This window comes from Antennarius striatus, chromosome 7, assembly GCF_040054535.1.
Source record: "Antennarius striatus isolate MH-2024 chromosome 7, ASM4005453v1, whole genome shotgun sequence".
Lineage (NCBI taxonomy): Eukaryota > Metazoa > Chordata > Actinopteri > Lophiiformes > Antennariidae > Antennarius > Antennarius striatus.
The window spans coordinates 12,240,924-12,368,381 of record NC_090782.1 but is presented as its reverse complement, the minus strand read 5'-3'; the positions used below and the strand labels follow the sequence as shown (position 1 = coordinate 12,368,381).

At 41.4% G+C, this 127,458-nt stretch overlaps 8 protein-coding genes across 15 annotated transcripts in view; 7 read left to right on the top strand and 1 right to left on the bottom strand.

Annotated features, from left to right (window-relative positions):
* Nucleotides 1-16,540: 16,540 nt before the first annotated feature.
* Nucleotides 16,541-24,743, top strand: amotl2a (angiomotin like 2a). Its single transcript, XM_068320082.1, has 11 exons — nt 16,541-16,728; nt 17,392-18,170; nt 18,264-18,414; nt 18,973-19,117; nt 19,229-19,321; nt 20,558-20,853; nt 21,470-21,660; nt 21,754-21,855; nt 21,927-22,087; nt 22,419-22,598; nt 22,869-24,743. The coding sequence occupies exons 2-11, from the start codon at nt 17,458-17,460 to the stop codon at nt 22,952-22,954; spliced, it is 2,118 nt and encodes a 705-aa protein (XP_068176183.1). The 5' UTR covers nt 16,541-16,728; nt 17,392-17,457; the 3' UTR covers nt 22,955-24,743.
* A 13,711-nt stretch (nt 24,744-38,454) lies between these two features.
* On the top strand, nt 38,455-48,942 carry sap130a (Sin3A-associated protein a). Of its 3 annotated transcripts, XM_068320216.1 has the most exons (21): nt 38,455-38,557; nt 39,189-39,333; nt 39,407-39,672; nt 40,892-41,056; nt 41,141-41,267; nt 41,386-41,501; nt 41,582-41,706; nt 41,859-42,006; nt 42,092-42,182; nt 42,467-42,571; nt 42,679-42,820; nt 43,457-43,572; nt 43,653-43,946; nt 44,046-44,217; nt 44,612-44,710; nt 44,799-45,160; nt 45,678-45,923; nt 46,008-46,133; nt 46,228-46,331; nt 46,643-46,756; nt 47,739-48,942. In XM_068320216.1, exons 2-21 carry the CDS (start codon nt 39,222-39,224, stop codon nt 47,895-47,897), a joined length of 3,189 nt encoding a protein of 1,062 aa, XP_068176317.1. In that variant the 5' UTR covers nt 38,455-38,557; nt 39,189-39,221; the 3' UTR covers nt 47,898-48,942. The 3 variants fall into 3 exon arrangements, with proteins under 3 accessions (XP_068176317.1, XP_068176319.1, XP_068176318.1); XM_068320218.1 differs by lacking the exon at nt 44,612-44,710; XM_068320217.1 differs by having other exon boundaries at nt 38,496-39,333.
* A 1,426-nt stretch (nt 48,943-50,368) lies between these two features.
* LOC137598668 (unconventional myosin-VIIa) lies at nt 50,369-71,568 on the top strand. Its single transcript, XM_068319081.1, has 47 exons — nt 50,369-50,386; nt 50,552-50,650; nt 50,734-50,883; nt 51,349-51,533; nt 54,066-54,187; nt 54,273-54,415; nt 55,003-55,116; nt 55,190-55,343; nt 55,452-55,532; nt 55,610-55,725; nt 56,274-56,413; nt 57,367-57,577; nt 57,661-57,796; nt 57,879-58,048; nt 58,137-58,277; nt 58,368-58,526; nt 58,612-58,704; nt 58,883-58,977; nt 59,050-59,134; nt 59,406-59,624; nt 60,073-60,273; nt 60,334-60,546; nt 60,649-60,807; nt 60,938-61,234; nt 61,323-61,483; nt 61,563-61,689; nt 61,794-61,913; nt 62,217-62,390; nt 62,994-63,221; nt 63,297-63,464; nt 63,908-64,025; nt 65,758-65,884; nt 65,969-66,135; nt 66,222-66,403; nt 66,496-66,617; nt 66,716-66,870; nt 67,475-67,628; nt 68,312-68,467; nt 68,616-68,721; nt 68,821-68,934; nt 69,028-69,115; nt 69,187-69,293; nt 69,424-69,609; nt 70,547-70,663; nt 70,825-70,908; nt 70,989-71,108; nt 71,209-71,568. Exons 1-47 carry the CDS (start codon nt 50,369-50,371, stop codon nt 71,302-71,304), a joined length of 6,678 nt encoding a protein of 2,225 aa, XP_068175182.1. The 3' UTR covers nt 71,305-71,568.
* Nucleotides 71,569-73,560: 1,992 nt separating this feature from the next.
* On the top strand, nt 73,561-78,853 carry gpr17 (G protein-coupled receptor 17). 2 transcript variants are annotated; one of them, XM_068319571.1, is made up of 3 exons: nt 73,891-74,785; nt 75,305-75,396; nt 76,082-78,853. In XM_068319571.1, exons 1-3 carry the CDS (start codon nt 74,763-74,765, stop codon nt 77,107-77,109), a joined length of 1,143 nt encoding a protein of 380 aa, XP_068175672.1. In that variant the 5' UTR covers nt 73,891-74,762; the 3' UTR covers nt 77,110-78,853. The 2 variants fall into 2 exon arrangements, with proteins under 2 accessions (XP_068175673.1, XP_068175672.1); XM_068319572.1 differs by lacking the exons at nt 73,891-74,785; nt 75,305-75,396 and adding an exon at nt 73,561-73,752.
* Nucleotides 78,854-79,288: 435 nt separating this feature from the next.
* Nucleotides 79,289-92,426, top strand: inpp5d (inositol polyphosphate-5-phosphatase D). 2 transcript variants are annotated; one of them, XM_068319690.1, is made up of 27 exons: nt 79,289-79,573; nt 79,971-80,034; nt 84,367-84,502; nt 84,599-84,743; nt 84,943-85,083; nt 85,179-85,269; nt 85,341-85,418; nt 85,510-85,587; nt 85,692-85,815; nt 86,330-86,433; nt 86,902-87,004; nt 87,080-87,276; nt 87,350-87,467; nt 87,563-87,659; nt 88,683-88,821; nt 89,078-89,186; nt 89,299-89,387; nt 89,677-89,758; nt 90,087-90,176; nt 90,261-90,371; nt 90,477-90,556; nt 90,637-90,724; nt 90,797-90,943; nt 91,017-91,080; nt 91,165-91,368; nt 91,455-91,894; nt 92,003-92,426. In XM_068319690.1, the coding sequence occupies exons 1-27, from the start codon at nt 79,434-79,436 to the stop codon at nt 92,032-92,034; spliced, it is 3,291 nt and encodes a 1,096-aa protein (XP_068175791.1). In that variant the 5' UTR covers nt 79,289-79,433; the 3' UTR covers nt 92,035-92,426. The 2 variants fall into 2 exon arrangements, with proteins under 2 accessions (XP_068175791.1, XP_068175790.1); XM_068319689.1 differs by having other exon boundaries at nt 91,994-92,426.
* A 3,037-nt stretch (nt 92,427-95,463) lies between these two features.
* smx5 lies at nt 95,464-97,963 on the top strand. Its single transcript, XM_068319924.1, has 5 exons — nt 95,464-95,527; nt 95,720-95,787; nt 96,709-96,739; nt 96,843-96,902; nt 97,470-97,963. Exons 1-5 carry the CDS (start codon nt 95,525-95,527, stop codon nt 97,593-97,595), a joined length of 288 nt encoding a protein of 95 aa, XP_068176025.1. The 5' UTR covers nt 95,464-95,524; the 3' UTR covers nt 97,596-97,963.
* A 1,777-nt stretch (nt 97,964-99,740) lies between these two features.
* bcl6aa (BCL6A transcription repressor a) lies at nt 99,741-115,217 on the bottom strand. 3 transcript variants are annotated; one of them, XM_068319784.1, is made up of 10 exons: nt 114,459-115,217; nt 107,516-107,608; nt 103,954-104,125; nt 103,544-103,765; nt 102,500-103,453; nt 102,051-102,232; nt 101,778-101,945; nt 101,562-101,692; nt 101,154-101,291; nt 99,741-101,065 (listed from the first exon to the last, which is right to left on the bottom strand). In XM_068319784.1, exons 1-10 carry the CDS (start codon nt 114,484-114,486, stop codon nt 100,922-100,924), a joined length of 2,232 nt encoding a protein of 743 aa, XP_068175885.1. In that variant the 5' UTR covers nt 114,487-115,217; the 3' UTR covers nt 99,741-100,921. The 3 variants fall into 3 exon arrangements, with proteins under 3 accessions (XP_068175885.1, XP_068175886.1, XP_068175887.1); XM_068319785.1 differs by lacking the exons at nt 107,516-107,608; nt 114,459-115,217 and adding an exon at nt 105,970-106,030; XM_068319786.1 differs by lacking the exons at nt 107,516-107,608; nt 114,459-115,217 and adding an exon at nt 104,243-105,115.
* A 10,721-nt stretch (nt 115,218-125,938) lies between these two features.
* The window catches only part of lpp (LIM domain containing preferred translocation partner in lipoma), a 147,047-nt gene continuing 145,527 nt past the window's right edge, over nt 125,939-127,458 (top strand). Inside the window, exon 1 of one of the 2 annotated variants that reach the window (XM_068318491.1) lies at nt 125,939-126,501. The gene's annotated coding sequence lies outside the window, so the exon portion shown is untranslated. The remainder of the gene's footprint in view (nt 126,502-127,458) is intronic. The other variant, XM_068318489.1, reaches the window with a different exon arrangement.

Here is a 127,458-nt window from a genome sequence, read left to right as displayed (position 1 = left end):
CATGCACATTGATATCTTACTTAGAGTGTGTTTGTTTGCACACCGTAGCACATTAATAATCAAGGTATAAAAATCCAAAAGTCTAAAATACCACATTTTTTTTACCATAGAAAGGCAAAAGATTAAATTATAATAACTTGCAACTAGATCATTCCTGGTTTCCGTGAACGTGTATTTGCCAAGGAAAGAACACACAGTTCACGCAAAACAAATCTGATGATGTAGTTTCCATCAATAAAATCTGATCATAGAATAATAAATTGTACCTCCTCCTCTCTTTATCTTTCTGCTCTGTTCTGATCTCTAGTGCCAGCTGAATTGCCTCCTCAGAGTTTTACTGAATTTAGAAGGATTCCTTTTTCTTTTCTTTTTAAAAATATACTGTTAACATGATCCCTGAAGGGAAATTAAGAATACACACTCTAGTATGTTAGTCAATCACAATCATGCATATTAGTGTGTACAGGCCCCTGTAAAGTACAGGCCCCTTCTAAAGTTTGTTTTAGGGGTAAAATTCCTAATCTACTCTTTAGTCATGCTTTACATCCATCTCTCTCTTTATCCCTAACCCTAACCTCACTAACAGAATACTCTGGTCTGTGGAAGACAACTATTATGGTGTCAGTGATGGTTTATGTCAAAATGAAATGGTGAGTCTAGAGAGAACTCAGGTAGACTCTAGAGAGGACTCAGGTAGACTCTAGAGAGGACTCAGGTAGGCTCTAGAGAGGACTGCCAATTACAGCAAAGAGTTAACCTCTGACAGAAACATTGGAACAAGCAGGTCAGAGCTTTACATACATACAAGTTACAACCCAATGACAAGTACGAACGTATTTTTGTCGATATGTTCGTATGTCTGACAGACGGCGTGTGTCCAATGTGAACAGACACAGCTGGTTCTAATGTGGTAGCAGATGAAAGACTCAAAACACTCTCAGCAATGGAGAGCAATCGGATTTAAAATGAGAGAAACAGCCTCAGTATAAAAGTGAAAGTAAGGTTCCGTGTTCATGTACTGTAGTTTGCAATCATTGGTGAGTGAGGGTTGCAGGTGACAGAGACAGGAAATCTTTTTATTGTTGTTTATTGGTTGTTTGTGTGTCTGTATTAGTAAACATCTGAAGGTGTATTCCAGTGGTAGTTGTGGGTCAGTGCTGACGTTTTGTTCAGTTGACTGAAACAGACTCAGTGTTGTGTGCTTGATGCCCTCCTGCATGACACAACTTCAAATACAGTAAGTTAGTTAGTACCAGGTTGTCTGTATAGGTTTTCAGTTATCCAGGTCATGGTTATCCAAAGCTGTTTCAGTAAACCCGCTGGACGTTCTTGAAGACGTTTTGTCTCCCATCCAAGAGACTTCTTCAGTTCTGATGGTGGCTGGTCATGTCTCAACTTATTAACCCTGTGTGATGTGCTATTCACATTCCAGCCACCCATCTGGCTCCTCAACGATTGTTGATGGGGTGTCAAAGGTGGTCGTTGAAATGTGAGTTTCACCTTTGTATGCTAATGAGGGTCATTAGAATGAGACACGTCACCTGGGTCAATCGGCTGAGACAATCTTTTTGGGAGTTTTGAAAGGACATGATTGTAAATGGGAGAAAGGTGATGTCGCAGACCACCCCCCCTGTTCAGAGATGGCTTCTCCACTTTGACGTGGATGGCCTCTTTCTCTCCTCTCTCAAACCATTTATCTTCCCTGTCCAAGATCTGAACATCGGTGTCCTGAAATGAGTGTCCCTCTTCCGTGAGGTGAAGGAAGACTGCCGAGTCCTGTCCTGATGAGTTGGCTCTTCTGTGTTGAGCCATACGCCTGTTGTGGTTGCTTGGTTTCCCCTATGTAGACATCTGAGCATTCTTCATTGCATTTAACTGTATACACCAGATTGCTCTTCTGACTGTGTGGTGTGGGTGGACCAGGTTGAATTTCACTGTGACATCACTGATTAATATGTGAACACGTGTGCTGTTTTATGAGTGTGTAGTACAGTAATTTGTTTGTTGGACAGCAGGGTGGAGAGAGCTCTCAGTGGTTCTCACTGACACTGAGGACAGGAGGAGGTAGCAATTAATCTATTATGTAGTAGCTCTACCTTTAAACATACCACCTTTATGATCTGCTTTACTCTAAATCAGATGAAAACATTTTCTTGTGTTCTGTTTAATACATTTAATCCATTCAGAGGGATATTTGAAAAGAGGAAAACTTTTTTTTAATTAAAAAAAATGACATAATATCCAGATATTCTGTCCATTTCATTCAATGGCAATTATAATTTGGAAATTGATATTTTTGACATCAAATCCTACAAGCTGATCAAATACTGATGCAGATTATGGTGTAAGTTAAGCAAAGCTAAATTCACAAACTGAACATGAATCTAAACATTTTTACATCAGCTACCGTAACTTTTAGTGAAAACAACAACGGAAAAAAAAAGCCATTGCAAGGTTAGAAAATATATACATTCTCATAAATGTTTTTATGCTTTGACAAAAAGAATGCATGCAATTTTATACCCTCTCAAATCTACTTTATAATCTGAGAATCAGTTTAAATAGTTTTTACCAACTTGTTAAATATTCTTTTAATTCTAAAGCTATTGAAATACAAGTCATTTGTGTAGTGATGATGTGTGTGAAAGGCCTTTTCAAAACATTTTAGAGAAACACCTTGCTCTGCTGCTAAACGCAGATAAACCACAGGTTTGACTTCATTCTTACAGACATTGATGCGTCCACGATTAACTCAGAGGGCCAACAAGAACTGACCAACTGTATGGGGATCTCATGATTCCAGTGGACATCTCTCCTCACTCCTCCTACATCTCTAGTGGATGAGTAGCAGCAGTCAGAGGAGTGAATAAGGGCAATCACTCATTCTGTTATAGGATTGTGGACTGATTTATCACTGAAACCTATTTGTTTAAAAGATGTTTCAAGCAGTAGATCTGTCTGAATTAAAGTAATGAATAACACATTTTAGTGTTATACATATTGTATCAGGTGAAACCATGTTTAATTAACCCTGAGTCTGTCAACCAGCAATAGTTTCTATTATAAATTTGCGTACACTGCAAAAAGAGCGGCTAACATACAACGTTTAAGGACCAGGTCTCTAGTTCTAATGAATGCTCCACACAATCCTGAAGTGAATTAATACTCCTGTGTGCTGCACACTGGGGTACCAAGGGCCATGCTGAACAGAGAGGTGGACACATTGAGGACATCTGCTGGATGGAAAGAGAATGATGAGGTCTGAGGCTGACTGGTCGTCACGGTGACCCGGTGGTGACCTGAGGGTGGCCAACGCTTTGTAGTAAATGCTAACAAACTGGCAATCTGAGATTTCTCTGGGGCTTCTGGGTACTGGCTCATAACATACATGAGCAGCTTTGAATGGAGGTGATTCATCCAGTCAGCCACGAAACAAATCAAAGACAAGATCTGGAATATTTTACACATGTGAAGGCTTCTAAATTTTGAAAATGAATGGAAGTATAACAGTATGTTGTTTGTTTGAATGGCATTCAAATGTATTTAATGTCATTTGAACCACAAACCCAAACTCATATCGTACTAATACAGCATCATGATAATAATATCACAGTCTTGCTGATATCCTGCAGCCAGACAGGGTTCCTCTGAATACGCTTTGATGCTGGTGTCGGTTATGTAAAAACTGTTTAGAACATTCCTTGTTCATTCATGGCTAATGAGGCCATCCGTTTGGAACGTCTGTAATTAGTTTCCAGATTTCTCCTGCAACCATACACATCCCAGGCCAGCCTCATTCCCTCTGTCTTATGTAATGACATGCACAAGCTTTATTTAGTGTGCAGGATTGTGCTTCGGTGTTACAGAATATGCTATAAGTTAACATCAAATACAGTATATAAAAACATGAACCAGACACTTATATATAGAGTTATTTCTGCAGCCTCATGTCCAAACTGGTTATGCTCTACACAGCTGTCACATTCTGACTGAAAATATTATTTATGATAATGTTAGGTGCCATTCAGTCTGAGAAAGTTGTAGTGCCTGAAAAAGAAATTCCACAGGAAAAAAAAAGGAAAACAAAACAAAACACAGTAGAACTGATTAGAATCTGAGCCACACCAGCATCCTGGGACACGCCGAAGCATCGTTGATGGAGGAAGTCAGTTTACATTCTTTCAGTCATACTGACACGATTTGTTTGTTGTTGTTTTTTGAAGAAGAAGAATTGCTGGAGGAATTGACGCCCTTCATTATTCTGCTTCTCAATCTTTCACATCTGTTTATGCTGCAGAAATATCCTGACCGAACAACAAAATCTGAGATTCTGCTCCTGCTTAGACAAATATTTTCTACTCTGTCATCTCTTAACTGTATTTTGGTTTGTGATACCTGGGAATGAGACCCTCAAAGGGGTTTGGGGAAATTTTAAATCATTCAATTCAGCATAAAAACAGCTCAATAAGATTTTTCTTTTCTAGTGATGAGTCAGTTTGTTGCAGCATCAGGTAGCCTTTTTTACTGAAGTGCAGACATTTAATAGCAGTTTAAAATTGTTTCGTCTCATTCCACCATTTAGTCCACATTTTAGATTTTAGATATTTTAAAAATATTTTTAGATATTTTTTCCAAATACGATCAACAACAACGATAATACAGAAACTCCTTTCAACACATGTTTTATAATACACACTGCAGACTTTGTGAAATGACAATCCCTCCTCTCATTTCTGTAAATGTGAGAAGCTTCTTTCTTTGAACTAAAGCTGGTGTGTGGAGCCAGAGAAGGAGATCTGATCACAAGCGACATGTGGAGCTGCATTTCAATGCCAGGTGTGAACGACCTGACTCATTGAACTGTTCCCTGTGATTGGATTAGAGGACACATGAGAACAGCAGGTCTCATAGCGCTGTTAGCAGAGCAGCAGTCAGGCTTCCATCCAAACTAACAAAATGCCAAGTAAGTAGCCTCGTTTTATCTCTGAACACATCTACTGTGGTCTTCTTCCCTTTAGTCGAAGTTTAATTGTAGAACAAATAATCTTCCCAGGAACAGTTAAGCAATAAATGTTAGTTAGCTACTAAATGCTCATGAATGTGATTTCTGTCCTATTTGCTCACTCCACCATATTTGCTGCTTAAATTTCTGAAATGTTTTCCCCTTTATTCTATTCAGATTCCATAGCCTGGGGGGAAAACTGTTTGCTGACATGCAGTATAAAGGAAACTGACTTGACCCTTTCATGCCCGGTTCTCCATCACACTGATAACGTTGCTCTGTCCTTCATCCGTTGATGTCCAGCTGTCTGGTGTTGCAGCAGTAACATGGATGCTCTCATGTGAGGCAGACATGGTGCCAAGACACACTTCATTACTCTTATTACCTGAGAAGGAGATAACTTCAGGTGTAACAGTAATGTCATTCAGAAATTGATTTTGTCAACAGTTCCACAGCCTCTCTAAATTCCCACTAAAGTATGCAGCGAGGTGACATGATCTCTCTGAAACAGAGCCTGCAGCCCGCTGCACTCTCACTAATCCTCTTATGTAACGCCTCTCCACCTTTTCCTCTTTTGAAACTTCATCTGCACTGACATTTAACAAAGTAACAGGTTTCTCATAATGTACTGCATCTTTAACATTTCTCTGATGCCATGGCCTTAATCTCCTCAAGCAATCTAAATACCTGAGACAGATTACAGTGGTACTGACTCCTAACAGCTTCCTTTCCTTTCATGCTTGAGTCCACTCCGCTGCTCATCTATCTTTCAGTCTTTAATTACATCGGCCATAAAATTGTCAGTGCTGTTGGAGGTCACAGACAAACCTGTTGTCACCTGTGGGGATCACGCTATCATAAATCCTCCGCCATTCCCAGCTGCTCTGCAGAGTTGATTCAGCACATCTGAAAAACCAGATATGGTGGAATTTATGCGCACATTTTTCACGATACCACAGTCGCAGACTGAGAATCTGACATATTTAGAAGAAGTGACAAAGCTTGAGAATATGCAATAAGAGGCCAAGAATCTGTGGTATCCATTCATTACATAAACAGAGTTTGAGTTGTGGTGTGGAGCTGTTTAAAGTCTTTACTGTGAGCCATTCTTTATGTGATTTATCTGACATTGCTGTCAGGATAATATGCAAAGGCTTTTGAGGGATTATCCATTTATTTATACAAGTTATTTTTCAATCAACTGCAGAAGTTTCCAATCAAAAGTAAATCAAGATGACTGCCCTTAATATAACAGAATTTAACCCACGTTGTTGGGCCTACTTCTACGTTCTGGAAGTAAACTGGATGTGTTGTTCATTCAATTGGTTTCTGGTTCAGATCCTGCCCTGATGAGAAGGTAAACTGGACTCCACGTGAGCACCTCCTCTTTATGCCCACATTCTGGGCCTGTAGATGTCATCAGGAGTGTCCCGTCCACCTGACAATACACTATCAGTGATTTGCAGGTCTCCTCCCACGCTTTTATCACACGCACCCCGAGCTGCATATGTTGGATTACTCAGGGTGAATTTGTATGCAAATGGAGTGCTTCCTGTCCTCTATCTGCTGGGGCCAGGGTGGGATTTCCTCATTCCTGACGTCTGACCCCTCCACTCCCCTGTCGTGCTTTTCCCTTTAACTCCAGTCTACCATCTGGACACGGAGGTTATCACAGCAGGCACATGGCCTCTTTCTGTTTGTTCAGTTAGACCTGGATTTACCGAAGCATACTTTAACAAACATTAACAGTTTCTCTTTATTCCAGAATAGATACACAGAATAAATAGCTATGACTACATGAGGTTTGTATTACAAAATAAATGTGCGTCAGAGTAGAACTGATAAGTTAAATAGAGGAAAGGCCGCATACCAGGATAAAATATATATCTGAAAGGAAATAAAAAGAGGAAGATGGTTTAAGGCCTTATTACTGTCTTCAGGTATGATAAGTACTGAATAACTAGCCATAAACTAGATAAACTTTAATATCAATAATAGAAATTTCTAATTTTATTCATTAATGAACATAATGTATATGTAGTTTCTTAACTGTTTTGTTGGTTGACCCTGTCCCCTCAACAAGAATACATTCCTAACTCAGGACAAACTATTGATAACACCACCACCGAACCGTCTAAATGAAGGCTTCTTGTATCCAGCAGTCTGTTCCAGTCAGTCGTGACGTTCAGGCTACACACTCTGTGTTAACATGTACGTCTGTCCGGAAACACTTTCTATGAACACCGCCGGGAAAACGACAAAAATTGACCTGAGAAATCCAAAGACACATCCGTAATTCCAGAGAGGAATGTCACATTCCGTTACAGTTGACTGAGCCCAGTCTTCCAGAGTGCCTCCTATCAGGAAGTGCTGCACAATGGGAGCAAATTGCCAGAAACACAAAGTCAGACATTTGGGACAGAGGTTGGGGCAGACAGAGGAAACTGTGTCAGCCGCTGCTTTCAGACAATAACCTCCGTTACCACGATCAGACATACACAAAGACGAACCAAGAGTATTACGGGGATGGGCACCAGTGAAGAAAGACCTTATCAGCCATGTCACGTACTCCACTGCTATTAACCACAGTGTGTTGATCAGTGCTGCAAACTGGATTATAATTGTGTCAGTGTTTATAGCATATGAGACATTTTGGGCACAGGAAATACTAATATAATAATTATATTCTGAAAACAAATGTCTGTCTATGTAGAACCAATCACAGCCTGTCAGCAGCTGCCCCCAGCAAGGGTCACATGGAAACTTTGATTCCTCTTTAATTTGTTTCGTCAAAGATGCTACAAATGCTCCACCAGGTTTAACAGCATGTCTTTAAACTACACAAATAATTGTATGATACAAATTAATACATCTTCAGTTTTAAGAAACTTGTTAGTGTTCTTTGGTGTTTATTGACATTTCAGTGTACATTTCAGAGTAAAATAATTACATTACCATGGGGCCGAATCACCAGAGACTCTTACTTAAAACAGTCAAGTCCTCACAAGGATCAGGAATATGCATAATAATAACTTTCCGAATATACATTATACACAGTATTGTGTGTGTGAGAGAATATTCACTGAAAAAGAATGCACTCAGAGAGATAATAAACTCGGTCAAGGCTCCATCACATCCGGCTGACTCACTAAAACTGTAAACTTCAGTCACCTCGTGCACGTCAATATCACCTTTAACATCAGCAGGTATCCGATAACCTGAGGTGGCACGTTGATGTACTCTATGTGCTAATATCTAAAAATTTGAACAATAAAACTTCTTAAATCTAAAATAAATAAAAAAAGTATTTGCAAACGTTTTGTTGATAAACAAGTATATGTTAGGGAAAAGATCCATAGTTTGATCCAGATTCTCCTCAGAATCTGAACACCCCTCCCCATCTTAAGAGCCGCCCTTGAAACATAACATATTGAAATCTGTCAAAAGATTTGAGATATTCTTCTGAGATAATCATAAAAATAAAACACATCATCTTATCATGTTGGTATTTTTCTAGAACTGGAGGAGATAACTCAAAACTCAGCTCACAGCTGCTAATTTGTGTTGTAATCTTAATTAATAGTATTAATATTTATTAGCATAGCAGCTAAATGTAGACCACCCGTACACACACACACAGATTTGTGTGTGTGTACGGGTGGTCCAGATTGTGTGTGTACAGCTGATCCAGATAAGCTGATCTGGATCTAAACCACATCATGGATATCATTTTTACGGCAATTTACTGATGAGTTCCTGAGAAATTTTTTAAAAATGTAGAGAGGCTTTTTTTCTTGCAATATTAATTAAAGTTTCTAAAAAAAAGGATTTTTTTTTAAATCCCCCATTTCTGAATCCATATCAAACTTAAGTGATTTTGATATCTGCCCCATTTCTAAATTCCAAGTACTGTAATGTTGAATTTAGTTTCAACAATTGATGAATTAATGGATTCCGATGGATTCCATAGCTCGACTCCTTTATAAAGTATGTAAAACAAACAGTTTAACAAAAGGATGCAGGTACAAAAAAAGCTCGTTAGTAGAGGTAGTTAACTGATATTCCTATTCCGCAGCAGAATATTGATCATGAAGTGATGTATATTACACAAGCCTTCTATTCTGGCTTATTTTGTGCCCTAATTCCTTTCACAGTCCCACCTTCTCTACCAATGTTTAACGTTTGCCTGAGGTCTTGGCCTCTGTCACAGAGCTCCTCCACCTGCTCTCTGCGACACACGAAGCTTTCTGAGGCGTCCATCTCCCCTCCATGGCAGATGAGCAGATGACACTCAGCTTAGCCCTATAGGAGACATCTTTATCTGGCGTGGAAACGAAGGCTTCAATCAGCCATCTGCTTCCAGGCAGAACACGCCAGGCTGGCGTGGATGTGGTTGGAGGCAGTTAGCTTAGACATGTGTGTGTTCAGAAGCATGTGTGTAACCAGAGGTTTATTGCCCAGACTTGTTATGACTGTCATTTTAGATCCACAAATGATGGTGTGGATTAGAATGGAGAGTTTATGAGACAAGCAAACAACAGCTGGTCTGCTAAATATTGTTTGGCAGCTGTAAGTGAGCTGCAGCTGATGTGACAATAATTGGCTCTCCCACCTGCTCCCACATAATGGCTTTAAGAATCTGAACAGGAGAAAGGGGTGGCTGCTCTTGAATAGATCCTCTCAGTCTGGACGACAGGTGGTGGGTTTATTTTCTGCAGAATGCAGTGACATATTTAAAAGCTCTCTTTGAATTTCAGAACTGTTGACTGTATGTTTGCGCTGCTCTCCGTTTTGCATACACTGCATTCTTGTCACAGAAGCCCATATGGTGGGGAGGAGGGGGGCGGACAGATGCATCTGCCTCTGAGCTGGAGGGCAGGAGACTGCCTGCACTGTGCTTTGTTTGGACCAAACATCTGCCCTTCAGCCTGAGGCCACGTGATACTCTGATAAATCCTCTGGTTTAAAAAAGTAAATGTATCATTAAACCTATGACAAAAACTCTAATATCTAACTGCACTTTTATTTTGAAGGTTGTTCATCATCAGGAGATGTGTGATGAATCGGACACAATAATGTACAGTCACACTTCCTGAAAATGCATTGACTTAAAATGCCATTCTTGATGGCAAAACCCTCTTTCAGGTAAGCTGTTTTCTAATAAACACAGAGCAGCATTCAAACAGACAACTCGAGCATTGAGAAGAATGTGTGTGTTTTCTGTTGACACAAGATCTGTGTTGTGAGTTAAACACAATTTGCTTATTTTCCTGAAACGGCTAAATTAAGCTGAACACCTTCCAATGCTTTCTGCAACAGTGACAGGGAGGAATGTTTGGGCATCAGCTGCTCTGAGTATTTACACAGCAGTCATGACTTTTATCACATTAACATTTGTGGATCCAGCAGCTTTGCTTATCTTGTTTTGATTATAATCCTCCATAATAAGAGCAACAGATTAATTTTACAAAATATTCTCTCTTAAGAATCGGTTCCCACTTCCTCAACAGTGAGTCTTTGTTCGTTGTGTGGATGTGACGCACATGAAAGCTCTTTAAACCGACTGACAATCCCTGTCTGTCTGTGGAGGTGACTGACGAGACGTTTTGGCTACAGAAACTAATTCAAGAACTCATTAAGACAAGGAGATCTTTAATGTTTTCTTGGAATTTTACACCTGTTGAACGCCTGCAGGAATGTTTCCCTTTCAGAGCGGAGTCACAATGACTTTCAGTTCAACCAGAAATTCCCTGAAGTAGTTCCGCTGCTCTCTGGTTTCAGTATCTTGCAGCAGAAACTCCAGGTGATGTGTGGGTCAGCGTGAGGCTCCTGATCAACGCTGGACTGGCGGCGGTGGATCGGTTGGGTCAGATGAGGCAGCAGGATGTTGGTGTAGCTGTAGAGATAACTATCACCCCAGCAGCTGCACTCTGACCCCCCTGATGGGGCAGATGAACCCGGTCAGCACCATACCTGTCACTACTGGCCTCATTAGATTAGGCACTAACATCATTCAAGAGCGGACACACACTCGATAAACACACTATTCATGAAGGGTTTAATCACATTATACATGATGTAAGACCCAAACGCTAATAGTCTGTTATAAAGCTTTACAATTCATTTTATCATTCTTTTTAACTGTTTGCATGTAACCAGTGATGAAAAGTAATATTTTCATGAATTACTTAAAAGCTTTGTAATTTTATGAATGTGATTGTTCTTTGATAAAATGATAACACAACTTGAATGAAGCCAGTGGCTGCTGGTGGCCTGGAGTTTCACCGTGGCTTGAATTGGATTTCTTGTCCAGAGGACAAACTTCTTTGTGATGCTCGATGCTCAGGAAGATGTGGTGAGACTAAAGCTAAGCAAGCTGTGTGTGTGTGTGTGTGTCTTTGTTTCTACCTTGAGACACGGTGAATAGAGGAATTGTGAGGTTTGGACGTGGAAACAGCTTCTTTAAAGGTCTTTGTTTCACACAGGCTGTGAATAAATTTGGTTTCAATTCAAACCAGTAACAGTTGGAGGTGAAATTGTGACAATGGTCTGAACAAAAGGGTTCAAGCTGCTGTATGTTTTAGCCTTTCCAGTGTGTTCAGTTAATACCAATTTCTTGGGTCTAATTCATTGTTTACTGCTAACAAATGTAAAAAGAGAAATTTACATGGTGACATAGATCAAATCAGAGTTGTAATCCTGTACTCAGTTACTTCTCTGCATTCACATTCAGTTTATGACGCTAGAAAAACTCAATGACAGAAATTATAGGGGCGTTTTTATGACTTCATACTAAGAACCCCCATTTTTATTGTCTGAGAACCACAGGAAACAGAAACAATGACAGTTCTCAGGGCTCAGCTTGAGGGACTTTTCTAGCTACTCAGTGAGGAATCTTGGCTGAAGTTTGGTGCTGCTATGCTGATTGTTGATTGGTCGAACAGATGAACCATTGCAGCACCATCAGCATTTTTTTAAAGGGTGAAATGTTAGGCATGTAGATGACATCTTACTTAACTAAACGTAAAAAATCTGTCAAATGCCAGTTTTTTATATGATTTATGTACAGTATTATTTCATTGCCTTCTACCATCCGAACAGATCAGGGATGTCAACGTAACCTACTGGTATTTCTTCATCATATTGAACGTTATTTTTTAGTTAATGTGTAGATTATGATCACTGATGTCTTCACGCTTAAATTCAATAATCTCAATAATCACGTCTAGTGTTTTGTGGTTAAACTGCGATGAAGTGGGACGGAGCAGACCCACAGAGTAGTGAACGTGACAAACTGTGTCCTTGTCTTATCTGTAAACAGCATCACCAGCAGGTGTAGTCTGTTTACAGGCCCTCTGGTTCTGTGTCACTTGTTTACCATCGTGGTGAAGGGAGGAATGTCTTGTGTCAGCAGGTGTGAGAGACCGTTTCTTGCTCAACGTGCAACAAGTCACTCTTGTGTAAATGCTCTCCCCCCTCTCCGTTTGACGGTCCCTGAAAGCTGCTGCTGGTGTTTGCTGACAGGTTTTTTATCTGCGAGGAGGAAGCGTGTCATGCCTGTTGCTTGTCCTTCCCAACTTGCGGGTGCTGTTTTGATCCGGTATTGATCTGTAAATCATAAATTATCACTACTGTTTCTATAAAGTTCTCTGCTAGCTCTGCTCCTACAATTTGACCACAGCGAGTTGATGGAGAGAGGTTGTGCTGAGGTGCTGGACAGCACTGTTATTCATCAGGGAGATCACCCATTTAAATGAAAATGTTAGTGTCTTCTGGGTGCCCTCCTGCCGTCCCAGTCAAACAGCAGACAGGGAGCTCGGTCAGTCCCCATGGACATGGTAATGTGAGGAATGTGGTCATTTCCGCCTTTGGAGGAAAACAAAAGGAGCTGCTGAAGCGGCCGACTTGTCCCACCTCACTTAACAAGGCTGCTGCTCCGGCATCACAGCCTGCATTGTATGAACGCAGTCAGCCCGAGCCTCCATCGCTGCACCTTCAAATGGACCATCTTAAATGTCATTCCTGTCAGAAAGCTGTTCCTGTAACGTGTTTGAGTCTCCAGCGTGTTGGACAGCTTTATCCACATATCGTCCAGCTGCCAGAGAAGCACAGATTAGCTACAGAAAAGTATAAATATGCTCTTCATGCATCATAGCACATGTGGTGCTACTGCTAATCAATTCATATATGTATTGATTGATAAAGAAATAAGGGAATACAGATTTGACATTTTGGGGGATATGATGATTCAGTTTTTTGTACGGAATAGAGGTAAAAAACACAATACTTTCATGGTTGGAAGAAATTTTTCAGATTTACTGGTCATATCTGATCGCAGTAATATTATACAAATACTTCAAGATTCACTGCGATTTGAATCATTCATCATTCATTCATTCATCCTTTCATCTTCTTATCTGCTTGTTTCGCTTTTCCGGGTCACAGGGGTTGCTGGAGCCTATACCAGTTGAGTTATGGGCGAGAGGTGGCGCCGGTGCACCGTAGAGCCACACGAAAGACAAACAACCTCTCACGCTCTCATGCACAGGTACGGACAATTTGGAACCAACCAATTCACCTCAATCTTTTTGGAGGTGGGGGTAAGCCGGAGAACCCGGAGAGAACCCACGCAGACACGGGGAGAACATACAAACTCCACACAGAAAGGACTCGAATCCGGAATCGTCCTGCTGTGAGCCGACCACCCACTGCGCCACCCTAGATGTCAATAAAGTTATATAGAAATCAAACACTCCTAAACTGGTAGCTGTCTGCACACCCAGGGGAAAATAGGACCTTCTGGGCAAGCACACAATTCTTTAAATGAGACTAATTTGCCAAATGGCATGAAAGGGAGGTGACAAGTGAGTTTTTCCATGTTGTGTGATGTGGTTTGATTCACACGCTTTAAGTCTTCACATGAAATGTTGATGACAGAAGAGCAGGAAACCATTTAAGCGTCTGCTGAATTCCTTGGAAGGGAAAGCACACGAGTGAATTCATGCCAGTTATCATTGAAGGAGACTTCATTAAACAAGTTAGTTGAATCACACCTGGATCCCTCAGGTGTCTGCTGTCAGTGTGGCCGTGACGCAGAGTCATGAAAAAGTTGTCTACTTGTACGAGCAAGTTTAGCAGTCGCTGTTGTCTATGAGCAGAGAGAAGAGGACAGTGTCTCTGTGTTGAAGGAAGATTTCATCAGCTTTTATCCCAGTGCAAACACACCCTCCTGCCATGCATCTCCCCCGTTGATGACGTCCACGCAACACAGACATGATGATGTCATGTTTCCACTGTATAGACGTGGTTGTGTGTCACAGGTTTCTGTGTAACGGGAGATGACACAGCTTCAGACACACACTGCAGGCTGTGTCGTGAATGTGGCTCATTGTTGTTGGAATTCATCGTGTGTATTAACCTCTGAAAGAGCGGTGGGAATTTTTAATGAAAGCTAGTTGAGAAGATGATGCTCTGGTGAAACTCTAGCTGGTTAGTTTACTTTAGCAAGAAGAGACTGGAAGCAGAGGGAACAGCAAGCCTCACTATGTCCAAAGGTTGAGGTTATTAACATGTTGTAACGGGTTTGTTCAATGAAAAACAAAATGTTCGGCTTTCACAAGGGTTCAAGCTCTTCTTCATCAGTCGGTGTATGTGATTAGACAGTTTGTGGTTTTAACTATTCAGTTACAATTTAATAAAGAAAGACCCAGAGAGTGGTTTACTCATTGTTGGAAGTGCTTTTTTTTTTACTCCCTTTTTAATCTCCTGCTTAAATATAAATCTGGGCTCACACATTAGAAAAATCTTAACTACTATACTTCCACAATAATTCAGCCCTCCTGACTGGGAAGAACTTGTTATGTGTGCTGAGACGTGATTGCAAAACAGTGTAGCATTCTCCTGCTGCGTCTGTGGGGTCTGGATTAATCTATCTATCTTCTGCTGGAATTTCATATTGAGAAAGATCATTGAACTTTGAGCAGGAAAGCAGCCTAGCCCTGGAGCCTCTCTGTAGATTACCCTATAATATCACAGGTACATATAAAGGAGACAACATAGTTTCAGGTGATATAGAACACTAGCCCAGATACAGTAAAGGTAGGACTGAGTGATTCTTATCAGCAGGTTGCTGCATTCTTTAGTGACTGTTAGACTTCAACGGCCATGCAAATCAGCAGGTACACTTTTTTGTGTGTGTGTAGACATAAAGCAACCTGCAATTTGCCTTCCAATTGACTGGTCCACATGAACAATAGAGGATTTGTTTTACCCGCAACCTCCACCATAGGATGATCCTTTTCATGGAAAAAAAAAAAAAAAAAAAAAAAAGCTAGTACAATACAATCCAACATCCCTCCCCTCCCCCCATCGCTAGCAGATCCCAGGTTCTCCATCTCCATGTGTGTTTGTGTGTGAATCCAGGGTATAGTTGGTGCTAGTGGCGGAGGGGAGAACAGCAGATGGCAGGGCTACCCCCGTCATGTCTGCTCTTTTGGGGAGAACAATGCATCTCTCACAGCTCTTATTAAAGGAGGGGAAGGGGATTTCAGTCCACGGACAGCTGGCAGGCAGCGTGCCTCACACCCACCCCTCTCCCTTTGGGTCCACACACAGACACACACTCTGCAATTAACTGGCACGGGCCACGGCTTAAATATTTACCAGGCACATGCAAACAAAAGGCTGTTCTAGAAAATAATGATTAATCCATGTTTTGAGTATGACAGGCTTGTTTCATTCCTGCCTCACCGGTGGTTTCCTGACTTTTTCGATCACCTTCTGTCATTTAAGTTCATTTTTTATGAGACTCTGGGCTGAAAATCTGTTTATTTTGCTGTAACAGTAATCACCAGAAATTTTGAAAATCAAATACACATTTAGAACCCTTAGGCAAGAGCAAAAATATTTCTAAAGGACTTCTCCTGATGACACATACCAAAATCAGACTCTTGGCTGGATAGACAAAACCTGAGCTATCTGGAAACTTTTTGCTATTTTATAGACAAATAGATCAATAGATAATAAATCATCCATTAGCTGCTGGTCTTATCTTTTTATTTACCATTTTTTTTGCAGTAAAATGTTGACTATTGAGTGTGCGTTTTGTCAAATACATCAAGACCTGGAGAAAATCTAGATATCTTTTAATTCTTCTCTCAAATCAGATGCACACAGGAATCCAGACATATGATCAGATGTGTTCATTCCTGGGGTTGATTTCTTTATCTCTTTGAGTTTGTAATGTTTCATAATGTCCTTTATCTTCTTCAGGCTGACATTCATGTCTCACTCCTACAAATGTAGTTATTTGGTCGGAGCAAAATAATTCCTCAAATTACAACAAAATCATCAACAAGAAGAAGCTTTCTTTACATGACGCAGGCAGCCAGCTGAGATATTGCTGCCACTCTTTATCCAAGTTGCGCTCTCTCCCCCTCCTCTCCCTCCTTCTGTTCCTCCTCCCCCCTCCTCCCCCTGTGCTCTGCTTTTGATCCCACAGACTTGGAGCCTTTACATTCCAGTCATTCCATCCGCAGCGAACAATCAGCCCTCAGTTATTTATGCGCAGCTCCAGCTCCACTGCGCTCAGTCTAGTCTGTTTCTGCCCGCCTGCGCGCACACACGTCCGCAGAGACCCGGAGGAACGAACTCGAGTGGAACTGCGCGCAAAGCATTGGAGAGATCGCACCAGCCTTCATTATTTAATGTGATGAGACAATAACAAGGTAAAGGTAACATCTTGTTTTTCGCTCTGGTCGGGATGTAGTGCGTAGTTTAAATCCCATTTGTTCGGATTATTCGCGAGGCGCAAAGGTGATGCGTCATTATTATTGTTTGAGATTTATTTTTGGGGTTTTTTTGGGGGTTTTTTTTAGTCTTAATACTCTTTTAGACTGAGATCTTGGAACATGTTCATTCATTTGTTTCTTTTTCTTCGGTTTCTGGTAGCATTTCTCTACGATTTTTATCAGAGTAATGAGATTTTAGAAAACATTATTTTTAGAAAAGGAATTTCTTTTTGCATATTCTACCGAATTTCGGATGTACGCATGGGATGTTGTTAAGACAACACATTTTGTCTCTGTGTTGTGCTTTTGTGTGAAGTTTTGTGATGTTTCCTTGAGGTGCGGAAGCTCATGCTTCAGAGTGTGGGGGCAGTAAAATCGAATCTATTCTGACATTACTGTCGGGGGTATTTCCAGCTCAGGTATTTGGAACAATAAAAGTTTGGAAAATAAGAGGAATAATCTGTTTTCTTGTGCTTGAGTCTCCAAGGATCATTGAATGATAATAACAAAGATGAGGGATCCTGATAACAGACTGAGCTGATATAAATTGTTAACGTGTGTATTCATTGTAATAATAATTTATTATTATTTCTCCTACAGGTTTGTGCTTTGTGAACTGCCATCTCTGGGGTGTCGTTTATTCATGCTCGTTTCTCTCTGACTGAAATGAGAACCTCTGAAGACTCCTCTGGAACGGTCCTGCACCGTCTCATCCAAGAGCAGCTACGCTACGGGAACCTGACCGACACTCGCACCCTTCTCGCCATCCAGCAGCAGGCCCTGCGTGGAGGCAGCAGCGGCGGGGGCACAGGCAGCCCCCGCTCCTCTCTGGAGAGCCTGACTCAGGAGGATTCCCAGTACATCCAGATGTCAAAACGGCAGGAGCCTCAAGGCCAGGAGCACCAAGGGGAATGCATGTACTCTGAGAACCAGGTGTGCCACCTGTACCAGCTCCATGGAGAGGAGCTGCCTACATACGAGGAAGCCAAAGCCCACTCCCAGTACCTGATCTCTCAGCAGGGGCAGGCAGAGCAGGAGGGGCCCAGCATGGATAAAATGGGGAGTCACAGCGAGGGACAGTGGGATCTGAAGAGGGAGCATGCCCGCTCCCTCAGCGAGAGGCTCCTGCAGCTTTCCTTAGAGAGGAATGGACGTAGCCACAGCCTGGCTATGAGCTCCTCACACAGCTACCCACAGCTGTACGATAATAACGCAACAAACTCTATGGCACCCAGCAGGCAGCAGTGTGTGGACCAACGAGGGCCACCCCCGGAATACCCTGTCTTTGCTAGACCACCTGGATATACGGTCAGCCACCAGCTGGAACAAGGACAATACTTCAGAGACCCCCCTCCACCTTTCTACTCACAGCATCACAGGTAAGACGGAGGATTCTGTGGATCTGTGATTTAGAAGAAAAGTTGTGACTCACAAGTTTTCGATGTAGTAACGTCTGACATCCTCCTGGACAGGTATGTGTCTGCTCAGTCCCAGGTGCCTCACAGCAGCATCACCACAGCCTGCAGCCACCAGACGCCCCAGAACGAGGTGTTGATGCGGGAGAACGAGCGACTGAGGAAGGAGCTTGAGGTTTACGCAGAGAAGGCAGCCAGGCTGCAGAAGGTGAGAGAAGGAGGTGTTGATGAGTGGAGACATCGGATGTGACCATCGAAAAAAACAAAAGCTTCTTCTTTCTTGTGTTTGAGATTCTTGTTAGCTTGTTTATTAACATCCACCACAGGAGATAAGTGTTTTGAGAGGGACTTATCTTTAACCAGATAAGTGATTCGTTAAGTTGATTGAAGGAAAACATCAAAACATTTAAATCATGTTTATTTTATGGGTTTCATGTCACGTTGTGAGTTTCCTCTCCGTCCCAGTCCTTCGACACATCCTGCTCTATTCTTTCAAGAATGCTGGCATGTTGCCCTGAAAGGAAATAAATGCCTCGACACCTGGGACTCCGTTGTTCACTCAGGAATGTTGATTCCCACTTTTCACTTGCGCATACAGTTAGAGCCATTTGCCTGCAGGCAGTAAAAAAAGAAGAAGAAAGGCCAGCGTTTGTAAAGATGACTGATGAGCCTCATTCAGGCTGTTAGCAGCTGAAACCCAGAACACAATGCAGACAATGACTGCAGATACCTCTGAAGGGCTGATCATCTCACCTTTCCTTCCCAGCTGGAGTCAGAGATTCAGAGGATATCTGAAGCGTATGAGACTCTGATGAAAGGCTCGGCCAAGAGGGAGAGTTTGGAGAAAACGATGAGGAACAAACTGGAGGCTGAGATCAAGAGGATGCACGACTTTAACAGAGACCTGAGAGGTACGTCTCCATTCTGACACAACGACCTAAGCAGTCGTGTTCATATTCAGCCTGTGTCTAAACACGACCCAATGTGAATAACTGTCATGCTGTGTGTCGTCCCCTCTTCAGAACAACTTGACACGGCTACCAAACAGCGAACGGCCAAGGAGGCAGAGTGTACAGACCAGAGGCAGAACGTCTTTGTTAAGCTGCTGGAGCAGAGTAAGTGTCAGAGTTACAATTTGTCTTCTCGTAGCAGAGAGGAGGAGGTAGACCCTTATTTTTGGTAAATCCCTTTTGCCTTGTGAAAACTGAACAATGACAGGAACATAGCAGAGCAGGGATTGGTTTCCTACACCAGTGAGGTGGCGTAATGTAAACGCTGTGGCCTTGTTTCAGGGCCCGAATGGCTCCATCTTTAAAGTGAAGAGCTACTCTTGGCACTTATCCACCAATCATTTTTCATTGCTGTAGTAAATGTGGCCTGGGTTCCAGGTATTTTTATTATTTTTATTTTTTGGTATTTCAAGCTGTTCCTGCATTAGGAATTCCCCACACCCCACTCAGTTTTGCATATCTGCTGACTTCCCTCTTCAAGTGGAACTAATAAGTCTGGTACTGCAGGCCGTTCAGATCCGACTCAGCATGACCCCTGAGAAACTCACTCACACTCCTTGTTTGGGCATTTCTTTTCCTCTGGTTTAATCACAGTTGGCCGGTTTCTGTTCCTTTATTACTGTCCTGTGCTGTAGAGTAAACACTCATGATTCATTTATGAAACTTAGCTCTAAATTTATATTTACAAAATACACTCGTAATGACCTGTAGTTGCATCATCTGATATACTGTGAACAGGTAAGATCAGAATTACTGCCTGTTTCCTGAAATCCTTTACATAATTTAAATTGTAATGTGTAGGGTTTTGTCCCATAAGGATCACTTGAATTATATTTTGAGCTGCTTGTTTACTTCATGCTCTTAGAAGCATTCCAGAGCTTTTCCCAGTACAAAGCTATGCCTGTGTGCGTAAGTGGATAAGAGGAAGTCTGCATTCCCTCTGTAGGCAGGCCCTTGTGTTGTGTAATCAACCCCCCCTTTTAAAGTGGCACAATGGATAAATTGCTGCCCTTTTTACACAGTTTATGAATTAGTGAATGCAATATTTTGTTTTCTCTTTAATTGCTAATTTTGGTGCAGCGAACTGGTTGGAATTCTTATTCATCGTAGAACACTGAGGCACTTTAAGAGTATAACTATCTCTTGTTGGATCACATTCCATCCAAATGTAAGTCTTGGAGGTGAAGTGTTTGTCCCACTGAACTAGTCTATAACTGCTGAACAGCATTCAGTCAACCTCCTGCTCTTGATCACGGACAACAAGAGATGACAACCCTCACATCCTCCAGGATGACATCATTGTGACTCTCACCGACAGCGTTCTCCTTTTGTGTATCTTAGATGAGGAGCAGCAGCGGGAGCGTGAACAGCTGGAGCGGCAGGTCAAGCAGCTGCGCGTCTCCGGGGAAGAGTGCCAGCGAAGACGGGAGCTGCTGGAGCAGGCGCTGGTCTCCACGCAGGCCCGCAACCACCAACTGGAAGATGAGCTGCAGAGGAAAAGAGCCTATGTGGAGAAAGTGGAGCGTCTGCAGAGTGCGCTGGCCCAGCTGCAGGTGGCCTGCGAGAAGAGGGAAACGCTGGAGCTGCGCCTCCGAACGCGACTGGAGCAGGAGCTGAAGAGCTTCAGGGCACAGCAGGTGATGAGACGTCCACGCAGAAACGTGTCTGATATCAGATGAAAGGATGTTGGGTTTAACCCTTTGACCATCACGTCTAAAGGTCACAATTTTATGAAGTTAAATATTGTTTCCTGAATCCAAACAAATGTGTTCTGCTCATTTATTACAACATTTTCTGCACTATAAGGCGCACTGAACTATAAAGCGCACCTTCAATGAATGGCCTATTTAAAACATTTTCATATATAAGAACACTGGATTATAAGGCGCACTGGATTATAAGGTGCACTGTCGGTTTTTGTGAAAATCAAAGGCTTCTAGGTGCGCATTATAGTGCGGAAAATACTGTAAGAACAGGAAGTAGCTAGATGTTTCCCTCATTGATAAGTCACCTTTAAGAAATTGACAAAAATGTCGAGTCAACTTTATTTATACAGTGCTGAATAGTCACCTCGAAATGTGTTTAAGAATCAGAAAAAAAAAGAAAACCAACTCATCCCCCAAGAGCAAGCATGAAGCGATGGTGGCCAGGAGAAACTCCCCATTGGGAAGAAACCTGGGGCGGATCCTGACTCTTTAGTGGACGTCTGATTTTTTTGTGTGGTTTTTTTAAAGTATGTTTCAATCGTTTCAGGCTCAGAACCAGGCAGCCAACCCCACGATGTCAGAGGTGAGCTCATCCACGATGCAGCAGCAGCTGAGAGAGAAGGAGGAGCGTGTCCTGGCCTTGGAGGCAGACATCACCAAGTGGGAGCAGAAGTACCTGGAGGAGAGCACAATGAGGCAGTTTGCAATGGATGCAGCTGCTACGGCTGCAGCACAGAGGTACGGGCAACAGGATTTGTAGCATAACAAAAAAAAATTGGATAGCTAAAATTGCAAGCAAGGAAGTTTTTAACAATTCTGTTTTCCTTGCAGAGACACGACCATCATCAATCATTCTCCTCGACATTCACCAAACAGCAGCTTCAACGAAGACCTGCCTTTGTCAAGTCACAGACACCAGGAGATGGAGAACAGGTATCCATCATCCTGAATCCTTAATTCAAGGTTTGCGTCCTGCGATGGTGATCTAACAGTGTGTTTGGTAGGATCCGAGCTCTTTACGCTCACCTTCTGGAGAAGGATGCTGTCATCAAAGTCCTCCAGCAGCGCTCCAAGTGGGAGCAGGGCAACCTGGAGAAACAGGGGCTTCGTCTGGCCAGGTCCGTCCCCTCCATCAACACAGTGTCAGTCTGCACAGACACTAAAGGTGAGAACAAGATGATTTCCTCCACACTTGTTGCAGCACTAAGGAATTTTGGGTCTTTAATGACACATGCTATCAAGCGACAACTGGCAGACTGTTCAGAGTCGCCAGACAGAATGTACACTTCCAAAAAAAAAAAGCCGGCAGTTCAAGACAACCAGTTCATGCACCTCAAATAGACAACGTGTTTTTAAACCGGAATGCAGATCATCTCTCACTCCAGAATAGCTCCATCCAGAATAGTCATGGGAAGAACTTGCGGGGCAGATGTTCAGAAGTGTATAAATGTGGATATGAGCGGGTAATTAAGCAGCTTCTTTGTCTGCATTTGCAGTAAAGAGCCTCTCAGATGACCAGACAGGTGCTGCTGGACTGCAGTCCCGACCTCATGGGGCGTCTCAGGGCCAGAGGGAAGACCGGAGCATCCATAGTGAGCCGTTACAGCCGGATCCCGAGCCCACCGCCAAGCCCAACAAGCTCCAGACGTCTGAGGTGACCTCAGCGGCTTCCACCGGTAGGTTAACTGTTGTTGAACATCAAATTAGAAATAAAAATACTGACCTTGGTTCTTTCTTCCACTGGACTACAATTTAAAATGTAACCAGACCCTGGATCAGGACAGCCTGATGATGTGCTGTTGATGCTAATAAGTTAAAACCCTGTAGGTAAAATTAAACAAGGCCGTGTGCAGCTTTACAAATAGACAGCATTGCAGCTGTACTTACCAGCATAGTTAGCATACCAAACTCGCTTTTCTAATCTTCTAATTTTGTCTTGTCTGTAGACGTCTCGGAGGAGCTGACGGCACCACTGAAGACATTCAAGAGCATCAATAGGTCAGATGCAGAGGTGGTTGAAATCCTCATCTGAAATGTGACTGACCAGCGATGGCCAGCGACGATAGAGATGTTTGACTGAGGTGCTAAAGGCCTTCTTGATGTCTGACCACGAGTCGGACGTGAATCTGCACAGTCTGGAGATGGAAGTTGAGCTTTCTTTCTGCTGCATGCAGACAGTTGCCTCATAAGTCAGAATTCTTCAAGGTACCTGGGTAGTATGCATTATGATAGGAACTGGGCTGCTGATTGTGAACATGCATGTGTTGTGCGCATGAGGTTTTTTTTTTTTTTTTAGTAACATATTGTATTTATATGTATAAATGCTGCTCATGTTGTGATGTTATTTTATGTCTGAAAGTTGGAACACATGAGGGTCTCTCTCTTAAATTCTATACAAGTATATTTACTTATTCTGGATTAAGCATGCCACACATGCAAGTTTGGTTCGGCTAATTTTGAATTTCCAGTAGCTAGCCTATGACCGTCCTCTGAAGATAATGGGAATATTTATAAAATGACTCTATAAGCATCCTCTGTTCTCATGTCATGTCTGAGGATCATTCTCTTAAACAGATCCAGTCAAACCCAAATTAACAGTTGCTCCTGTCTTTAAAATACACTTGGGGCCCTGCTCACAGCTCACAGAGGATTTGGAAACTTCCTTTGAATGCAGAGCCTGCAGAATGTCTGCTCATTTCTCTCTTAAAAAAGCCCAGAGGACCAACAGTGTTTCACGTGGGGTCTAATTTTCCAGATCCCGGGTTAATGTATGGGGCCTGAGATGGTGACTGCCTAGCATTTCCTCCACTCCATTTACACGCTGGAGCTAATCTTCTCACATTCCCTCGCTGAGGGAATGCTCCTGTTAAAGAAAAAGGCTATCTAAAGTCTGACCCCTCGCCCTTGTTAAAATGACATGCATTCTCCACATGATTCCTTTTCTGGGGTTGGTTATTTCTTCTGAGCCACGGTAGCTGGTTCTACCACTAGGATAGAAATGGTCGACTATGATTGGCTTGCAGTTGCTACTCTATTTCTTGTCCCCATCAATGTGTTATATTCAGCCATGTTTTCTCCACTGCTCAAGTATCTCACATTTCTGGGCAGAGTCTGTCCCGAATGTGGAATTTTCTATTTATTTCTCCTTGCAGACTGTAGGATCACCGAACAATGCTGAATGTAGACTTCTGTTGTCCAGGACTGTGTTTAACTGGAATGTACCACAATTCAGATTCGTTCTGCTCTTCAGAGGGGGGGGGGGGGGTGCAGCTAAATTTCACATCAGTGGATTTGTGAAGAATCTAATGTGTTACCCTCCATGTTTGAAATATGTTCCTTTTCAGGATAAAATGCTGGGTTCCCCAGAAGCTGAGTAACAAATTCTACTTCCACCGTTACAATATTTTCAATAGTAGTATTACTTAAGGTGAAGTCTCTCCTTCCTTTGACACGTGTTCATCATTTGTCCCACCACAATGTGTTGCTGGTCAATGCAGTGTCTTAGTTCAGTCAATGGCCTTCACTTTGTTTGAATTGTGTTTACATGAATGACTATTTGAAGTGAGAGAAGTTAATATATTTTGTAGTTGTTGTTTGTTCGTTTTTTTCATATATATACTTATTTTGTTTTCTGGTGCCAAAGATGTACTCTTCATTTAAGTTATAACCAATGTTAAATACAAAAGGCTCTGTTTGGGTGCCTTGCTTCAGCTGGTTGATCCATTTTGATGTGGCTGTGAACTTTTGTAAAGGAAACATTTGTATGTATGCCTTAACATTTCACTATAATAGATTAAAATTCTTAATATATGTTGGATAAACAGCCTTCTGTTTCCATTTTTTGCACTGTAATACAGCATGTGAGTACAATTAGTCAGGTCCTGTCTGCACTTATGTACTAATTTGAAACAGTTGCACTTAACTTTAGTATTATTAACCTGAGTATTTCTTTATTTTCTTTATTTTAACTTTATTTTACTGGTCCGAGAGCTTATAGTAATTTATTAATTACTATACAGATCAGTTACTTGTTTTCCTCTAGTCTAGTTAAAACCATACATCCCTAAACAGAGAAAACTTATTTTATGACTGGTTTTGATTTTGCTTTTGTTTTATAAACTATTTTAAACTTCATATTTTTAAAACACATTGTCAAAGGACATTTTTTTTAGCCCATCTGAGATGTATGGTTCACATGACAGCCACACTACAAATAGGATGTGATGTACTGCTGTAGATTGAACTACAGTATAATGTTTTATATAAATCAGTTCAAATGAGCTCATCCTTAATCACCTACAGCAGTAAAACAAAAATGCTTATAGACATTACCACATAACTTTGTGGTAATGTCTCTTTCCTGCCATCAGTCACTGAAGACTAGAAGGTATTTGAGCAGCTTCATGCAGTAATACAGGAATTTGCTCTCCAGAGGCAAACTTGCATCAGCGGTTTGTGCTGGTGGCAGCTTGACATGCAGACATTCCGTGTGTCCTGCTCTGCTAAACAATTCCATGAGTTAGCTTAGGTAGTTCATCTCTCATCTATGAGGAGATGCTCGATATGCGGTGCTCCTATGGGTCAAACGTCAACATGAAAGTTTGCTCATGTAGAAGATGTACACAGGTAAACAAGAACAGAATATGATAAAGACAATTAAGTATAACACAAGTGCAGTTATTTATATACAGTAAATTTATCTATAAATATAAATACAGAAAATAATTTGAATTTTAAACTTCATTCATGTTTAAATTCTTGGAGATAAAGTCAGAGAGGCCAGACTGAGATGGTTTGGACATGTCCAGAGGAGAGATAGGGAATATATTGGTAGAAGGATGCTGAGTTTTGAACTGCCAGGCAGGAGGCCTAGAAGAAGACCAAAGAGGAGGTTTATGGATGTAATGAGGGAAGACATGAAGATAGTTGGTGTGAGAGAAGAGGATTCGAAGGACAGGGCTAGATGGAGGAAATTGATTCGCTGTGGCGACCCCTGAAGGGAAAAGCCGAAAGGAAAAGAAGATTCATGTTTAAATTCTGTGAAATACTGATCATCATCTTTGTGGTTAAGCATCCCTAATGAACAGAGTCCTCTTCCTCTCATCTTGTAAAGATGAGGACTCAACAGATTAAGATATTCCATTGTTTGGCCTGTCTAAAGCTCAATTTATCCATTTATCATCCTGGATTTTGTCCTGTCTTCCTGGGAAGACTGACCTCCCCAAAAGATGCACTGCCTTTAATCCAAAGCCGGCACCTCCTTGTCCACTGATGATGAATGCGGTTCTCTGATATGTTTTGGCAGTTTTGGCCCAAGCATCTGCATGCACGACTGATGAGAGACACCACTGTTTAGGATTTTATCTTACTTTACGTCAAGTAAAGTAAGATCCAATCCTATTGTATTAGACAGAGCAGACATCTTTAACAGTAATCAGAGCTTCACAACAAAACCAATAATGGGACAAAAGCAAGACAGATAAGAAACAAAAGTGTTCTTTTTTGGGGGGGTAAGCTTTCACTTTATGAACTTAGTATAGGAAGATACAAAATGTTTGTTCTTTACATTTTAGGCATCACACTACAATGTAGAGTATGTCAAGAAATTCTTATGACAGTATTCCTCCAGGGGGATGATTCATCCAGAGCTTTCTGTATAACCACTAAATACCAACATTTAAAATGAAAGCTACGGGACTCCTCCATCTGTTTGTCATTATTCAAACCAAAATGCACACAGCTGTGTCTTGACAAAAGCCAGTAGCATTGTCTTTTATGTTTTACTTTTAAGTTGAGCGTAAGCAAATGGAGAATTACTTGCGATTTTATACTCATCAGCAGAAGAGCCTGTTTCACATGATGTAAAAGTTCAGATCATCTCAGACTCACAACAGAGACTGTTCTGTAGGCTGTGACCGCGGGCATTTTCTGAGAATGTGAACCTCTAATGTTAATTGACGACGTGACCGAGGGCAAGTACATATCTAAACCACACTTCATGCAATTTCTCAGTTACTGATTTGAACTCTGTGATGATTTTATTTCTCTCCCATGAATTCATTCTTGATGTGTATGAACTGTCTTGACCAATGCAGCCTGTGCATGAAGAAATTCCCGTAAAAACTGACTTTTAATGTAAATATTTTTGCCTTCCTGGTTCCCCCTGGAGAGCTGGGGAAGGCATTCCTCAGATGCCACACATTTTCCTCCTGCTGCCTTTACTTGTTGTAGCTGAGTGCCACTTTTCTCAGCCCAGAGAGGCTAAAATAATAAATATCCATCTGCTGAATACCATTTCAGCTACAACATGCGTAGCACCGTGGGGTCTGCGATTAACGATTATTTTGGTCCCATTTGTGCTCAAACGGATCACGTTTCAGATGTTTCACTCAGCCTGCAGCATGAGCACATGCACAGAAAGAGCCCCCACCAAAGTGTGAGTGATGTCGGGGGCTGCTGTGGGTGAGAGGTTATGATTACGTGCCAAGTTTGAACAGCTTCACAGGGGGAGATTTTCTCCTGGGGGATGCTCAAGTGTAAACTCATCATCTCTCAGCCAGGATAGGGAAAAATGCAATCCTATGTACACACATGCATTCCACACACATCTGGAGTTCTGTAGGAATTACTGCGCATTATTACCATGATTTCACCACTTTGACTCCCAGAAACTGTGAATGGTTCTCAGTCGACCGCAGCATCAGTCATAGAGTGGATCGAGAACAGATGTCAGATGAGGGAAGTTAATGTGAGATAATGGAGGCTTTTGTTGTTTGTTTACCATGGTAAGTAGAATAAAGTGTTAAAAAGTCATGCACTATTTGTTCCATAATACGAGTAAATCAATGTGTCTGGCAGCAAAAGAGGGGACGACTGCTAACAAATCATGTGTCTCCTTTTGGAGGCCCTTGAGCACTTTTTTTTTTTTTAACTAAAAGCCTGTGTGAAATTCTTGGAAAAATAACTGTGGAGCTCTGTGTTTTGCCTGAATTTCCATGGAGATTCCAAAACTTCCTGCCTACAGCAGTGATGGAATGTGCCCCCACCCCCTTAACTTTTCCACATAAATCAGGGCATCGTCCTCTAATTTTAGGGCTGTTACTGAGATGAAGCTAACCTCTCAGATAACAGGCAGCATTTTCTCTGTCTGTCTCAATTGCAAAATTGTGAGGTTGGTCAGCAGGAGCCGTGAGGGTTTGAGTTTACATGTTGACTGAATGAGCAGCAGCCAAAGCACCTCTCCTGTTCTGTCGCCTCCTCTACAGGTTATCTCCCTCTTCTCATGTCATTGCATGGCTTTATGTTGGTGCTTTGATATTTTCAGGGCAGCATCAATCACCATGATGAATACATGATCTTAATGTCGCCCACTAAGATGGTTATGTTGTCACCAATGTTGTTGGTTGGTGTGTCAGCAGGATTACACAACAAATGTCAGACAGATTTCCATTAAACTTGGTAAAACAACTGAAGAAAGAAAACATTCAGTTTTTTTTTCTTTTGACATTGACAGATTATGCAAATATTACTCAAATAATTACAAAGCATCCTTGTGGTGTAACTAAGGATTGAGTCTAACAAGCTAAACAGACATGAATATGAAAAATTAGTTATATACTCATTTTGACAGCAATGAAAAGTCAGATAAAGTTTATTAATCCACAAAAAAATTTCTGGAGCTTCACAGCATATCATTTATACCGTACAGCTCATTTGGCATATAACAGCTCTTCAAAAGTCCTGAATTGAATTGAAAAGAATTTTCAAATTCAGACATGCAGACATTGGGAGAACATGCAAAATCTCAATCTTAATCTGTGGTGCTGATATTGAAATGTCTACTTTCTACCTTGAGATCGATACTGGAGCACCTTCAGTCATTTTAATGGCTTTGTGTGCACAAAAAACATTTTTATAATGTTGACATGTGAAGGCAGGACTGTTTGAAAAACTTCAAGACGTTTTCATTTTCACAAAAAACAAGGAATTGAAATGCAGATGTAATGGGAAGGAGACGAAGGTCTTTCACTCACTTCTGCTCTTGGATGAGTTCCTGGCATGTCTTATAGGGAGGAGAACCCAGAGTGAACCCAGAACTTTCTAGAATCACATATCTCACATATTGCCTGGAAACAACTCAGCTGACTAATGTTGTTGTTGAGATGGATTTGAGCCCATTCTGGAAACGGTGATGAAAATGGACGTGTGGATGGACTCACGCCTACACAGTTGAAAAAGTATGGAGGAGGAGCTGTCTGTGGCCTTTAGAAAGATTGTATCAGTTTTTTAAGTCTGGTAAGGGGTTTAAAAATATCACAAAACGATGTGAATCACTGTCCTGAAAATAGTCAACAAAGGAGGATGTTTAAAATAGCTGCCAACATGCCCAGGTCTCACCGTCCACGCAATTTCACTCTGAGAGCAAACCGCAAGATGCTAAAATAAGTCTCCAAAACCCTTCAAGTCTCATCACTACAACAGGACCTTCCCACTGTTAATGTGAACGTTCTTACTCTACAATCAAAAAAGAGGCAGTACAAGTTCACCTTCCCCGGGAGGAGAGGAGGAAACCTTTGCTCTCTAAGAGAAACTGAAGTTTGCCAGAGAGGGTGCAAGCAAAGAACAGGACTTCTGGAATAATGTTCTTTGGACAGATGAGTCTAAAATGCAATTATTTGGACACCAGAAGAGAGGTCAGAAAAAAGAACTCCATACCATCTGTGAAGTGTGGAGGTGGCAGAGTCATGGTTTGGGAATGCACTGCTGCAGCAGGACCTGGCCAGCTCACCATCACAGAATCCACCATGAATTCTACTTTGTACCAGAGGGTTCTTGAGCAACATGTGAGAGCATCTGTAAAAACAATTAAAGCTGAGCTGAATTGGACTCTGTGACACGACAATGACCCATAACATACCAGAAAATCCACCAAGAACTGGCTGAAAACTAAGAAACAGATAGTCCTGGAATGGTGGGGTCAAAGCTCAGATCTTAATCTCACTGATTCTGTGGAGACTTGAAATGGCTTCATATACAAGACGCCCCTCAAAGAATTCGGCTTTGAAAAGTGGGGTTCTTCAGACTGATTTAAGAAACTGTGGATACTATAAAAAGCATCTAACATGTTATTTTATCCAAGAAGGTGTAACACTAGTTATTAGTGTTAGTGTGTCCACGCTTTTTACTAAGAAACTTTTTGTTTTGTTTTTTTGAGAAAAATAACGTTATTTTTGTTGTTTGTCTGCAATAAATCACTTTCTTTTCCACAGAAGAAGAAAAACAAGATTAGACATTGATATGTGAACATTTCGTAACAACGATCTGAATCTTTAATGGGGTCTCCTAAGTTTTTCACGTGACTGTATCTCTCTATAGACTCAGAAGGTAGACCTAGGCTTCTCTGACTGGTGTTGGTATGGCTGATGGCAGCTCCATTATCAAAAGGACCTGGGATCCACAGCTGATCTGACAAAACTTTATTTCTATGATTTTTATGCTCAATTTTTCACTTTAACCACGAAGGTAAAAGCATTAGTACGAACATCATCTGAAGAATGTTGACAAGCTCAAACACGAGTTCATGTGTCGATGGATGAGACCTTGATCTCTACATTCTTCAGTGTTTACATGCTGCTTGTAACTCACAACAGAGAGAGGGAGCACTGCTGGATTTGGGGAAACAAATTCATCTTATTTTTCGTTTTGTGAATATTGGAGATCACAAGACTATACGTCAGAGGTCCTCCATAACACCTTTAAATTAGAGGCTATGGTGAAGATTTTGTCCGTGTGTGTGTGTGTGTGTGTGTGTGTGTGTGTGTGTGTGTGTGTGTGTGTGTGTGTGTGTGTGTGTGTGTGTGTGTGTGTGTATGTGTGTGTGTTTTCAAACAGAATAACTCAAAATGTTTTGAAAAGATTTCAACACATAACCCCCTTTGTAAGGGGGGGTTATAATTACTTGTCAGTGTTTCATCCTGATAAAGGAGGTTGTAGTAAATGCACTACCCATGGCCAGATTTTAGATGTTGGTTATGACTTGATCTGAGATGAGCTCCATTCACCACCTATTGGCAGTAGGAAAGTACAAATGTTTTGGTTGACTTCAGACTGAAACAGAAAAGTCACTATATGCAACAGAAGCTTTCCTCTAATAGTTTTTGACTGATCTTGTGTAGCCATGGTGCCCCCTGCTGCATGTTTGGAATTTGTATAAAATTTGGTGTGTGTATGAATGAAATCCAGAGCTTGAGTTGTGACCAGAACCAAACCTACACAGTCAACTATTTTAATATTATTGTGAAAATTAGACGTATATTTAACTATTTTCAGCTGTTTTAGTTAAACCATGTAGATCAGTGGTCCCCAAACTACGGCCCGCAGGCCAGACGCGGCCTGCCTCCACATTTGGCACGGCCCCACGAACAGTACCAGAGACACACCTTGGGTATGTATTTCATAAATAGTGTTATTTCATTAACAAAAGTTATTACTTATTTCATGACTTTTTTTCTCTTAAGATCCTCTTAAGAAAGGGTTTTTAATGTTTGTTAAAGTGCGGCTTTCTGGAAGACAATACTGTAAATGTTTACATTTAGGCATCCCTGCCATCGTCACAGTTTTTCTATTATACAAACTGACCCCATCAGAGAAGGGAAAAGTTATGTGGCCCTTACAGCAAAAAGTTTGGAGACCTCTGATGTAGATGTACATGATGTTCATGAGGTTAAATATGAAATATAACTAGTGTCCGACTAGGATTAGCCCATCTAACCGTGCTAGGTAATACAGTGCTGTACTAACAAGAGACTTTCAGTTTCCTGAATGGAAACACACACAGTTAGCATCAATAGCAGTGCCATTAGCAGTTAGCTCATATCTACATCAGCACTTGAGCAGCATCACTTTAGTTTTTATGTCTAACTGTGAGCTATAAGCCCCAACATTTATCTTTGACCATTCATTCGTTCATTCATCCATTCATCTTCGACACCCGCTTCTTTCGCTGTCGAGGGTCGCAGGGTTGCAGACTTGGGACATGAGGCAGGGTACACTCTGGGCACAACACCAGTGCAACGCAGAGCCACTTTGACCATTGTGTAAAATTTGTGGTTGAACTGGTTGTTAAGCAAGTCAGGAGTGGTAAAAGACTTTGAAAGCAAGTTCAGACCAAACCAAGACTTAGTGAAAACTGTCACAATTTTGGAAAAAATGTAAACCATTGAGCTTCTAATTGTTTTTTAACATCCACATTTCAATAAAAAGACCAACAGAAAACAAATTAAGAGTCTTAATTTGCTTCTTAACCTGATTACGTATTTATATATACAATCAGGTTAAGCGGAAGATGAAGAAAAGCTGTAAGTGCAAGATTCCTTGCAAATGGGGTGAATTGCACAGATTTTATTCCAACCACAGGGAAGTAGTTGTCCAGTGGCCAAGGAGCACAGGAGTGTTGAGTTCCTGCTTCTTCCCATCTCCACCTGTGGGATGAGGGCCCTGAACTGGCCCCTCAAGCCTCCTCCAGTGTCTAGCAGCGAACACGACTCTGCTTGTCATGCTCCAGCAGGTGTTTCACACAAGTGAAACTTGGTGCAAATAGAATAAGATCCATCCATCCATCTATTTTCTTGAAGACGAGATGACCGTAATCACATCTTTAGCTGCTTTTCAATAAATTAGTGTAGAGCAGTCTCTCTTTTCACAGCTCCAGTAGATACTCCAGAACTATCTGCAGCCCAAAGAATCAGAAATGTGCAACAGAATGAAAGGACAGTCAAGTGGAACTCAGTGTAAATACAGTGAGTTTTGAACACATAATTACATTTTTTATCTACTACTGTTGAAATTAGTGAATGATGAATCAGGATCTGAGGGGACACGGGGATGTAAGACGGTCTTATATTATAAATATTACTGTAATTTACGGTGGATGGATCACTAGATGTTTTTTGCAGGTGTGAATGTTTGCTTGAGTGGCTATTTGTCTTTTGTGTGGCCCCCCGATGCGCTAGCGACACATCCGGGGTGTACCCCGCCTCTTGCCCTTAACCAGCTGGGATAGGCTGAAGCGTAACCTGGACGGAAAAAAGAAGATGAAGACGGAAAAAAGAAGATGAAGATGAGATCATTACTGTTGTCTCCACTGCAGGAAAATGGATGGATGGATGGATGGATGGATGGATGGATGGATGGATGGATGGATGGATGAATGGATGGATGGATGGACGAATAGATGATGAATAGATGGATGAATAGATGATGAATAGATGAATGGATGGATGTTTAAATTGACAGTAATAACAATATTTAATAAAACTTCAAAGGATTTTCATCATGAATAAACTACATAATAAAGAGACAGTTTAACTCCTGTGTTTCCTCATAGAATCTGCAGCTGCTGCAGTGTGGCGATAAAATGACAACACATCGGTATTTTCTTCGGTGGTAAGAATGGCTGCTGCTGACATTCTCTCTTCCTCTGGATTCTTCTATCTGCAAACACATAAAACAACAGAGGACTGCCGTGAGAACGCTATAAAGGGTAGCGCTTTCATATAAAGTGAAAAGACAAAACTTCTTTACTGCTCATATTCAGAAAAAACAAAACAAAAAGAGAAAGTTTTCAGGTGATGGTACAGTCAGTCAGGAGGGAATTTTTGTTAAACAAAACCAAATTTAAATTTTTTATTTTTAATCCACACTTGACATTCTCCACACTTAAGCTCCAAAATACAATGTGGATTCTGCATCTGGCAGCTTTATTACAAAGCCGAATGGATGCAGATGTAGATGGAGGATCCTTGTCAAAGGAATTGATTACAGGAACTTTTCACCCAAAAAATAAAAATTCAGTCAACTCATGGAAGGCTTGTTTTTAATACTTTGTTGACCCCAATTGGGAAATGTTTCTTGGCTTTTGAGCTGTCCCTGAGGACAGTCCTTAAGGTGCCATAGGAATATTTTGCTCAAGGGTACTCAATGTGATCAGGGGATTAAGGATTAGTTACATTTATGTTACATTACACTGAGTGACATTTAGTTACGTTTATACGTTACGTCTGGCCCTTTGAGGACAGCCATTATGCTGATGTGGCCCTCAGTGAAAATGAGTTTGACACCTCTGGTTTAGAGGCTACAATGACGATGTCATCTCAGAAACAAATATCCTTCCTTCAAGTCCAGAACCACAAATTCTGTGCCAAATCAGACCACTCCATTAAAAAAAACCTTTTATGTGCAGGATCGTCTGCTCTGTAGCCTCACTGTTTTAGCCAAAATATAAACAAGAAGAAAAGATTTTCTTCAGCTGTGTCATATATGTCCAGTCCCTAGACTCATCCTTTTATGTTTTTGAAGCAACATCCTCTAATATTTGAATATGAATGCACCAAAGAGGAGACAACCTTCTTAAGAGTTGTGGACTAGAAGATGCAGCACATAGACTGTAACTATTATTGAACTATTAATGTCTCTGGAAGGAGATATGTTTGGATGAACCTGCTGCAGAGATCTTGTTGAATTAACACTGGAATGTCAACAGAAGGGGACAAATTCTTCAGTGTGTGTTCATCATTATGATGAACACACACTGCTTTAACAGTAAAATACAATCATCCACAGAGACGACTGCTGCTTGAGGACTCAGGCAGGTCTGATCATGGAGTCCGTGGGTTTGAAGCGTTCTCTAAAAACACCCATCTACATATGTTTCCACTGTGCAGACATTGCTCAATCTGAAACGTGTAGTTATGGCTCAAGATCATGATTCATATTTAAAAGATCTAGTGTTTCACTCACAATCATTGTGTGTGCTTTAAGTGGTGCCTGAAACAGAAATACATCAATTAATATATTTGAATTCTATTTCAAAATCTTCAGACGGCCATAAATTCTGAATGCGGGAAGGAGAGGACCTCACTTATTTCATGTCGTACCACAGTTAGATATGTCAGAAGAAACCTTTATTGTCATCATATTAAATACGAGTCAACAAAAAACTATGACAACCTTAATGCATGCTAGCTTCTGCATGAGGTCATTAACCTATTTGACAGTAAAAACGTGCAGTCAGATTAATTTAAAAATCAAATCAAATCAAGTTACAGTTTGCACAAAAATAAATGAGGGATCTATATTCCACTCAAACTTTCTAATTATATCCCGAGGTGAGGAACACCATCCTGATATGTGAGGGTGACTCACAGTTATCTCACACATTTTTTGCCATGATGCACACACACTTTTATAATGTTTCACACACCATTATAAATGACACTTATGGAGGGTGAAGAACAACATCCTGAAAGCTTCTGCTCAACTCTTCATCCCACCGTCTGGTGCCACAGCGGTCATGGATTCCTCAGACACATAATATGGGCAAACACCTGGCAGTCTGATGACAGCAAAACACAGAATGCACAGTGTACCTGTATGTGCTCATAGACAGCAGACTATTTATGAGAACTAAACTCCAATTATAACTTCTGAACACCGGAGTCTCATTATTGAGTCATCATAAGCTTTAATCACACATGTATCCAAGGATCGCCTGGTGAAGGAAGAATAATGACTAATCAGAGAGGCAGGTCTGTTCTCAGACACCAAGTTGTTCCATGATAAACCCTTACATTTTCATTTCAAGATGAGAGGGAAAGGTTTTAAAAGAAAATATGGAATGATTGTGTTTACTTTGGCAGGACGTTCATAGACATTTTAGTACAGCAAGTGGAATATCTATTTACTGTAACCCCTTTTTGGGTTAATCTGAGAAAAGATGCTCCCTCTTTATACAATGGTGCCTTTATACTGTATATGAAGGACAGAATATTTATGCATTGTTAATTGTTAACTTGCGAATCATTAATGACCGTTTCCTTAATAAACAAACCTATGCAAATAAAAAGAATTGAATTGTATTTGGTGAGATGTAACATGACAGGTATGCTATAACTGGGACCCTGGCATGATGAGGACGACAAGTCCACTGAGATGATGCCAGGGCTTTGAATGCATACATTCCACCAGAGTGAGTGAGGGAGCACAGATGGGGCATTCAGTGGTCCTGCCTCAACATGCAGGAATGTTTTCTATAACCCTTTATGGCCCAGGTGTGTGGAAATGATCTTTACCCTGTGGAACTGAATTTGGAATTTGTCCTCTCAGGTGCTGAGAGGTCTCAGACAATTGAGACTGAGTCATAAATTTGATTGTAATGCATTGAGATGGGTTTTATCCTTGGACCTTCGTTCCTTGGTCACTTATTTGGTTGCTTAATCGAGAGGAAAATCCTGCCAACATTCTAACCCTACCACCATGGTATATTCTGGGAAGACTTTCCTCATACATGGTTAACATAACGCACATCTGACAAATATTAAATGTCAAGCTGACATGTTTTTCTAAGGTGGTTATGCAGCGCTTCAAAATGAGGTTAGAATTAAATCAAATGAACATTTATTCATATAGTATTCTTATTTTATATGGTATTCTGAATAACTACTTTGTCAATGATAGTACGGTATTTCTTTAGTGTTCTGCTTGGCTTTCAGTCCTGTTTTAAAAAACTTTTTTTAAAAGTGTAAATTCTTCAAACGTGGACATTTGTATGTAAGAGGGTTTCAGAAACCTGGATGAATCAGAAACACTTTTTTCATTAGTGGTCAACATTTCAGTTCAGTTCATTTGAAAATGGATTGAATGTAATCTGCTTTCGACTCAAGTGCTGAAAAGCCTCAGGTAGCATTTTACTCCTGAACACCCGAGATGTCCCTCTGAAGGGTGATGGAGAGACAGTAAATGGAAATAGCTGTTGTAAATATGAAAAAATCAATTCATGCTGAAGGTCATGGATCATTTTAATATCTTTAGACAGAATTAAAAAAACCCCACAGGCTTTCCTCATAAAGTGAATATACAGCAATAAAGCACAGTCACACATAATTTCCCACATTGATCACAGCCAACATGACCTTTAACACTACCTCACTCAGACATGTGGATACAATTCTATTGAGAGATTTATTGAAAAGTCTCTGTTACAAATTATGACATTGTGGTAGTGGACTGTGCAGCCTTTATAAGTGAACACACCGCTCCCAGAGAAACACCCCAAATATTCATAAAGTGGAAACAGACTTTATAAAAAGCCATTTCATCACCTTAGCGATCAGAGCACAGATGGTCCTAATAGTGTTCACAGCAATTTATTTTCAAAAAATTTAGTACACTAAGACAACACGACAATGAGCCAGCACACGTAACACCAGGACGCTGACACAGAAGCAATAAAATGGAAGTCATGCATCATTACTTTTATTATTTCCACCTGTGTGTTCCCTTAGTCAGTTGTCAAAATGTCTTTCGTGAAAGGATCTGCGAACGAATTATCGTGTACTTAGCTAAATAACAAAAATAACAATAATATAATTAAAAACGTAGACAACAACAAAATGCAAAAACAGTGATTATTATAAAATCAAATGAACTTGAGTTATAAAGCACTTTTCATACAAAATGCAACAAAAAGTGCTTTACGGGCTTAAAAACAATAAACACAATTTAAAAAGTAAAACAATTGCAAAGATAACCTCCTTCCTAACGTAATAACAGCTAGTTCTTCGTTAAACAACAACAATGATAATCAGTAATGATACAGTATTGTAATCGTCGAGACAAGCGTCACGGATCATTTCTGTGGTCGGATACTGCCACCTAGGGTTTCATAATAATATTACAGCATCCACTCCGAGGTCACGTGTTAGTACATTTGCATTAACCAATCAGCTCACTAGTTTATTCAGCGGGAGACTCTGGAGGGACCACAAACACCGTGAGGTCTCATGTCTATCATCAGCATTCACTGACGAGTGTAGTGAGCTGGAAGCTTTAGAATACTGTAGTACCCTATCAAAGTTTAACTCGTTTACACACACACACACACACACACACACACAAATGTGAAAATACTAAAACCCACTAAACGGTATTGGTAGCAAAAACGAAGCTGCCTCGATGATACCTACTGTATGTACGCCTTAAAGACTGATTCTCTTACCGCTCACTTGACTGGGAAACAGTGGTTTTGACTGATACGCTTTAAACTCCATTTAAGAACAAAGTTACAGATGGCTTATGTTTACTTAACAGTTCAGTTTAAGCAACGACAAAAATATATCTCTAAATCTTAAGCGTTTTGCTTGAAACTGAATATTTTAACATCTGTTTGATAGCAGTATTGATATTTGATTCAAGCGAATAATGAACGTCTTTCCTATATTTTATGAAAAACCCAACATATGTTGACGCCCAGCACAATGACAATCGCCTATCTAGTAGCATATTAGCTCACGCGCTAGCTCGGTTGCTTCCGTCGACCAAATGACCACGTGACGCGTTGCAGCTTGAAGCGGTCCCTCGATAGTAACCCCTCCCTTTGTCAGGCTGGGCTGGTCTAAAAATTTCCAGTGCTCTGATTTGTCATCAGACTCGGACTCCTTTCTCCGATTGGCTGATGGAAACTGGGGGGTTCCAGTTTATGCTAAGCGGTCTTCCGGCTTAGATATTGGAAAAAAGGAAAGACGAATGGAAAAAATTTGTATCTACAAAACGAGCACTGCCTAGTAACTCCGGAATAACGGTAAATAATGCGAACACGTCGATACAGGGTTTTGTGTCGTGTCCGAGTTTTACCTTGTTGCTCTCGTACCAAAGTTCAGGCTTTAGCATGAAATGTAGATGGCAGCAGGGATAGAGATTCAAACGTTAGCCGTCTGCTAAGTTAGCTAAATAGCAGGCTAACAAGGTAGCTTTTTAGTTTTAGAATACCGAACAGAAAGATCTGAACACAGTGAGCTTTATCGCATGCATGTAGTCGACTTTAAATAGACAGTCTTAAAATCGGTTTCGTTACCACTTGCACGTATTTCATATTTGTAAGGATTCAGTTGTCGAACAGTTTTGCTGTGTTCCTAACCCTACAAGTTAACGTCAAACAAAGGTCCAACCGAATGCTATCGTCTTGTTTTCGAGAACAGAAATATTTCTGACATCCTCGGTTCCTAACGACAATAGTCGCTCAGCAGTAAGGTCAGCGATCGAGTTGCCTCTTGACAGTCATCATGTATTAGCCTATTTATGTCCCTCCATCAAGGGTTAAATCCACACACTTTTGTAGTCGTTGCGCATGTGTAACATTGCAAATACGATTATAAACTGTCTTGAATCTTAATAAACATTAATAATGCCGTTTTTCTGTTATTAATGTGGAGTCGTGACAGCACTTCAGGTGATAAATAGCTGAAATGAGTTCCCAGCAATTCCCCCGACACGGGATGCCTGCTTCCAGCGGGGGAGCGCCTCAGATCTCTGCTGCTGGAACCCTGGTGTCTGTCACTCAGCCGTCAAGTGCATCTGGTAACTGGTCAGAGGATTCTTTCTTTAAGTTAAGGGAGACACCTGTAAGTCATTAATCAGACCTCTTTCTTAGGTGCTGTAGATGTGGACAGCAGCAGAGATGCTGAACACGGGCAGCAGGAGCACCCACCAGCCGGGGGCGGGCCCACTCTGGCCTTTAGGGATGACAAGCAGGAGACGATGGTGGTCAGACCGTACCCACAAGTGCAGACACACGGCCAGACACAAGCGGCTCCACAAACGGTGCCCATCCAGCCAGGCACGCCTGTAACTGTACCCGCTGCCTCTGTCCACCTCCCACAGGGCCAGCCTGCAGTCCTCACCGAGGGACAGATGAAGGTGATGTTTGTGTCTGTAACTGTTGGAGTTTATAGAACCTATGCATGAATATTCATTGACTGCAATCTGGTTAAGTGTGATCTGAAGTGTCACTGACTGTTCACTCAGTGGGTCGAACTCTGCAAGTTTGATCCAACTCAACCAGATTTATTGCTTGTGTGAGTCCAGGGTGACAAGGGGCCCCTGGCCAAAATCTGTTCTCAGAATTTTGAGAAGATAAATAGTCCAGACAATTGGGCATGTTTAATCTTAAAGTGTAATTTAGGATTAATCTGTTTGGGCTAATAGTCTTGTCATGATTATTTAAGCAAACAGCAATTATTTTGCATAATCATCACATTAAAATGGTTACATTACAATGTGTCTGTAACTTAGAGTTGATAGGACCAGTGCATAAATATTCATCCATTGACTGAAATCTGGTTGAGTGTGATCTGACCACTTCTCATTCTTATGAAAATAGCTGGAGAAAAACAGATCACACACTTCTGTCTCTATTGTCATGTTCCACAATTTAAATCTGAGCTGGTTGTTAATCATGTCGGTGTTGGTGAATGTTTATCTCTTAAGGCGTTTTAACATTTTGATGAGCTTGTTGATGTGAACATCATTGATCATCTAGTGGCAAAACCAAAAATCACAGAACTGCTTTTGCCAACTTAGCTTTTAATCTTAAAGGAATTCCTCAGACTCCACAGGAGGTGATTAAGTCACATTTGCAGCAAGAAAACCTATCACAGATGTCTTTTCTCCTTCATACGGTGTATTGGTATAACTGCAGTGGGATTCCAAATATGTGTTGGGGGTGAGATAAACTTGAGGATTTACTCAGTATCCTAGAATGATGTCTGGCCTGATGTAGGTATTCGAAAGTTCAGGGTCTCTGTCATGTTTTATGGTTCATAATGTGTTAAATATTTCCAATGGGTGAGGAGATGGGTCTGCAGGTTGGTCAGTTCAGCACCTGGACTCTGACTATGCACTCAGAATGGTATTGTATTTACATGAAGGTTAATCATCAGCTCAAATGCTATACTTGTGACAGCGCTATATAACTTTTATAACTATACAGCACATTGTGGAATCCTGTATGTTGTGCTGTGTCATTTATTTTTCATGTTTTCATTTGATGGTTTCAGTAGATTTTTTCCCCTTGAAGTGAAATTCAAGGGGAAAATCAAAGGTGTAAATCAAATTCCATGTATTTTTGTCTTTGAAGGCTGTCCTGAAGTCACCCATGCCGAGTCGTCTTATTGCCCCAGCACCATCTTCCAACCAGACTCATATCCCCATACCCCCCAAGGTGCCCGGCCACATTACTGTCACAATAGAGAGCAGTACTACAACCCCATCTATTCCCGTGGCAACCATCAGCGGTCAGCAGGTGAGTGCATCGCTGCATTGGCTGTAACTGTATGCAGTCGTGTCATTGTCGTTACTCACCTGGGCTACTGTCGACTTGTTTTAGGGTCACTCCAGCAACTTGCACCACCTGATGCCAGCCAATATTCAGATCATTAGGGGTAGTGCCCCCGCCCTGCAGATAGGGACTCCTGCAGTACCACCCCAGAATTTCACATCTCATTTACCTCGAGGTATTCAAACATCAGGCATCCAGAATCGTGAATCCAGCCTGCTTTATGATCGTTCCTTAAAACATCACCAGTATTTGTAGCAGTGCTTTCCTTTAGACCAGTCTGCTTTGCCTTGCAGGGGCTGCTGCGGCTGCAGTCATGTCCAGCTCTAAGACTGTTCTCCGACCAGCTACAGGAGCGAGTGCAGGTCCAGGACAACCCACAGTGCAGCATATTATCCACCAGACGATCCAGGTGCTCTGATGTAGTGTCATCTGAAGAAATGTTGACGTTCTACTTAGAAACTGTGTAACTTCATCCCTGTCCATCCACAGTCTCGCCCTGCTGTCACAACGTCCACAGCTGTACATCCAACTGTGGTGGCTCCCATTTCAGCCAGCAGAACTCAGTCCCCAGTTATTAGCCCGACAGTCACACACTCTCCAGAGGTGGCACACGGGTGAGTAGAAGTCCACTAATCTAGACATGTGCCTAAGCACAGATGTTGCTGGACTCAGTAATAGATGTGACAACGGAAACCATTTCTATACAAAAATCTATTTTAACAGCTTGTGGTCTTAAATGTTCTGATGCAGTAATATTTCTTTTCAGGCGCCCGGGGCTGACGATTCACCCCCCTCCAGCCACAGTGAGCATTCAGAGATCTCAGACGTCCCGGGACACGGCCACGCGGATCACGCTGCCATCTCATCCAGCGATCGGCGCTCAGAAGCCTCAGGCACCACACACTATGACACAGGTCACCGCTTCTTCAAGGCTGCCTGGTGCTGCAGTGAAGAGTCCTGTAAGACAGCGACTGAAATAATCTGTCTTGTTCCCCACAGAAACCCATCTTTAGTCCTGTGACACCAGTCGCTGCAGCAACTGTGGCACCAATTGTTGCCACTAACACTGTGCCCGCAACCACCGCAATAGGTATAAACTTTATGCTTATTAACATCTAAAGCTATTCATAATTGTTTGACTACAGTATTTTCCGCACTATAAGGCACACCTAAAAGCCTATAATTTTCTCATAAACTTACAGTGCGCCTTATAATTCAGTGCGCCTTTTATATGAAACAAATTATAAAATGAACAATTCATTAAAGATGCGCCTTATAATCCAGTGCGCCTTATAGTGCAGAAAATACTGGATATGATTAATAGTTAAAGTGTTAATTATTCCACTAAAAATGTTGATTATCCTGTTTTCTTAGGCACTGTTCCACACACCCAGATGACAAGCAACACTATTGTCACCATGACGATGGCGTCACACTCCTCTCATGCTACAGCAGTGACCACCTCTACCATCCCTGTTGGTGAGTTTATGTTTGGCCTGAACTCTGCTGTGTGCTTCACAAGCGGGCGGTGTTTGTAGTAACACAGTGCACTTCAGAACGCCCTGACATGTCGTTGTTCTTCACAGCCAAAGTGGTCCCTCAGCCCATCGCCCACTCTTCATCCCGGGTGCAGCCCGACTACCCTGGAGAGAGAACCAACCTCATCCCCATCCCGGGCCATCGGTCCTCTCCCAACCCAGTCACCATGGAAGCTAGAAGTGACAACAGGTGAGAATGAAAATGTTGGTGCAGTTATACCAATAAAAAAACAGTTGGAAGGACAGATTAAAACCTTAAGGACTTTGGTGTTCTCTTTGTAAGGCTTATTTTAACAATTAACTTATCTGCATGACGACCCGTTCATCAGTGTTAATATTGTCAATAATAACATTGATATATTGACAGCAGCCATCATTATTGTTTTCCTACCACAGAAACCATCGTCATGTCTCTGCTTCCTCCTGCCTACATTCTATCTGTGGTGCTATTAATTATACATACATGTGTACTCTATAATAAAGCCAACGCATTAGGCAGTTTTGTTAATTTCCTGTGTTGGTAACCAGAAACATGAATACTCATGTCACTCTAACGTCTCTGAGGTTGTTTGTCACATTAATATGATGACTTCAAATGAAAAGTTATAATTATGAGTTCTACCCACTGACCTGCAATCTGACAGTGCAGGAATGCAGAACGGTGAGACTATGTTGTAATTATGTCGTCTGTGTGAGAGATGTAGTGAATGCATGGGAATAATTATAAAATCCTTTTCTTGTGGCGAACAGGAAATAGTTCTGTTTGCGGTCTTTGCTGAGGGTTGTTAATACAGGAAATAAAATGTGTTGATTGTTGTTTCTTTAGGCCCTCTGTTCCGGTACAGTTCCAATATTTCCTGCCAGCCTACTCCTCATCATATCCTCTGACACACACCTACACCCCCATCAGCAGCTCGGTATCAACCATCCGCCAATACCCAGGTAAGCACTGCTAACAGCACGGTTTTATTGGCAGCCTCAACTGTATACCCATCGTTTGAACCTTTTCCTATTTTAATTAGTGACTCCTCAAGCTCCGAGTTCAGCTTTGCCCACCCAAGCTGGAGTCGGCGTGGCAACCACTGTCCATCTAAACCACATGCAACTGATGGCGGTGGACAGGATTGGTCTCCCGTCTGCGCAAATCAGCACCCAAGGGATCCAGCCAGCACCAATCACTGCGCAGGGAATCCAGCCCGCTCCAATAGGAGTGCAGAGTCTGCACACGTCTGCACCAATCACCACGCAAGGAATACAGCAGACTCCAATAGTCACTCAGCAGCAGCAGCAACAGCCGCCATCTGATGCAAAACCTGGTAAACACCAGCTGGATGTTTACACGGCAACCGTTTCCCCCTGTAACTGTTTAGTTATAGAGTGTCGTGAGCTCTGATGCTGGCTTTCTTTTTGTCCAGGTGTTGTTTTGGCTGATGGTTTTGTAGCTAGTCCCATCAGCAGCACATTCAGCACCACCCAACCTGTAGCCACTATGGTGCAGGCACACACCCAGGGAGGAGTAGGAGGAGCTCCCAACCTGGTGTCCTCCCCGAGACCCAGCATCCTCCGCAAGAAGCCTGCAAATGAAGGGTGAGCATAACAGCAGCTCATGAGATGAAATACTCTTATATACGTCGGCCAAACCTTTCTTACTACTTCCAGCTTCCTGTTTCGTTTCGGTCAGACGTCTTTGTGTGATTGGATCAGCAGTATATTAAATGAATGTGAATAAATTAGATGCTAAGAAAGTCTTTCCTTGGCTGAAATGGGAGGCAGATTCTAGCAAGAGCTCAGTTGTCTTTTGAATTCAGTTAAAATGCATTTTTGAATATTTGTGAGTCTCTGGAAGCTTTTAACTCTGCTTTCAGGGTCACATGTTTACTTTATCGAGGGCTGATTATCAGCATTACATTCTCCAGTTCATGTTTGGGGTGATTACCACATATTTCCATTTAAACAAGTCCGGCCTGTTACTGTGTTTCAGTTGCGTTCGTAAGAACCTGATCCCCACCCAACCCAGTGAACCCGGTGGTGGCAGGATAGAGAGTGGCGTGAGAGGAGCAGGTTCTCCCCGACCTGCAGGGTGAAGCCCTCGCCATTACGCTCTCCTCACACCCTGTCGTTTTTCCTTAGGTTTAAGTTTGTAACCTGACACTCTTGATTCTTTTCAGTGTGAAACCCAAAGCGGAGGTGCACATGGCTGTGGCCCCGCCTGTCATGGCCACAGTGGAAGCGCTGCCCACCCAGGGAGGAGAGCAGCAAGCCGTGTCCTCAGGCACCCAGCATCTTGCCCAAGCCATTCCCACCTTGCTCGCCACGCCGGGACCCGTTCCTCCCTCCCAGCCCTCCAGTGTTCTGTCCGCCCTGCCGGCAGCCATGGCTGTGACCCCACCTGTCCCTGCTTCAATGGCCAACACTGTGGCGTCCCCCACTCAGCCTGCCGCCAGCAGCACTGGAGCCTGTGCTCCCAGCTCCACCTGCCCAGATTTAAAGATAAAGCAGGAGATGGAGAGCATGGACACCTCCCAGCCAGGTGAGTCAGCCTCAGTCACATTTATTTAGTTTATATACAGTATTTTCTGCTCTACAAGGTGCACCTAAAAGCCTATTATTTTCTCAATAACCGACAGTGCGCCTTATAATCCAGTACGCCGTATATATGAAAAAAATGCTATTTGTCATTCATTGAAGGTGCACCTTATAGTCCAATGCGCCTTACACTGTGGAAAATACTGTACACATTTTCTATACATTTGCCAGGGATGTAGCTCAGTGGTAGAGCGTATGCTTCACATATACGCTGCTCTGGGTGCAATCCCCGGCGTCTGCAACCCCACAGGGACATAAGCCATTGTTAAATGTGGACCGGTCACAAGCCCGGATAAATTCACAAGGCTGCAGCAGGAAGGGCATCCAGCATAAAAATCTTTGCCAGACAAATATGAGTGTTCATCTAAAATGGAAAAAGGATGACACTGTGGCAACCCCTAACTGGACAAGACAAAAGATTTTATAAACTAGAAGTAAACACTGTTCATCTTTTTTCTCAGATGCCAACGCAAGCTTGTCAACAGCCTCAAACCTCACCACCCAGGCCTCCACCTTGAACACTCCTGCCACAGGAGATCTGATCCCAGGGGCCTCCCCGAGGAAAAAGCCACGCAAGCAGCAGCATATTATTTCCACAGAGGAGAGTGAGATGGTGGAGACCAACAGCACAGATGAGGAGAAGGCTCCAGGCAGGTCCATCACAGGCCGGACCGAGAGACGCGAATCTCCACCGAGGGAATATGTTGGTACGTAACGCAGCGGCGTGCGTTCTTACAGCGGTGATGTCACCTGCTGCTGTCACACACTCTGCATCTGTGTTTGCCCTCCAGATGAGGAAGGGGTACGCTACGTGCCAGTCAGACCTCGGCCACCTGTTACACTTCTGAGGCACTACCGGAACCCCTGGAAAGCTGCCTACCATCACTTTCAGCGATACAGCGATATCCGGGTCAAAGGCCAGTAGCTCCCAGCTCACAGAGCGTAACATTCATCTGACACGCCTGGTAGGATGCAGAAAAACAAATGTCTTTTCTTCTGTTGTCCTTGCAGAGGAGAAGAAGGGCAGCTTACAGGACATGGCCAACCAGAGAGGTGTGGCATGCAGAGCACAAGGCTGGAAAATCCACCTGTGTGCCGCGCAGCTCCGGCAGCTGGTGAGTCATCTGACTGCTAAGAACAACTCTGATATTTATCTTGGTGGCGACGTCATGTTGGCCCTGCTCGTCCTGTTTTGTCCTCCTGTTCATATTTTATTCTGTGTAACAAAACCATTTAAGTCAGTTGCATTGGTTGAATTTAAAACATTTGTAGTTCAGGATGTGACAGCTTTTGTTTCGTAAATGAACACTCTACACAGTCCAGTCAGTCAATCAGAATTTCATGAAGAGAAAATCATTGTTATGCCGAGTTCCTTATATTTTTTTATTTGTCTCTAAACATGTTTTATTTATGCCTTGCTCTGCAGTCGAGTTTGGAGCATGATGTGTACAGCCGCCTCTCCACCCTACAAGAGGGTCTGATCCCCAAGAAGAGAGCAGGAGCGGATGATGACCTCCACCGAATCAATGAGCTGATACAGGTAAACACTGCAGGCAAACACCTGAAAATATATGTGTAATTACAGTATGTACTAATCAAATATATAGTCAAAACAGTCCATCAATCAGTATTCTAAACATTTGTTAGTGACCCAAACCAGATTCTCTTGTCTCTCTCCTCTTAAGACATGATTCCTCAGTTGGACTAACTGGCAAAAGTCCTGTAACTTTTCAAACATAAGTAGAACAAATATCATCTTCCCATATTATAAACAGTTCGACCCATCAGTTTAGATTTTAGTTTTGATCTGTAAATGCATTTTATAGCACTTGCTGCTGTTAGGAGCTGTTTGGAGAAATCACCAGAAAGGCAGACATGACCAGTGAGGTTGTGTTCAGCCTGTCAGAGGCTCCCTATGACCGACTGAATATATAGAAAAACATAGCAGCAGCTTCATAAAGGTTATTATTCATAACACTGAACACTTCAATGTCTGAAGTGATCGATTCTTTTCCCCGGAGCCTGATAGTAATGCAGAAGCTCCACCAGAGGGTGGCAGTAGTCCACCTTCTTCCTGTCTGCACTACTTAAAAACAAAAGAGGAACATACTATGTTCAGTGTGGAGCTCCTTTTAACATGAGTACAGGAAACTGTTGAACAAGAACTCTACCAGGTGAACTCTACCACAATTATGCACAATCATTGTAGAGCAAAGCACCAGCAGATGAAGATTTTTGTTTCGCTTCGTGCTTTTTGTCCTGTTATTGCTGCCGTCACTTTCCTAAAAAGTATCACCTGTCCTGTAGCATAACACTACATCACTGGTTTTGAAGGTAATTTCCCCTTGTGGGGATTAATAAAGTATAGTTCTTCTTCTTCTTTACTGTCATTGAACTTAGCTTCATCTATTACATCACAAATGTTGTTCTCTCCACATTCAATAGTCCAGATCATCTTTGAAGCCGTGTTGTGGGATTAGATTAGTCGATGACTTCCTAATGATGTCTGCATTGGTCCCCAGGGTAACATGCAGCGCTGTAAGCTGGTGATGGACCAGGTGACAGAGGCCAGAGACACCATGATGAAGGTGCTCGATCACAAGGACAAAGTGCTGAAGCTGCTCAACAAGAACGGCGCCGTCAAGAAGTCGTCCAAACTGAAACGGAAGGAGCGGGCATGAGGAGGCGAAGGTGCTGCTGACAACCTGGTGCTACGATTTGCCTGCATACAATCACATGCAGCCTCTCGGTTTGAGCGGACTGAGCGACAGGATTGGAAGCAGAAAAGACCGTCTGGAATAAGTTCTCATTCAGCACCCGGTCCACGCGTCGAGTCTGGGGTTCATGGATGGCCTGTCAGTTTCCCCTTTATGTTCATTTTTGAAGAGACAATTTTTAACTAAATTTCTGCCTCTTCTTTTTAGACAATGTTTGAACTAGCACATTATGTAAATTTGACACTGAATGCAGGTGCAGTTAATAATTGAAATGTTTGAAAAGATGAAGCACCTGAGAGTTATGGAATTAAAGATTTAAAGAGTCCTTTAGTGAACTGCGTGCATCAAACTAATCTCATTGTGCTCTTCTCATTAAACTGTGCCTTCATTAAGTCAGTGAACACAGAAGCAGGACCGGGACACGTGAGCAGCATTTCACATGCTGTCAAAATATTCTGAAAAGATTCAAAGGAAACGCATCAGTCTCACCGCTTCTCCCTTTTCACCCAACATCCTGCAGCTGGACTTTTTACATTCACATGTTCGACTAGTGTGGGTTAACAGGATGGGGAAACCATGTGATCTGATGTAAGAGAACAAACCTAAATGTGGCAAATTGATTTGACATACAACTCAAATATACATTTTTAACTTGTCCTTTATACTGTTAAAGGATCAGTAATGTTCTGTCATGTCTATGACTCATCCACTAGATGGGTGTCGTGGTAAACCATATCGTCATTTGGTTTCAGAGAGAGTGCTTGAAGCTGTGAGGATTCTCGTGCGACCACGCTGGTGGACTGAACTCATGTAAATCGATGTAAATGTGCTTTTGGTTTTCCATTGACATGTTCTTTTCATGTTTTGTACTCAATGAAACTTTCTGTGTCGTGTGATGCGTGCTGCTTTCTTTCATGGAGTTTGACGACCTGGACACGAGTGGGAGTGGGTGTGAACGATCCAGCTGCTGTACATTGTTTCTGTCTATGTAATTATAGTAAACATGCTTCAACAACACTGTCACACTGGTACATTTGTATTACATTAGACACTCTGATAAGATTGTGTCATTGTGGAGTGTTGAAGATGAAATCACATTCTGAAGCTGGAACAGACACCTCTGGACATCTCTGTCTTTGGAGATGAGGAGTCTACAGTAGAACCCAACACGTCAGACCTGCAGTACAACAGGTCTGGTTTGTTATCATGTCTCCACACAGCTAGTGTGGACATTATGGGGTTTATCTAGTGAAGTCTCGTTGAGCCCATTCCCCTTTATCACCTGCTCTTTACAACATAATGGCCCAAGAGTACAGTGACTCCACAGCTTAGCTGTGACTGCCTATAAAACAGCATCAGCACTGCTTAGGCTGAGTTAATGGCTGACGACAGGTCAGTGACTGAATCACACACACACTCACCTAGAATACACACAAGGAATTGTTTTGTATCTATGGAAGTCTACAAGAATACAGAAGATTAACTCGCAGGTTTTTTATTAGAGACTCATTCTGACTCCAAACACTTGGCTGGTGTTAGCAGCTCCGTTCATCTGCTCTGTTTTTGTGAACACGGCTTCTCAGATACCAGTGGAGGGATTTCATTTGGTTTATTTCAAGCATCCGGCTGGACTTTAAACTTGATTGATGTCACTGAGATTTAAAAGACCTTAGTAATAATCTGATAATCCATACACGAATTCTGAGAGAACTTTAAAAAATGCATGAAAGGGTTAGATACCTGATTTGTTATCCAAAATACACTTCAGTTTGCATATATAGTATAGGCCATTATATATGCCATTATCTATCCATTAAAGCTAAACAACACATATCATGTTCACACTTTTTAAATCATCTATATTTACTCCCCTTCGATTGATGTCAGACATGAGTAAATTACAGTGACGTGTTTTCCTGGTGGTGATAGAGACTGGGTGGCTCTTCCGAAGCCGGACCAAAGTCAAAGGGCCATAAAGGGTGCCTGCTGGGAAAAATCTCTGCTTCCTGCTTCAAGTAAAAGTTCCTACAGCAGCGCAGCAGCCGGGTCTTCCTCCACGGAAAAACATATTCTCAGGTATGAGCTGACACCAAATATACACTACTGTCTTCTATCTATGATCCCTAGAAGTGGGCTGCGTGAAGGGGAGTTTGGAGTCACTGTCATCAGGGAGGGGTCTTCTTTCTAAAATGTGTTTGAGTTCAGTCAATCAAAAATGTAAAAAAGAAACTGCCCCATGGTTTATTATTTCCACTAAAGGACCTCAGAAACTTTTGTACATCGTAATACTGCATCAAGTTGTCTGTTGGGTGTAAATACTTTACTTTTAAGATGATTCTATTATTGATTTTGTAACAAGTACTTGTTAATAATCGCTGTCTCTCAGCTGAGTCTGTATTTTCATTTTGTCTTCAGACTAAACGCATGTTTCCACTATGCTGCATTTGAGTAAGGTGAGAATAAGTATGATATATGTAAACATTTTGTTTATAATAACATATTTAATATTTATTCACACAATTCTAAACTCTGTGTTGTTCAGATAGTCATTCCAAGGACAGCTATGTTTTTTAACTGTGGCATTTCACCATCCTGAACCCACCGGTTTCTCCATCTAGGGAGATTTTGTGTGGCTGGACTCCGGTGGGCTGCCCATCGGGGCAAAGGTCACGGTTTCAGCAACTGGACAGCTTATGCTGATCGATGATGAAGGAAAGGTACAAACCGCCACCAGAATCTGCTTTGGCGGAGGACGATGAGTGTCGGCCTGGTTGATAACGTCGCCTCTGTCATCACGCAGGAACACCGCATCAACAAGAAGACGGGCGCCATTCGGCCCATGCACCCCACCTCTGTGCAGGGTGTGGATGACATGATAAGGCTGGGTGATATGAACGAGGCGGGGCTCCTCAGGAACCTCCTGGTGCGACACAAGGAGGGCATCATCTATGTAGGTTTCTGTTCTGGGGTGTCACTAGGAACACCCACTTTTATGAGGCTCATAAGCTGCTGTTTAAATGTTTACACGTTTGTGTCTTCCCTGTCAATGGCTCTCTATCTTCGACTTTGACCTGCAGTTCACTACACTGCTGTTTGTCTCCATGGAGACGAATTAGCCTCTGTTGAAAGAGAACATCCCAGTATTTGGATGTCACAGCAATTAAGTTTCACAGAGTTTGTGCAAATATGAATCGAGCCATTTTATTCTATTTTATGCCACTAAATGCTAAAGCAGCCCTTGTCCTCGACTGAGTGTTTGACATGTTTTGAACTCTGCAGCGCAGTCCATACTAAAGGGAGGGGGGTGTCACTGGTCCTGAGATTTTGCTTACACTATCATAACTTGTTATCCCGTTGTAAACACACACACACACGCTTGTGCTTACAACGGGATAACACCCCTCTCTGTCTGAAGACGTACACAGGCTCCATTCTGGTTGCCGTCAACCCCTACCAGCTGCTCCCCATCTACACCACTGAGCATGTGCACATGTACACCGACAGACGCCTGGGTGAAATGCCGCCACACGTCTTTGCCATCGCAGACAACTGCTTTTTCAACATGCGACGCACTCGGAAGAGCCAATGCTGTGTCATCAGGTCTGTTATTGCGTGATTACACAACACAGAAGCTGATTTTAAATAATTATCAAACCATACTGTAGATACAGTAATATGCTGTTGTTCACGGAAACTCAGGGAGACTGGCTTGTTTGCTGTGACATGTTGTATATATACAGTATTTTCCACACTATAAGGCGCACCTAATAGCCTTTAATTTTCTCAATTTCTTATAATCCAGTGTGCCTTATATATGAAAAAGGTTTTAAAATATACTATTCATTGAAGATGAAGGAGTTTTATAATCCAGTGCCCTTTATAATCCACTATGTATGAAATTTATATTTAAAATAGGCCATTCACTGAAGGTGCGCCTTATAATCCAGTGCACCTTATACAGTGGTACCTCTACTTACGAAATTAATTGGTTCTGGAAGAAATTACCTAAGTAGAAAATTTCCTAAGTAGAGACGCGTTTTCCATGCAAATGCCTTAATCCGTTCCAAACCCCCCAAAATTCAGACATAAATGTTTTATAAAGCATACAAATCCATCAAAAAATGTGACAAATACATGTTACAATTAGATTATTACACAATAAATGAGAGTTGTGCATAATGTAAAAAACAAAGAATAAAGAATAAAAATGAAGGTCATTTACCTTTTAACTGCTGTCCCCATTGTTTTTCGCCCTCTTTGGTTCATGCGCTCTTGCCTCACCATGAACAACTGAGTGAATTCCAGTCCACCTTTTGAACTTCTCCAACCACCCACGCAATGCCTTAAACTCTTTAAACTTCCTTTTGTTTCAATAACTTGTCGATTGTAGATGCATTACACCCATATTCTTTGACGAGATCAACCAAACGCATCCCTTTCTTATGCTTTTCTATCATCTTTTGCTTTGTTTGTATGGACAAAAAAACTCTTTACTTCGTCTTTTCCTCTTTTCTCCATCACTTTCTTGGGGTCCATAGTAAATACTCTCAAAGTTAATATATTTGCGTATAACTATCACAACACTTCATGGGTCGAGACCTGAATGACAAGGACGCTGCATAAACACCTATCTTCCTACCCACAGAGGTCCCTCTTAGCAAATGGGATGCCAGGAAGATGCTAGGTAATAGCCAATGGCAGAGCTATAAGAATGTTGCATTCAGGAACCTTTGGGAGCTGCGGTAACAGCCCATACTGTATTGTTACCTTTCGTAACTATAAATTTCTTTCATAACTAGAGGCAATATTTTCCTGTCAAGGCGTTTCGTAAGTAGAAAAATTTTGTATGTAGAGACATTTGTAAGTAGAGGTACCACTGTAGTGCGTAAAATACTGTAATACATTTATTATTTATAGTTACATTAAACATCCAACATTATTACACAGACACATTTTGTCAATTTATGTGAAATAATGCTACTAATAATTAACACAACAAGTTAACTGAGTCACTTCCTTCTCTATGAACACAAGCGAGACATTTGAATCACATTTAAAGGAAGAGTTCACCCAAACATGAAACAAAATTTTGTCAATCTCTTGTTGGTAAAGAGTCAGGAGTTTTTTTGTTCACAAATTATCGCTAGTCTTGCACAGCAAAACAGCATGGTACTATTCTCCTGAAAAAAGATGAGGAACTTTAGGACAAGAAGAAACATCAACAAAAGTGAAATGATTCCATACATCTCATACGACCCTAATCCAAGTGTCCAGAAGATCAGAAATCCCAAACTAGATACTGGACATTAGTACAATTACATTAAATGATGAGTCAAAACTGTAATTTCTTTCATTTTCAATGCACAGAAGCTTAATATGTTCACTTGCAGAACATACTAATATTGTGTTTTTCTCATCTCACAATTCTTGGTGAAAAAAAATAAAATTGTGATTTCTTTTCAGAATTAACAAGATAATTTCCTGTTCATTCTGAAAAATGTATTCTCACAAGAATGCTTACAATAAATAGTCACTTAAGAAAATAAAGAGAAGTGTCTGACACTGGTGGCAAGTATTATGATTACAGGCTGAACATAAAAAAACACCTCATCCCTAGAGACAAATAAATGACAAAGGGGATAAATTATCACTTTTAACATTTGTTTTCAGCTAGGAAATTAATTCAGTGAAGGACAATTAGAAATAAAAATGTTCCATGTCTAAGAACGGTTGAAGATTCTATGTAAACAGTTTCATATTAAACTACATTAGAATAACAGCCATACTGACACCTGGAATGCTAGAACTGTTTCACCCAGACTATCCAATATCTGTTAGACCCTCTAGTTACATATTTTGAACTATGAATGTAAGACAATAAGAAGAAAGACTGATCAATACACAACACAATGTTCATTGCCATCAAAACTCATCACGGTATCGTTCAGAACCAGAACAGTAGGTGAGGTGGACACACCATCTTCACCTAAAACCTGTGCTTATAATAAAGGCTTATCTGGGAAACAATCAAAAACCCTCAAATCAGCAAAACAACATGGTCATTAATGATGAAAGACTTTGATATTTGTTTAACTCAGCTCTTATTTACACATGCTTGCTCTTCTCTCTCAGTGGAGAGTCTGGAGCAGGGAAGACCGAGAGCACGAAGCTCATGCTGCAGTTCCTGGCTGCTGTGAGCGGTCAGCACTCCTGGATCGAGCAGCAGATTCTGGAGGCAAACCCCATCTTGGAGGGTATGAACCAATCACCAGCACAGAGATTCCTGCTGCTCTTGACCCGCTTTGATAAAATGTCTGGATTTTTTTTTCTTCTTCTCAGCTTTTGGTAATGCTAAAACAATTCGAAACGATAACTCCAGTCGCTTTGGGAAATACATTGACATCAACTTCACCGAGGATGGGGCCATCGAAGGGGCACGCATTGAGCAATATCTGCTGGAGAAGTCCCGAGTTTGCCGTCAGGTGGGAGAAATACAGTGGCGGGCCGTGCATTTCATACCTAGGCCTTCAGTGATGCTATCCTTAGTCAAACTTGCATAAATACATCCCATAATGCTATGAGCAGCTCCCAACGCTGCCACCAATATAGTGTTCAGGACTGAGACGTTTATAACTTCTCTCAAATGAAATGAAATTAGTAGAACATTAAATATGAAAACTTAAATTAAATTAAATTAAATACTTGTACTCACCGAAAGAACTCTTCAAACGGCTTATTTAAACGCAAAATCCATTTTCCTTTCTTTCTTCAAGAACACTCCACTAGCTAGAACAGGTTAACTAGTTCAAGTTAGCTAGAACAGGTGTTGGCCTATGTCATTTTATATCCAAATGTATAATTATATATTTATACATATATTTGAATATATTTATTTAAGGAAAATGCATCAAAATATAATTAACTTTCATCATAAATATTATCATGATCTCTGGTTATGTCAGACCAACAGAGAAGGCCTTGCTGGCCCTGACCACCAATCACTGGTCTGGAATCATAACTTTTAGCAGTGACACTGCTGTTGTTAAACTCCACATACCCTCCTGTGCAGGCGCCTGAGGAGAGGAACTACCACATCTTCTACTACATGCTGATGGGTATGCCAGCGGAACAGAAGAAGATCCTTAACCTTGGGAAAGCTTCCGAGTACAACTATCTGACCATGGTACTGATTGATATCTGTAGTGGTGTATTTTGAAAAGAAATGCACACTTTGATTCATGTTTTCACATCACCAGGGTAACTGCACCAGCTGTGAAGGCCGGGACGATGTAGAGGAGTACGCCCACTTCTGTTCATCCCTGAAGATCCTCACATTCACGGAGAACGACTCCTGGGAGATCTTCAAACTGCTGGCTGCCATCCTTCACCTGGGCAATGTGTGCTTTGAGGGTAAGTACTGTGTCATGTAGCAGGATGACAGTACTGTGGGTACTTCTGTTTGTTGTTGTCTCAGTAATGTCATCTTTGGAGTCATACCTTGTTTTTAAATCATTTCAGGCACCATAGTCAATAATCTAGAAGCGTGTGACGTAGTCTCCTCATCCCATTTCAACATGGCCAGCCAGCTCCTGGAGGTTTGTCATGTTTTTGTGATGGGTGTCGATAAGAAGGGAGCTGAGATGGTCTGACTTCATTTGTCTCAATTCTTTAGGTAGCTCCAAAAGAGCTGGGGAAAAGTCTGACTCAGCACTCTTTTATGACGACCAGAGAGAGCGTGACCAAAAGTCTAACCTCTAGCCAGGCCGTGGACAGCAGGGACGCCTTTGTTAAAGTAACGTCACACACTCTAAACGCTCATTGGGTCTCTGAAGAAGTCTAGTGACGATCCCAAAAGGAAGGATCTTTTCTTTATTGAGCAGCTCTCTTTTAACAGAATGTGTTAGAACATATTTACACACTTGATTTTGTTATTGCAGTTTTCAAAGCAATTTGTTGATTTTTTAATAATAGTTCAAAAGCTAGAGTTCATGTCAGTGGTTCTTCTATGCACTGTGTTTATAACCATCTGTGTTTATATAAATATCATATAAATATATGATATTTATATAAATAAATATCATATATTTATTTATATGATAAATAAAGATAACAACTCTGTCTACCACATGATGTATTGTATGACCAGTGTCTTTATAATAGACACAAATGACTTTTTCAAGAGAGCAGCTAAAGTTACAGCTAAATAAGAAAAATAATAAATCAAAACTATTTAACAGTATAACTGTACTGACTTTCTGGACCCGTAGGGTCAGAAATGGTAAAAGTCATTCCGTTTGGATTGTTTGTGCTGTCATGAGCTGTTGTCTGTTTTATTCTCAGGCTATTTATGGAAGACTTTTCCTTTGGATTGTGGCCAAAATCAATACTGCCATTTATAAGCAACCCGAGGATTCCACTGAGTTTCAACAGTCAATAGGATTACTCGATATTTTTGGCTTTGAGAATTTCAAGAAAAACAGGTCAGTGGGAACAACATTAAAAAAAAAAAGTTTTCAAATGAATCCAGGTTCTCTGGATTCTTCCCACCTCCAAAAGCATGTGCTTCAGGTTGATTGGCCGGTCCCAAAATTGGCCCAAAATTGTGTGTGTGCGTGTTTGTCTGTCTTTGTGTGTGGCTCCACGGTGCACTGACGTCGTGCCCGGAGTGTCCCCCGCCTCACGCCCTTATGCCAGCTGGGATAGGCTGCAGCTTCCCGTGACCTGCTACGGCGGATAAAGCGGCAGAAAATGAATGAATGAATGAATGATTTATGCTGACCCAAAAGCAGAGAACCTTTCAGTAATTTGTAACGGAACCAGGGTGAAATCTTTGATAAGAAAAAGTAAATATCTAGATATTATTGCATTTTTAAATAAGTCAACATATTTAATGAAACGGTCATTTACTCTTTTGAAAATGTATTAATTGCCAATCCGATAGGCACAACAAAGTTATCTGATTTTCCTTGTCGCGGAAAATATGCTGCAAAATTAAGCTAATGCAAGATACCTTTTGAAGACAAAAATTAAAGTAGGGCGACTACCCCTTTCACATCATTGATAAATTTAAATGAAAAATCAGTAGCAATCCACTGATCAGCAGAAAATTGATATCTGTATTCATGAGACCTGACTGTTGTCTGTCACCTCATCTGGTCGTTAATTACAGGCCAATCCATAGAAAAATATGCAATCGTTCACACCTACAGGCAATAGTTACCCATTCACCTGTGTAGCATGTTTTTGGACCCCGAGGGATCAGACTAAGACAAAACACACAAACTCACACATTATAGTCCAAACCATGCCAGTAAGCCACCATCAGACTGCTTCAGTGCTTTACTGCTGGTGTTGTTGGATGAAGAAGAGCATATCCTCCTGACCACCCCTCTGTCTTTCCTCTGGCGCTGCTGGACGCGTTGAATGGATGCAGCTTTGAGCAGCTCTGCATCAACTTCGCCAATGAGCAGCTGCAGCAGTTCTTCGTCAGGCATGTTTTCAAGCTGGAGCAACTGGAGTACACCCGTGAAAATATTGTTTGGAAACACATCGACTACCAAGACAACCAAAGCACTCTGGATGCCCTGGCCATCAAACCTCTGAACATGCTGGCTCTTATTGATGAGGAAAGCAACTTCCCCAAGGTCCATAATCTTCTTCTACCTTGTTAATCACATTCAAAGTATAGCAAAGCAAGTTTTAAATGTCTTCTCTTGTTTATTTTTAGGGCACAGATGCTACCATGCTGGAAAAATTTAATCAGAACCATGGGAGAGTTGGCATATACACCCCCCCAAAAAACAACTATGAGACTCAGTTTGGAATCCAACATTTTGCTGGAGTGGTCTACTATGACTCAAAAGGTACTCTACGAGACTTTATAAGCTGTAAACCATTCTCACAGAGCCCTTTGTGATTTCCTCTTTGTACCTGTCTTGTTTTGAGGTTTCCTTGAGAAAAACCGAGACGCTCTGAGCTCAGATCTGATTCAGCTGGTGGAGACTTCCACCAACAAACTCCTCAAGCAGACATTTCACAAGGAGCTGTCCACCGGTACAATCAAGAGCAGTGTCAACCCCAGGATGATCATAACCAAGGCCTCCAGCACCCTCAGGGTCAGTGTCACCATTAGCTTCAGTATTACTGCAGCATCCATGAATAAAACACGGAATGCAACTGCTTATACCTCCTTGTGTTGGACAGCAAGTGATGGATACGAAAAAGCGTGTTCCAACTCTGGCTGGTCAGTTCCGCCAGTCTCTGGATTCTCTGATGAAAACGCTGACTGTGTGCCAACCTTACTTCATCCGCTGCATTAAACCCAACGACGACAAGAAGCCGATGGTGAGGAAATAGAACTGATTCACATCTGTGCCACAAACAAAAGAAAAGATTAAATGAACACGATGAAGATGACATCCCTCTGTGTCTCAGCTGTTTGACAGAGAGTTGTGCATGCGCCAGCTCCGTTACTCTGGTATGATGGAGACCATCAAGATCCGGAAGGCTGGCTATCCAGTACGCTACACGTTTGATGAGTTCCTGGTTAGATACCGCGTCCTCCTGAAAACCTACCTCTGTGATCCTAAAACGGTGAGCTGAAAATGTTAACTTTAGGCCACAACATCCTCACAGAATCTTTCGCTATGGCTTTGTGATGATTGGTTTCCTCTAACAGGAGAGTAAAGTGAAATGCTGTGAAAGCATCTGTGAGACTGTGCTTGCTGAAGAGGGAAACTGGAAGACTGGGAAGACAAAGATATTCCTCAAGGTGCTGCCATACACATAGTGTTTTCTGCTGTTGATAATGTGTGGATGCTTAAGTGTCTTGTGAAAATTGATATTTCATTCATTTGTATTTTATGCTGAAGCACTTAAACCCACATAATTTTGATCATTTAAGATTTTCCATTTCAACAAAGTCACATCATTCAACCTTTTTCTCTCAGGACTGCCATGACACTATGCTTGAAGTGGAGCGAATGAAAGAACTCAATGTGAAGGCACTTCTAATCCAGAAAGTCCTGAGGGGCTACAAATACAGGTAAGGGACAAAAAGCTGTAAAAATATCCATTATTGTTAGATTGTGTAACAAGTAATATCATATCTCTGAAGGAGGCAGTTCCTGAGGGAAAAAGCAGGTGCTATTGTTATCCAGAAGCACTGGAGAGGACACAAAGGCAGAAAACTATATAAAGTGGTGAGTCAGCTTTTAACATGAAGTTTTTAAAATCTGAAATTACAAAAGGGACGTTTATTATATTGTTTCCATGAATTACTGCTCCATTTTAAGTGTTTATGTTAATGTTATATCAGTCAGATCTTATTCTATCTTCATCTTAAGAAGTACTTACAGGTATAGACATGTGGTCATTGCAAGAAAAACATTGGATATTTTGTGTTCAGTATTGGCCATTTTAAGAAAATAGATAAATAAAAACTAAACCCCATTTATTATGTTCTAATTCTAGGTCCAGCATGGCTTTGCAAGACTACAGGCACAGGTTCGCTCTCGCCAACTCCACTCCCAGTACAATAAGAAGCGGGATGCAGCCATCCTCCTGCAAGCCCAAACCCGAGGATGCCTGGCCAGGAGGGAATGGAAGCGCCAGAGAGAGGCAGTGATCCTGCTGCAGGCACAGACCAGAGGTCTGCTGGCAAGAATAGCCCTAAAAAAGATGAAGAGAGATGTGAGTTCAACATTAAGAACTATGAAGGACATCCAGTAATTAATCTAAGGCAACTTTCAGTCATACCAGATGAACTTCTTTCTTATCCACCATGTTCAAAACATCCATAACTTTTCACTCGCTGCATCTCTTTCACCTGATTACATCTGTTAATAATGAGCCAACTGTTTATTATAATTAGGCGAACATTTCAACTAGCCCGTTTTTGCTGAACTGACTCAATAATTTATGATTACAAACGAACAAAATGAAACTGGAAAGGAAAGTTTGAATTCAGGAACTTAAAGCAGGTTTAAATTTATGGTATAATTGTTGAGTTTTTTGCTCAGAAACTTAGGACAACCCATGTTTTCTATTGTACAAATTGCATTTGTAATTATTAATTACATTCTGTTACTCATCAAAGCTACTGTTAGTAAATCTGATCTTATTTTTTGTGTTCTTTCAGATGTACCTCTCTGCCAAACAGAAAGAAGAAGAACGGCGAGCTCTTTTAGCAAAGCAGTTACACTTGGAGGAAATCCTGAGGCAGAAGAGAATAATGGAGGCCAAGACTCAGTCAGAATCCATCACAGACCAAGAGATGGTGGACAGCATCTTTGACTTCCTCCCTGTTGTGACAGGAGGCCAGGAGGTTTGCTCACCAAATGTTTGTGCATTTTTTAAATCTCTTTATAGCCAGTCACTTCATGTGTCTATCTGTCCTCAGAATTATGAGGAGAGGAGGATGGTTATTGAGGAGATAGACATCGACGATCTTCCCATGGAAGAGGATCTTCCCAAAGAGGATGACGATGACCTGGATGAGTACGCCTTCTCCAAATTTGCCTCCATGTACTTCCAGGGTGCGGCCACCCCCACCCACATCCGTCAGCGGCTTCGGCAGCCCCTGCTTTACCACGAAGACGAATCTGACGTCCTGGTGCTCCACTTAAAACACTTGAATGAATCATTTCAGTCATCTAACATGAAAGTGTTTGATTTGAATTCATGAAATATGCTGTTTCTGTTATTCTACCACCAGGCCTCTCTGACTGTGTGGTGGATCATCCTGAGGTTCATGGGAGATCTCCCTGAGCCCAAGAAGCAGATCCAGGGAGGTCCTAGAGAGGAACGGCTCCTACCACAAGACCTGATTTCCAGACAAGACAGACGTTTCAGCCACATGGTCGGCCCGGACCAGGTAAATGTCTGCATAAACCTTGGAAAGTAGGAATTATGAAGGTGGGTAAGTAGTTGTAGAAGAGACAATTGCGATTGTCTCTTCAACATGTAGATGGATGTATGTAAAATATGTTTTTTGACTGTTTTAGAGGGTTCTAAGGAGTAAAAAAGAGAGACCACCTCCCACAGTACCTGAGGAGACATCAAAACCCAGGAAGAGCTCCATCTTCACAGACCTTCTGGCACGAAACAAGAAGGCTTCTGTTGTGCCCAATGAGATCGCTCAAAACCCGAGGGCGTACACTGTGCCGGAGAAGAACCCTCAGGCAAGAAAGGGAACCATATTCACTGACATTCTGTCCAGACACAAGAAAGGTTCTGCGCAAGAAAACGTGACCTCAGAATCCATCTCAGGCCTCAGGAAACCCTCGATCATTGTGGAGGAGGTGAGGTGGAGCCTAAACTATCTCATTTGTGTGATGTTTTGTAATTTGTTAAACATATATAATCCTTATGTGTTGTTTCTTCTTGCAGTCAGATGACCTGACTGAGGTGTCAAAGACTCCCACCCTGCAGACGGTGAAAGAGGACAGTGATGTCATGATTGGAGAAGGACCCACACTGGACCGACCACTGACGTCACTGGAAAAGCTTCACATCATCGTGGGATACGCTATCGTCAGACGTGACCTTCGGTACAGAAAGAAAAGGTGCACATTCACATATCTTTTAAAAATGTATTTCTAATGCAGTTTCTCCTGCCTGTCTGCACAGGGATGAGATTTACTGTCAGATTTGCAAGCAGCTTCAGGACAACAACAATCGGAACAGCTACTTTCGTGGCTGGATCCTGCTGTCCCTCTGTCTTGGCATTTTCACTCCTAGTGAGAGGTTTTTGAAGGTCTGTTCAACAGTTGCATTAGTAGCTTCATTCTCACAAACCCTGTACTACTTGCTGTAATGTTTTTTTTTTAATCACTTTACCACATCTTTATTCCTTGGCAGCACCTGCAAAGCTTCATCCGTTTTGCTCCAGGAGGCTATGCTTCTTACTGTGCAGAAAGGCTGCGGCGCACAGGATTGAACGGGGTGCGTGGGGAGCCTCCAGCCTGGCTGGAGCTGCAGGTATGGAGGCTGATACTGATTAAATTATTGACTGACTTATATAATAAATGTGTGATGAAAGCATTGACATTGTACCCATATTATTGGTGTTGGTGTCCTAGCAGAAGCATACATCTCAGTCAGGATTTTGAGATCAGTTGATCTCATCTGTTTCTGATGCATCAGGATCTCTATCAAGAAACATTATCTGTATAATTCACGGACCTCACGATCACTAATTGTTAGTGATTTCACGAGCAGTTGTAACTGTAGTAAATTTCACAGAACATGAACGTGGTGGTTTGTATTGTGCTGTACTGATAGGCAACCAAGACTAAAAAACCCATGAGTGTTTCTGTGATGTTGATGGATGGACGCTCCATCAACCTGCCTGTTGACTCAGCGTCTACATCCAGAGAGATCTGCCAGGTCCTCTCCAACAAAGTCAAACTCAAGGACACCTTTGGATTTTCCCTCTATGTTGCCTTGTATGGAAAGGTAGGTCTGTGTCACGCAGGTGACACTACATGTTCTACCTTCACAACGGTCTGAGCTCCATTGTTTAATCTGAGAAGAAAAAAAAGCTTCTTATTCTTCATGCTGTCAAAATATATTATTAATATTGTTAAAACATTTTTTGAAAGAAGGGTGTTTTTGTTCTCAGATGCATGTTTGTGAAATTATAGTATCTCTTATGGTATCTACCCATAAAGCTCAGCGCCAACCTCATAAATACTTTTTTTTTAAAACTTTGATACAAACAGAATAAACAGCCTCCAGGTGTTCCAAACAAATTTGTTTATTCCCAATATTTTCATATATCATTCATAGAAACTATATAATGTGTCTGAAATATGGGTGCAAAATAAAGCCTGACCTCCATGATTAAGATAAGAAAATAAGAACTCAGTATATACTATTGATCCAATAAATAGTCCAAGAAAGTCCAATAAATAATGAGTCGGATGTATGTTGCACTCTGGGAAAACTGAACTGGACTTTAAAGTGTGAACAAATCTATATAGTTCACAGTGTCCTGAAAAACTCAGTGATGTGTGTTGTGGTCATGAAGCACATGTTGATAGCTAACCTGTCCTGAAGGTGTGGGCTCTGGGCAGTGGCAGGGAACATGTGATGGACGCCATCTCCCAGTGCGAGCAGGAGGTGAAGAAGAGAGGAGGCCAGGAACAACACGCTCCCTGGAAGCTCTTCTTCCGTAAGGAGATCTTCACCCCCTGGCACGACTGCAAGGAGGACAAGATCAGCACGGACCTCATCTACCAACAGTTCATCCAGGGTTTGAAGTTTGGAGAGTATCAATGTGGAAAGGTCAGCTCCTACTTAACCTATGTAGCTGCTGCCATATTATTAGATATAATCATCACATCTTCTTTACCCACTTAGGAGGATGATCTCGTTCAACTTGCTGCCAAACATCTGTACGTCCAACACGGCTCAGACGGCAGCGCAGAGCATGTGACTGAAGCTGTTCAGGACTGCATCAGCATCCCTCTGCTGGAGGCTAAATCAGAGACCAAATGGGTGCAGCTGGTCAGCGCTGCTCACGCTCAGGTCGGTCACATCCCGTATCAGACACGCATTAAGATGACACTTGAATCCAACACGGTACAAAAGACCTGAGATTTCGTTTTTGCTGTTGAGACCAGCTGTCTGTCCTCCAGAGTGAAACCCAAGCTTGAGTAATTTGCTTTGTCTAGTTTCTTATCTGTTTGCCACTTGATCCCATGTTATTTCATAGTTTGATAAATTTAGCATTCAGCATGCTCTGCAATCTAGAAAATTTAAATATACATATATATATTACAAATCCCATTGAACTACAAAGTGTGTCCAAAGATGACTGAAATTGTGCACATTTTCCCCTCCCAGATAGAGACTGTATATTAATGCCAGGTCTAAACAGGGCCAAAAGGTCTGACATGGACAGGAAAACATAATTTCCACAGCTCCTCGAGTCGATCTAATGTTCTGTTTATTTTCTGAAACCACATCAGGGTTCTTATTTGAGCTCAAACCAAAGAGCAGATTCAGTGAAGGCAGAGGTGGTGGACTACGCCCGTATGAAGTGGCCCATGTTCTTCTCCAGGTTCTTTGAGGTCGTCCAACTGTCAGGTGGGAGTCTGTTTGAAAACAACGTTTCTCTCCTCTCTTATATCTTTTTTTTAATCTCTTTTTAATGTAGCAAATACCAATGTGTAAAGCAAATATAACAACAGTGTAATGATCCTTTTTAAGAAATATAAAAGTTGATGAAATATAATAATTAGAAATGCTTCACTCCACTGACAGGATCGATAACACAGATTTTTAACAAAAGTCACCCTAGAATTTTACATCTGTTATCAGTTGAAGACCAAAGTGGAACATTTAGAGCTATCACAGTAACTGTTAAACGCTGACATTTAAATTCTGCGTCATACATTTATTTTCTTCCTAAAATGTTAAACATAATGCTCAGCTTTTTTCTGACTGACATTTTATTTTATTGATCTGTATTTTTAAAAATGTGTAGCACATTTCTTCACATTCCTTGAAAATACAAACAATTTTAATGATCAGCAGTGAAGCTGTTTTGTAACCAGCCCCCGTTTTGTATCTGTGCCAAACTGGAATATACAAGGACTATTTATAGACACGTTAAAGCGCTGGGGTGAAAACTTGAACAAAGTAGATGATAAGGAACGAGTAAGTGGGCCAGGAAAAAACTTTTCTTTCATCCTTTAAGATTTACTACTGTGTAAACAACCAATTTGCACCAAGGATGAACTCCGGCTCACCGACACACTGGGTGTTTTGCTAAAGAGATGAAGATTTATTTTGTTCCAATGTGAAATTGCAGAGTTGATGACATGCTGGTAACATAAAAGTATCATAATTGTAGGTTACCACAACATGATTCCTCAATTTAACACAACTAACAGAGTTTCCCAGTGCAGCTTGTAGCTGATGCTTCATTTGTTCCAACACAGACAGGATGTTGTTCTCCTTGAGGCCACAGACTGCAAGATTGTTTCATTTATAAGTGATAACAAACATTATATTATAGCACATGCAATAAATGTAACATCTAAATGGTGTCTATTATTTTTGTATTTTGGAACATTGCAAGCTGAATATCTTTGGTTGAACTTTGGATTGACATGCTGTAAATGGCTAATTTATTTTGTGAAAGTTTATGGACTAAATGAAAAAAAGTAGAAACAACGGTGTGTGTTGCAGTGCCCTTTAACACCCCTTAAGCAATGCCAGAAAATGAGTTCACCCCCATGTACCTCTAAATGGCCAAATGGTTAATAGTTGAATTTGTGTTTTTTTCCCCAGTATATTAGCATATAGTATAGAGCATGGGCGGCCAATTAACTTTTACATGGGGACACATGAGAAACCTGCATTGTGTCAGGGGGCCGCACCAATGATAACTTGAACTTAATTCTGCTAAACTTTCTTCTATTGTAAAATGCACTATACTAAATATTTAGAATAGCTTATACTACTAATTGGAAGAATAAAAAAGTTTGTAAATACTTTTATTAGGCTATTTTAAATTCTGGTGTTAAATTTATTCTCATTTGTGTAATGTGTACGTAATTTGTGATTGGCTTCTCACGGGCCAGACAGGGTTGTACACATCTGCGTTGGAGCATAAAGTCTAAGTCACAGAATAAGGTCAATTGAATCAGCTGGGCTTTAAATGCTTCATTATAAAAATATCATCGTCTTTGGGCTGATGCTCCATCCCTCACCACTGAGGCCTTCTTTCACAGACAGCCTGAGGCCCCCACATCATTCACACATGATGCAAACAACACACCTCGCCTCACTGAATCTTGCTTTTCTTCTTCAGGACCTCCTCTCCCAAAGAGCAGCTTCATAGTGGCTATAAACTGGACTGGTATCACCTTCCTGGATGAACGAGAGAGGAGGCTGCTGGAGCTCTCCTTCCCTGATGTCACTGGAGTTAATACCATAAGGTGGAGGCGTGATCAGAGGGGGGGCAGCGTTGTGACTCTTTCCACTGAGGGTGAGGTGTAACATGTGCTATGATGGCCTTTCAGAGAGAGTAAGGCTTCTGGCCCGGCCGTGAACCTGCTGACTCTGAAGGGAGACTTCACTCTGGCTGGAGCGGCGGCTGATGACATGTCAGAGCTGGTGACCATGTTACTCAGTGGACTGACAGAGAGATCTCAGTACGCCGTGGCCCTGAGGGAAGCCGACAGACGAGGTCACACATTTGTTTTGTACATCCTCACAGCTTAACTGAATACTGTCTGATGATTAAACTGTGAATCGACTCCCACTCTCCCGTAGATGACCCCACTTTCCTCAGCTTCAAGAAAGGAGAGCTCATCATCATAATCAGAGATGATGAGTTTTCTCAGAAACACGTATGGATTAAGGGAGAGAATGAACGCACGAGACAAATAGGAGCCGTTCCCACCGATGCCATCTTAATCCTTCCGACGCTCAGCAAACCCTCCAATGAGGTTATGGTATGGAGACGTCAAAGACGCATCCTCTCAGATGAGTTATCCTGAATGTAACATGTGGAGTATTGAATGTGTTGCATGCTTCTTTATTGCAGAGCCTCCTCAATTTGTCCCCTAACCAGAGGAAGAACATCATAGAGACAAACCTGAAAGGAGTGGGAACGATGGAGAGATTTGCTCCTATCACTCTGAAAGAATTCTCCGTGGAATATTTCAGGTACCTGAAATGTTTGATGAGGTTCTACCTGTTATTTTGTTTTCAGCTGATCAGAAACAAAATGCTCAGTGGAGGGTATTTTCCTTTTTATGATACAGGCAGCCCACCAAGGATGTGAACCGTCAGGTGATTTCCAGGAATGCTGCTCCTGAGAGGCTGTGGATCAGCTCCAGAGAGCCAATCAGACAGCCCCTCCTCAAGAGCCTGGTGGGCAACTCAGACCTCAGCCACAAAGCCTGCCTGGCCTTCCCTGATATCCTTCCCACATCACTGTGATGTCAAAAGTGTCACATACTTTACCAGAGCAGCTTCACTTCCAGAAAAGGGCTCACCTGTCCGCTGGCAGACAGCGTGCCGCCGCTCTGTAGCTGTTTGTTGGCAAGAAAGTAGTTCCTAATTAAGATGTTCACAAGAAAACAGTGGAACGTTTGGAATACTTGGCTTACTATTACTTGTTAAGGACAATGTGGGTTCAACAACCACATGCATTAGCACCACAAACAGTAGGAAGACTGAACTGAAGTCAGCTCCTGGTTGCTGAAGGGCGTTCTGAGGCAGTTTAGGATTTTGTTCTGGTTTGTTAGGTTTCTCAAGGCTACAAACTGTTGGCCAAGTTTCACACAGATTATCAAAAATGGTGCTTCACTGATTCATTCTGTACATTAATACAACAAACGCAACATGTTTAAGTTTACTTCTGTGTTCAGAGCACCTGCATGGTGTTCTAAAACTTTGGTTCCTCACAGTTCCTCCAACATTAACATTTAAAAAAAATAGGGAGTTCTGACTACAGAATTCTTAGAACTATAATCACAGCTGTGTCGCATGACGGTTGTTCATCCTTGACTGGTGCCCACCGATCCTGAAATATATGGGCGACTACCCCACGAAGCAGATGCCGAGTCCAATAGAGCTGACCGACCAGATCTTTGGTCCGGCCACCAAACACGAGGCTCTCAGGGATGAGATCTACTGCCAGATCATGAAGCAGATGACCAACAACCACCAACGGTATGCTGAAGTCAGTTCACCTTCCCAGACAGACCGTGTATCTGCGTTTGACCTGCGTTTATTATTCATTTTTAGTTAGTACAACATCACTGCTGGTTTTATTGACACAAAAAAGTGCAGTACATGGAACTTTTTTACATTGCTTTGGGCATAGTTGTAATTTATTATGCATTATAATGAGGAGGTAAATGATTTTCTCAAATGTACCGCACACCCTGGAACACAATAAATTGTGTTACAGATTACAAATTATTGCTGTAACATTTACCAACAATTACTTTATCTTAAAACATGCCAATATTCTCTGGGTCTACCTCATCAACTCAAAGACTTTATGCTTACAAACTTTTGTGTTGATGAGTCAAGACAAGCCTTGTGTTTTTAGGACTATGTCATATTTTATAGATCTATCTTTTAATTTATGAATCAAGAAAATAGATTAAAATACTTTTGATAATCAACCTAAGCTTTAGAGGAAAAGCCTGATTAGTGACCTGCATCAGTGAACATCTTAATTCCTCTATGTATTTTTCATTATTTAGACGCCAGCAGGTACTAAAAGTAGAATTGTAGAGGGCAACAGTAGAGAAAAGGTTTTTCTTAGAATGGATGTGAATACAGAGCAGGCTTCGGTCATTATTCTTATGGTTCCCCTGTGTATTCTGTGTTTTATGGTAACCCAGGTTCAGCATGGAGCAGGGCTGGCAGCTGCTCTGGTTGTGTTGTGGTCTGTTTCCTCCCAGCCAGTCTCTTCTGAAACACACTCAGCGTTTTCTGGAGTCCCGCTGCAGAGAGCCCCTGGCCTCCGACTGCCTGCAGAGGCTGCAGAGCTCGCTGAGGTTAGCCCAACAGTCCGGATTAAATGTTACCGGTGTAGAACACTGTATTCTCTCATGCCTCAAAGAAGAGTGCATGAGATCAAGAGTCTGTGATGGCGGCTACCAAATTCCTTTTTAAAAGAGATGAAACATTGATATATTTGTGTAGGATGGAGCCGAGGAAACTCCCACCTCATCAGGTTGAAGTGGATGCAATCCAACTAAATAGCACCCAGATTTTCCACAAAGTCCACTTCCCCGACAACGCAGAAGAGGTACACACGCAGTGGTTTTAAAGCTACAAAAGCATCCCAGGTACAATGTTACAATAGCAGTGCAAATGATCCAGGGGTTCTCCTTTCGTCTCTCTTCAGATATTTGAGGTCACAACGAACACCAGGATCAGGGATCTCATCCTGAACATCGCCAATAAGCTCAGCTTGGCCTCAGCAGACGGTTTCAGCGTCTTCGTCAAAACAGAGGACAAGGTTTCCTCGACAGTTTCCAACCTTTTGTGCTTTGTTTTGATATTGAATATTGTGCCAGTGGATGTAAATAAGATGTGTTTGTGTATCTGTCAGGTTCTCAGTCTGAGTGATACGGACTACTTCTTTGATAGTCTGAGACAAATAACTGACTGGTCCAAGAAAGCCAAGAGGATTAAAGAAGGTAAAACAAAAAAGAAAATGCAAATCCAACTCTTTCTCTGTCCCATGGACACTTGTGTGTGTGCTGTGCAGGTGGCCCAGTCAATACACCCTACCTGGTGTTCTTCATGAGGAAGCTGTGGTTCAACGTCGTCCCCGGCAGAGACTTAGAAGCAGACCTTATGTTTCATTTCCCTCAGGTACAACTCGAATGATGTAGCTTTCCTGAGCAGATGAGTTTATGACATGACACCTGATCTTACCCGAGCCATCACTGGTATCACTGGGTTCACTAGAATGCTCCAATCGGAATATCTTTGCGTCCACTAGGAGCTTCCTAAATACCTGAGAGGCTACCATGTTTGCACCAAAGAGGAAATGATCAACATTGCGGCTCTGCTGTTCAGGATCAAAGTTAGCAGTGACAAGAGCCAGATTGTGATGATCCCTAAGATGCTGAAGGAGCTGGTTCCTGTGGACCAGCTGAAGGCCATGTCTGACAACGAGTGGAAGAAGGTATGAGGGGCTTTCAGTCAGGTCAGAGGTCTATTTAGCTAGTGTGTCTTTTAAAACGAATACTGTCACGCTATAATTCTCTTATTAACTACACCTCATAAAAATACAACACACAACCTCAGCACTGTTTGACTTCCTGATTCTGTCTGTGGCACGGCTCCAACCTCATTTGTTCCTCCTGCTGCACATCTATCACAGAACTCTGGCGAGGTCAGCCTGTAAGAACATAGCATTTGTCCTAATCTCTCTCTCTCTCTCTCTCTCTCTCTCTCTCTCTCTCTCTCTCTCTCTCTCTCTCTCTCTCTCTCTCTCTCTCTCTCTCTCTCTCTCTCTCTCTCTCTCTCTCTCTCTCTCTCTCAAGGTTAAGGTCACTGATTTTGCAAAATGAAATTTCAACTGAACTTTCAATTGAACTTTTACAGCTGATAGAGTAGTACATGGGTTTAGGGGATAATTTTTACCAACTTCACCATCCTGTTGTAGCATTTTGACATGCTAACATCACTGATCAGTGTAAAAACCAAGGAATGTCATCACTGCTTCAGGTGTTTGTTCCTGAGTGAACAGAGATGAATAAAGACAATACTGTCAGTGTGAGGCTGTGGCGCACTGGAGTGTTTATATAGTTCTTTGGTAACAATGCAGTTCTTTGACCCACAGGAAATAAAAAAATATACACAGGGTCACTTTGGATAATTTATTATTTACTGCAGTCTCTTTACGGATATTCATGACAGAATAGAAGCAGCCGTCTGCTTTTAAGTGTCCATAGGAACAGTGTAACCATTGTGTGTTCATGTGATTCCCATCTCGGTTCAGAATACTGCCTGAAGGCTGTGGGGGTGTTAGAAACTGATTAACCTCATTAGAGCAGTGCAAATACTTCAGACTAGCGTATTGGATCATACGGTGAACGTCCATGTTTTTTTATTTTTAGGTTATTACTGCTTCTTATAACAAACAAGTTGGTATGACTGTGGATGAAGCTAAGGTGGCCTTCCTGAAGATGGTGTACCGCTGGCCAACGTTCGGCTGCGCCTTCTTTGAAGTGAAGGTAAGAGTTGCAGCACAAACGCTGCTTTAGTTCCGTACCTATTGTCCAGCTACTTAGTTCACACCCTCTGTCACCAGCATGCATGAACTGCACATTGACTGATCACAATCACGGCTCCAGTGATAACTTTTCTCATTTGCCAAAAAAAACTTTACTTCCAGCAAACATCGGAGCCAAATTTCCCAGACATTGTTCGAATAGCAATCAGCAAGAAGGGACTCAGCATCATGCACCCAAAGACCAAGGTGAAAAAGCGTCCTCAACAGCCATCATTCAACACCTTCCTCCTACTTTTTAACATTAACAGTTATTTTGTCTTATAAAGGATGTGCTGGCGAATCATCCTTACAACCACATTGCAAACTGGTGCAGCGGAAGCACTTACTTTCACATGACTATTGGCAATTTAGTCAGGGGGAGCAAATTCCTTTGTGAAACCTCGCTGGTAAGATCTATCAATAGACATGAGAGCTTGAGGCTTTAAAGCGTCAGTCGGTAAAATTCATCCCTTTCATTTCCTCTTTTCTCTGTGTCTCTTTAAAAAGGGTTACAAGATGGATGATCTTATAACCTCCTATGTCAACATGTACCTCAGAGAGAGGAGGGCAGTGCAAACCAGGAACCGGCGCTTCAACATCTGAGCCTCGGCAGGAGTGTGACGTAGCAGCAACACATGTAGTTCATGTCCACCAAACAACAGAGCAGGAACAGGTTCTGGTTCTGACCGTCCAATCAGCTTCATCTGTGCAAAACAACAGATTGATTCACAGCATGAGAGAAAGTTGTAGAATTCTCCTGTTTTATTTAAAGCTCACGTTTCTGTCATGTGTAAACAAATAGTGAACAGCTCATGTTCTAGGTAGAACTTAATCTGTGCACATCTTAAAACTTTAATTTATAGTCATCAACCCACAAAGAAAAACAATATTTATAAATGTGTCCAACAATAAAGAAATAAAGGTTTTTTGATTTGCTCTTTCTTATGCATCAACACCAAATATGATTCTTGTATCAAAGGCCATGGAACTTTCAATGCTTAACACACACACACACACACACACACACACACACACACACACACACACACACACACACACACACACACACGCACATGCACACCCACAGCATGAATTAAGTTTTGTCCAATCAGTGCACTGAGGTAAGGTTGTGTCTGGCATTTTTGCACCAGTGATGCATTAAGTGACACATTATTTAATGTTAGTTTTTTCTTCCAAATAGGTTTCATCCAAAACTGATGAACATTTTTATTGATATTTTATAACTTTATAATTGTTTATTTCCAAAGTTCATTCATTAATCCATCTCCTTAACCGCTGTTTCCGCTTTTTCGGGTCACGGGAGTTGCTGGAGCCTATACCGGCGGACTTACTGCTGAGAGACAGGGTACACTCCGAGCGTGATGCCAGTGCATCGTGGAGCCACATGAAAGACAAACAACTACACACGCACACACACTCATACCTACTGGCAAAATAGAACAAACCAGTTAACTTCAATTGCATGTTTTTGGTTGTGGGAGGGAGCCGGAGAACCCGGAGAGAACCCACACAGACACAGGGAGAACATGCAAACAGAAAAGACTCGAACCCAGAACCCTCTTGCTGTGAGGTGACAGTGCTACCTTGTTGATTTCTTTTTATTTATTGTTTTGTTTAATCTATCTGGCTAAAAACAATGGAATGTCTGTCATTTTTAAAGATCAATAGGTGATAGAACTTTGCGGGTCTAGAAGTGAAGCCATCATAATGTCAGATAGTGTTTTGGGATCAAGGCTGTTACTTTACGATGGTCCAAAACTGCATAAAGATCCATTTAGTGAAACCGTCCATCTTTAAATGATCACATTCATGAAAAACATTCACTGTTGACATTTGTCTCGGTAGAAAATGCCAAATAAAACATTTTCCCAGCGAAGCCTGTTGGTGAGTGTGACTGTTCAAAATGTTGACAGCGTCTGATTCACCCTCAGAAGCTCTTTCAGTCGCCGCCGGCTGCTCCTTCACGGCAATAAGAAGGATGATGTATTTATGATGGGGACGACTCACACAATGCAATGTTGTCGCTTCAGGGTTTGAGACATACAACAGACAGAGCTGAGCAGCCAGACAAAAGTGGGGGGGTCGTCCCAATTAGCAGTTGGCAGTAGATTAACAGGGTAGTGATGTCAAAGCGTCTCCACAGAGATAATGGCTGCTTTCAAGGCGGCAGAGAGCCATTTGCATATCGATGAAACACGGAGGAGAAAGCGCTGATGTGTGTGACACACAGCTGTTATCTGCTTGGATAAAAGAAATATTATCCCCTCCTCCGCCAGTGGGACCTCTCTCCACATCTGTCTGATGGCTATGTGACTGATTATTTTGGGCATTCCAACAAGGATGCCCCCAGGAGGTGAGGGTCCAACAAGGGCCTCTGTTTCCTCCGGTCGTCTCCCCTCCCTGCTCTTGTTTTTCCCTTGCTGTCTCTTAGGGAAAGGGGCCCTGTGTGGACCTGAAGAGACCGTTTACAAAGATCATCTCAGAGACTTTAGTCATAAACTTCTCAATTAACAGCACAGTCCATCTTCTATCTATCAGTGGGAGGGTGGGAGTTCACGGTAAAGGCACTCGCTGCACCGCTCAGCTCCGTTTCCATGGAGTCTTACCCAACGACTCATGCGACTGAGGCATGCCATTCTTCTTCACGCTGCTAAAATGTGCCGCTTATTCTGACTCAAGCTATTGTGGAGCGCACAAGTGGCTCTCTGAGGAGAAGGGGATGGAGAAAGAAAGGGTGGGGTCAAGGTTCAAATGAAAGGCTCCCTTTGGGACTCCCTGTCTCTTATCAAATTTGTTGAGACACAGAAGAGCAACGGTCTCATTTCCCAAGGACGTTGTGAGGGGGAGACGTGAGTTATAGGACGGCATTCTTTGTGTCACCGCCTCAGTTCTTCCATCGCTCAGCGGTCCCAATCAGATCCGTCACTCTGCTGCTCTCTGATTGGACTCCACTCTGTGTCAGCAGCCAAACTGTTCCTGAAGTGGAACAACTTCTGAAAGGAATCCACGCTGAAGAGCTCTGAAGCTCAGGTGAGTGTTTTTTTTAACCTTTCAATGAGATTTTCATGAAGGAATATTCAGTATATGTATTAACTATCATGCTATGATTTTATTTAAAATCTGGATACATTTTTCATCGTACATATAAAGACAGTCATATATATAAAATATGAATAGCACTAGAGCTACCAAGTTCTCTGAACAATAATCATTCTGTAAATGCATTATGTCTTTCTTCCTAAAATCTCTCTGCATGATGAAGGAACAGGTTCTGGTGTCATTAACATTTCCAGTCATAGACAACCACATGTTGTTTATGACTGGAAATATGAACAGCACAGGTATTAACATTTAAGTCAAACAGGTTCGTCATTTACTTTATTTGTTGGATTCACTATCTGCACTGACTCTTACAATGACATGTTATGTATTTACAGCCGTTGAAGTTCAGTTGCAACAGTTGTGACTGACATATCTCAAAAACAGAGCGATGCCAGCGTGATCTGTGTCCTCATGTGTGAACGCCTGCACTGATCTGCTCCCCCACATCACTGGGGTGAAGGCATGTCTCAGGATTGCCTCTCTTCAGGATGATCCCTCTGTTCACAGAGGCTTTTCCAGCACTAGGGTTGATACCCCTGCTTGGGCTTGAAAATATTTTCTTTAGTGGACTCATCTCTATTTGACTGAATGAAGACTTTATGATGTTTTGACTGGACCCGTTCTCTTTCACTGAAATAACCCTGCAGCGGTATTGCAGTATTTAATTCCACTACAATGCAGTTTACATTGTTCATCTGGGAGCCTCCCTTCAGCTCGGAACATTCGTGGGATGACAAGTTCCTCCCTGCCACATGTTATCTTATTGTTTTTGGATCCGTCGCAACTTTCAAAAGCAATCTTTCAGTAGAATCGTTTTCTGAGATAAACGATCCCAGTCATGGCCGGTGTGGCCTGTCGGGAAGTTGGAGTAGGAGAGGAGGAGATGAAAACAAAATATAAGGAGTGGACCGTTGGAGTTTGCCAGAGCTGGAGGAGGGATGGCGTGGGTAGTCATTTTAAGGTGTGTCTGAATAGTTTTGTGAGGAGCGTTTTAAAAGATTAAACTCTGTGATATAAAATAACAAATATAAAGATAAAGAGGAGATAAATTACGAGATAAGATTTGTGAGCAACAGTTCATCTTGAAGCTGCAATCAGGAGAGTCGCACAAAAACAACATGTGTTATGGTGACGTTGCAAAGCAAAAACTTATATACAAAAGTACACAGAAAACATTCAAAAATAGAAGTTTACATCTATTTTTGCTACAGTGAAATTATAATAATGTCACCTAAGTTAATTTGCTTGGCCTGCTGGCAGTTCATCAGGATCAAGACCACTGCATTTTATACAAATCATTCAATCTGAGGTTGGTTGTCGTCTTCGTCTCTCTTTTTCTGTGTGTGATAATTGACTAAATTCTTATAGCTTTTAGGTTTAGAGTTATTCATTCATTCATTCATTCATTCATTCATTCATTCATTCATTCATTCATTCATTCATTCATTTTCAACCGCTTCCTCCACTTCGTGGGACAGAGGTTGCTGGAGCCTGTCCCAGTGGATTTACGGGCAAGAGGTAGGGGACTCTCCCGAAGCGCCGCCAGTGCATCGCAGAGCGTTTATAGCTATTGTGAGGGTTACTCAAATAGATGGAGTGATTACACTGATGTTTCCATATTGTGTCTCTGTTAAGCTAACAGCTTTATCATCATCATCACAGTATCATGTCACACAGACTGTCTAGTAGCTGACAGCTGTTTACCAACAGACAGGATCTCACAGATGCTCCAATGCTTACTGTGACTAGTTAACATTTCAGAGCTCTTCTTTTAGACCCTGAGGGGTTTCCATTCAGCACACATGAAAACATTCTTGCTGACCAATCAGATTATGGGGCCAGAGAGGTTGTGAAAGGAGGCAGTGGACTTCCTGAGTGTGTAGAGGAAACGTAACGCTTGTGTTGGTCAGTAATTATCCACTCTGATGGCATGTGCACAAGAGTCAGGGACAGTGACTCTATTGTTACCTGTATGTGTGTGTGTGTGTGTGTGTGTGTGTGTGTGTGTGTGTGTGTGTGTGTGTGTGTGTGTTTGTGTGTGTGTGTCTGCTGCTTAAATACTAACAATGAACTACTTAAAATAATTAAAGCACCTTTTGTGAAAACCCATGACTCTCGTCCAGAGCTGTGAGATCTGACCTGATCTGCACTGATCCATCTACTGGTTGCTTTGTTCAATAAAAATCTTCCTGTAAAAGAGAAATGTTTGCAACTGTACCTGAAAATAAATTTATAAAACATCTTTCTGTCTCTTTAGCCACCAAAATGGAGACTTCTACAATGGCACTTCCCTCCCTGCTGTCCAATCAGTCATCAGAGGGCTGTGTGGCGGTGGACTCCACAGCTGAGAACACCGTGTTTGGATGCTTCTACATCCTGGTTTTCTTTCTGGCTCTGAACGGTAACGGCCTGGCCCTCTGGATCTTCTCCCACCAGCGTGGCTCTTCCTCTCCAGCGAACATCTTCTTGATTCACCTGGCAGTTGCGGACCTATCATACGTTGTCATTCTCCCACTGAGGGCCACCTACCACCTCACCGGGGGCCACTGGCCCTTTGGTGAGGTGCCCTGCAGAGTGGCAGGCTTTCTGTTTTATGTCAACATGTATGCCAGCCTGTACTTCCTGGCCTGTGTGGCCGGGGATCGCTATCTGGCCGTGGTCCACGCCGTGAGGTCGCTGAAAGTCCGTCGCACTCGTTACGCTCACATTATCAGCTTCTCTCTGTGGGCCCTGGTGACGGTGTCCATGGCCCCACTGCTGGTCACCCACCAGACTGCAGAGGTTGACGGCGTGACAGTGTGTCTGCAGCTGTACAGAGAAAAGGCCTCTCTCAATGCCCTCATCTCATTGGCTGTGGCCTTTACCCCACCCTTCTTCGTCACGCTGTTGTGCTACCTGCTCATCATCCTCAGCCTGCACCGGGGCTCCAGGTTGGAGCCGGCCCTCAAGCTGAAAGCCCTGCGCACCATCGGCCTGGTCATGCTCATCTACGTCGTCTGTTTCCTGCCTTATCACGTGAGCAGGGCTACTTTCATCCTGGGCTACAATCACCCCGGCGTCTCCTGCCAGACGCGCAGAGGCCTGAGTTTGGCCAATCGCATCACCTCCTCCCTCACCTGCCTGAACGGCTCGATGGACCCTCTGATCTATCTGTTCGGAGCGGAGAAGTTCCGCAGCACTCTGATGCAACTGTTTTGCAAAGATAGGCCCGTAGGGGTGGGAACAACCAGTGGAGAGTTAAAGGGGACGCGTGAGAGCTCAGTCACTGCCAAGTCTGAGTTCTAAGACATCTGGAGGACTGTGTGATTCTGTGTGTCTGCAGGCTCCTATCAGACACATGGACCCCTTATCATGAATTCAAGGCCTGATTACGACCCCTCAGAGCCCCACTGACTGAACACTCACAGGCTAAGACTGGGTATTGTGGACTTTTTAAATGATACCTGGAATTTGGAACCAGTTCCCAGTGGTATCCTGTTTTAGAATTTTCCTCTCTGTGTAGCAACAGTAAAGTTTTGTTTGGTTATTCAGTGAATGAAAAATCTTGAAACTGGCCCTTGGAAGTGATGTAAAAAATTGCACACACACCGGGACTGAAATATGACAAAGAAATAATACCAGCTCAGTGTGGAACTAAACTGAAAATATAATTTACAGCCAGCAGGAGCATTAACAGCAAGCTTATCTGTGTCATCCAAAAAAAACACCCACATCCCCCACCAGTCTGTTGTTTTTATGTCAATAATACAATTCATGTTTTAATAGTTATTTATTTGTAGTTTCAGTTGGACTACAAATCTCTCATAATGTTCCAGTCTACTACGTATTGCAAAGGGATTTCAAACAGTCAGTGTCTGGATGGGTGTGAGGACAACAATAGAACACATGCTAAGCAAAGGTCATTCATGACAACAAAATCCTCATCTCCAACAGCACATTCCATTTGTTAGTGAAATGTTGACATAATGACACTGTAGATGGTTTACATAAAGTTTGGTCAAATTTAATGCGTTCAACTGCCCATCGATAACAACAGGCCTGGCTACGGAATGCTACTGTTAGCTGCTGAAGGCTTATATTCCAACATTTCTTATAGAAACCGACATGACATTATGTTATATGACTTTTAAAATGTTAAATAGATTTATAATCAGTGAAATTTGTGACCTTCCACAACATCCTTAACTGATCCAGTCAAAAGGCCCATCGGATCCTGAAATCCTGTCGTTTGGTTGACACCAGAACCATGTCTGATATCTTGTGTGATACAAATCATCATTGTACTATACATGCTGTAAATTGACCACTATTATGAAGCTCCTGAGCTCCCCACTGCTACACATTTATTGTTTTTTCAATGGGTATGTGATAATGTAGTAACTGCAACACAAACTATGATTTCTACAGAGACACTGTTAATAAAGATTAGTAAGGCATGAATTATTATTTGGTCTTTGGGTACATAAGTTGTAAATAATTTGTAATTGCATTACTAAGTCACTCTTCAAAAGAAATGTTAAGCATTAAAAAAGGGATGGATGCTCTACCAGCTTAATTATCTTTAAATAAAATATAGTTGTGTAATTAATCATATGAAACACTGTCTTACATTTCATTGTTTTTTCTCAGAAATACCTGCTTTATGAACACTCTTATATAAAAATAATGTTACATTTGACTTTTTTTTTTTCAAAGCAAAAGCATTTTCACTATCCTTGAGGTGATTTGTCTTGTGTCTAATGTCACTGCATGTCTGATTGTGTGAAAGTGGGTAACTTATTTCAAGTGCAGGACAGAAACCTCTAAGGCGGCAGTGACTTGTCAATGTGTAGTTCTCTTTTTGTATCATGTGACCCACGTTGTGGTTTATGAGCAGCTTATTTTCCTCCTCTTATTTTTGCAAGACTTCCTGTCCATCACATGAGCATGGCAAACCACTCTATACTTGTATTTCCTGAAATGGTACACAATATTGTTTAAAACACCTAGCTCTCCTGATTCATATTGGGTAATAAAGCGTTAAAAGTCAAACCAGTACTCCTGGGTAAATACGACTGATTGTTTTATCACAGGTCACATGGCAGAGATCATTTGAGCAATGTAACTGGGAATGGAATGAATCTTCCAATGCTCACATTTATTCACAAGGAAATATTTATCTGTAATGTAGAATCATTGAACAATCTTCTTCATATTCCCCTTTTCACAAGTGTTTATGACATGTCTTCATTATTCTATGGATGGTTTGCATCATCATACAGCTGTATAGAGACTAAAAACAGTGCTGTTTAATTACTGGTGAAATGTGGAAAAGACTTTTACTCAGCAATGGAAAGTCTGTATTTTTATTTAAAGCTCTAGTTCTGTCATATTACAGGCAAACCAAAGGCACCACGGTCCTCCTCTCTTAACTTCTCAAATGAGGAACTTCAGAGCGGCAGCACCTTCATTTTACAGTTGGCAGAGTCGGAGAATGAGCAAGTGAAATAGAGGTCATAATAGCGCACACCACAAAAAGATGGAAGTAGCCAGAAAGAAAAACTGAGTTCAGTTCAGCTGACTGTAGTTTGACAGCAGATGCAAAACTCTTGTCTTGTGTGAGAAACAGGATGCAAAGTTATCAGCCTTGGTGTCATGGTAATATTACTCGATCCAAAGCTGAGGATCTACTTTCTAAAGCGGCAAGAGATGGAAGTTTCCTTATCCGGGACAGTGAGTCCATACAAGGAGCGTACGCTCTTTGCGTTTTGTAAGTTGGCTTTAATTCTTTCTACCTAAAGAACATCTGAACATGTAGTACAAGCTCTGTTTAAGACTGTTTGATTGAGGAACTGAGATGACATGGTTGTTTCTGGAATTTGTCGTGAGAACAAAATAATTTAAAATTTTCATCTGGGCATATTTCATACAATACAGTTCCATGTTGCTCTATCATATTTCAGTGTATCATATTACATGTTAGTAGATGAGTTCCCCTTCTTTTGAATAATGTGTTGCAACTGCATAAGACTCTTTCCCTTCTGCAACTCGTATCATTGTTCACTGGACAGCCTTCCTTTAAAATGCCAATCAAGCAGACCAGGAAAACGTCAGCATGTATTTTACTTTAGTCTACATACATATGCATCTATTTATTTTACATGCAGATACCAGAACTGTGTGCACACATACAGAATCCTGCCAAATGAGGATAAGAAGATCTCTGTCCAGGTGAGTCGACACTTTGACACAATTATACATATTTTTTAGAGAGACAATGAATTTTATAGTTGCAGAATTACTGGCATAAATGAGTAAATGTAAATGATAAATGTAAAAAAAACAATTTTTCCCTCCTGATGTCAACATTGAAATGACTCCAGCAAACACAGCTACATTTAATACTGCATCTCCCTTCTAGTAACCTAAGTACAAACTCACACATTTACACCTTTATAAAAGGCATTTTTCCCTTATGGAAACGTTTTACTAGTGTTATGGTTGTAGTGACAGCAATGTTAGCTTTTCATTTGGTTTGTCAGGCAGACAACCTTAGTTGTCTTAAATTATAAGGCTAATTAGCAAAACCATAGATTGCTGACATCAATGCTTTAGCTTGCTGTGGTTACCATTTATCTCCAAACATGCCATACAAGTACAGCTCGATAGCTGTGAGCATCTCCGTAGGTTCTTAGGGCTCTATAGTAACTACTGGGGTGGCAGTAGCTCAGTCCACTTGGGCTGGAGAACGGAGGGTGGCCTGTTCAAGACCTGTGTCGGGCAAAAAGAGTGTGAACTGGCAATGGTGAGCTGCCAGTTCACCCCTCGAGCACTGCTGAAATGCCCTTGAGCAAGGCACACCATGAAGAAGCTGCCCGCCTTCCTACCTCCCCATCCCTTGCATTACAGGCTCCTTGTGTGTGTGGGCCTGTACCTACATATATAACTTAAACATGTTACTTGTGACTAACTACCAATATATACTAGATTGGACAAATATTTTCCCCTTCTTCTTCTTTTCCTTTCGGCTTTTCCCTTCAGGGGTCGCCACAGCGAATCAATTTCCTCCATCTAGCCCTGTCCTTTGAATCCTCTTCTCTCACACCAACTACCTTCACGTCTTCCCTCACTACATCCATAAACCTCCTCTTTGGTCTTCCTCTAGGACTCCTGCCTGGCAGTTCAAAACTCAGCATCCTTCTACCAATATATTCACTATCTCTCCTCTGGACATGTCCAAACCATCTCAGTCTGTCCTCTCTGACTTTATCTCCAAAACCTCTAACATGTGCTGTCCCTCTGATGTACTCATTCCTGATCCTATCCTTCCTGGTCACTCCCAAAGAGAACCTCAGCATCTTCATCTCTGCTACCTCCAGCTCTGTCTCCTGTCTTTTCCTCAGTGACACTGTCTCTAGACCAAACAACATCGCTGGTCTCACCACAGTTTTGTACACCTTTCCTTTCATTTTAGCTGAAACTCTTCTATCACACATCACACCTGACACTTTCCTCCACCCGTTCCATCCTGCCTGTACACGCTTCTTCACCTCTTTTCCACACTCTCCATTGCTCTGGACTGTTGACCTTAAGTACTTAAAATCCTCCACCTTCTTGATCTCTTCTCCCTGTAACCTCACTCTTCCACTTGGGTCCTTCTCATTCACACACATGTACTCTGTCTTACTGCGGCTAACCTTCATTCCTCTCCTTTCCAGGACAAACCTCCACCTCTCTAGCTTCTCCTCCACCTGTTCCCTGCTCTCACTGCAGATCACAATGTCATCTGCAAACATCATAGTCCATGGAGATTCCTGTCTAACCTCGTCTGTCAGCCTGTCCATCACCATAGCGAACAAGAAGGGGCTCAGAGTTGATCCCTGGTGTAGTCCCACCTCCACCTTGAACTCCTCTGTCACACCTACAGCACACCTCACCACTGTCTTACAGTCCTCAGACATGTCTTGCACCACTCTAACATAATTCTCTGCCACTCCAGACTTCCTCATACAATACCACAGTTCCTCTCTGGGCACCCTGTCGTAAGCTTTCTCCAGATCTACAAAAACACAATGCAGCTCCGTCTGGCCTTCTCTGTACTTCTCTATCAACATCCTCAACGCAAATACTGCATCTGTAGTACTCTTTTTTGGCATGAAACCATACTGCTGCTCACAAATGTTCACCTCTGCCCTTAGTCTAGCTTCCACTACTCTCTCCCATAACTTCATTGTATGGCTCATCAGCTTTATTCCTCTGTAGTTGCCACAACTCCGCACATCTCCCTTGTTCTTAAAAATGGGCACCAGCACACTTCCATTCCTTGGGCATCTTCTCACTATCTAAGATCCTGTTGAACAACCCAGTCAGAAACTCTACTGCCACTTCTCCTAGACATTTCCAAACCTCTACAGGTATATCATTAGGACCGACTGCCTTTCCACTCTTCATCCTCTTCAATGCCCTCCTCACTTCATCCTGACTAATGTTTGCTGCTTCCTGGTCCACAGCAGTCACCTCTTCTAGTTTTTGTTCTCATCTCATTTTCCATGTCCATCAACTCTTCAAAGTACTCTTTCCATCTTCCCATCACACTATTGGCACCTGTCAATAGACTTCCATCCCTATCCTTAATCACCCTAAACCTGGTGCATGTCCTTCCCATCTCTGTCACTTTGTCTTGCCAACCTGTATAGAGCAGTCTCTCCCTCCTTACTGTACAAACTAGCATACAAGTCATCATAAGCCCCTTGTTTGGCCTTTAATACCTCTACCTTCACCTTACGCTGCATCTCCCCGTACTCCTGTCTACTCTCCTCAGTCCTCTCAGTGTCCCACTTCTTCTTAGCTAACCTCTTTCTCTGTATACACTCCTGTACCTCCTCATTCCACCACCAAGTCTCCTTATCTACTTTTCTTCCAGATGACTCCCTGTCTCCCTGATCACATTAGCTGCAGTTGTCCATTCATCTGAAAGCACCTCCTGACCACCCAGAGCCTGTCTTAACTCCTTCCTAAAAGTAATGCAACACTATTCCTTTTTCAGCTTCCACCATTTTGTCTTCTGCTCTGCCTTTGCCCTCTTCATATTCCTCACCACCAGAGTCATCTTAAACACCACCATCCTATGCTGTTTGGCTACACTCTCACCTACCACTACTTTACAGTCACTGATCTCCTTCAGATGACACCGTCTACACAAGATGTAGTCTACCTGTGTGCTCCTACCTCCACTCTTATAAGTCACCCTATGTTCCTGCCTCTTCTGGAAGAAAATATTCACTATAGCCATTTCCATCCTTTTTGCAAAGTCAACTATCATCTGTCCTTCTGCATTCCTCTCCTGGATACCAAACCTGCTCCATAGGGGATCCCCTATGGGGTCCCCTATGGGGCACTAATAAAGATGATAAAAGAAAAAAAGAAAAAAGAAAACATGGTCTAACATACCCTGCACAAGTTTTTTTTACAGTGTTCTACTCCATTCTGATAATTACAGAATGCCAAGTTTGACCAAAAAATAGGGCACAATGTACGAAAGGTAATTCTTTATAGTTGCTATATAGGAGAATAGGTGTGTTTGAGCTCTTAGAAACTCAGTGAATTTGAGTGTGACACTGTGATCCATTTCCAAGCCCATTTGTGAAATCTTCTTGACACTGTATATAAGTGGAAGCAGCTGGAAAACAATAGCAACTCAGCCATGAAGTTGTAGGTCACATAAAATAACAGACCAAGGTTAGTGGATGTTGAGGCACATAGTGCACAGAGATCACAAACTTTCTGCATGGTCAATAGTGACAGACCTCCAAACTTTATTCATCTTTAGATTAGCTCAAGAACAGTATGTAGAGAGCTTCATGGAATAGGTTTCCATGGTCAAACAGCAGCATTGAAGTCTTACATCTACAAGTGTGGTTTCAGTGTTCTGATAGCTGTGAGCATCTCTGTAGGTTCTTAGGGCTCTATATCCTTAAAAAGACACATCACGTTTCTCCATCTGGCAATTTGATGGACAAGTCTGGGTTTGGCGGTTGCCAGGAGAACAGTACTTGCCTTGTTCCAAGTGTAACGTTTAGTGGAGGGGGGATTATGATGTAGGGTTGTTTTTCACAGGTTGGGTTCCACGGGTTGCTCCTTAGTTCCAGTGAAAGGAACACATAATGGTTCAGCATACCAAAAAAGATTGGACAATTTCATGCTCCCAACTTTGTGGGAACTGTCAGGAGGTGACCCCTTCCTGTTCCAAAATAATTGCAGTTCACAAAAGATGGTCCATAAAGACATGGATGAGCAAGTGGTGTGTGTAGGAACCTGAACTTGTTTTTTATGGAGGATGGAGCCCTTAGTGCTGTTCTTGACTCAATTGTGATTTCACCTACTGGTTTTTTGGAAGAAGTCACAGAACCTGCAAGCAGACATCTGACATCATACAGTATGGGAAGTAAAACTTGCCGACTGTAACCTGACTTACAAATGAAACAAAAATGAAAGCACCACGTGGCATTCCATTTCTGCTATAGTCTGAGTGGAAGTATGTGTCTACTCTGATCTGCTTTTCAGGCATCTGAAGGAGTTCCAATCAGGTTTTTTTCTACACTGCCTGAGCTGGTGGAGGCATATTATAATCCTAACATAGGCTTGGTCACACATCTGCAGTACCCAGTGCAAAGAGAGGAGGATGCAGATGGAGAGCAAGGTCAATCAATAAACTCAATCTAAAATTTGGTTATTTTAAAAATACCTGTCAAATATTTAAAACTTTATATATATCCCACATTTCTTTGTTCTCTAGAATCCAATAATCTTCCACCACAGCTACCACCTAGGAACATTGCAACAAATGATGTGAAAGACAATGACCCCAAGTCTTCAGAACAGGTCTGCAAGTCCTTGTCAGACACCTTCCTGAAGAGATTGCAGCATATGGACTTATCCACGTATGGTCACATTTTGGTCACCCTAACAAAGTACAGGATGTTTTGAATTTCCTTAGACACCTACTCATGGAGCAGCCTTTTTAAGGATACATAGTGTACAGTGTTCACAACCAATAGTCACTATTACCCATTTAATATTGTTAGTTTTTTCATCAATGTATGATGATAATTATGTTATTATGTATAACATTGATTACAGAGTACCAGAAGAGCATCAAATGGCTATCCAAGAATACTTCAGGACCTCAATCTGCTTGGATGTTGAACAAGTTCAGAATGGTGACGCTTACCTCCCAGGACTGAAAAAGCTAACAATGGCAATTTGCAAGAATCTAAACAGGTATACTTACCAGTCCAAAATATAATATATAGTATAATATGTTGTACAGTGGACTGGAATAGTTTAACGGTGGCCTGACTTTTTCTCTAATACAGTGAAGTTTCCCGAATCCTACCAGCTTTGGAAGTCTTCCACCAAACGTTGGACCAACAGATCTCTGCGGGAATTGGAAAAGTACCAAAACAAGTGGGTTACACTCGTGATCCTTTGTTATTGATAAAGGTCTTCACATTACTGGATTTTTCCTTGATTTTCAGATGTCTGCCAAATCGTACCAATCTGTGTCATTGAGACTTGAGCAGCTGACAAAATTGCTCTACTCAATAGAAGATAAGGTAAAGTCCAGGCCTATGCCACTTGCTGATTGTAAATAATCGTGGTTCCTGCATACATATGGCAAAGCACCTCTGCTTCTCTTTTTTACAGGCTAAAAGTGCAATGTTTGACTCTGTTGGAAATGAAGGTTGCCACAGAAAATCTCTCATACCAACAGTCACATTCGAGGTGCTTCTATGAATCTGTTATGGTCTTGCACTACAAGAAATAAAATTACATTAAAAGTCTGGAGTTTTGTGGTTTACTTGATCTGTCTGCTCTTTCACTCACAGGTGAAGCAAGAATCCTTAGGTATTTCCACTAAGATGTTCCTGAAAGTAGATGTTGAAGGTGGGAAGCTCTACTTCAAGAAAGCGAAAGATGGGCCTGAAGAAAAATACTTTACACAGAACAAAAGTAAGAATTTGTATTTTCTGTATCACCAGGCTTTTGCATTTCTTTTTTGAAATTATGTTTTCCTGATGAGGGTCAGTCACAAAACTTGGATCATAGCTGTTCACGATTTCCAGAAAATCTTACTTTCGTTGATCCGGTCTTTTGGCAGCTCAATGTAATTATAATTTTTTTTTTGGCTTTTTTTGTTGTTGTTGGTTTAACAATTGTTAAATGGATTAAAAAATTAAAATTAATTGACCCCAATAAATTTGGTGAATTGTCAACCACAAACAACAGCTCTGCATTCCCGTATTTTGCATTCAGTGCTCATCTGCAAACTAGTATGCTAATCCAGATGGAACATTAGCCTACAAATGCTCAACTTGAGTAATGTTCATTTCATTCTTAGCATGTTAGCGTAGTGATGTTAGCATGTAGGGACACTGGGCGTAAGAACACCTTTACAGAGTTCTAGCATTTACTTCTAAACCAGTCAAATTGCACAATGTAATAGGATTCCTGTGATTGTTTTCAGTCTTACAGCTGGTGAAATCCCAGAAAGTCTTCAAACTTGTCATTGTCCTGGAGACAGAGAAAGAGAAGATTTTGCGAAAAGAATTTGTGTTTGATAACACAAAGGTAGGTAACAAGCTTCTGATTTAGCTTAAGATCCTAAAAATCTTTCCTTAAATCAAGTAATTATCTGCACACTTGAATTTTCATCTGTTAGTTTTACTTATTTAGCCAGTTTCAAAAATACCGTTTGCCTCATGGTATATTGTAATCTGAATGGCAAATGACCCTCAATTCTGAGAAACTCCTCACCAAAGAAAAGACATTGGGTCTCATTTGCTGCAAAAGGTCAACTCTTGATATGCAGTAAGTGTTGATGGTGCAGTTCTGAAATCACCTGCTGCCAAATTATTCTCAACTAAGATGTGCAAATACCAAAAAAAAACCTCACCAATTTGTAGTGTGCTGTGTTTGAACCCCATCAAGGGAGCAAACATCATGAATATTAAAACAGTAGATTAGTATACTGGCTTTAAATTTTCATGATGTATAGTGTGTAAATGCATTTTAGGAAACTTTTGTATGCTTCCACAGAAAAGGGAGGGCTTTTGTCAGCTGCTTCAACAAATGAAGAACAAACACTCTGAAAAGCCTGAACCAGACATGATTACTGTGTTTATTGGCACCTGGAACATGGGTAACAATGTCAACATCCTTCATTTTGGATGGACTTGAACTAATGAGAGATAATGATAAGACTCATGACTTGCAGGAAGTGCTGGACCCCCCCACAACCTCCGCTCGTGGTTTCAGTGTAAGGGCCAAGGGAAGACCCGAGACGACACGGCAGACCACATCCCACATGACCTTTATGTCATCGGGACTCAGGAGGATCCTTTGAGTGACAGGGAATGGGCAGAAACAGTGAAAAGTGTCCTCACCAAAGTCACAAACATCCGCTTTAAACAAGTGAGTGATTGTGACAACATGATGAAGCTGAGTGCATGAGCAGAGACCCATTGTAACATCTTCTAACATCCAGGTGGTCATCAACACCCTGTGGAACATCCGCATTGTGGTTCTGGTCAAGCCTGAACATGAAAACAGGATCTCCCATGTTTTTTCAAACTGTGTGAAGACGGGGATCGCCAACACATTGGGTAAACACAGTCCCCTCCTCCATAAGGAATCCAATGAATGACCTGCTCTTTAGTTCATTCAAGGGTTACCCATCACAGATCACTTTCTTTTGTAGGGAACAAAGGAGCAGTGGGAGTATCCTTCATGTTCAATGGTACATCTTTTGGTTTTGTTAACAGTCACCTGACCTCTGGAAGCGAGAAGAAGCTCAGGTGAGAAACATATTGCACTTTAAACCACAACGGTCCATGGCTGAGAGCATTGTGTACTTCTGCAGAGACAGAACAATCCCATACATATCTGTTTAGCTTTTCTCGCCAATGCATTGACCCATCAACAGAGTTTCATTCAGTCACAGTTCGGTTCAGTTAACTGTATTGCTGGTTGCAACTTTTTTGAAGAGCACGTATAGATTTCCCACTTTTTGCCTAATTGGGTAACCTAAAATACACCTGCCATGACACATTATCTAGCAAGGCAAGAGTCACATGATGTCTGTGTTTAAGAGACAGCCACTGTCAGAAATATCAGTTCTACTGCTGAGATAAATCGTATCCAGCCTGCAGAGCGTACCCAACACCACAGCACTCAGTCGCTTTCTAGTACTTTCCGGAGGAGAAAGAGCAGCAGTGGACTTCAACCTCAGCATGCGCTACTTTACGGTGGGCGCAGCCATCTTGGCAAGGTGCCAGTCTTAGTCCCCACTTCCACAAAGCACACCTGTATTTACTAAATGTATTAGCATTGAGTGTGTTGCCTCTCAGAATTATACAAAATTTGACCCCGCACTTCCTTCCTCATGAGTTTCTGGACTGAAGCAGATCAGATGAAAGATGTCACAGTGTCTGTGAACCAGCTACCTGCATGTGTCACTATTTAACTGATAGATTTGATCATTCATTTGCTGTTTAACATGTTTAACATGAATTCATTTTAGTAAACAAGTTTGCATTGTGTTTGAGTTACACCAAAGTAGATTTCAAGTGGGAAAATAACACAAATGCTGCCAATTACTTTTATGTTATTGTATTCTATGACAATATGTTATTTAGGAATTTCTTATTTCTGTAGGCACCAAGGTCTGATATCACAACTCCACTTTTAAATTAACATATAGAGCCTATAAGTCAATGTCTAGCAAAAAAAGTGCTAAATATAAAATATATAAAAATTATGTTATAATATCCTAAATCAATATTTCCAGGTTTTCTTATTAGTTTTTTGTGTATTTGCAGACGTAATCAAAACTACACCAACATCCTGCGATTCCTGAACCTTGGAGATAAGAAGCTCAATCCATTTGACATCACGCATCGCTTCACACACCTCTTCTGGTTTGGTGATCTAAACTACCGTGTTGAATTCCCCTCCACAGTAAGGTCTAAAGAATGTAACAAAATGAGTGCATTGCATCATACACAATTGATGCCAAAACAATGACATAATATTTGAACTTAGTTTCTCTTGTTTCAGCCTTCTTAATAGTGAAATGCGATTTACATGATTTCATTGATAAATGGTCTTTTTTTTGACTAATGTTATTAACTATTTCATCGGTGCTTTCACTCAGTGAGTGTTGGAGCTCTTTCAGCCAGGAGGAGTGACATCTCTGCACTGCTTTTCTTCACAGGAAGCTGAGTCCATTGTGACAAAGATCAAACAGCAGCAGTATCACGAACTCCTCAGCAAAGACCAGCTCAGTCTGGAGAGGAATGAGGAAAAGGTCTTCCTACATTTTGGTGAGCCTTATTGAGAGAATCCAGCCCTGACTTTCTATATCAATTGCATTCTTCTTATTAATGCATTTTTTTAGCTTACATTAAAAAGAATGTGGTTTTATTCTGACTGTAGATGAAGAGGACATCACATTTCCACCCACATATCGCTTTGAAAGAGACACAAGAGAGAAATATGCTTACACAAAGGCCAAAGCCACAGGGGTAAGCTTAAGTACTATCCAACAGAGCAATATTTTTAATATATAAAGCATAAATAGTATATAATAAGTAGGAATCCTGTTAGTCACCAAAGTGCAAAAACCAACTGCAGCATTAAACCCAGATATCCTTGACACAGCATGTTCCTGTTATAAAGCACTAGAATAAGACGTTAATGTGAGGATATGTTGTGATTCGTGTTACAGGCACAGAGATCAGTTTAACTAATTCCTTTTCCACATATTGTATTGAGTCTCATGAGTTTTCAAATATGATTAATTTACTTCTGCAGACAAAATACAATTTGCCCTCATGGTGTGATCGAGTCCTGAGGAAGTCATATCCTCTGGTTCATGTTGTCTGCCATGCCTATGGTGAGTAGTTCTCTTTGAACAAGTTCCTTTACTGGGTAGGACTAGAAAGAATTGAACAACAATTCAACTGCTGAGAAAAGACAGAGGTGGACTCCTAATTTGGACATTTAAAATGATAAAATATTAGATAAATGTTTTGACGATTTATTAGGTTTGAGGACAAAGCCTGGAAGTAAACATTTTGTTTTTGCCAGGAAACATTATAAAGGAGATGCTAACCTTAAATCTAACCCTAACCCTAACAATAACCCCAATTCAATTTTGCAGGAGTGATCCTTAATGGTATTTAACTAGACATACTCATTCAGATAGGCCTTCTAACTTCCAGGTTGCACTACTGACATCATGACCAGTGACCACTCACCAGTGTTTGCCTCATTTGAAGTTGGAGTAGCCTCACAGTTTGTCTCCAAACAGGGTATGATCACCATCTACAGCATGATAATATGAAGTTATCTGCTCCACCAGTGACAGTGACAGTTTACATGTCTTGTTCTCTCAGGCCCAAACAGCACAACTCAAGGTGGAATACAGGTCATGAACTGTGTCGCCACCTTGTTGACGAAGTCCAAGACTAAGTTCTTTATTGAATACCATTCCAGCTGCTTGGAGAGTATGTATAATCTGTATGGTGGACTGCATCACACTAAACTCTATGGAGGCTATTTTTTAAATATGTGGAGATGGTCAAAACTAATATTCTGCTAAATGATGACAGAAACAGTCAAGACTTCAGAGGGAGAGAATGCTGAGCACTCAGATGGGTCAATAAAAGTTTGGTTTGGCAACCAAGTTGAGGTAAATTTATGAGTAGTTTTAGTGTACAGGACTTGTGGGGACAGAAATCTTAATTTGTCATTTCTACCTATCTTTTCAAGCTCACCCCGATCATCTCTGACCCAGAGTACCTTTTGGACCAACACATCCTCATTTGTGTGAAGTCAACAGACAGTGACGAGTCATATGGTAATGACATTTACACAGCTTTAGATGAAGATGGCCTGTGGGTTGCTGAGAGTGTCTGTCTTATTCATAAAGGAGAGGGTTGTGTTGCACTGCGAGCTGCCCAGTACTGCTACACAGAGTTTCAGATCACGTTGACTCACCATGGAGAGAAGACGGGCACACTGACCGGCGGAATCCAGCTGCACACCAGTGAAGGAAAGCCCACTGAGAAGTTGTATGGTGAGTCTGGAGATCAGGTCAGTACTTACTCACCAAATTCATACTATAAGATCATTTCTGATTTTACCCTCAGATTTCATCAAAATTGAAAGGGATGACACTGTTTCCTCGAAAGGCAAAAGCAGCGACACAAAAAAGTAAGATATTTTTCACCTGTGGTTACTTCAAGATATTGCCAACGTGATTTCTGGGAGAGACATTTTTGTGTTGTTTGTTGACAGGTCTTCTGTTATCCAAAAACATGACATTTCTAACCCGAATTACATGGGAGTGTCCTTCCAAAGGAGCAATGTGATAGATAAAGGTTGGAGTTATAGCATGCCTCCAAAAAATCATCCATTGGCTGGGCAGGGAAGTAAAGAATCCAAGAAGGGTGGCTATGATGGCAGCACACACAGTCCCACAGGGAAATGTTCGAATCCTATGTGTGTGGTGAACACAAACACTTAAACACAATGTTCAAGATAAGTGCTAAAGGATGAGCTTTACTGACTGATCCTCTGCTTTCTAGAGATGAAACTGAAACAAGGTCAGAGATGTTTGACAATCCCTTGTATGGCTCAATGGAGAAAATTACTGGTCAGGGCAAGGACCAAGACCACCAACAAAGGGACCACCTTTCATCTCCAGAGCCTATCATTAAAGCGACAGAGGTGGAATCTGATCGCCCCCCAGTGCCCATCCCACGCAACCGTTCCTGCACCCTGTCAGACACCAAACCTCAGGCTCCAATCTCCACCACCACCCGTCCGTCAGTGCACAAGAAACCTGTGGTGCCCTCCCGTTTGGAAGGGGTGGTGCCAGTCGGCCGGCCACCTTTACCATCAAAGAGCTGGCTGGGCATTCCTGACCCCCAGACCCCCAAACCCAGAGATTACAGAGACAGCTCTGAGCTCCCCACTAAACACAGACAAACAGCCAGGCCTGTCCACCTACAGCCTCACAGAGACGGTAAGGAAGGAGGAAGGAGTCTGGTTCTGGGATGGTGAGATTCACTAGAATTCAATTACCCTGTGCATCCAAAGGTGATAACTCTTTTTCTTTTTTTAGCGTATCCAGAAGTTCCCAAGATGAGTCGTTCTGTGAAGTGAAACCGCTCTGTTAACAACTTTGGACAAAGCCACGCTACCTGTTTTTGTTTTCAGTCTTATTGCAAAGCTAGGCTAACTGTTTGCTGGCTGTCAATTCATATTTCATCTGATTCTGGTGAATGTCAAAACCATATTTTCAAAATGTCAAAACTTCATAGTCATATAAACATTAGAGACACATCCTCAAACGTCCTTTGTCTTAAGCTTGCATTAAAAAGTAGATTTGAAATCAAACTCTCATTGGGAGAGTTTATTGATTCAATACCTGAAAAATGTTTACCACACAGTGTTATTATCATCAGTGTCAGTTCTACTGTAATTTGCACAGGCTTTGACACTTTGGCCTTTAAGATGTACAATAAATTCTCAAATAAATTCAAATATCATCCTGATTGGACCTGATTATTTTAAGCTTTTCTCACAACATCGTGTCAATGCATGTGGGACTGTATAGACGAGTCTTACAGATAGGTTAGTAACCAGTTCAATAGATTGTGAATAGTCATTTACTTCTATCTTCCATTATACGTTAGATGATGGACAGAGTGACACGTATGTACTTCACATATAAATATATAGAGCATATGCTATTAGTAGTAATGCTTATTTTGTGTGATCAGATGTGAGCCAATCCTTACTGGTTTCATATTTTCTTCCAGAAGAGGCAGGAACATAGGGTGACCTACAAGAGTGGTGGTAGGAGCCCACAGGTAGACTACATCTTGTGTAGACGGTGTCATCTGAAGGAGATCAGTGACTGTAAAGTAGTGGTAGGTGAGAGTGTAGCCAAACAGCATAGGATGGTGGTGTTTAAGATGACTCTGGTGGTGAGGAAGATGAAGAGGGCAAAGGCAGAGCAGAAGACAAAATGGTGGAAGCTGAAAAAGGAATAGTGTTGCATTACTTTTAGGAAGGAGTTAAGACAGGCTCTGGGTGGTCAGGAGGTGCTTTCAGATGAATGGACAACTGCAGCTAATGTGATCAGGGAGACAGGGAGTCATCTGGAAGAAAAGTAGATAAGGAGACTTGGTGGTGGAATGAGGAGGTACAGGAGTGTATACAGAGAAAGAGATTAGCTAAGAGGAAGTGGAACACTGAGAGGACTGAGGAGAGTAGACAGGAGTACGGGGAGATGCAGCGTAAGGTGAAGGTAGAGGTATTAAAGGCCAAACAAGGGGCTTATGATGACTTGTATGCTAGTTTGTACAGTAAGGAGGGAGAGACTGATCTATACAGGTGGGCAAGACAAAGTGACAGAGATGGGAAGGACATGCACCAGGTTTAGGGTGATTAAGGATAGGGATGGAAGTCTATTGACAGGTGCCAATAGTGTGATGGGAAGATGGAAAGAGTACTTTGAAGAGTTGATGGACATGGAAAATGAGATGAGAACAAAAACTAGAAGAGGTGACTGCTGTGGACCAGGAAGCAGCAAACATTAGTCAGGATGAAGTGAGGAGGGCATTGAAGAGGATGAAGAGTGGAAAGGCAGTCGGTCCTGATGATATACCTGTAGAGGTTTGGAAATGTCTAGGAGAAGTGGCAGTAGAGTTTCTGACTGGGTTGTTCAACAGGATCTTAGATAGTGAGAAGATGCCTGAGGAATGGAGGAGAAGTGTGCTGGTGCCCATTTTTAAGAACAAGGGAGATGTGCAGAGTTGTGGCAACTACAGAGGAATAAAGCTGATGAGCCATACAATGAAGTTATGGGAGAGAGTAGTGGAAGCTAGACTAAGGGCAGAAGTGAACATTTGTGAGCAGCAGTATGGTTTCATGCCAAAAAAGAGTACTACAGATGCAGTATTTACGTTGAGGATGTTGATAGAGAGGTATAGAGAAGGCCAGAGGGAGCTGCATTGTGTTTTTGTAGATCTGGAGAAAGCTTACGACAGGGTGCCCAGAGAGGAACTGTGGTATTGTATGAGGAAGTCTGGAGTGGCAGAGAAGTATGTTAGAGCAGTGCAGGACATGTATGAGGACTGTAAGACAGTGGTGAGGTGTGCTGTAGGTGTGACAGAGGAGTTCAAGGTGGAGGTGGGACTGCATCAGGGATCAGCTCTGAGCCCCTTCTTGTTCGCTATGGTGATGGACAGGCTGACAGACGAGGTTAGACAGGAATCTCCATGGACTATGATGTTTGCAGATGACATTGTGATGTGCAGTGAGAGTAGGGAACAGGTGGAGGAGAAGCTAGAGAGGTGGAAGTTTGTCCTGGAAAGGAGAGGAATGAAGGTTAGCCGCAGTAAGACAGAGTACATGTGTGTGAATGAGAGGAACCCAAGTGGAAGAGTGAGGTTAGAGGATAAGAGATCAAGAAGGTGGAGGATTTTAAGTACTTAGGCTCAACAGTCCAGAGCAATGGAGAGTGTGGAAAAGAGGTGAAGAAGCGTGTACAGGCAGGATGGAATGGATGGAGGAAGGTGTCAGGTGTGATGTGTGATAGAAGAGTTTCAGCTAAAATGAAAGGAAAGGTGTACAAAACTGTGGTGAGACCAGCAATGTTGTTTGGTCTAGAGACAGTATCACTGAAGAAAAGACAGGAGACAGAGCTGGAGGTAGCAGAGATGAAGATGCTGAGGTTCTCTCTGGGAGTGACCAGGAAGGATAGGATCAGGAATGAGTACATCAGAGGGACAGCACATGTTAGAGGTTTTGGAGATAAAGTCAGAGAGGCCAGACTGAGATGGTTTGGACATGTCCAGAGGAGAGATAGTGAATATATTGGTAGACGGATGTTGAGTTTTGAACTGCCAGGCAGGAGGCCTAGAGGAAGACCAAAGAGGAGGTTTATGGATGTAGTGAGGGAAGACGTGAAGGTAGTTGGTGTGAGAGAAGAGGATTCAAAGGACAGGGCTAGATGGAGGAAATTGATTCGCTGTGGCGACCCCTGAAGGGAAAAGCCGAAAGGAAAAGAAGAAGAAACAACTCTAATAAGCTAATATCAGTGGAGACCCGATTCGTCGGGCCTCCATTGATAATGGACGAGGCGCGCTCCGCAGCGCTATACGGCAATCGAAGTACAGATTTATTTTATACATATGAAGACTTTGGGGGCATTTTCCGAAAGAGCAACAGCGTTGCAGCTGCAAAGAAGAGGGTGATGGTGTGGGAGGAAATTGCTGCTCGAGTCAATGCATGTTTAAACGTAGTCTGTTGCAATCACGATAAAATTACGGAGGAAAACGGCTTGAATAATTGTCTATTAATTAAATAAATAAATAAATAAAGTTACTAATCCAAGTCTGAGGTTGCGGCACAATGTCATTAAGAGAATATAATTTCAAATTAATTTATCAGATTTAACAAACAGACAAACAAACAAACAAAAACGATCAAGTTAACAGCGTGGTCGTGCCCGTACACATTGAGCGCGTATCTGGCTCCCCCATGTGGACAGAGTTGGTAATCGCACCCTATTCTTGCGTCGCAGCAATATTACGCAAGAAAACCAAACGTCATCAAGACGCTACTGCAAAAAAGCGAGGCAACAATGGTGAGAGATGGTTACGATTTATTTTTCCCCTTTGGCTATCAACTCTCTTGCCTGAGGATTTATTTTGATATTTAATCATCAGTTTCGCCTTTTTATTTTTTCCGTGGCTTAATTTGATAATTTACTGCGACCCATTTCATCTTCGACATTTATCCTGCTGCTAACGTTAGCTTTGTTCACGTTGTTTTTCAGCTTTTCTACTCGTTTTTCAAGTCTCTGGTGGGTAAGGATGTGGTGGTCGAGCTCAAAAACGACCTGAGGTAAGCTTTATTTTCCTATGATGTCTTGTATTTTCGTATTATAGTTTTATTTGCTACAAGAGTGTAATGTTGGAAGCTGTAGTTGTGAATGATCAATGCATGTTGCAGTTTGCATCATTAGAATATAACATGTCCATGTTAAATAATTATCTATCTATGTTGTTAATTACTACAGTCACAAAATGATTCACCCTTGAATTGCATTTATCATCTCATACATTTCAAATGAGGTAAAAAAAACTAAAACAAAACAACGTGTGCCAGGTTTCACAAACTTCTCCAATAGAATATCAAAGATCTTTTCTGTTTTTGATCAAACCAAACGCAAACTTTGGGGCCCATGGATCAGCAGTACGTCTGGAGCAAAATGAAATATCATGAAAAGACCAGCAGTAGACTGGTGACGCTGAGGTCTAATGGATTCCATCAATTATCAGGGACTCCTGGAAAACATCTTACCATTTATAGCAAAACTTAAGCTTGGTCTCATTGGCCATTATTCTCAGGGATGCCTCCAGGTGTGCCAGGACTTGGTTTCACAACATTCTAGACTGAGGTTTCACAACATTCCCATAGATCTGAGGAAGGTGGCTGCAGCAGATAAAACAAGAATATTCCAGAACTGGAGGTCTTTTTCTGTTAGGAATGGTCCAAGATTCCTCAGGAACTCTCCTTGGAGCTGGTGTCTGTAGAATATTAGTCGCTTCTTGTTCAGGGTTGAATCATTTAAAGACTGCAGTAGTGATAAAAACTATCATTTTGCATTATATTAAAAGCACTTCTGATACCTGTTGTGTTGAGAGTTGTATCGTTTGAAATACGACTATTATCCACCTCCACTTTCAACTTGTTGTTTTTTGAAGAAGCACCGGTATGCCCATTAGTTTTGACAATAGCTTTTATTCCCACATGTCATTTCAGCATCTGTGGAACACTTCATTCTGTCGACCAGGTTAGAAGTGATTATTTATTTTCTTCCATTTAACAAAAGCCTTTCAGCTTCTGTTTTCGTGCTTTTGACTTTAACATTACTTTTCTTGGCTTTTGTGTTTCAGTACTTGAACATTAAGCTCACAGACATCAGTGTCACCGATCCGGAGAAATATCCTCACATGGTGCGTTTAACTGTCCTCCATCTTCTCTTTCAGTGTGTCAAGTCTGTAGGACACGTTTGTTTTAAACTTGATGTTCTATTTGAGATACCTTGATGTCCAATGAGCTCAGAAGCTCGGTCCAAACACAGACCACACATACATGTGTGTGTAATGAGTTCCCTCCGTATACATGTGAAGACTCATGGGAAAACTACAGACTTTAGTGCAAAGCATCTCATCCATGTAGGGTATATTGCATTCATAAATATCAAACTAAAACAAAAAAATGCATAGAGTATCTGTTTTCTGCATATACAGGATAATTGACGTGAAGTGTGTCAGTTATTATTTCCATGTTTTGTTGCTTCTTCACCATTGTGCTCGTGACAATGGAAAAGGTACCTGCAATCATATGTTTACACATTCTATATTTTCTGACACCAGAAGAAAAGATTGTTATTATTGTCACATCAAACATAAACCCATGAACCTTTTATGAATCCAACGACACTTCCTCTGCATCACTTCAAGCACCTGAAGTACTTTGAATGATTTTCACCAAACCGTGTCTGTGTTCTTTGTCTTCAGCTCTCTGTAAAGAACTGTTTCATCCGTGGATCGGTGGTCCGGTATGTCCAGCTACCGGCAGATGAAGTCGACACGCAGCTGCTTCAAGATGCTGCCAGGAAGGAAGCCATGCAGCAGAAGCAGTGATGGGCTGCAGGGTGGGATTTCACCTGGGGTGGGAAAGGTGTATAATGAATAGTCTGAGTTCTGAGTTTGTTTTAGGATTCTAAAACAAGCTGAACGTGTTGTTCAGCTCCTGTAATTAAGTAGTTTCAGTCATTTTCCTGTGCTTGAACAGAGAATTTAATTGCATTCCTGACATTTTTGATCGATAATTTGCAACTCAATTATTATTGGACATAGTTTTCATCTCCAAAGCTGTGAGAGAGGTTTCATTTGATGCTATCGTTTGTTTTGTTTAAATAGAAATCTGAGTCTAAAAAAAATCTGCAGTGTTTCTGTTATACAAGCATTTTTTATGCCACTTCAAAATAAATTTATTTATATTTTGATCATGTTATTGTCATTTATGTTTTATTGACTATAGCACTTGTGGATGTTTTCTATGTGGTTACCCAGACATATTTTGTGAATGAATTCTTCCTCGCAATAAAAACAGACAGCGCACACCAGAAGAAACTGTTTCCTGTCTGCTGCAGACGTTTAGTACGTGTCACATAAGAAACCACAGGTGCAAAGCAGCTGAAAGAGTTTTCATCCGTGCGTTTAGTCATCATCTCGGTAACACACTCTGAAATCTACTCTGAGGCCATCAGTACTATGCTCAAACAAAGTAAAGTCAACACAATACTGTCACAGGATGCTGCATCACATTAGAAGTAAAATGTCTTTAAAGAAACAAAAGCCTCCAACCGGTAACATTTACTCCCATGACCACCGAGCAAGCAGAAATACTGAAATACAACTAACCAGGAAGTAACCGGCTTCTCCACTCCAGCCAAACTGCTGGTTTTTGAAGTACATGACAAGACACACTACTGAAACACACACACACACAGGCTATGGTCAAACAATGTTATCTAATGATGGACCACATTTTGACAGTTTGTTTTCATCAGTCTTTGTTCTGTTCCTGTCAGTACAGCACCTCCAAATTAAGACATTCAACCGATCTGCATTCTGATGACCCCAATGTCATCATCATGGAGAGAGACACCCTTCTGCTGTTGAAGGAAATTAGAGATGGATGGATGGATAGATAGAGGGATTAACAGGTAGGTAGGTAGACAGAAAGACAGACAGACCACAGACGAGATTTTTCTATAGAAGGGAGCTGCTTCTTTCGTGCCATGCTGTCTACATGTCAGATTTTTAATTGCTGATGGTTTTCTCAAAGGACAGGTACCTGAGTAACGTATTATCGTTTTAGATACAGAGCACTCATTTTTTAAAAGATTTTTCGAATAGCTGTTATTATCATGCACCGTTTGAGGGTGGAAGAAAGGACTTGGACTAATTCTTCTAGTTAAAGGTCCCACCCTCTGAATGCTGGAAGAAAGGAGGAAATATGACTAACAACACAATTATCCCTCTTTGAAGAGCAGACTCACTTGAATCATTCAGGTTTTAGGGCAGCTGTTTTCACCTGAACACAGAAAAAAAAAAATCCTGTTTACTGTATGTGAGTAGCACTGGAAACAGGACAAAGTAGAATGTAATAATGGACACAGACCAATGGAAATGAACTGTTTAATATTGTAATTATGGAAATATGTATTAGTTGTGAATGTAATGTTCTGATTGTGTCCATCTGTTTGTTTACTGGACTTTTCTGATGTCTGCAGCTGCAGTTTGTCTTTGCTCTCATCCTTTAACTGTTACAGCAGCAGCTGAGCCTGGCTCTGCCCTGGTGTGTGGGACAGGTAATGTCTAATAATAAGAATATAGAAATCTAATATCTACGGCTCGTCACTTGCAGACACAGAGATGAACTACCACTTCATTCATTTTGATCTTCAAGTGGGTTCGTTTAAGTGCTGGACAGTGGTGACATGTTAAGTGGTTTTATGGATTGTTAAGATGTGAGCAGAGTTAAAAAACAAAACACATCCGCCAGTCGACTGCAGTAGGAAGAGAGTTTTCAGAATAAAATGAAGATGCCAATTATAAGCAAAAAACTATTTATGGATAAAGTTTTATAACCCAATAATCTGTAGAGTTTTATCGTGATATATTTGATGTTATATTTTGTGGCCATCTAAGATTACATTAACAGTATGTGCATCAATGTTCAGAAGTCTCTAATATGACAAACTCACACTGGGGTTAATACATAGAAATCCAATACGTTTATTTTACATTCATACATCTAAACATTGTAGAATAATAATTGTAATGCAGTTTAAAAAAGTCAGATCCAAAAACAATGAGGATGATTTAGGGTTGGTGACAAGCGTTAAAAAATATATATACAAACACCCAGTCACACAATCACACAGGGATGGAGGACGAGTTATGTCCTTGAGTTGTACCTTAATACAGCTGGGCTGAATGGAGAAGAGTTCAGTCACCGGAGAGAAAGGCACATTGAATACACAGTGTATGTACAAACCGAAATGTTGACACCTACACAACTCTACTACAGGATCTAGAACAATGAGAAGAACTGTAAACCTTCACTTATGGAAATCAAAAGAACAAAAACCACATCTATACAAATACAATTGAAGCAAAATATTTTCTTGGTTATAACCAAGCAGTACTTTGAAATGAGCTTCAACACATCGATTGACTCTGCCAGCAGAGAGCAATCCCACAGATATAATTACACAATATGTCACAATATTTATGCAGTTGCCCCCCTTCATGTGCGCCGACAACTGGCAACGGTCACAGAGCACCTCGTGCATATCCCCGCCCGACGGCAGTCGTCCGATACGCTTTACGTTAAAACCCATCACAATGACATTTCCCCCGCTTCACATGAGTGTGGCAACTTGACGTGGTGCAACAAGTACGTACATCTACGTAAAAATGTAAAGACAAATCTGTACAGCGGCAAATATCCATATCTTAAAATATATGTACCACCCGTCAATCAAAATTTTCAATACTTTCAGAAAATTAAGTCTCTGATATAAAATACTATATTTTCAAAAAAACTGATTGTTTACATTCCATCCTTCTCACTTCTCACAAAATAAAGCTTTATATACGTACCGTCAAAGCTTAGAAATGCTTCCATCATACTCATATAGTTATATACCTAATATATATATATATATATATATATATATATATATATATATATATAAATAAACAATAAAGTGACTAAGATGCCGTATGTGGCTCTACGTTCACATGTAGTGGAAACCCGTTTAGAATGGCATACGCAGCCAATTTGTTTAAATGAACACAGTGTGGCACTACAATTTTGGATGATTGTACAAGTTGGGGTCTTCAAATGCCAAGGTCAAGATTGCCTCTCTTAAAAACTTCTCCCTCCTTCCAGCCTAACATGCCTTGGTCAGATCGGTGGGCATGTCTGCCGCTGACATACGGTACTGGATCTTTGTGTTGGTGATGGCGCCGTGCTTCTGTCGAAGATGCAACCGCAGCTGACTCTTGTGGCGAAAGTGTAAGTTGCATTTCTCACACTGAAAAAAGAAGATAGTGTGTTAATTTAAGGGCACATTTACAGTCTACTTACATCTTGAATATATCTTTAATGTGGTGAAGACCTACATGGTAGGGCTTTTCTCCCGTGTGAATGCGCAGGTGGCTCTTCAACGTCTGCAGGTGACGAAAGCGTGTTCCACAGATCTCGCATGGATATGGCTTCTCGCCCGTGTGGATCAACACGTGGGCGCGGAGATGAGCAACCTGAACATGAGCGAAAAAAATAAATTCACCTCCTTTCACGGCGACCAAGGAAAGTATCGTTCTAAAATATTATAATCCGGTGATAACTAGAACTGCTTGAACATCGGCGGTGTACTGGTGAGCGTGCTGACACATTCTTATAGATGCTCATCAATAAATTATCAGCATAAAAGTGAAAATAACTACCCACTCCTAGTGTACTATAGTATATTATTAGTGTATTAATGCTACTGACACTAGGAAAACATTTTTATCTCGGCGTGTTCTTACCTGTACAAAACGAGCTCCGCAGGTCTCACATTTGTATGGCTTCTCTCCTGAGTGGATGCGCGTGTGAGTCTTGAGGTTAGCTGGTCTGTTAAACTGAGCACCACAGATATTACAGCGATACGGCTTCTCTCCTGAAAAACAGAGTGACAATCATTTAAATTCAGCAGTGAAAGTGCATTCCCTCACCAGGCGTACGGGTGTGACTCCAGGTCCTACCTGTATGGACGGTCTTGTGGCTGGCGAGATTGCCCTTATAGCGGAAAGCAGCCTGGCAGCGGTCACACTTGTATGGCTTGTCGCTGTGCACTTGGAGCATGTGTTGTTTCAGGGCTTCCTCCTCAGCAAACTTGGAGTCACATTCATTACAGAAGAATGTGCCGTTTTCTGTCCGAGAGAAGTTACAGTGAAGTTCAACCACTACTCCGAAAAAAATACACAGTAATCTTCGATTTGTTTTTGTTGGTGATGATTAGAATGCAAGAAACTCACCACAGCTGGAGTCTGAGTATTCCGAGTGCAGCTCAGCCATGTCCTCCGCCAGACGGGACCTGGGGGTGTTGGGACAGACGTCTGAGTGCTGTTGGGACAGCGTGCCGCAGGAGGAGCAGTTCAGTCGGCTGGAGAAGTGTGGAGGGTGGCCGTCGCCATTCCTCAGAGAACCCTCCAGTGCACTATGGACAGAAACAACATCTTTGAAGTCAGACAACAACAAAAAAAAAACTTCAGATGAAATGTAATTCCAAAATAAAGTTCCTAAAATTATTCTAATGAAAATCAAGAATCCAAAAGAAAAAAAAATTTAGGGGGAAACATTTGGAACCACAATATACAAAAAAACCCTCACAAATGTCCAAATCCTGCTAAATCTTTAAGAAAAAAATACATTTTGATGCCGCTCTGAAGCAAACAATGCAGCTATGTGTTTGCTTGAGCCTCACCTGTTGATTATGTTGTTGAGGCGACTCGCCTGTGGCACCGGCAGGTCCTCGCTGTGATCGCTGCTCTTGCTCGTGGTTTGTGGGTCGAGGTTCTCAGAGTCGCTGGGGTGGAGGTAGGATTGCAGGCCAAGACGCTGAGGTGAACGAAAGCCGGGGTCCTCTTCTTCCTTCGCGCTCTGATTCAACACGATGAACTTGTACTTCTTCCAGTTGCGAGCTTTGGGATCCTGCGTACCTGGCGGAGCTTGCGCCCCGGTGGCTTGGGACAGGCCGGCGTTCTTGCTGCTGCTGGACTCCGTTGGCGAGTTGGGCTGGCAGTCTGACTTGAGGGGGCTCTGGGGGCTGCTCATGAGGCTCTTCCGTCCAGCAGAGGAGATTCCAAGCGGGTAGTGCTGATGGATCGGGTCTTCCTCTGTCTGAGGAGTGTGATCTTTGCCAGAGTCTTTCTGGTGTTCGAGGGTCAACACAGGGAACACACGTTTCCTTGTGCCGAGAGCAATTGACTGGCTGAGCCCCTCGTGGCTTTCCCTCCTCATCTCATCATCTCTCCCTACTTCCCTAGAAGCGTAGGTGGTGGAGTGAATAATACTGGATGAGCTGGTGCCCACTGCCCTGGCATACTCTGCTCTGCTGATGTTGGCGGTGTCATGCGGAGAACAATGCTTGTGGTGGATACCGCTCTTAGAGAGGTCAGCAAAAGCATTTTTGGCATCGGCCAGCTTGCAGAGAGGGAAAGGGAATCCCGGCATGGGAAACTGCCCATAGAGATGGTAGTTGCTGGGGGTGCTGACCCCAGTGAACATGTTTGAGCCGTAGGGTCTCCCATCCCTGAATGGAGCTACGCGGCTGTGCAGACTGTCAACAACATCATGGGGCCGGTAAGCATGGACATCCTGAGGTAAAACCAACGGACTGACCAAAAACTCATCTCTGGGCAGCTTGGCAGACGGATCGCTGTGAACAGAACGAGAAGGTGGAAACACTTGACTAATGCTAACTGATGATAAATTTGACTGATATAGAACAGGAGTGTGTTCTGCCAACCTGGACTTGATAAACCTGTGGCATGTGTCGACAACATGGTCCATCTGCAGATAGATGGCTGTGTTCATGATGGCCATGATCAGACTCTCTTTGAGCGTGAGGCGGGAGGTGTACATGAACTCCAACAGGATGGCAAAGCCTTCTGGGTCGACCTTTGGGTCCAGACTGATGGCATTGAGGTTGCACTTGTGGGAGTCAGTAAAGATGGTGTAAAACAGCCCACTGCAGACACGCAGACACACACGCAGACACACACGCAGACACACACGCAGACACACACACACACACACACACACACACACACACACACACACACACACACACACACAGGGAGATCAGAGAGAGAGATCAGTGACTTTATCCTCACACCAGGGCAGAACTCTGGCTCACACCCTGCGATCGACACTCACCTGCAAGCCATGAGGACAGTCTTGTGTGCACGAAACTGCTGTCTGTTCACCAAGATCGTGACATCTGTTAGAATATCTCTGCTACGCAAACGGTTCAGGTTGAGCAGGACATCGCTGGCATGGCGTGTGAATTGTATGCAGCTGTCTGCTGCGCAAGCCATTTTCTCGAGTTCTGCAAAAAGAGAAGAACATAAAGGATGATTTTACAGAGACAGTGTCATCGTGTGGATCACACACGCCACCCTGCATGGTAAGGCTAACATCCTTATGTGTAATGGGCTGAACTTACACATGATCCTCTGTCCTGACTGTGGCACACAGACGCAGCCATTCCTCCAGAAGGCGGCGCCATTTATTAAACAAACACTGTCTAGACACATTTTTACATTCGCTTTATTTGTTTTCCCTCTCTCTCCCTGTCTGTCTCTCAACCACTGGTTGATAATTCAATAATTGAACGAGGAAGGATATAATGCAGAACATTCAAATTGACTGAAAAAAAAAATTGATGCTACAATATTATTGTCTTATTTTTTGGGGGGGAAATATAATAATGAATTACTGATTTATTTACGCAGTAGACAAAATTAGATACATTTAAAAATGATGACCAGATTTATTAGGAACACCAGCTCGACATTAAATCTGAAAAGTTTGGTCTTCTTTTCTCTCACTTCACTGACAGCTGCTGATACAATAACAAACAGTTTGAGAGAGCTCCTCAAATTACTGACAACTTGTTTTGTTGCTCATTAAAGTCAGAGAATTTTAGTGTGAACCGCAGAGACCTCCCATGACCGAGTCTCCAACACCACAGCCTCATCTACAGGCTTCCTGCTTCGCTCTAATAACATTTGCCACGGCGTGTTTTTTGGGAAACCATGCAGCTTTTAATAAACACATTATAGTGAACGGCTTGAGTCGAATCTAATAATTATTTACTTTAGAAGCCGAATTCGAACTAATGACAGATCTTCAAACTCAGTGTCATCCATGAAGTCTGTAACTGGACACGTCCGAAAATAGAATCAGGACAGAATGCAGCCTAAATAGACTGTTTATCCTGCGATCCAGATGGGTCAATAACAACCAACAATGCTTAAGAGCGAAGGGCATTTTTAGAAAATTATTATCAAAGCAAAAACTACACAACTAACGCCAACTAGGCATTAAAGTATTCAGTTAATCGCAGTGGCAGCGCACACACTTGAGTGTTTTTGGGGCCTGATCGTGTTTTGATTCTAACAGTTCCTCAGCGTGACTGAACCTCCGACAGTCTATCAACGCTGCGCGGTCACGGTGGAAACACAACACACAACTTGTGCGAAGCCGTGGAGAAAAAAACAAAACAAAACACCCCGCATTCACCCATCAACACAAATGTTTCCGCTAAAATGACAGTCTGGCTTTTCGGGGGCAGTCTTTATCGCTCCATCAGCGCTGAAGGAAACATGCAGACTGCTTCCACGCTGCCAGCAAAGTTGGTCTGACAGCGCGCGCGAGCCGCCACCGCGCGAGCCTCCACCGCGCGAGCCTCCGCCGCGCGAGCCTCCGCCGCCACGCCGCGTGTTGACACCTGAACGTCACATCTCCGCGTCAGAGCGGAGGGCGGCAAGTGGCGCTAACGCGGTCAAACGGCCGCTGCCCGGTCGCTGAGCAGCATTTACACCCCCCAAGCATCCTCATTTCCTCCAGCGTCACTACAACTGTGCACCGGGACCGCGGCGGAGCGACACACGGGTGCCTCCGCGGAGGGAGGCTTTGCAGTCTCTGCGGTAAACTGCTCCGGCAGCGGCCGCCACATGAGCTGTCAAAGAGCGCGGCGCAGCGCCTGTCATTCCGGCGCTACTTCGAGTTTCAACTCTGCGCCGTTCAAACTGCCAGCAGACTCTCTCTCACACACAGAAACACTCAAAACAGCACAGAATTTCACATAGTCCTGTCTAAAACATCACCATCACACGCCTCGGAACAACTTCGCGCCAAATTATAGGAGAAAGGAATTTAAAAAATCACCTGGTAGCGCTTTCCTAGAAACTTCTTGCATCACCACTTCTAAGAACCCCAGTTCTAAGAATCAGACGAGCTCAATTCTCGGAATTTGAGCCTAAGACCGTACCATTTTATCTTTTCAGGGGAGAGACGTTTTTTTCCGACGCGACCAAGACGGCAGATTTTCTTATCGATTATTTCAAAACATTTGGGTCACAGTGATTCTCATAGAAAGCAAAGTAAAACTATGCAGTCTAATTGAGAAAAATAAGAACTATTATTTTGTTAAATATTGTTGAAAATTGTTTCACATCGCTTCGAACCCCCCTGTGTTTGGTAGAGTCCACAGTCACAGGACGTCGAGCCGACGACGTCACTAGTTCCTTAAACCCAGCCCCCGATATTCTCAGAACTAATTTATATTCTATGATTTAAGCGATGTTCCGTCCCGCTTCCTCTCTTCGCATCGAACACACAGACCCTCCGTGTACACAATAAGACATGACAATAAGGCCAGAGCGGACAGGTCGCTGTGACAGACTCGTCTTTCTCCTCATTCTCCCTCTTGTAGCCAGACACGCTTCCGCTGCGCGGACTTCATAGCTGGGGACTGCTGCGATCCATCACCGGGGCTTTGTCGAACAGGAAAGATTTAATACATTTATTTCTGTCTGCAGACAGTCACTTGAGCTTGTGTCATGTGGATGTGATTGTCAAGAGAATGTGGTTTGCATGATCGATTTGGCACTTGTTCGGTGGACTTTTCTATTTTCATCTGCGTGTATAATAACATAATATTCGCTTATAAAGATTACTGTGACCGACTGGATCCAACTAAGAGTAAAACTCTGCACATTCATTCTACTTTAACTTGACTTGGGGATTACTTTAAACTGTACGTGTTGCAAAAAAGTGATAGATCACCAATGCAAAACATTGACCTCTAAGATCATGTGAATGCAATCAAAAATGAAAAATAAAGCCGCTGGTTTGGATGCTCATTATTATTATTATTATTATTTAAAACGCCAAAAGACTTGTTACATACTGTAAGAAATCCTGCCATTCTTACAATCCTGCTGTGTATGCCGCTGGAACCATTTCACCAGCCTCTTATCTGTCTTCTAAAAATGTTTTCTCCTTTCTGAGGGAAAAAAAAACAATTTTTTTTTTTGAATGGACAACTTTGTAGGAGAGACTGTCTGGGAAATTGTTATCAGGTGATGTTTACACTTATATAAAAACATTGTTCATTGATAAACTGAAGGAGAGATTCCTGGAAAATTAATTAAATGCATTGCTGTGATTCCCCCCTTTACTATTTAATTTGAGACGTGTACTCCCTGTTGCATCATTTCTTAGAGTTGGCAAGAATAAACTAGTTTTTCTTTTCACTTCACAGCTCACTAGTCTTGTGTTTCATCTGACTGTCTTTGAGTTTGAAACGTATCACCAGACAGATATTAGTTGGTGCAAATTGACAAGTTTGTAATTAATGGTTAGGGAATGTGTGTGACAGCATTACAAAAGGTTAATAAATTTGTGCAATCATTTACTTTGAGTGACACACCTTGTAAACTTTGTGTGTGGTGATTCCAGACCACGGATTCCCCGTCCTTTCTCATCCTGTTCACTCCATGGCACAGAAGGAGCATTTGTTGAGCTGGTAATACGTAAAAACAAGTTTTTACAATCAATAATAAAATGTATTCATATTAGTTTCTAAAAAGATATGAATGTGTTCAGTCTGTTTAATTTAAAATACAAAAAAATACATTATTCATCCATGATGCACAATTTCTGTTAATAACACCTTTCAAAATGTAAAGTTTATTTTCTGTTGTTTTCATTTTTCTCAACTATAGAGTCTTGCAATTTAAATAGCCTCGTGGAAATCTATGAATTTAATGTTTGATTTAAGAAGTTGATATTCATATAATCGCAAATTTAAATGATCAAATAAAGTGAAGCTTGATCTTAACCCCAGTCAACATTAATTAAAAGTAAGTTGTAGTTATCTGTAGTGGATTTTTATTTAACATCCGTAAGCAATCCACATGGAGACTTTAAATGCATTACTTACATAAAGACATTATTATGTACATTTTCAAGTCTTTCAGGAATAGCTTCTATATTTCCCATAATAAAATTCTTTGTTTTCACAATGATGAAAATGAACAGTTGAGATTATCTGAATTTTATTTTCCTCATGACTAAAATGAAGAGATTTGTTTCCACAAAATTTATTTTTGAGAGAGATTTAAAACATATACTTGACAGACTAATGCTTAAATGAGGTTAAAGTGACATAAATCTTTGTCATTGGATTACAACAGACTGCTATAAGCGTTCCAAAGGAATGGGATGCAGTGCCTTCCTTTTGTTTTTTGTGTAACCCTTTATGTGACGACACACTCCACTGTAACAGACATCTCCCTACGGATTGCCTGCGCATCCGCCCATCTGGATCAGGCATCCCACTAAAAACACTCCAGGTGTTCATGTGCCATTGGGGAGAAAAGTCTCCAAAATAATTAAGACGCACGCTTTTACAGCAATCTCCGATTCAGCACTGCCAAATAAAGACTATCTTGAGCTCCAAACAAAGAGCAGCGTCAACTTTATTTCAATCCACTTGGGGGATGTTTAAGGCGCGCTCCAGCACACTTATGCATAATGCACGGCCATAAACCATCCAGGAGTTAGGAGCGAGATGTGTAATTTACCGAGCCCCATGCTGCGCCCAGCTATAGAAGGATGAGATAATTACTGCAAATACTTGGCAAACTCTTACTCAACCAATTCCTAGCAAAAATAAATGACCCACTTACACAGGACAGGGAAGGAGGGCAGGGTCACTGATTGTTGCCCCACACCTAAATGGATACGTATGGCTCACGGGGCACATTGTCACATTATGCACAGTTTTTCCACTAATCCTTGATCTCCATTCAGGATGTATGATTGAACAACAGGTCATGACATTGTGGTCATGGTCTCTTTGTCCAGACATCATGCTGTTCAGAAACAATCACAGCTGAAGCATGCTGTGACAATGATTCAAGTCTGCCCGGTCTGTAACAGCTGCACATTAAAAAGTACACTTCTGATGGAGGGCGAAACATCTCAAAGCCGTAGCATTGCCTCTACTTGGTGCATGATAGGTCATTGAATAGAAATGCCCACTGACAAAAGCCCGAGGCCCGGAGGTTGCCTCACTTTTTTTTCATAAACTGCACACTTTTGTCTCGTTTCACAGCAAATTTCTGCCAACTTCAGTGTTCATTGTCAGCAAAGATGTGAGTGTAGAGTTTTGTTCTGAGAGACATGATGCAACCCAGCTGTAACACCAAACAGATAATGCTGGTAGCTACAGAGGTCTTTTTAGTTCCTTTCTTTAAAAGAATTTCTTTTTATATTGTTAAGTTTCACTTTTTTTTAACTCCATGCATCCCAGACGCATTTTGTGTCCAATTCTCCACAATAAAGTCACCCTTTGTTAAACAATAAACCTTACTGCATGCCTTAATTGTGACACAGCTACATTGTGTCTAAATAAAGACACTTTCTTCTGACTTTAAAACATGTTTATAATATGTTCTTTAATTTCTGCAAGCATATATCACAGATAATTTAAAACATTAGTTAAATAACACCACCTGAAATAATTAGACAGTGAAAATTTCAATAGCATTTTCTCTGAAGGCTTCCACATTCGGAAGCTTTCCCTTTATTATTTAACCGACAAACAGGCAAATCATGATCTGATGTCAAACTATGTCTGTTAGAAACAATGCTGCTGTGTTTCTCTGCATCCAGACACTCCGGGCTGAGAGATAATCCTACTTGACAAGGCTAAACACACTGAAAGATTACAAGCAGTACTGAGTTAAGGAGATAATGAGCTGACAGAGTTTTACAATTATCTAAATTGAGTCCCTTGATTTTACACAGTGCTGTTAATTGTGAATTTCTGCAATCTGGCAATGTATTTTATTACAGATTGTTTCAATGTGTTCCCCTTATCTTTAATATTTAGCTAATGCACTCAAAAGCTATGCATGTACCATTAAGGAGCATCAACAGGACAAGTGTTCCAGCTCAAGTGGTTTGTACGAGTCTCCATGGATCGTTAAAGGCTTTTTAACAGTTTTCTTATTTTGCTTTATCAGTTATTTCAAAAGGAAATTTCACACTGCAAACAAAAAAACAAACATACAAACTTTGGAGGTTTCAGCGGTGTTCCTGTGTGGATACACCTCCAGTTCACCAGCATGTCTGTGCAAGATACACGCTAAGGTTACAGTCAGAGACGGGCTGTTACTGGGTTAGAATTCCAATTTAGTCAAATCAAAGCATGTAGATTCAGGACTTTCTCAAGGCCAGATGAGAGGAGCCAGGAATGCAGCCTGCAGAGTCCAACTTAATGGAATTTTCCACACATATCAGAAACAGTCCGTTGTCAGTGTGCCATCTGCTGGATGATGGATCAGCTACCACTATAAAACATGCAGTATACTGTACCATACAATAAATATCTACCATCCTTTCAAATCTCTTTATGACATTATGAGTGTTTGCGTTCCTTCCTCTTTTCTCTCACATGCCCAGGGCTGCAAAGCGCTGGCGTTCCAAGAGCACACGAGGAGGAGTTGTACAATTTGAGAAAACTTCTGCACAGATTAGCTTCAAAGCCTCGCTACGTGTCTCTGCATGGATTCAGCTTGGTATTTAACCGATATAACCACACTTGGTGATGGGGAGCTTTAGTGTAGATAGTCAGATAGTAAACAAGAAGGTCTTTTTTCTTTGCACCTCCCTCAGTAATGATTCAATAAGAATCCTGTGTTTGGATCAGCCTCCTTCCCTGCACTGCTGCCATGACACCTACCATACTGGGTGTGTGTAGGAGAGGTTGTATGACTTTTTCCATACATGTCACAGAATCTAATATTTCTAGTTTTTCATTCTTTTACTAGAAAAGTACCTGTATTCTAAGTTTCTTGAAGAAGTTTCACCTCTCATCCAAGTGGCTTGTTCAGTTGAAGAAGCCACTTGGATGAGAGAAAGAAACTTTCTTAAAATCCAGTGGATTGATTTAAACAGCTTTAGATAACCATGACCTGGATAACCGAGAACCTACACAGACATCCTGTATTTTAAGGCATTTGCTTCTCACCATGAACACTTCTACTTCTCAGGGTACTTATGTTAAAAAACTGATGGAGAAGTTTGAAGAAGAAAATTTGCTAAGAATAATCTGGTTCACGATGTTAAGACATAACATCTGAAAGTATCAAAAGTACTGAGGATTTTTGTCAATAATGAATTGTGAAATGGTCAAATTTAATGCCAAGATATGAGATATCAAAAGTATGTGGCTAACAGCAGTAAATAAACATTTCAAACAGTGTTAGCTGGTAATAGATATTGGTGAAACGCATAATTTAAGCTTAAAAACATTTTTTAAGACTTCCAATAATTTTAACACTATTTAAATACAGTTAAAATGAGTAGCATTGATAGCATTAGCTTAAAGTGACGGATTAACAGATATAATAATTAGCATTCAATTATAAGCATTCATTAGAGTAGATACCACCACAAAGGCCCAACAGCCCCCTATAATTCACACAAGCGTTAAACCAAACACAGACTAGCCTCTAAAAAACAGTGAAATCAGATTGATGTGGATTTTTATTTTCATCCGCCCCAAGTTTCACACAGTTGTAGATGTACACCTCTATATATGTCTATTTTCCTTTCAAGATCCATGCTTGATTTTATTATAAGGTTAAGGAAATGTCATAAAAAGTTTATGTTACAATCTTAAATAAGAAGAGAAAAATCCTGCATCCAACTTTTACCCAGTTTTGCACAACTTCTAGCTTAAGTCCCATTCTCCAAGTTTCATGAAAATCTGTTCAGTAGATATAATCCTGTGGACAAAGCAATCCACTGACTGACCAATTTACCAAAATGAACCATTAGCAAACACTTTCGCCACAGATTTAATTTCAAGTTTCACACTGTTAAAGCAGGAGAGGTAACATCTCTACCGTATTTCTATGAACTAGTGTAATTTTCTATCATTAAGGCCCAAAGTTGAGGAACCAGTTTGAATGCCTTGTTTACAGACCTGCATACGCATCTGGAGGGTTTGTGGGTGTAAAGACAAAGCACAGAAATGCTCAGTAGAAAAACAAACAAAAAATTCAAATGATCAGAGTTTGCAGAAACTCACTCCACAAAGTCACATGTGGGGTTTTGTTTCTGAGAACTCGGCTTCCATCGTATTCCCCCTCAAAACTGTTGCAGCTTTCTGCTGGTTCCTGCCTCTGTCATGGTGTAGCCTGATTTTGCTGTCAACTATGTCAAATTCTCCTATGTTGTATTGCTCTTGCTGCCAGGTCAAAGTAGGTGCATGCTTCTAATGCCAATAGCTGATACTGGTCTACAGGGCTGGTTCAACAGGAACTACAAACACCTAGCTCCAGGCCACGGTTCAAGGAATACAAAGCACAAAGCAGCAGTGGTGCACATCCACCGCCTCAGCCCTCTGTGTCTGAAATATCAAAAAAATATGAGTGTAATCCATGTAAACACTGCTCAGTTTCTAACTAAACACATATATTTAACTGATATTTATAAACTGTCATGGAATAAATATTCTAACAATATTTTAAGTAAACTCTAGATTAATTTTTGTTTATATTATGAGAAATCTGATCCTTCACATATCTGAGATTCCATCTGCATCAAATACTCACAACCTCTGTAAGTTTAGGGAGTAGCTTCATGTCAGCTTGTTTAGGTTTCCTCAAGCCAAAGCAGTAAATGGACTTAAATCCAACATGGAAACATGGGATTGGTGAGGATGAAAGCGATCCCACCAGGCCCCAGAAGTCAACCACTTCACCCCCCCACCAAATAAGAAAACCTCTGGGTACTGACTTGAAAGTATAGTCCTGCATTCTTATGAACTATCAGATTCCCGCATTAATTCACAGATTTAAACTGAGACTAAGGAAAAAACAAAATTAAAGAAATATTACTCTGGTATATAAAAAAGAAAAGAGTAATGTGTGGTAGTTTGCATAAAATATGTAATTATAAATTGAGCTGCTCATGACAGTGACTTTGTTTTCTTCACGCCTACACCGGCACTTCTATATGAAACCAATCAACACTTCCTCCTTTTAAATTCCAAAAAACCTCCTACTCTTTATGTTTGATAGAAACAAATCAACTCATATAAGCATCGGGTCTCATTAATATGCATTTATGCTAATATGAAATGTAGAAGTGAACACATCTTTGATTGGAATACATTTTAACTGTTGTATAAACAGCTACTGATCCTCCAAAGACCAGGTGATTTCAGATGTGAAAGCAGAGTGACTCCTGTGCTCATCACATTCACACGATTGTTATCAGCTGCTCTTTGAAATGTTCTGAGCTTTGCATGCATTTTTTGATCATCCTTCAATGTGTTTTTAACAGAAATTCAGCCTGACAGGTTTCTTCAACCATAGAGCAGATCACTCATGTTCAGCCCCTGTTCAAACATTAAGAGTTTAGGTAGTCTGTATGTGGAAGTAGAGAAGTATTTAATTATTTATTATTATTGTTTGGACATAGGTGTATATTAAAAAACCACAGGCCTTTGTTTCCAGTAACTTTTATGCAGATGTGAAAAGATTCTCAGGGTGATCAGCATCCATAAAAATCAAAAAGGTCTCTCAGATCACTCAGCTGCTATCTTGAAGCTAAATGCCTACTTTACATGTTTTACATACTGCAGATAAACCTATGGCAGCATTACATACTGTATTCTGTACTCTCATTTGCTTATCAGATGTCAGTTGTCTTATCGCAGCCCGTGTCTGCTGTATGTTCTTTCATGTTTGCATGCCTGCTTTTGTTAGTACTATGACTGACCTCATGGTTCAGCAGCATATTGATTTGATCTGTGCGATTAGCAGCTTGCAAACGTACAGATCATCATTATTAGTTTAATTTCAAATGGAGACTAAGGGTTTTAATTTTGTGGATTTGTGGGGTTGTTTGTTGGCTCCAGGTTGAGAGTGATAAATAACAGTAAGTACAATTATATGTACTTCTCATATTTCATGACACAACCTGCATAAAGAAGAGCGTTTTTGCTCATGAAAGACAAAGAATGAACACTTTTCTTATCAGTCTGACTAATAATTCAAGTCAAAAATTATAATATTAGTTGGATAAATTAGTTTAATTAAACTTGATATTTGTATACAGTTTTAACATACAGTAAGTCGATGATTACAGTCTTTGTAACAATATATGACAAACATTAGCTGTATAGCAGCAAAGATTAACGTGTCAGACAGGATTGGAGTTAATTAAAATTAAATAATTAATTTGTTATTAAATAAAGGTTTCTAATGAATACATTATAGTTTGAGGTATTTTGGTTTTCATTGCACTAAAATGTTGCCATTTCATCAGCAGCACAAGAAAAAAAAGCTCACCTTTTTTCTGCAGGAAGGAGTGAGGCATGATGGGATCTGTAGTGGAAACCAGGAGCAGAGCCTTGAGGTCAAAGCTACCAGTTCAGGATGGAGAAGGAGGCCTCTCCTGTAGAACCAAAAGTCTTTTTAATGGTAGCAGTTAACTTTTCTACCTGACTGTGGTACGATCCAGAGAAAAACACAAGCTGCTTTATTGTTTTCGCCAGAGTTTTATTTTTCTGGCAAGTTGCTAGATGATCCAGGATGTAGAGTCTGACTGGTGCCCAAGTCTCCCTCCCTCTGAGTGGCAGCTAAAGCTGGAGGGATGAAGCTGTCTTCAGTGCAAAAGGGCGCCGGGTCTGTCAGAGCAGCTCTGGTGAAGCCTCGTGTCTGTCATTGTTCTGCAGGATAGGGATGCTTCTGGAAAGGCGGCCACAGATGAAGTGAGTCAAGTCGACGGAGCACGCTTCATGTTAAAGAAACGGTCCACAGGGCATCTCCTGCTCTCTGAGCTGATAGGCCGCCTGCACTCTAGCGTTCATTGATTGTAGCACTCGGTCGCTCCACTTTTCCACGAATGCTAAAACTGTGGTGCAGGCTCAGTTTGGACAAAAAAAAGAGGAGAGATTAAACAGCCTGTAAAATAATCCCAGTATTTCTATCTATAATTCATTTGAAAGAAGAATCTGAAATCCTATTAAACCTCAGGAGAACTAACCAGAGAGTTGCAGTGCCTTTAGCGTGGAGGAACTCTTGGAGCTCAGGCCATCTGCCAGATCAGAGTTTTTCATATACGGCGATGACACATTGTTTTCTAAACAGAGCTTTTATACAACAAACATTTCAGTGTCCTAGAGCATTAATCTACCTAAGCTTAACTCAATCCATGGAACTAGATATTGCTCTTTATAACTTGTCCAGTGGAGGGGGTGTTATTACATCACACCAGCTGTCACTTCAACCTGGCACAGCCAATAGGAAGGTCAGTTATGTGGCTGTTGGAGAGGAAATTAGGGAGGAGAAAAAATACTGTAACGTTTGGGAAAAATCTATATTCCTTTTAAATTCTGACAGTTAATTAGAGTGAATGTAATCAAATTGCAGTCATTTTTATTTTTATTTTGCATAAGCACGACCCTTTTCCAGGGATAAAGCACTTTACTGCACATGAATCCATAACGTCAGTGTAAGAGTATCAGTCTATAATCGTTCTTGACACCTGATGTTGAACTCAGATTAAATTAATACACATGCTGTCTGTGCAGATAAGCTCACCTCAGCGGGTAAGGACTCCCAAAGCTCTCGCTATTAGCAGCGTTACATGGTGCACAAATTTAAAGTGTCAGCATCAGACACTGAGTTGCTTATGAGTGCTGTCATCATCACAGAAAAATAAGAGATGAATGCATCGGAATGTGCACTTATAAAAGAAGAGCCAAGCATCAGAGGAAGATGAGATGTATATGGGTTTTTGACAGATTTGTACACTATGTTCATCGCAGCCATGGGGTAATCCATTGGATGAGTGGACTAATATTCAGGCAATCCTGCTAAAGCCAAATTAGTTCAACACATTTCCATCATAATTTCAGAATAAAACAGCCCCAACAATTTGAGCTCTTGGGATAGTGACAGCAAATGACCGGTGAGCCCTCAGATCCCTGTGATCCAGGGATAAACTTCTCATAAAGAAGCTTAAACCTCTGAACTGACACACAAATAAAAGCCAACAACAGGTCACACCGCCTCAGAGGAAAAGTTTGATTACTGTATTGTCCTCTTCCTGTCACTGGCATTCACAACGAGGCAGACAGAACCTGGGCAAAGCTGGTGAAGAATAACAATAGAGACATCAAGACCGACTCGAGTCCATTGCATAGACCCTCTTCTACTCTGGGAGGCTTATAAGAGGATGGCTTCAGCAGAGCAGTGTGAGTGACCTTAATCATCAGACGGATATTTGGGTTTTATTCGGCAGCAATGCGATGCACGCGGTCATCACTGTGTTTGACTGGCAGGCATAAAAAATGAAAGGGGTGCAAGGTCGGTTTGCAAAGTGCAATCCATATCATCCCGTTACAGAGGCTGCGCCGCCATCGGCCCCGGGCCAAGCATTTTGATGTTGATAATGATGTCGGATTATGCTGTCATCTGATGTAATTTCGGCCTGCATTAAATTAACAAAAGTGGGATCAACTGAATTCTTTATGAGGAAAAAGGAGACATTCTTCCTTGCAACCTTCCAGATGCAAACTTAATTTGAATTCCTGCTTTTTTTTTTTTTTTTTTTTGGACCAGGCACTTTATGTTTTTGGCTTGGCCTTTCTCAAGGAAATACAAAGGTCAAGGATTCACAGCATCTTTGCTCTCTACTATATGCCTTGCAGGAATTCATATCAGTTAGGTCTGGAAGTTGCAAACAGTGACCCTACAGGGTCTGCAAACAAATGCAACACCTACTTTGTTTTTCAAGAAAACACAATGTTTAAGAAAGAACATGTGATGTGAGTGATGTATACTGAATTTAAAAGCTTTGTATCCATCAATCCGTCAAGTCTGTCAATGCCACTTGAATTATTTGCAGCACTTACGGATGTGAGGTCACACCTCCCATAAACTACATGCCATATCAGACGGACACGGTTTCCTGGAGCACTTCCAGGGCGTTCGGGTGCATGATAACCTTTATGAGGTAGCAGACCACAGGTAGTTATCACATCAGTAAAGGATAACACTTGCTTGTCATTTTCACTTACCTGCTATCAAGTGGATCTGTAATATAACTCCAGTACTGGCCATTGTTGTGCCAACAATGAAGCTCATTGGTATCCATGGCAGCTCCTATCAGCTCTAATAAAGGTCACAAGTGTCTAATCTTGTTTTTTGCATTAGCTGGCATTTATAGAGTGAAAGAAATTACAGTTCTAAGAGAAGCATGTTCTATATATAATAGATGATTCAAAATTACATCCTGTGTGATGTTCTTCAGCACACAAATTAAAAAATCGGTGAATTGAAGAAAATGTGGTGTTATGTCAAAGGGGAGAGATATACCATAATTAGAGGAAAGCAAAATAATCTATTTCTGTTGATACTGTATTTACATCACATATTTACTTGTTAGAGTATTATGTGGTACAGTTGATTACACAAAACACACATTATATACTGTATATATACACAATCAAGGCCTGCTTTTCCACCCTTCAAACATGGATGGAACTCTCCATAAAGTCTTTACAAGCTCCACTTGTTCTTTTTATCTGGTGACATCTGTCTTTCACACAGAAACTGAAAACACTTAAGAACTGTCAAAATCCCTGCAGTTGTTTGAGGTATATGGAGGATATTAATTTCACTAGTTCTATCATAAAATCCCTGTAAGAGACATCTGCGTCTATCTTGGCAGGGTGAGGGTTAGGCTAAGGATAGGCTCCAAAGGCCACCCACATAAAAATATCTTTATTGCTCATTCAAACTTTGATTTTATATAGTGTTTACCTTACTAATTATTAATACCTGACTTAATGTCGTATTTGCATTGCTATTCTTTGATTATAGACAAACACTATTTGAATAATTTATGATGTTTGTATCTCATGTAAGCAGTCAAATTGAGCGTGCTTCATAACCAAACAGGAAAAACAAATGGTGGCATTTTTTTCTTTCTTATTCGTAATATGTGGGCACAGCTACAATTTATCCTTTTAAGGTAAGTGATGACAATGTTTTAGTAAGTCTAAGCTTCCACTTTATTTTTTATTCATTATTACAAGCTGTAGAATAGGAAAATGTTGTCTCTGTCTCTGCAGGTTGAGTGCAGACTATCAGGACTCTCTTTCGGGGAATGCCTCCTTCGTGCTTTTGTAGATTCGCAGTACAGGATAGTCATCATGGCTTATGGTCCAGAAATGCAGTTCTACTTGTCTTTACCTCATACGGGAACTCAGACACTATTGTGATCTGTATCCTGAGCTGAAAAGACAAACAGGAAGTGATTCACTGAATTTAACGTCTCATCTTACTTGTGGTTGGTACAGCGATGTACTGAGTTGTGGCTTTAGGGACGTGTCTGAATTATTGAAATTATGCTTCAATTTAATTAATTTAAATCAAGCTTTTACTTTATCTATCTGTCTGTCTGTCTGTCTGTCTGTCTGTTCATCCGTCTGTCCATCCATCTATCTGTCAAATCTAATCTATCATCTACCTACCTATCTACCTACCTACCCATCCATCCATCAACCCTTCCATCCATCCATCCATCCATCCATCCATCCATCCATCCATCCATCCAGTGATAGTTGTATAATAATGGTATTTAAAAAAACAATCAAACTATCTTACAATATTAAATGAAGTCAAAGCCATTTTTGGATCCCATCTAAATAAATTGAAAAATAACATCGAACTTCTATGGGTTCTCGAACAATTCCCCATCCCTCAAATGTGTTTCATGAATGTCCAACCAGTATTTTTCCTGATCCTGCTGACAACCTAACAAACTAACAATTAAAGGCTTTCAGTGAGATTGTACCTCCAACAAACACAACGGCCTAAACTGCTGAAATCAAACCACACCAAAATCATACAACATTTAAAACTAAAGTAAAAAAAAAAAAAGATACCACAGTTTAAAACAAGTTTAAAATGTACCACAATACAAACCCATACATGTACAATAATTAACACCAGGATAAAAGGAAAAGAAATTACAAAAATGACAATTATAATTAGTATTCATTGACACATTTATCCAGAAATGCTCACAGAAAGTTTCTTACAGCGGCATGTTGATCCAGATCAGTTTGAAAATCTACTCACTGCTTTTCCTTGTAAAGACTATCTCTCTACCCAAATGTCACTGAAATCCGATGTTAAAAAACAACATCAACAACCTTTTGAGATATTCTGCTAACAAGGAAACAAACAAGCAGACAAACAGTGATGAACACAACCTCTTTGGCAAATAAAGCACAGTTGTAGTTTCAGACTAACACACACTGTGGTTTCCTTTAGAGCATTCTTTCATCATTCATTCAGATGTGACTTGTGACCTGTGGTATACACACACACACACACACACACACACACACACACACACACACACACACACACACACACACACACACACACACACACACTCTCTCTCTCTCTCTCTCTCTCTCTCTCTCACTCTCTCTCCCTCTCTTTCATTGTTTTTTATTTTGTAATATTTGGATGAAGAAACTTATTCTCAGCAAACATTACAACGAGAGTCTAGCTTTGATTTCAGGATCCACTTCTAACCTCCCTTGCATCCAGCTGTTAGAATAACTGTTCCTGTTCAGCCTGCAGGCCTCTGCTCCTTACAATGAACACTATGTTGCTGCAGTTTTGGCTCAGAAAAGATCAGCTATTTTATGATTAACTTTTGTATCTGTTTTACATTGTTATTGAAATGGCTGAGATGTCTGCAATTCTAGGTTTTTGTTCGATAAAATCAACCAGAGTGCTAAACTACTCTGTTGTTGCTGAGGAACAGACTGAATCCATTTTCCTCAGAGGTAAGACAGTTGATGATGATCATTGAAAAAAATAAATGCCATGTTAAATGGCAAACCTCAAAAAAAGACTGATTTCAGGATTTAGTATCAAAACCCTGCTACTTCAAAAACACTTCAAAGATGCAGCATGAAGCTCAAGAGTGTGCATCATTTATGCTAAAACCTTTGCTGTAGGCAGGGATTGTCGCTGTCTACCATTTTAATACATATTTACATGCTAAAACATAAGAATTAGAATTCATTAGTGTAATCTGAGGTCTACATCTAGATTGGGAGTTGTTTGATTAGTAGCTTTGGGACATTGTTTTTGTAGTGAGTCTGCCTGTCTCCAACTTTTGTTTTTTCCTTATTTGGCATGACTCTCTGTAATATGGCTGTGCTTGAAGACTAATCTCTGCTATCTCAGCTCTAATTAACAGCACGTACACAGTTCCCAGACACATTTGTTGTTTTTGTTTTGTTTTTTCAGCAAAGTTCTTTGTGTTGTTTTTGTGCCAGGCACCTGGACTTGCCTTCCTATTGACAATGATTATAGTGACATACTAAATGACATTACCTACAAATTAGCACACACATCAATCCAACTCGTTTCAGTTTCAAAAAACAGGATGTGACCTGCATGATGTTGATGTTGTCACTATCAGCAGTTTATTCCTGAAAATTGTTCCTTTCTGGAGCCCAGAAAGCAGCCGTTAAAAGACGTCTGGTTTCTCCTTCTTTTATTCTGCATTTCGGTAACAAAACACGTGCTTTCACCTACAGTTTTGGGAGGAAGTGCGCTTCAACAGTGCAGCTGCTGTGTGTAGTGTTTGAGGTTCACCTACATCAGAGGAAGTGGTGTGAGGAACGAGACACTGTTACAACCAGCAAATAAAACAGGATATCCGATGCTGGAACAATTGAAAAAAAATAAAAAAATATGACATCTGTGCTATGACGGCTGTGCGTACTTGAAATGAGTTAAATGAAACATGACAAATTTTCATCTATCTATTATGACCTATCTATTATGGAGAGCTGCTGTCTTTTCACATGTTTCAGTAGAGTGAGGATAAAATTAAGAACCATCATATCTGTGACATGCATAGCTACAATCCCCGACTGCCGAACATCAAAGAGCCCTTGATTTCCTCTCACTGAGCATGTTAATGGGTGCTTGATTGATAACTGGAGTTCACAGACGATGCAATGTGTCGTCTAAACTGTTGGAGGCTGTCTATTTGGAATCAGTGCAAGACGAATCACTGGCGGGCCTGGTAAAAAATTGCAAGTGTACACACTTGCAAATAAGCTGTCACACATTACAAATGAGATTACCTTTCTCGGTCTGCCCCGGAACTTTGAGATGAGGGGATGCAGGGGAAAGACACTAAAATAGCTCCAATCGTTTGGTTCTTATCAGAGCGCTCGATCTGCAAACGCTGTTTATGCTTCTTCTATGCACAGTGGGAAAAAAAAGTACATTCACAGCTTGAAGCACAATGTAATCAGTTGCAGCATAGTGCGAATTATCGGTTAAAAGATAGGACTCCGAGTGAATGACTCCCTTTTTCACATTCGGCTCCTAAAAGTAATGACAGGGCTCTAATTTGTTGCAAATATTTTCACCAAACTAACTCATGCAAACTAATCAGCAATTATATCATCCCTTCATTCACAAGAGATAAAACAACAATGTTTGAATGTGTTGACATGTGCAAATAGACGACACATACAATAAGTGCTGTGAATGACAACTGTCATACAACACTGAGAACACAGAAGAAGCAGTTATTGTATTTGCGTTCAATCATGAACATGCAAACTAATTGTTTAGTTTGCATAGAGAGGTTCACTGAGGTCAGGCAAAGCCCGCATGTAGCAAGAGCTCTGTTGTGTATCTGATACTGCTGTGTATATGTCATACATCTGAAGCGTTTTGAACTTTGATGAATGGGAAAAAGCAGAACAACTCCCGGTTCAAGTGCAGCTGAGGATAATGAGTCACTATAAACTGGAACATTCAAATATTTATGTGGAGAACATTTAATCAAAAATGTGAAATTTATGTTATTTATGTTTTAACAATTGACTAATTAGAGGTAGCCATCATTACAGACCATTTCTCAGTAGGCACCGTGACAATTCATCACAGTAGAGACACAGGTGAAGAAAAATATATCTACTTAATACACTGACAGAGCTTATGTGTAATAGATACACCATCGAGCCGAGTCGTGTTAGTGCAGCTTGTTACACCTCACATTTAACCGTCTGCGTCCAAAATTCTATACTGCAAGTTATTTTAAGATGCTTTTTAGACTCTCTAGCAATGTGATGAAGGTAAGAATGAAGAAAGTCTCTATACACATCCTAAAATACATACAGTTAACCCCAACATTATTCACACCCCTGGCAAATAAAAAAAATAATGAATGCTTCCTATAATTTCTGATTTCTGTTTGCATGTCTCCACTGGTATTTTTGCTCAGCAATGAGCTACAACTCTTTCAGGTTAGAGGTACTCCTTGCCATCACCCTGAACTTTCAGGACTCCAGGTGGGCCACTGTGTAATTGGAACGATTTTATCCGCTAACTACTTTTTCGCCACTTTTCCTGCATATTTTGGGTCATTGTCATGCCTAAATGTCCACTGGTGACATCTGTCTGCAGACTGTCTAATAATGTTGTTGAGAATCTTGATACATTGCTCTTTTTTCATGGTACCGTTTAGTGTGATTTAGATCTCTGATCCATTGGCTGAAACACCCCTCCAAAGCATTAGGTTCCCATCACCATGTTTCACAGTGGGGATAGTGGTCCTAGGGTTGAAGGCTTCTCCTTTAATCACCAAACAAAGCATCCATCATTTTGGCCAAACAATTTAATTTCTTAATCAACTGACCACAAAGTAGAATACCACAAGTATTCTTATTGTTGTTCAGATGAGTATTTGTAAAGGTCAGGTGGACTTTTGTGTGCCTTATCTGTAGAAGTTGCACCCTACTTGGTCTGTGGAACCCTTCAGTGTGTAATGAATGTTGAACTGTCTACCTTGAGATGTTACAAGTAGCAGAGCCCAGATTGACCGGGATGGCCTTGATGGTGATTCTTTTTCCCCTCTTCATATCCTCCTGGTCAGCACAGGTGTCACTTTGGGCTTCTGACCATGTTCTTTGACTTTTTCCATAGTGTGGCTGCACAGCAAGGCAGTTCCAGGTCTGCGTCCCGCTCTGTGCGAAGTTTGCATGTTCTCCCCATATCTGTGTGGGTTCTTTCCAGGTTCTCCAGCTTTCTCCCACCTCCAAAAACATGTGCTTCAGGATAATTGGCCATTCTAAATTGCTTGTAGTGTGTGAGTGTGAGAGTGAGTGTTTGTCTGTCTATGTATGGTTCTGGGATGCACCGGCGTCGCGCCCAGAGTTTGTCCTGCCTCACGCCCTAAGCTAGCTGGGATTGGCTACAGCTCCCCGCGATCAGCTAGAGTGGATGAAGCAGTAGAAAATGGATGGATGGATCAATCATCTTGATTTTTTTTTAAATATTTATAATAATTTTCTCTAGCCACTGGAACTTGAAAACATTCAAATTTGGCCTTCTTGCCAACTTGTGAGAACCACAGGTCCTCAGTGAGTTCCTTTTTCTTAGCCATGACTGTCTACAAAACAACTGCAGAGAGCTGCTGTTTTTCACCTGTTGAGTTGATCAAACTGTTCCCAATAATTCAGGGTCATTAGGTTGCTTTAGAACTGCTTGGACTGTTTAGAATGGTAAAGAACATTGGATTATCCAACAGACTGGGACAGTCTGCAAAGGTTGTGATTAATTTTGGACATGCCACAATGAGCTCCATGCAGCATTGAGAAGCTCTCAAAGTAGCTGCACCTCCAGTTTTCTGTCCAGTTTCTCCTCTTGTGGAGATCTGCATACATGGGGTTTATTAGAGTACGGTCACTACAAACAGCTTATTGTTGCAACTTGAATCGTCATCAAAATAAGTTCTTTTTATAATTTTGTGGACAGACTGTTGTAATGAAGAGGCTACATATGTGACAATAAAATATAAAAGTGTGATATATTTTGGGGTTAGCGTGTTTGATATTTATTGCTGATCACGACACAAAATGTGGCTGTTTTGTCCTATTTTTATTGTTCTTCAGCAGCAATGTTTCTGAAGATTTTTATTTCCAATCTGAATGAGTTGTATTGAATAAATAAAGGACAGGAGGCTGTGCTTCAATCAGATCACTGAGCAGCAAAAACAACAATCATGGTTTGAGCATCATTCTCTATCAGTGATAGTGATCTTAAACCTTCAGAGATTCTAGGACACATTTCATGGTCAAGCTGGTTGGCAGACAGACTGAAGCGGTCAGAGTGAATGGATGACATGAATGCTGGCTATTTTTGAAAGTACACAGTTTGTATACACAGAGAGTGCAACCATATTATGAAACATTGTCTCTTATTTACCTTGTATCTGTTAAAATAATTATAAAATATAGTAAATAACGATTATAAAAATATGATAAATTATATTTGCCTCTTTTAATGCCCAGTAATGAATTCTATATGACATTTTTTATAGTTTTATACTAGAACTGTACTTTTTTGAACAGTAATATGATTATATGATGGTGACACACTGGTGTGACTCTGACAGCTGATAAATACTCATCCTGGCTGATCAGTCTGACTAACGTGTCCAATCACCGTGGCGATTGATTCCATAACTGAAGCCTACCATCAGTCAGTCAATCAGATCTCTATCTATACAGAAGACAGTGATTAAAAACTCTCGTGTTATTTTCCAAACACCCACTGAAACCTATTGATCTCATGCACACGCTCTGAAATTCATTGCACTTATCTTGACGCGTAAAACAGAAACCCTGTTTAGAAATTGATGTATAAATTGTTTACTATGTGACTTCCACAGTACAAGCACTGAGGTCTGGTTTACACTTGTAGTGCTTGTAGTGCATGCACTCAAAGCAAAATCTATGAACCAGACTGCAGCTAGAGGAAAAATCAAGCCCTGGGTGCTTGCATGCATGTTTTTCTTTTGGCTATTTTAACATTTAAATCAAAATTACTCTCACTAGTGTTTGTTATTAAATCGCAGTAACACTTCAGTATATGACAACTAATATTTGAATATTCACTACTGAACAAGGCAGCCAATTAATACTCTGAGGGCCACATCAGCATCATGGCTGTCCTCAAAGGGCCAGATGTAACTTGTGAACATAGCTAAGTGTAACTAAGTGTAACTACTCCTTAATCTTAAATAACTCTGAATTTATTTACAAACATTGCAGTTACACAGAAAAAATATATTTGCTTGTTTCTCTGTTATAACATATCTGTATATCATTTTAATTTTCAGGTTATGAAACCCACATAACTCCATCAATCAAGGATCAAACTATCCAAGAGAATAAAGAGAAATAACATTGAACACAAGTTAGGACATTATTGCATTGTGGGAAAAGCAGTTTTGGCCAAAGCACACTTTTGATATTTATTTTAGACACTGAACTTTTATGCTCTCACGGGCTGCATAAAATGAGGTGGCGGGCCACATTTGGCCCCCGGGCCTTGAGTTTGACACATGTGCGATAGATGATCAAGTTGATCAAGTTCATCACATGCATGAGAGCGCCGCCCCATGCAAAACAAAGTGTGTGTCTATGTGTATGTTATTATTATACCAAGTCGCAATTTACCCTTCATTGTGTAAGTATTCTACAAATATAGCAAATAAACGTCTTGCTGAGATGCCTCCCTTTGAAATGTCAGTAAAAATATTTTCTTATGGAAGTTTCATTCACAGTAAACAAAACAATACACACTGAAAAGCCATCATCATGACAATGAATTTCCAATCACGCTAAATGGAAATGAGTAGCTCAGAATATAGCTTCTATAAGAATATTGTGTTTTAGGTGCATACATTGCACAGATATTGCAGCATCGCATGTAAAATGATTCACACTGCTTTATTATTCCATGATCAGAGAACAGTTGATTTAGTTATATGATAATTCGTCAGTCCACAGCTTGAGGGGGGGAATGTCATAAATTACATGTCTGCAATTTCTGTTTTCTATTTCTGTATAATATGTACTGTTAGACACGTTTAGAGCGAAATTAACATTTCTCAGTGTGTTACACGTTATTCAGCTGGTTGTGACAGCGTCATGTGGTTCCAACATTGTTAGAGGGAGAAATAAAGTTCTAAACAAATAAATAAAGTTAAATAAATGACTAAATGTTCATGGAGGATTTGTCTTCTTTCCACACTCCCCGTCTCCCGTGACCAGGAGCTGACGGCGCGTCCCGGCCGCCCGGCGGTGCTCCGGCTGGGTGACACCGCTGGCCCGCTGCCTTACATGGGCAAACTTGTGAACCGACGGAGACGGCTGGAATTTCACAGCGTGACGTCACCGCCTACAACTCTCCCACAATTTGGATCAAGAAGTTAGACTTTTTTTTGGTGGGATTTGAGCCTGTGTTATATTTCATATAAAGCGAGGTAAGCGACACTAGCGAACATTCCGCGAACTCTTTAACACATGTGTGATTCTTGGCTGCTGGAAGTGGAAATGGAGCTTTGACTGATCGGAGTAGCTCGCCTTCAATTTGTTCGGCCTTGTTCGCTATGATATGGATTGTACTGTAGTTCACAACGAGGGCGTGGACTCCGTTAGTCCACGGCTGCTCCTGTTCCGTGGGGTACCAACAATGCTAACATGTCGCTAGCTCGTTAGCACACCCCGAACCTGGCCCGGTCCAAATGGGACATATTAGACACTTTGAGCCGGCAGATTTGGCCAGGAGGGTCGCTGGGGCGTCTCTGGGTGTCTGTTTTTAGCCAGGTGGTCTGCCGTTCAGCAATGCGGAAGAAAGCCAGCGTGTCACCGCAGAAACACGACGAGCCCCACAGCGGAGGCGAACGTGTGGCTAACGACACTTTAGCCTCCAAGTCAGTGAAGCGTCCCGTCAGAAGAGGACTGTTAGCTGCGGGCTAGCGGCTAGCTTGGTGCGCTGACGTAGACACATAAAGTGACGCTAAGTCCTTAAACACACACTGATTTATTTACGGTACATTTTCACCGTTATTTTTTTAGTAATTTTGATGTAATTTTAAATAACTTGGAAGAAAAGTTTGTTTTGCTCAGTATCCAGACTATGGTGTTCATCAGGCTCCACATATAATATAGGATTTAGAGCACAACTTGTCACATTAGCATAAATGAGCGCTTTAAGTGTAGCTCTGCTCTGGATTGACTGGCAGCAGTAAACAATCCCTGTTGTCACATAAAATCTGTGGAGTTCTGATTTAAAGAATGTGCAGGTGACTCTAAAACCCAGACAAAGCTTTCCTTCTTACATGTGCAGAACTCATCCTGACATGTTGTTCATGCCAACAAGGCAGAGCAGATGTTAGGTGTAGTCCAGACCACTTCCCAGGCAGAAAATCACCCTGATC

Bases quoted from the DNA above. Each gene is read 5' to 3' on its own strand.
- LOC137598668 (XM_068319081.1), top strand. The intron at 55,726-56,273 runs GTAACGTCACAC...TTTTATTCTCAG, and splicing joins GCAGGGACGCCTTTGTTAAA to GCTATTTATGGAAGACTTTT. The intron at 59,625-60,072 runs GTGAGTTCAACA...GTGTTCTTTCAG, and splicing joins TAAAAAAGATGAAGAGAGAT to ATGTACCTCTCTGCCAAACA.
- inpp5d (XM_068319689.1), top strand. From the start codon at position 79,434: ATGCAAAGTTATCAGCCTTGGTGTCATGGTAATATTACTCGATCCAAA. The intron at 90,557-90,636 runs GTAAATTTATGA...TATCTTTTCAAG, and splicing joins GGTTTGGCAACCAAGTTGAG to CTCACCCCGATCATCTCTGA. The intron at 90,944-91,016 runs GTGAGTCTGGAG...TTTTACCCTCAG, and splicing joins GCCCACTGAGAAGTTGTATG to ATTTCATCAAAATTGAAAGG.
- smx5 (XM_068319924.1), top strand. The intron at 95,788-96,708 runs GTAAGCTTTATT...ATGTCATTTCAG, and splicing joins GAGCTCAAAAACGACCTGAG to CATCTGTGGAACACTTCATT. The intron at 96,740-96,842 runs GTTAGAAGTGAT...TTTGTGTTTCAG, and splicing joins CACTTCATTCTGTCGACCAG to TACTTGAACATTAAGCTCAC.
- bcl6aa (XM_068319784.1), bottom strand. From the start codon at position 114,486: ATGCCTCACTCCTTCCTGCAGAAAAAAG. The intron at 107,609-114,458 runs GTGAGCTTTTTT...ACGTATTACCAG, and splicing joins CTCCTTCCTGCAGAAAAAAG to CTCAACAAATGCTCCTTCTG. The intron at 101,066-101,153 runs GTAGGTCTTCAC...TTCTTTTTTCAG, and splicing joins CGGGAGAAAAGCCCTACCAT to TGTGAGAAATGCAACTTACA.
- sap130a (XM_068320216.1), top strand. From the start codon at position 39,222: ATGAGTTCCCAGCAATTCCCCCGACACGGGATGCCTGCTTCCAGCGGG. The intron at 43,947-44,045 runs GTAAACACCAGC...CTTTTTGTCCAG, and splicing joins GCCATCTGATGCAAAACCTG to GTGTTGTTTTGGCTGATGGT. The intron at 44,218-44,611 runs GTGAGCATAACA...ACTGTGTTTCAG, and splicing joins AAGAAGCCTGCAAATGAAGG to TTGCGTTCGTAAGAACCTGA.
- amotl2a (XM_068320082.1), top strand. From the start codon at position 17,458: ATGAGAACCTCTGAAGACTCCTCTGGAACGGTCCTGCACCGTCTCATC. The intron at 18,415-18,972 runs GTGAGAGAAGGA...TTTCCTTCCCAG, and splicing joins AGGCAGCCAGGCTGCAGAAG to CTGGAGTCAGAGATTCAGAG. The intron at 20,854-21,469 runs GTGATGAGACGT...CAATCGTTTCAG, and splicing joins AGAGCTTCAGGGCACAGCAG to GCTCAGAACCAGGCAGCCAA.
- gpr17 (XM_068319571.1), top strand. From the start codon at position 74,763: ATGGCGTGGGTAGTCATTTTAAG. The intron at 74,786-75,304 runs GTGTGTCTGAAT...CGTGGGACAGAG, and splicing joins GCGTGGGTAGTCATTTTAAG to GTTGCTGGAGCCTGTCCCAG. The intron at 75,397-76,081 runs GTGAGGGTTACT...CTGTCTCTTTAG, and splicing joins GCAGAGCGTTTATAGCTATT to CCACCAAAATGGAGACTTCT.